The sequence below is a fragment of the Pseudocercospora fijiensis genome (genome assembly GCF_000340215.1).
Source record: "Pseudocercospora fijiensis CIRAD86 unplaced genomic scaffold MYCFIscaffold_4, whole genome shotgun sequence".
In the NCBI taxonomy this organism is placed as follows: domain Eukaryota; kingdom Fungi; phylum Ascomycota; class Dothideomycetes; order Mycosphaerellales; family Mycosphaerellaceae; genus Pseudocercospora; species Pseudocercospora fijiensis.
In genome coordinates, this window is record NW_006921535.1 from 107,973 (window position 1) to 246,415 (window position 138,443).

At 44.9% G+C, this 138,443-nt stretch overlaps 27 protein-coding genes across 27 annotated transcripts; 12 read left to right on the forward strand and 15 right to left on the reverse strand.

The window, feature by feature from the left end:
- Window positions 1-23,742: 23,742 nt before the first annotated feature.
- MYCFIDRAFT_203297 (uncharacterized protein) lies at window positions 23,743-24,467 on the reverse strand. Its single transcript, XM_007927849.1, has one exon. It carries the CDS (start codon window positions 24,421-24,423, stop codon window positions 24,022-24,024), a length of 402 nt encoding a protein of 133 aa, XP_007926040.1. The 5' UTR covers window positions 24,424-24,467; the 3' UTR covers window positions 23,743-24,021.
- Window positions 24,468-25,048: 581 nt separating this feature from the next.
- Window positions 25,049-25,834, forward strand: MYCFIDRAFT_163894 (uncharacterized protein). Its single transcript, XM_007927850.1, has one exon. It carries the CDS (start codon window positions 25,212-25,214, stop codon window positions 25,776-25,778), a length of 567 nt encoding a protein of 188 aa, XP_007926041.1. The 5' UTR covers window positions 25,049-25,211; the 3' UTR covers window positions 25,779-25,834.
- Window positions 25,835-29,061: 3,227 nt separating this feature from the next.
- Window positions 29,062-29,785, forward strand: MYCFIDRAFT_16971 (C-type lectin; the record flags this gene model as incomplete). Its single annotated transcript, XM_007927513.1, has 4 exons — window positions 29,062-29,127; window positions 29,222-29,363; window positions 29,472-29,578; window positions 29,669-29,785. Coding segments are annotated over 4 exons (432 nt in total), but the record flags the coding sequence as incomplete, so codon positions are not given.
- Window positions 29,786-29,833: 48 nt separating this feature from the next.
- MYCFIDRAFT_174105 (uncharacterized protein) lies at window positions 29,834-43,845 on the reverse strand (the record flags this gene model as incomplete). Its single annotated transcript, XM_007927851.1, has 29 exons — window positions 29,834-30,255; window positions 30,284-30,578; window positions 30,606-30,776; window positions 30,802-30,862; window positions 30,909-30,929; window positions 30,954-31,008; window positions 31,033-31,217; window positions 31,244-31,374; window positions 31,415-31,430; window positions 31,454-31,768; window positions 31,798-31,873; window positions 31,903-31,919; window positions 31,951-31,967; window positions 32,011-32,016; window positions 32,054-32,114; window positions 32,142-32,236; window positions 32,289-32,346; window positions 32,373-32,379; window positions 32,406-32,450; window positions 32,503-32,673; window positions 32,705-32,981; window positions 33,013-33,039; window positions 33,067-33,075; window positions 33,105-33,115; window positions 33,148-33,439; window positions 33,470-33,630; window positions 33,665-33,714; window positions 43,562-43,793; window positions 43,836-43,845. 29 exons carry the CDS (start codon window positions 43,843-43,845, stop codon window positions 29,834-29,836), a joined length of 3,294 nt encoding a protein of 1,097 aa, XP_007926042.1.
- Window positions 43,846-43,919: 74 nt separating this feature from the next.
- MYCFIDRAFT_174106 (uncharacterized protein) lies at window positions 43,920-49,083 on the forward strand (the record flags this gene model as incomplete). Its single annotated transcript, XM_007927852.1, has 9 exons — window positions 43,920-44,078; window positions 44,111-44,242; window positions 44,268-44,564; window positions 44,593-44,598; window positions 44,643-46,113; window positions 46,159-46,269; window positions 46,302-46,319; window positions 46,365-48,989; window positions 49,061-49,083. 9 exons carry the CDS (start codon window positions 43,920-43,922, stop codon window positions 49,081-49,083), a joined length of 4,842 nt encoding a protein of 1,613 aa, XP_007926043.1.
- A 337-nt stretch (window positions 49,084-49,420) lies between these two features.
- On the reverse strand, window positions 49,421-53,472 carry MYCFIDRAFT_153316 (glycosyltransferase family 1 protein). The gene has a single exon (XM_007927853.1). The coding sequence runs from the start codon at window positions 53,321-53,323 to the stop codon at window positions 49,559-49,561; it is 3,765 nt and encodes a 1,254-aa protein (XP_007926044.1). The 5' UTR covers window positions 53,324-53,472; the 3' UTR covers window positions 49,421-49,558.
- A 4,651-nt stretch (window positions 53,473-58,123) lies between these two features.
- Window positions 58,124-58,993, reverse strand: MYCFIDRAFT_78982 (uncharacterized protein; the record flags this gene model as incomplete). The annotated part of the gene is made up of 1 exon (XM_007927762.1): window positions 58,124-58,993. The coding sequence occupies one exon, from the start codon at window positions 58,991-58,993 to the stop codon at window positions 58,124-58,126; it is 870 nt and encodes a 289-aa protein (XP_007925953.1).
- A 152-nt stretch (window positions 58,994-59,145) lies between these two features.
- MYCFIDRAFT_57294 (uncharacterized protein) lies at window positions 59,146-61,176 on the reverse strand. Its single transcript, XM_007927684.1, has 2 exons — window positions 60,363-61,176; window positions 59,146-60,308 (listed from the first exon to the last, which is right to left on the reverse strand). The coding sequence occupies exons 1-2, from the start codon at window positions 61,127-61,129 to the stop codon at window positions 59,483-59,485; spliced, it is 1,593 nt and encodes a 530-aa protein (XP_007925875.1). The 5' UTR covers window positions 61,130-61,176; the 3' UTR covers window positions 59,146-59,482.
- Window positions 61,177-63,803: 2,627 nt separating this feature from the next.
- On the reverse strand, window positions 63,804-66,072 carry MYCFIDRAFT_57298 (uncharacterized protein). Its single transcript, XM_007927685.1, has 6 exons — window positions 65,777-66,072; window positions 65,366-65,722; window positions 65,240-65,318; window positions 64,809-65,184; window positions 64,249-64,759; window positions 63,804-64,189 (listed from the first exon to the last, which is right to left on the reverse strand). The coding sequence occupies exons 1-6, from the start codon at window positions 66,064-66,066 to the stop codon at window positions 63,940-63,942; spliced, it is 1,863 nt and encodes a 620-aa protein (XP_007925876.1). The 5' UTR covers window positions 66,067-66,072; the 3' UTR covers window positions 63,804-63,939.
- A 4,104-nt stretch (window positions 66,073-70,176) lies between these two features.
- On the reverse strand, window positions 70,177-70,813 carry MYCFIDRAFT_174109 (uncharacterized protein; the record flags this gene model as incomplete). Its single annotated transcript, XM_007927854.1, has 5 exons — window positions 70,177-70,197; window positions 70,268-70,363; window positions 70,404-70,600; window positions 70,633-70,712; window positions 70,758-70,813. 5 exons carry the CDS (start codon window positions 70,811-70,813, stop codon window positions 70,177-70,179), a joined length of 450 nt encoding a protein of 149 aa, XP_007926045.1.
- A 2,395-nt stretch (window positions 70,814-73,208) lies between these two features.
- MYCFIDRAFT_211078 (uncharacterized protein) lies at window positions 73,209-74,233 on the forward strand. The gene has a single exon (XM_007927855.1). The coding sequence runs from the start codon at window positions 73,305-73,307 to the stop codon at window positions 74,058-74,060; it is 756 nt and encodes a 251-aa protein (XP_007926046.1). The 5' UTR covers window positions 73,209-73,304; the 3' UTR covers window positions 74,061-74,233.
- Window positions 74,234-75,237: 1,004 nt separating this feature from the next.
- On the forward strand, window positions 75,238-75,824 carry MYCFIDRAFT_87167 (carbohydrate-binding module family 14 protein). Its single transcript, XM_007927856.1, has 2 exons — window positions 75,238-75,650; window positions 75,713-75,824. The coding sequence occupies exons 1-2, from the start codon at window positions 75,289-75,291 to the stop codon at window positions 75,714-75,716; spliced, it is 366 nt and encodes a 121-aa protein (XP_007926047.1). The 5' UTR covers window positions 75,238-75,288; the 3' UTR covers window positions 75,717-75,824.
- A 5,800-nt stretch (window positions 75,825-81,624) lies between these two features.
- MYCFIDRAFT_78988 (uncharacterized protein) lies at window positions 81,625-83,348 on the reverse strand (the record flags this gene model as incomplete). The annotated part of the gene is made up of 2 exons (XM_007927763.1): window positions 81,625-82,872; window positions 83,073-83,348. The coding sequence occupies 2 exons, from the start codon at window positions 83,346-83,348 to the stop codon at window positions 81,625-81,627; spliced, it is 1,524 nt and encodes a 507-aa protein (XP_007925954.1).
- Window positions 83,349-83,981: 633 nt separating this feature from the next.
- On the reverse strand, window positions 83,982-85,836 carry MYCFIDRAFT_87169 (uncharacterized protein). Its single transcript, XM_007927857.1, has 2 exons — window positions 85,639-85,836; window positions 83,982-85,574 (listed from the first exon to the last, which is right to left on the reverse strand). Exons 1-2 carry the CDS (start codon window positions 85,798-85,800, stop codon window positions 84,285-84,287), a joined length of 1,452 nt encoding a protein of 483 aa, XP_007926048.1. The 5' UTR covers window positions 85,801-85,836; the 3' UTR covers window positions 83,982-84,284.
- A 3,624-nt stretch (window positions 85,837-89,460) lies between these two features.
- Window positions 89,461-90,335, forward strand: MYCFIDRAFT_50482 (uncharacterized protein). The gene is made up of 3 exons (XM_007927648.1): window positions 89,461-89,712; window positions 89,778-89,897; window positions 89,958-90,335. Exons 1-3 carry the CDS (start codon window positions 89,480-89,482, stop codon window positions 90,169-90,171), a joined length of 567 nt encoding a protein of 188 aa, XP_007925839.1. The 5' UTR covers window positions 89,461-89,479; the 3' UTR covers window positions 90,172-90,335.
- Window positions 90,251-91,012, reverse strand: MYCFIDRAFT_174114 (uncharacterized protein; the record flags this gene model as incomplete). The annotated part of the gene is made up of 5 exons (XM_007927858.1): window positions 90,251-90,344; window positions 90,373-90,488; window positions 90,516-90,662; window positions 90,700-90,778; window positions 90,813-91,012. The coding sequence occupies 5 exons, from the start codon at window positions 91,010-91,012 to the stop codon at window positions 90,251-90,253; spliced, it is 636 nt and encodes a 211-aa protein (XP_007926049.1).
- A 37-nt stretch (window positions 91,013-91,049) lies between these two features.
- Window positions 91,050-94,714, forward strand: MYCFIDRAFT_207526 (uncharacterized protein; the record flags this gene model as incomplete). Its single annotated transcript, XM_007927859.1, has 18 exons — window positions 91,050-91,360; window positions 91,389-91,596; window positions 91,678-92,403; window positions 92,441-92,469; window positions 92,499-92,559; window positions 92,595-92,891; window positions 92,915-92,946; window positions 92,976-93,060; window positions 93,087-93,144; window positions 93,173-93,198; window positions 93,250-93,341; window positions 93,380-93,427; window positions 93,457-93,481; window positions 93,514-93,562; window positions 93,590-93,621; window positions 93,672-93,687; window positions 93,735-93,769; window positions 93,842-94,714. The coding sequence occupies 18 exons, from the start codon at window positions 91,050-91,052 to the stop codon at window positions 93,857-93,859; spliced, it is 2,148 nt and encodes a 715-aa protein (XP_007926050.1). The 3' UTR covers window positions 93,860-94,714.
- On the reverse strand, window positions 93,707-95,667 carry MYCFIDRAFT_153330 (uncharacterized protein; the record flags this gene model as incomplete). The annotated part of the gene is given in 2 exon segments (XM_007927860.1): window positions 93,707-95,032; window positions 95,046-95,667. 2 exon segments carry the CDS (start codon window positions 95,665-95,667, stop codon window positions 93,912-93,914), a joined length of 1,743 nt encoding a protein of 580 aa, XP_007926051.1. The 3' UTR covers window positions 93,707-93,911.
- A 335-nt stretch (window positions 95,668-96,002) lies between these two features.
- On the forward strand, window positions 96,003-97,361 carry MYCFIDRAFT_87172 (uncharacterized protein). Its single transcript, XM_007927861.1, has 2 exons — window positions 96,003-96,256; window positions 96,306-97,361. Exons 1-2 carry the CDS (start codon window positions 96,048-96,050, stop codon window positions 97,225-97,227), a joined length of 1,131 nt encoding a protein of 376 aa, XP_007926052.1. The 5' UTR covers window positions 96,003-96,047; the 3' UTR covers window positions 97,228-97,361.
- Window positions 97,362-97,700: 339 nt separating this feature from the next.
- On the forward strand, window positions 97,701-98,579 carry MYCFIDRAFT_78995 (uncharacterized protein; the record flags this gene model as incomplete). The annotated part of the gene is made up of 1 exon (XM_007927764.1): window positions 97,701-98,579. The coding sequence occupies one exon, from the start codon at window positions 97,701-97,703 to the stop codon at window positions 98,577-98,579; it is 879 nt and encodes a 292-aa protein (XP_007925955.1).
- Window positions 98,580-99,032: 453 nt separating this feature from the next.
- On the reverse strand, window positions 99,033-100,451 carry MYCFIDRAFT_174118 (uncharacterized protein; the record flags this gene model as incomplete). Its single annotated transcript, XM_007927862.1, has 13 exons — window positions 99,033-99,057; window positions 99,103-99,194; window positions 99,222-99,228; window positions 99,267-99,523; window positions 99,561-99,810; window positions 99,857-99,889; window positions 99,921-99,927; window positions 100,001-100,066; window positions 100,095-100,119; window positions 100,157-100,247; window positions 100,280-100,302; window positions 100,345-100,409; window positions 100,430-100,451. 13 exons carry the CDS (start codon window positions 100,449-100,451, stop codon window positions 99,033-99,035), a joined length of 963 nt encoding a protein of 320 aa, XP_007926053.1.
- A 310-nt stretch (window positions 100,452-100,761) lies between these two features.
- On the forward strand, window positions 100,762-101,576 carry MYCFIDRAFT_174119 (uncharacterized protein; the record flags this gene model as incomplete). The annotated part of the gene is made up of 8 exons (XM_007927863.1): window positions 100,762-100,781; window positions 100,814-100,859; window positions 100,897-100,913; window positions 100,985-101,008; window positions 101,032-101,056; window positions 101,088-101,105; window positions 101,129-101,171; window positions 101,206-101,576. The coding sequence occupies 8 exons, from the start codon at window positions 100,762-100,764 to the stop codon at window positions 101,574-101,576; spliced, it is 564 nt and encodes a 187-aa protein (XP_007926054.1).
- Window positions 101,577-101,607: 31 nt separating this feature from the next.
- MYCFIDRAFT_174120 (uncharacterized protein) lies at window positions 101,608-102,541 on the reverse strand (the record flags this gene model as incomplete). The annotated part of the gene is made up of 5 exons (XM_007927864.1): window positions 101,608-101,799; window positions 101,834-101,906; window positions 101,933-102,105; window positions 102,137-102,507; window positions 102,535-102,541. The coding sequence occupies 5 exons, from the start codon at window positions 102,539-102,541 to the stop codon at window positions 101,608-101,610; spliced, it is 816 nt and encodes a 271-aa protein (XP_007926055.1).
- Window positions 102,542-102,646: 105 nt separating this feature from the next.
- Window positions 102,647-105,881, forward strand: MYCFIDRAFT_203306 (uncharacterized protein; the record flags this gene model as incomplete). The annotated part of the gene is made up of 1 exon (XM_007927865.1): window positions 102,647-105,881. The coding sequence occupies one exon, from the start codon at window positions 102,647-102,649 to the stop codon at window positions 105,623-105,625; it is 2,979 nt and encodes a 992-aa protein (XP_007926056.1). The 3' UTR covers window positions 105,626-105,881.
- Window positions 105,882-105,901: 20 nt separating this feature from the next.
- MYCFIDRAFT_57308 (uncharacterized protein) lies at window positions 105,902-107,961 on the reverse strand. Its single transcript, XM_007927686.1, has one exon. The coding sequence runs from the start codon at window positions 107,407-107,409 to the stop codon at window positions 106,216-106,218; it is 1,194 nt and encodes a 397-aa protein (XP_007925877.1). The 5' UTR covers window positions 107,410-107,961; the 3' UTR covers window positions 105,902-106,215.
- On the reverse strand, window positions 107,193-107,961 carry MYCFIDRAFT_211084 (uncharacterized protein). Its single transcript, XM_007927866.1, has one exon. It carries the CDS (start codon window positions 107,799-107,801, stop codon window positions 107,490-107,492), a length of 312 nt encoding a protein of 103 aa, XP_007926057.1. The 5' UTR covers window positions 107,802-107,961; the 3' UTR covers window positions 107,193-107,489.
- A 28,414-nt stretch (window positions 107,962-136,375) lies between these two features.
- On the forward strand, window positions 136,376-137,164 carry MYCFIDRAFT_33469 (uncharacterized protein; the record flags this gene model as incomplete). Its single annotated transcript, XM_007927521.1, has 2 exons — window positions 136,376-136,781; window positions 136,836-137,164. Coding segments are annotated over 2 exons (735 nt in total), but the record flags the coding sequence as incomplete, so codon positions are not given.
- Between the last annotated feature and the right edge of the window lie 1,279 nt (window positions 137,165-138,443).

The following is a 138,443-nucleotide window of genomic DNA, read 5'->3' on the forward strand; positions in this document are numbered from 1 at the left end:
TATAAGAACTAAGGGCTATCGACTAATTATAATATAGGCGTATCTTCCCTACTATAATAGGTAGACGTACGAGGTATTATAGCACTGCCTCCGCTCTAAGTAATATTGTTCCGAGTTCTTTGCGTCTACTTTAAAAGACCTAGAAATGTCCGCTTCCGAGGGTTTGTCTACTTCCGAGGGTTATTATTCTTATTATTACGAGGACTATTATTTCCTATCGTAGTTTTACTAGCTCTAATTAGTTAGGTTTAGCAGCCTTTAATTATTAATTAATCTTATTTTTTTAAAAACGCAGTTCGTCTAGTTTCTATAAGTAAAGGCTATTATAAGTATAATAGTTAAGATTTGCCTCGCTTAAAGGGTCGGAAAGATCGAGGAGTAACCTATTATCTATAAAATTAACCCTAGCTAGCTTAGCTCTATATTTTTGCCTGTAGTTAGTCTATTAGTCGCTTAATCTTTTAACTTAGTTAAAGTTTTAATTAAACCCTCGATAGGTTTAATCTTTTAATATAGTTAGTATAGTACTTTAGGCTCGTAGTATAGGTAAGGTTATATCCGTAGGCGTAGTAATAATAGCAAGTAATGTTAATAATAGCGGCGCTAGCCGTCTTAGCGCTAACTTTACCTTGCTCCTAATTTCCTCCTTTAACTAGCAATATACTTAGTAACACCGTTACTAATATAGCCGCGCTAGCCGTACCGCTCTTTAGTATAAGCGCGACGCTGTCCTCGCCGACCTCCTAAGCCTCGAGGCCTCGATTTAGGCATTAAGAGAAGGGCTTATAGGGTACGCTAGTAAAGAGGTAGATTCTTTAAAAGAGTAGCGACTAATTAACGCGCTATAGCGCGCCTAGTATAATCTTATTGTCCTAGTTTGCTAGCCTCTAATTAGTTAGCTAATAGTACCTTACGGGTAGTATTATTCCTAGGTAACATTATAGGCCCTTAGCCTTCTTCTTGTTCTTTATATTAGTCTAATACTTATCTAATAACTTAGTTATATCTTTAAAAGAGTCTTTAGCCTCCTACGAGTCCTATTTAGGTAAATAGCCTTACTATCTTAGGAGGTACTCCTTCTTACCTTACCTAGTCCGATACTTTAGGATATATTCTATAGACTATAGCTCTTTACTATCGGCTAAGACTTCTTCTAACTTAGTAGGCGCTTTATCGCCTTCGCGTTAATAGTATAGTTAAAGGAGGGATATATAGAAGGTATTATAGATAGTATAATAGGGTAGAAGCTATAACTAGTAGGCCTAGGTACCTCTAGGTTCTCGGATACGGAAGGGGCTAATGTACCTTAGTACGAGCTTAGGCCTTGTTTTGCTATTAGGCGAGGGATGTTTGCGGATACGTAGGTTCCTCGTACTAAGCATAACTATATCGCCCTTCCGGAAGGTTATTAGAAGGTAGTGTTTATTATAGTAGGCCTTCTAATAGGCCTAGGCCTTTGCTAGTTTGTTAGCTATCTTAGTATAGATTTCTCGTATCTTTTAGACCCTCTTAATAGCCGCTAGTATTTTAGGGGCTTAACGCTAAAGGACGGAAACTAAAACTACTACTACTACTTATAGTAATAGTATAGGCTACCGAGGGTAATATAACCTATAGTAATATAGGCAGCTATGTTTAGTATAATAGGATAACAAGACGGTTGCTTAGGCTAATAACTAGAGCCCTATAATATAGGCATTGTAGAAGTGTAATATAAACAATATACTATACGAGGTTAGTACTCTATCTATAATATAGAAGGAGGCCTCTTATATAGGCTTAAAACTTAGCCTAGGTATATAGGGCCGGTTACTAGCTAATATCCCTCCCTTTCTTCGTGTCTAACTAGACACGCTTTACATTGCGCTAAAAACAAACAGGTATATAGTTGCCTTAGGTATCTTTAGCTAGGCTATTTTTTAGAAACTCTTAATAACACCCCCGGGGTAGTATTGTTCCTAGAATCTATTAATATATAAAAACAATCCTAAGCAATTAGTCTACTATACCGACTTACTACTGCTTTAATATACCGTAATCCTTACTAGTAATAACCTTATTAGCTAGGCGGTTCTCTAAAACTCCTCCGTAGGTATTAAAGCTATTAGTACTAAAGTACTCGGCTTCGTAGTAAGCTTAAGTAATAAGGAGGTTAGTAGCCTTCTCCTATATAGCGTTCTCCTACTCGCGTAGATAGTCCTTAAGCTCCTCCTTACTAAACTAGAGGATTTATTTAACTTCGTTCTAAATAACGTAACTTAACTAAGGAATTCTACCGACTAGGGTATCGGAAATGTAACTAAGGCCTTCGACTAAGATAGCGGTAGGGAAGGCGAATAGTACGAAGGTATTAGAACCTAGAAGGGCGGTTAGATTGCGGTACGCCTTAGCAACCTTAGAGACGGTTAAGTTATCGTAGCCTTTAATCTTAGTACCGTCGATAATACGAGAGTAGCCTAGGTCGATTAATATATAGTCGCTCTCGGGCTTTAGATTACTATATAGAAGGTATAGCATCTAAATAGAGACTTCGTATTCCTTTAAAGGGTTAAGGATCTACTAAGCTACCTCGCCTTCGTTAGGCTAACTATCGAATATATAGCCGAGGTCGTCGTTAGTAAGGTGCTTATTAGTAAGCTTGCTAATCTTGTTTAGTAGAACTAAGTTATAGCCTATAAGCTTCTTAATCTAGTTGTCGAAGACCTCTAGTTCGTATATACCCTCGATAACTATTAAATAGGAGGTCTTATCTTTAGATATAAGAGAAACCTTAATACGTAGATAGCTAGCACCCTTACTAGCTACGAGCTTAACTATATCTTATCCGAGACGAGAAGTCTCCTTAGTAGGGTAGTTCTTATAACCGCTATTACCTACCTTAAAGTACTTAGTAGGCTTAGGGACGGAGATAAGCTCGTATATATAATTAGGTCGAAGGGTAACGGCTAAGAGCTATAAGGCGGGATACTAACGGACGATTTAGTTGCTTACTCTATAGGTCTAAAGGGCATTACGGCCTTCCTACTTAGACTTAGGCAGTTTACGTATATACTAAAAGAATATACGAAACTCCTCCTATATTAGGTCGACGATAAGAGGAAGATACGCTCTATAAGGCGACTATATCTAACCGAAGACTCGAGGGAAGATAGTATTACTAGTCTAACGAAAACGGTTAAAGGAGGTACCTTAGCCGAGAATGCTAGTAATTAACTTACACCGACGCTTAGTTAGCGTAAGATCGCGAGTAATAGTACTAGTAGGGTTGAATACGTAGAGTCCTAGGGAGGTTAGGGCGGTAGTAGGACGTCTAGGAAACTAGTTAGCGTAGTTGTTCTTAAGGGTAGTAAAGGTATTCTAATTAGTAACCTTACGCCTAATCTTTACTAGACGGCCGATAAGGACAACCGTCTTAGTACTAGTATAAAGACTACAAACCTTAGCGGCTTTCTTAATATAGTTAGTATATATAGTAAACCGCTCTTTACTTAGCTTACTAAGGTCGTCGAGCTATTAATAGATAGATAGGGCGGTAGGAGCTTTACCTATATCGGCTTTAGGAACTATATCGATCTTAGTAATAAGGTACGTAATAGAGTCGCCCTTATAGGAACTATAGATGTTCTTAGTTAATAGGATCGGCGAGAGCCCTCTATCTCTACGCTCGCTAAAGGAGCCTTTAGAGGAGATATCTTCTAGTAGTATATCTAGTATATTAATATCCGAGTTACTATAGTTAGTACTATAGTTAGTCCTAGAAGGGGCGCTATACTTCTTAGTAGCCTTACGGAGGGCCTAGCGAGTATATAATGCCTTCTTACGCGCTACTTCGGCCTTAGCGCGCTCGTCCTTAACTTCCTAAGGGACCTTATAGTTATAGGTCGAGCGACGGTCTTAAGCCTATATCTCCGTAGCGAGCGCGAGACTAGTAGCCGTATTAGCCTCTATTTCTAGGCGAAGAGCCTTACGTTTAAGGACATTAACGATAGGAGCCTCTTAACCTTTAATAATAAAACCTATACTATTAATATAATAGCTTTTCTCTTTTAGTAGATCCTTAGTTGTCTATATATTAAGATCGATCTAGACAATTGCATCGTAGTGCCGCTTCTAGTAGGATGTCGTAAAGTCGTTAAGCGTAAAGGACAAGTTAAGTAACTACTTGCCTACCTTCTTGCTAGCGATAGATATATAATAGATTATAGTACGAGAAAGGTACTTAGCGCCTTAACGACGGACCTTATACTTATTAACGAACGAAGAGACCTACTTTATACGCTCTTATCTACCGTAGGCGAAGTTAATAAGGCTCTTAGGAAGACTGCTTAGTCCTCCCTAATATTCGAAGGCCTAGTCGAGGGTCTTAAAGCGTAAACGAATCTAGGTACTAGTAGTCTCGAGGCTATAGACGATAGGAAAGGCTTATTTAATATCTATATCGTTAAGAACCTCGCGCTTAAAGATACGCTTACCGATAGACTAACGTAAGTTGTTTATACCGTACGTAACTAAGATAGTAGCCTTCTTAATATTCCTATCGATAACGCGTAGTAGGATACGAGCGTTCTAGATCTTCTCTTAAGAATCTTTAAGGGCGGTAACGATCTAGAAGCAGTGCTCGAGGCTAGTTATAGTAGCTAAGGCGCTATTAGATAGGGCTTCGATCGGGACTAGGGCGGCTAGGCTTAGGTTAATAGAGGTAGGTAGGTCGTTACTACTACTAGCGCCTAGCGGATTCGAGGCGCTAAAAGACATAGTCGACCGAAGCGGAAGTAGGTTAGAAACGAGTCTATAAGTGTATTCGCTACTTAATAATAATAATCGAAGGGTTTAGATAGAAGAGGGGGGGGGTAGTTAGGCGGTAGCGAGTTAGTTAGTAATCGAGTAGAAAAAGGAGCTTAGGAAGCTCGCTTTAAATATAGTACGAAGGTAATATAGTCCGTATATTCCGCGCTAATAAAGCAAACGGATAACGGCTATATATAAAAGTAAAGCTATATACGAGACCTCTTTATTATTAGGGTAGGCTAAAGTTTAACAATCGATCTAGCTAATTACTAGTAGCGACTATACGCTTTTATTAACCTTTAGCTATCGTAGATCCTCGCGTACTCGAAATATAACTAGTTAGTTCGAGTCCTTAGTAGAAATCTATAGTAGCGAAGCTAGCGGGACTAATAACACCCCCCGGGGTAGTATTAGCTTTTCTCTAGAGATACTCGGTAACGAGGAGCAAGTCGCCTAGGGCTAGCGTAGCTAATTCGTCGGTATATTAGCCTATAGTACTACCGTTATAGATATAGTATTACCTTTTATATTAGTAAGTACGTAAAGGTAGTCTATACGTTTACCTTCTTCCTTCTTCTAAACACTAAGCTTAATAGCCTAAGGTCCCTATTCTTAGAGGCTATAGGCCTAGGTTACTATATCTATCTAAGAGCTAGGAAGGGAGAGGGATCCTCCCTTTCTTAGTATCCTATATAGCTAGTACTAATTAGGGTAGGAACATCCTCTAGTAGAGTATCTTATTATCGTTATTACTTAAGGAAGGTTACTAGAGTCTAGGAATCTAGAGGGAAGTAGTCCTAGAAGGGTAGAGGGGTTAGGTTCGGCTATCTTCCTAATACTACCCCCGGGATATTATTAGGAAAATACGCCTCGTATAGTTCTATCTAAGGAAACAAGAGCGAAGGAATAAAGTTATAGTAACATTAATCGAAGGTAAAGGTAAAAGCAAAAGACAATAATAGGATAAACTAAAAGCAACAAACGAGAGTATAAATATTAGTAGGAATAGATAATAGGTAAGGACTAAAGGTATAGGGCGGTACTATATTAATAGCGCGGAGAACGATCGATAAGAGTAAGGAAGTAACGTAGTAGAGGTAGGTAGAGGTAAGGAAGAGTAAGCAATTATTTAGTCTCGGGATCTAGCTATAATTCTAGGCGGTCTTCGTCGCTAGACTAGTCGAGGAGCTCCTCCTCGGAGTTAGAGTTAGATAGCTAGAAGTCTAGTTTACTATCGGAATTAATATCGGAAATGCTCTACGCGTAATTAATATATATATAACCCTCCCTTTATTTATAAGTTATTCCTAATAGCTTACTAAGACGTATCTAGGGATACGTATAGTTGTTAGGTAGAATAGGATCTACAATCGCGGTAGGATCCTCCTTTTAATAGGCATCTAAGGTCGGTAGAGGGTCTATAGAGGCATTAACTTCCTCCTTAGTCGGGGGAGGGTAGGTAGGCTCTCTTAATCCGACGATCTTCTTTAGGTTAGCCCGGGGGTACGAGTACTTTAAGGTAGCACTATTAAGTTCCTAAAGTCGATACGTAGAACTATCGTAAAGGACCTCCTATACTCTATAAGGACCTTTCTATTTAAAGGCTAGTTTATAGGAGTAACTATATTCTAACTCGGACCGGTATAGGAGAACTATATCGCTAACCTTTAGAGGCTCCTAATTAATAGCATTATAGTTATTAAAATACTGCTTAGCCTCTTTACGAAGGCGACGTTACCGAGTAAGTCCCTCCTAAGAAGTAGTCGTTATATCCTTAAGAGCCTTAGCGTATAAGGTAAGGAGATCTACTCTAGTACGAACAGACCCCTAGTCGTAAACGCTATACGTACGGTAGGACAACTTAATAGGAAGAACGGCGTCCCTCCTAATTATAAGCTCTACTAGCGTAAGTCTAGTTATATCGATAATAGTAGTTCGATCCGCCTAGAGAAGGGCTAGGACCCGGGTAGAGATAGGAACCGACCTATCCCCTCTATTAGTTATCTTAGACAAGGCATTAATTAAAGACCGATAGCTACGTTTAATAATAGCATTCGACTAGGGATAGTACGGGGAGATACGAACGTTTTTCGCCCTATATAAAACAAGTAGTGCTTAAACTTCTTCGGCTATATTGTTCGTAACGTTGTCTAAGATAATCTCGTAAGATATTCCCTAGCGGTAAAACAGATCTTTAAATAGGAAGGTAGCTATATTACGAGCATTAATAGCGCCGTAGCCCTTATAGAAATAATAGGCCTCTAGCTATCGAGAAAGACTTTCTCGAATAATATATAAGCTATTATTGCGACTAAGATAGACCCTATCGCTATACTATCGCTCTCCGACTAATTAGGTAGTAGGAATACGTAGCTCTCCTAGACGTCGATAGCTATTCCTAAAATTACACTTAGGACAGCTCTTATAGTAGCGGGAGATATTAGCCTATACGCCGTCCTACTAGTAGCGCCGACGAAGGATATCGAAGGTGCCCTCCGCCGCCCGGTAGCCGAGCTTATCGTAAACGGAACGAAGGATCTCTTATCGGGCTACTAGGTCGTTAATAATATACTAGAGAGGTATATTAACTATCGCTTATCGCTAAAGGATTCGATCTTTAACTAGGAATCGTCGAGAATAGCGAATAACCCGATAGTATTAACTCTTTAATAGGCTAGGCGCTTTCTTCGTATAGGTTAGGAAGTAGGCGATATAATAGGAGTCGTCGGAGTAGACTCTATTAAGGATATTATCCCTCTCTAGTTTATCCGCCTTAGCTTTAGCCTAGTCGTTATCGTTAGTAGTAGGGTTCTCGTCGGGCTAGTTACTAGGTTAGTTACTAGATTAGTCGTCGGTAGTAGGCCTAGCGATCGCTAGTATAGTATTAATATAGAAGGTAGCGAAGAAGGTACAGTTAATAACCGCGTCGATATCTTCTTCTTCTATTATTTCGGTAATATCCTCTTCTATAGTAGGCCTCCTAGAAAGGCTATCTAGTCTAGTATACTTCTTCCTAGGAACGTAGAAGACGTCGAAGTTAAATAAATAGATCTAGGTAACCTACCGAGCTATCGTAGAGTTAGGTAGGTTAGAGGCTATACGGTTAAGCTAATAGACTAGCGTCTAAGCATCGATTTCTAGACGAAAGAATATACTAAAGAGCTATAGCCGGAACTTCTTTAGAGCCTTATAGACTCTAAGGCATTCTCGCTTACTAGTATCGTATCGGGCCTCGATCGGTTTCTATAGCCCGGAGTCGTACCTAATAGGATAACGTAAGGATAGCTCCTTATAGTTATACTATATTAGTATCTCGCTATAGCCTTCCCCGCTCGAGTCGATAGCAATAATAATTAAACCCGCTCCCTCTAAGTAGTTAATAGACGTAAGTATAGGTACGCTAACGAGTGCCTTAGTTACCTTATTCTTAGCCGCTTAGTAAACAGGGGTCTATTCGAACTTAGTATCCTTCTTTAGTAAGGCATATAAGGGCTTGTATACTAATATAAAGTTCTCGACCTAGATACGGAAGTAGGAGACTACTCTAAGCTAGGTTCGGACATCCTTCTAATAGGTAGGATCTAGCTAGGATACTATCTTTAGGACCCGTATATTATTAGGATAGCGGCCGTTTTTATCGGTTACAAACCCGACAATGTTTATTCGTTCGTATAGGAGCTAAAGCTTCTCCCTATACACTATTAGATTAGCTCGCTCTAGGTCGTAGAGGACGCTATCGAGGTTCTAGATATATTCGAGAAAGAACCTACGGATACTAGGCTCTACTTCTTTATTGTCGTACCTAGTTTTAGGGCCTTTAATACCGATATCGTCGAGGAAAGGCATCGCTATATAGGAGATATAGGCCGCGAGGACTTAGTTTATAATGCGAACGAACTAGGCTACGGAGTTAGTTGCCCCTTAGGGAAGGATAGTTTGTCTATATAGCCTAAGAGGTATCTCGAAACTAGTAAGGTCGCGGCTATTAGGATAGAGAGGGATCTAGTCGTAGCCCGAGAAAATATTAACTAGTAAGGCTATAATATAGTTAGTAAAAGCTTCCGAGAACCTATTAGTCTCCGGAGGAAGGTTAGTATCTCTAATCGTAACTACGTTAAACTTTTATATAGCGTTAATTAGACGGTACTTCTTTAGTTCCCTAGGAGCTATCTTCTTTTAAACTAGGAAGTATAGATTGCGATACGAGGCATAGGAAGGTTCTAAGGTACTAGCCTTTATACGCTATCGTATTATATCCTTAACTATACCTCGTAGGCTTAGGTTTAGCTTAAAACCTAGGTAGGCCTAAGGTTTATACTCGATCGTTCGGATCTTCTACGAAGGGGCAACCTCCGGATTTATTCTACCTAGGTAAGTAAAGTTATATACTAATACGGCCTCGCGATTATATAGAAGCTCGTATAGTAAATCTAGTTTACGATCCGAAAGCTCGATACTAGGTTTAATTTTCGCAAGCCTCTCCTCTATTAGCCTTAATCCCCTAGGGATAGTAGAAAACTTTTTAGTAATATACTTCTAATCGTACGGACTATCCCTAAGTAGTAGTATCGCCTCCTAATTAAGGCACTTTTGTCGCTAGTTAGGATTCCCGCTAGGATTTAACCTATCGGTAATATATACGCTACCCTTTATAGGCTTAATCTTATTAGCTACCCTCTTATATAGGGTATATATACTAATCGATTGTCGAACCCGAGCTCGCTCTCTTTGTCGCTAGGCTTAGAAATTAGCGTAACAAAACAGCGCGTAAACTTCTTTAGAAGTTTCCTTAAGTCGATAGGTATATAGCTAGTAGTCCTAATTTATAACGCCGGCGAAAACGTTAGATTCGTAATAATACCCTTAGGGTAGCATTAGACTCGCGCTCTAATTAGTTAGTTCGGGTAGACCCGCGTCCGGTAGTAATACTTACGATAGTATTATTACCTTAACTCGTATATTAGGTAGTCGTTATATTATACTCGCTATCGCTTCGAGTATTCGTCTTCTTAGTATAGAACCTAGAAACTTACCTTAACGTACGGAGCGGCGCACTTCTAGAAATAACCTATTTAAGCTATACTAACTTATAGCGCAGATTGCCGGTCTTATAACCGCGCCGTAGCGTTTCCCGAAGACCGTCTAGAAGCAGTAAGGATATCCTCGTAGGACTTATAGCTAGTGTTGCCGATATAACTAGTAAATACGACTCGGTTGCCCTTCTAGTTAGCGATAGTTCCCTCTTAGGAGCTATCGTCGCAGTTACGCTAGACACTACGAGTTATACGAGACTATAGCTAACCTAGAATAATTAGCGTGTTTAGGTCGGCGGCAATCTAGAAGGTAAAGGAAAAGTATATACCGAAAGCGTCTACTATAATATTATAGTAGGCACCTACTAGCGCAACCTCCCTATTTACTCCCTATATACTAAGGGAAATGTCTCTATTTATTAGCAGTCTAAGCTATTTAGCCTAGCGCTTACTTATAATAAGTAACTCTAAACTATTATTAAGCATTGCTAGCATCTATTAACTATAGCTCCCGATAGTAACCTAAATATAGATAGTAGGGACGACGGCGAAGGAACGGGTAACTATAGAAAGGTCTATATTATTAGGGATAGAGTAAAGTTCTTTAGGTCGAGGAGGTCCTACTCGACCGATTTATTAGCTAGTAAATCGGACAGCCTTAATAGAAACTAAAACTAGAGTAGGGTCGGTATTATTACTATCCCCTCGGCCTATCTCCTTAACCCCCTCTTCGTTAGTATTATCGATAGTCTCCTAGCTCTCGTAGGTTACTAATTCGCCTTCTACTAACTCTTAGGTACCTAAAAATTTAGGAAGGAACTATAGAGAAGAGACGTCGATATAATCTTCTCGTCCCTGTTTTCTTTAAAGGGTAGCGAGGTCTTTTATAAAGGTAGCATTATTAGGGATTCGGCTCTAGAATAGGTTAGTAGGCAAACCGTATACTAGTAGCTCTCCTATAGATATATTAGACTTAAGGTCTAGGAACTATAAAGCCTAGAAGAGAGCGTTTGCCTTTATATCTAAGGAGTTAGCTAGGCTAGTACTATACTTTTTTATATATCTATTAAAGCGAAAGCTCTTTAGGTCGGATAACTTCCGCTTATAGGTAGGTAGGTTAGCTAGGCCTAGGGTACTACTAATGTCGGTAGTAACATCCTCTATATCGACCTTTAGAGTCTCTAGGACGACTAGGCTCTCTATAGGTAGGGTACTAGGTACGGTACTAGGTACGGTGCTAGATCGGGTAGTACGGTCTATAGCTATCTAGAGAGTCTTAGTTTTAGCGGTTAACTCTCGCTATTGCTTAGCTTTATCGGCCGCCTTATTCTTTAGTACTCTAGTAGAGGCTGCCGTACTAGGGCGAGTAGGGTTCTAAGGGCTCTTACCCTTAGTTTAGGACTAGGTCTAAGACCGTATAGTAGCGTAGACGTCTATACTATTCTTAGTAACCGCGTAAATATTAGTAACTGCGTCCGGATCCTAAGAAACAAAGTTGACCTTAATAGGCTTAGTAGTACTATTACTACTTCGCTCTTTAACCTATTTTGCCCTAACCTTCTAAGTTTCTCGTTTAGCGATAGCAGCGAGGGTACTATTCCTAGTGTCCTTAAACTCGATCTTGCCGCTATACTTCTTTTCTAGAAGGATCTTTAGCTAAGGCAGCTTCGGGGCTCTCCGATCCTATTCGAAATTAATCTTATCGCCGGTATCTATATAGTAGAATCGGCTATTTACTTATATAATAAGCTTCCTTTTAAGAAGCTCTTTCTAGATAGGGTAGGACGATTAGATATATTTAAACTCGCTATATATCCAGCACTTGCTATCTAAGTTAGAATAGATCTTCCGTATAGCGTAGATATCTACTAAAGGGGCTTTAGGGTAGTTAGGATCTAAAACCTAGTAGACTAGTAGTATATCGCCTAGTATAGTAGAATTAATAACCTCCCTAACTCGCTATAATGCTTTCGTATTTAGGTTTAGCTAGGCTAGGGATTTAGCTAAGTCCGCGATATCCTAAGAGTGCTTAGTAATAGTAGGAGTTACGGTCTTAGGACTACTTTGCGATTTAGGAAGGAACTTAGGTCCCTTACTTACTAAGGCTTCTTTCCTAACCTACGCTAGGTTATTCCGGTCTTCGCCGTAGATAAACTTCCTCGTATCGGCTATACTATTAATATCGGCCTTAATATACACTAGGACCTCTTTATACTTCCTAAAGCTCTTAGGATCGGCCTCGCTAAGCTTATAGCGACGGAAGATACGCTAAGCTATAGGCTACGGTAACCCCTAGAGGAGTAGCCTCGTTCTCTAAGAGTTTTCGAGGTTACTCTATTCGATACTATCCGCTAACTCGACAAACTCGCGGATATACCCCTTTAGGTCGTTATCCTTAGTACGCCTTACTAAGTAGAGGGACTCGAGCTACGTACGACTGCCTTTAATATAACGGCTATCGCGCTCCCGATACTCCCTTATAAAGGCTATCTTAAAGGTCTCCTAGTTAGAATTAGACTTGTCGTCCTTTTCTAGGTAGCTAACTAGGGTTTTAAGGGTTCGGTAAAGCTTAGAGGAGGTAGTCCTTATAAAGGACTGAATCTTATACTAGTCGGACTCTCTATCGAGCTTGTAATTAACTAAGCCTTCCTTAAAGCGTTCTATATATGCTATAGCGTTCTACCCTTCGAATAGGGGATTTATACTACTTTCTAGCTCTAGCGGGCGACGCTTGTTTTAACGGAGAAGCTTAGTTTGCTTCTCTATTATCTTTATAAGGACAGTATAGAGCGCCTCTAGCGTAGAGGGCGTAGGAGATCCGCTTATATTAACTAGTCGCCGCCTAATTTCTTTATTAATAGGATTAGGGGCGTTTTCGGATTTAGAGGATTCCGCTAATTCTCGATGTTCGTTTTCGCTAGAGCTAGAGCTTATTCGATTATTATAAAATAGTTAAAATAGTTAAAATAGAATACTATATAAAGTTAAAATAGAATGCTATATAAATGTGTTTTTAGTAACTTTAGTCTATTTGGTTTGTTGTAATATTGCTATACAAGAGAGTAGTATATTAGGCTATTTCTCCTAGTATTACCCCTAGGGTAGTATTAGGATTTAGCCTCCTAGGGGTCGCCTAACTACCTCTAGGGGCTGAGTTTAGTAGATTTTAAACAAAAGCCGCTCGGAGGGAGAGACTACAATCTCTATTTATACCTAGATCCTAGAAGCTAGCTCGTATTTCCTTTAGCTAGGCGGGGGGGCGGTAGCCTTCTTTTTCTAGTAGAAGGCTAAGTACTATCTAAGCGAGGCTACGAATCTAGGAACGCCCTACCCGATTAATAGGGGACTCCCCGGCTATCCGACCTGCAATCTGTATTTGCTATTAATTAATAGTCTTAGTAAACTAAGCAAGGCCGATAGGTAATTAGTCTATCTCCTCCTTAGGCGGGGCTTATCTCGAGTAAGCGGTGCTAAATAGGTCTTCGACCCGGAGCCGAGTCCTTAGAAGCTAGCTATAGCTATAGACTAGGCCCTAAGCTATAATAGTCCTAAGGGTTTGTAGCTTTTCGGGGTTAAAGCGATGCCCTCGTTAAGAGGTTTCTCTACTTATCGTAATAGCCCCTTAAGATACTTCGGTATCGTCTATATCGTAGGCTCTTATCGTGCCCTCGCTTCGGTTATAGCTATTCGTGCCTAGAGACTACCTTTAATATACCCGAACCTATTAGATATAAAGAGATAGCCCTACCTTCGGCTCTAATAAAGGACGGAAACCAAAACCACTACTACTACCTATAGTAATAGTATAGGCTACCGAGGGTAATATAACCTATAGCAATATAGGCAGCTATATTTAGTATAATAGGATAACAAGACGGTTGCTTAGGCTAATAACTAGAGCCCTGTAATATAGGTATTATAGAAGTGTAATATAAATAATATACTATACGAGGTTAGTACTCTATCTATAATATAGAAGGAGGCCTCTTATATAGGCTTAAAACTCAGCCTAGATATATAGGGCCGGTTACTAGCTAATAACGCGCTTCCCTTTCCTTACGCTCGGCCTCGGGCGAGGTAAATAGACCTTATAGTAAGGTAGCATTTTAGCCTATTATAGCTATATATAGTAAGACTTTAGTTAATAAGTATATACTATTATTATATACGAATTCCGTAGGTTATAGGAGGTTAACCTAATCCTCGGGGTTCTTATTAATATAACTACGTAGGTACTACTATAGGGTAGCATTCTACCTCTCGGTCTAGCTATCTGTCTATAGATAGAAGGCTATAGATAGCCGATACTTAAGTCTTAGCTATAGGCATATCTTACTCTAATAGTAAGATATAAATATCGAGCCTCGGTCGGAAACTATCCCCTTAGGGGTTCCCTAATAGCTATAGAAGATATTGTTCTATAGTGCTTTAGCTATATTAATAGTAGTCTAATCCTTCCGAGCGGGGATATAGCGAGCGCCCTTAGTAAACTAGTCTACGACGACTAGGATAGCGTTAAAGATATCTTTGCTTCCTCTTCGCTTAGTAGAGGGGAGACCTATAATAAAGTCTATTATAAGCTCTATAAATAGCTTATAAGGGATTAGTAATAAGGACAACTTGCTAAAAGGCTAATGCTTTAGTGCCTTAATACGTTAATATACGGCATATGTGTTTACGTAGTCCTTTATATCCCGCTTACTATTTAGCTAGTAGTATATACGCGATAGTAGCTCGTACGACCTCTCTATACTATAGTAACTAGCAAGCTTACTATTATAGTGTCGCTTAAGAAGCTCTTATCGTATCGAATGCTTAGTAGGGATATATAATCTACCCTTATAGCGTAAATAGCTATCGGCATTAATCGACTAATTCTTGCTAGATCTAGTCTTACGGCTACTTCTAAGCTAATCTATACGAGCCGTAGCAAAGGCGTCCCTTTGCTAAGTACGTAATAGCTTATCTATAAATGCTCGGCTATTACCGTCTACAAGTTCGCTTAATAGCACTCTCGCTATCTTACGTAGTACGTACTATATATATCTAGTAGCACTAGTAGCCGGATTAACTATAGTAGTGCTTTAATCGCTATTACTATATATAGCGATATTAACTAGGGAGTTATCGTAACCCTTCCTATTAGTATTATTAAACTTAATACGCACTATTAATATAGTAAGAGCATTAATATACTTTAAGCCGTCGTAGAGTCCGGTAAGCTACTTATTCTACGCTTGCCTTACTACGAGGTCTATAGCAATCTTATACTATAGGGTTAGAAACAATAAATTAATAGATTAGGGTTCGCTATCGTAATTAGGTCGCCTCGATAGGCTATTAGTAGGGTTGCTTACGCCTAGCCGATATAATATATTAAAATCAAACCTAGCGAGGTAGACGGCCTATCTAGCCTATCGACCTATAACCCTAGTAACTCTAGTAATACTACGGAGGTTGTTATAGTCTATATAGACCTATATCGTATATTAAGCCCTATCGAGGTAGTGCCTCTAATACTTAAAGGCTTTAACGATTGCTAAGAGCTCTTATTCGTAAGTCTCGTAGCGACGCTCTATATCGATTATCTTTTATAAAAAGAAGGTAATTAGGTACTAGTAGTAGTCCCTATCTAACTGCTAAGACATTATAGCTAATATAGCGAACTATAAAGCGTTAGTCTTAATACGGATTAGTTTGCTTAGTACGAAGTAGTATAATAAGGTAACTTTAGTAAATCGCTTCTTTAAACCGTTATAAGCGGCTTGCGCTTTGTTAGTCTAATTGAATTCTCTAGATAGGTTAGCCTTAGTTTTAGTAAGCTTAGTTAGGGGCATTACGTATCGTAAGTAACCCTCGATAAATCGACGGTAGAAGTTAGTAAAACCTAGGAATAATTAAAGCTCCTTAATACTAGTAGGCGTTAGCTACTTAGTAATAGTCTTAATCCGATTAGGATTAGCCTTAATACCCTTAGTTAATACGAGGAAGCTAAGGAAAGGCACTTCTTTAGTAGCAAAGATATATTTAGAAGGCTTATAATATAAGCTATAGGTCCGTAGGCGGTCGAGTACCTTACGGACTATAGCCTAGTACTCCGTAATATTAGGTAAGTATATATAAACTAGGATGTCGTCTAGGTAAACTATACAAAGGTAGTCTAATAGGCCTAATAGAGCCCGATTAATATAGGACTAGAATATTATAGAGGCATTAGCTAGCCTAAATAGTATAACTAAATACTCGAAATAGCTATAGCGAGTATAGAAGGCTATTTTCTATTTATCGCCCTTACGAATACAAATGCGGTAATAGGCGTCCTTAATGTCTAATATAGTATAGAAGTAGGCGCTAGAAAGGCGATCGAGGGTCTTATTAATAAGCGGAAGTAGATAGCGGTCTTTAATAGTAATAGCGTTAAGCCTACGATAATCGATTTATAGGCGTAGGCTACTATCCTTCTTTAGTACGAATAGGATAGGCGTACTAGTAGGGCTATTACTATACTAAATTCGACTATTAGCTAGGTTCTTATCTAGGTACTTACGTAATATAGTAAGCTCTCGTTTACTAAGGTTATAGAGGGGCCTAAAAGGAACCTCCTTACCTTATATAATATCGATCTTATAGTCCGTCTCTTTAAATATAGGCAATATCGATACTAGGTAGTATTTAAATATATCGATATAGGTCTCTTAAATAGGCTATAGTATACGAGCGAGCTAATTAGAGTCTATACTATTAGGGGGTATAGGTTTATCGTTACCTCCGCTAAGAAGGTTAGCTATCGGATTAGCTAAGGCAGGTATTAGGTTGCTAATAAACAGGACCCTAATATCGTTAGGGCACTCGCTAGTATTAATATATTTAATATCCTCTTTCCTAGCGATTCTAAATCGCTACTATTAGCTGCCTAGGTCTATAGCTACGGCGTAGTACTTAAGAATAGGGTTACTAATAGTAATAGTAGCTCCCCTATATAGGTTGTCTATATCTACTACGTAGGTAGTAAAGTCTAGTAAGCGCTCGTTACCGAGGTCGTCTCTTAGAACTATAGGAATATAGTAAGCCCTATAGGTTAAGTGCTAAGCGTTATTAAACTAAGTAAGGGTTAGTAGGTTAGCCCTATTTAATTGTCGAAGGTCTAATTACTTAGCTAGGCGATAGCTAATAAGGGCGCTAACTAAATTGCCTAGGTCTAGTATAACCTTAGTCTTATAGTTAGTACTATACGTATCCTATATAAGATAGGTACGTATAATAGCTAGTATAATATCGATAGTCTTATGCCGTATAAGGCTAATAGTTAGTACGGCGCTTATTCTTTTTTCGACTAATAGGAAGGACCGATAGGGGTAGCGTTAGCGGCTAAAAGGTACTTTCGGTACTTAGCGGTAGTATAGTCGATTCGTGCCTAATCCCTAGGTTTGTCGTATTAGCCTAGTAGATAGCTAGTACTATTATAGTTAAAGTACTTTAATCTAGTTAGGAGGTTGCTATATCCGCTCGGATTAGCGCTAGAATTAGAGGAACGATTAGGGGTATATAGAAATAAGCCCCTTCCTTATCCTCTTCCTCGCTAGGGGTTTCTACCGTAGTATCGGCCCCTACCTCTTCTACGTTAGTCGTTACTGTTTCTATTATTAGTAGTATTAGTTTAGGGAGTACTTCCTTAGTTTCTACTATAGCTACGGTTATTAGCGGCTAGTCGTATCTTAGATTCTAACTATTACTAAAGCTATACTATACGCTCTATAGTTTCGACTTTAACTATAAATTAAATACGTATAAGATTAGCCTGTTTAAATACACGGCGGCGGTCTAATTTAAGGACTAGTTCCTAACTTAATTTAGGTCGTACTTCGGAGATCTAGATAGAGTCGGTCTTAGCTAGCAAATCGTCTTTAAGGGTCTTTAAATAGGCCTCGAAGGATCGAGAGGATTAGTCGGCCTTTTGCTTAGTACGTAGGTATTAGTCCTATATATATTACTATCGCAATATAAGGTTGCTAAGGGTATTTAGTATAATAGTCTTATAGTCTTGCTATTTTATAGCGGCTTAGTTATAGAGGGAGTTAAAATAGTTATCCTAGGTACGCTTTAGGTCGCTATTAATATACTATATAGTATAAACAACTAGGGAGTAGTCGTCTAGTAGTGCCCTTAGTACGTTACGCTAGTTAAGTTTATAGTTACGAATATAGTCGTTATACTACTTTCGACTAGAGCTATTAAATACGGTATAGTCTTTAAGCTTAGTATCCTTCTTTTAGACTAACGATAAGGAAGGGCTTACTATCGGCCTAGTATTAGTTATTAGGGCTTCCTATAGGCGGCGAATTTCGAGGAGGTTATCCCTTAGCTATTATTCTTAACGTAAAGTAGCGAGCCTATTTTAGGTAGCTTCTTAAAGTCTCGCTACTAGCTAGGGGCTAAAGGCTAGTTAGCTATATCGGCGGTTAATAATATTGCTAAGAATATCGTTAATAGGCAACGATAGGTTATTTCCTTCGATTATAGATTCTTTAGTAGGCTCTCTAGTAGGCTCTTCCGTAGGCACTTTAGTAGGCACTTTAGCGGGAACTATACCGCTAGCGTTGTTATTGCTAGCGCTACTAGCGGCGCCGCGGTTATTGTTATTGCTTCGTAATAAGCCGGCTATTATAATAAGGGGTAGCACTAATAATATATTATAGGCCCCTATAGTACGGATATAGTAGAATTAGTAGGTATCGGCTTAGTGCGATTAACTTAGTATAATAGGCCGTATAGAAGGCCTTGCTTAAAAATTAGTACGGTTGTTTTAATAGAGTAGTACGTATAGGTCCCGTTCTTCGGGCGTAATATAGTTAAATCGATAGTTTTCGTAGCTATACCGCTAAAAGCTTAAAATAAGGACTATCTAGCTACTGCCCTTAAAGGGTAGATCGAATACTATATAAGAAGAATTATATTAGTAGGTAGATAGAGTAGTATTAAATTAGTATAGTATTCGATAGAGATCTAAGAGGAAAGGGAGGAAGGTAGGCTAGTTAGCCTAACGCTAAGTGCTAAGCCCTACCTAAGGTATTAGGACCCTAGCTTTACTCGGTCTAGTTATATACTAATTATATATAACCTCTAATAGTCGGATAGTAGTCGGCGTTAGCGAGAAAGCGGATCTTAACCTATATCTTAAATTCCTCGTATACTTTACGCTTACTAGTAAAGCGTTCGGAGTCGCTAAGCTTCTTACTCTTATTCGAAGTAGGTATAAATAGGTAAGAGGCAGGTATCGCGGCGCCTAGGCGAGTAGAGGCGAGCTACGACTAGAGGCGGCCTACCTTATTTTCTTTTTCCGCGATAGAAGTATTCGCGTCGTTAAGAGCTATACTAAGGCTTATATAAGAGACTAAGAGGAAACGAGTAGTATCTTTATAAGCCTTAAGTAGGTTAGCGAGCAGTTCCGGATTAGTAGTATAGGCGTAATCTAGCTACTCGCGCGTAGTAGGGATATTATTCTATACTAAGCTTAAAAAATCGGATACTTCGTTAGGTCTTATATTTTAAATCTACTCGTCGGGAGTGTCTATTTTAATAGAGGCGTTTTTTAAGGCAGTTCGTAATATAAGGGTTAGAGGCTAAGTAGTAAGAATATATATAAAACTTTAAACTAAACTAAAGGGAGCACTAAATTAATATAGCTACTATCTATATAAGACGAACTACGAAGAAAGAAAGAAGGGTACCTTAGAGGGAGAGCCCCTTCTTTAGTATCCCGCCCTACGGGCGTCTAGTATATCCGACGCGTAAGTATAAGTATATATATCCTACTTACTAACTTCTTAGTAAACCTCTACTTTTAGGTCCTTCCCTACGCGCTAAGCGCGCGCGCGCGTATTACGCTTGTCCGCTATCTCGTAGCGCCTTTATCTCCTAGCTAACTTACGTAGTACGCGTATACGAACTCGTTTAACCGCTCTTAAGCAAATATATTTCTCCTAGCTCTTCCCTATCTTCCGGTTCCTTCCTACTACTCGGATCTGTCCTACGACTCTATATATCTCGCTTACTATCGTCCGTATACGCGTACGCGTAGTTTAGTATAGTCCCGTCGTTTGTATATTAATATATAACGTATTATTTTACTATATATAGCCTCTACGGGAGTCCCTAAGATATTACGTTATATAGCTAAATAGGCGGCTAACTAAGCGATCTACTTCGCTAGGGGCCCCTACTACTAAGGCAACTTAAATCCGATATTACTTTATAGTATAGCGGCTAGCTTATAAGACTTATCGGTACTTTCTAGGCAGCTACTATAATATAGCCTGTACGCTAGTAGAGCCTATAATACCGCTTCTTAACTTATTTAGAGTAGTAGCGCGCTACTATTAAGTAAAGGGCATTATAGGTAGTAGTATAGTATCCGATTAACGTATATTTAGGGCGCTACGAGCCGCTTCTCGAGTAGCCTCTTCCTCGGCCTTCTTCTATCTATCTTCCTTAGCCCTCTTCCTTATATTATAAATAGTACGCTACTTAGTTAATACCTCTAGACTAAGGCTTTTTAGAGTATCGATTAGCTAAAAGGTAGCGAATAGTTACTCGTACTACTAAAGCTTCTTAAACTAGTCTATAAATACTAGCGCCTTCTACTTAAGGAGATCCTAATCGATAGTAATACTCTCGTTCTATTTATTAACTAAGTTAGCGGTAGTAAAGATATTAGCGATATTAGCTAGAATCGGATTGTCTATAACCTTAGTCGATAGAAGGTCGAATCGAATACGGCTTAACTAATCTAGATACTAAAGGGTAGGCCGCTTTAATATCTAATCCTTTAGTATACTAAATCTAATTACTAGACGAGTGCCGGCTCTCGGAGCCTTAAATTTCGAGGGAGTAATACCCTCTAGAGGTATATCGATATAAAGAGCGTCTAGTTCTAGGTTATAGATATTATAGTAATCTTCTACTACTAGTAGTTACTAGGTATATACTACCTTATCCTTACCGAGATAGCGAAGGACGACTTTACGTAGATATATACCGTATTATTCGCGTAGATAGTTATTCTAGAATACCCGCTAAATCTAAGGAATCTTATCGCGAAGCTCTATCTCTTTCTTAGTCTAGTAGTTTCTATCGCTATTATTATTATTATTATTATTAGCGGCTTCTCGAGTACCTAGCGTATTAGTATCTTCTCTTAGAAGCTTAGACTAGCGGAGCCCTAATAGCTAGAATACTCTATACGATCTACGTCGGCGAGGCTTAATTAGTAATTACTAGGTAGTTAGATTCTAGCCGCGGCTACTTAAGACGATTATCGATATAGTATAGTAGGAAGATAAAGGCTAAACTACGTAGAATAGTACGACCGGTACGGCTAAGACGTTAGATAACATCCTCGATATCGCGCGTAAGAGTAAACCTAGTCTAGTAAATAAGCTTAATATCTAGTATATTTAGGCTAATACTAAAAGTAGTAGTAGCAACTATAATCCGGTATTCCGATAGCCTATCTAGATATACTATAGTCTTATAGAAGCGGTTATACTAGCGCTTCTAGTCTCGCTTAGCGATACTACTAGTATAGAATATTACTATAGTATATATATTAATACCTTTATTATCCTATATATATCGTTTCTTCTAGTCCCTATACTTAGTAGTCGTTACGACTAGCTAATGCTAAATAATATTAGCTAGATCCTAGATATACTTACGACTATTAATAAACAAAAGGGCCTTCTTAATATTTATTAGCGTAGCTTCCTTAGTCTCTAGGTCGAATATACTATTAATAGCGAAATATAGGTACTCGTATAAGCGGAGCTAATTCCTTAGAATAGTACGTAGAATATACGTAGTATCTAGACGATCGATACTACTACGAATAATCTTAGTCTAGAATAGCTAATTACTAACTAGACGAAATCTACTATATTTAAGTATAAAGTCCTCTATATCCTTAGATATTGTCGTAGAATAGCCGAGCTAAACTATATTATTACGGAGTAACTTACGTAGAGCGAAGATCTATATATATTCCTTCCGAAAGTTACGCTACTTATTAATAAGATAGACTTTATCGATTACTACGAGACCGATACGAGTACGAACCTTAGGGTCCTATAGTAGCTTCCTAAAGGCTAGACTAGTACCGGTTTCTAGACTTAGGATAATATAATAATATCTACTATTAGTAATATAGTCGTATAGCTTAGGATAGAGGCTTATAGTTTCGGAGGTAATATTAATAGCGTTAATAATACTATCTCGCTCGATCGGCTAGCTATCTAACTAGCTATCTAACTATAGCTATTAATACCGGTTCTCGACGACCTTAGCCTACTCCTTACTAAGGCGATTTAGTAGTATAAACTAGAGGGTAATAAGGCTCGTTAAATACGTAAAGGCTATAAATACTAAGCTCTTACCCTCGCCTATCTTCGAGATCTATAGAATATCGCTACCGCCGAAGATTAGCGTAAAGACTAGATCGATCTAGACGTCCTTTAGCTAATATCCTTTTCCTAGATAAAGGCGATCTAATAGCTTAATAAGGCTAGCGGTAACGATATTATAGTAGATATTCTTAGCCTCTAGAGAAGCTACGGTATTATATACAAGTTACTTAACTTAGTCCTATAATAATAGGTTATCGGCGGCGTTAATACAATCGTAACGAGTCTAGAACTATACTTTATAATCTCGCTTATTCTTAGGCTACTAGACTAGTAGCAAGTAACTAAAATCCGGGCGCTCTCGAGTTATAGCGGCGCGACCTAGAAGTACTATTAGAAAGTACTACTTAGATTTATTCTACTATCTATTAGTTTTACGCTTCTTAGCCTTATCCTTCTTCTCTCTATTACGCTACTTACGAGTGCCCCTTAGAGGTAGCGCTATTGCTATCGTATGTTTTAGTAGGCCGCGATATTATTAGTAGGCGATAGCGAGATATAATAGCGAGGTATAATAAGGCAAACAGATATCTAAAGGACTCTCTAGACCCTTCGTTAGACCTAGTCGAGTCTAGGAACGTACTAGATAAAGGAATTACTACGATTAAAGGTACACACATACTAGCAATACAGCACAGCCCTTAGTAGTAAGATAAAGGCAAAGGGTTAAAAATATAGGTATTCTAAAAGTCGGAGGTATAAGCGGCGGTTAATCTAAGAGTCTACCTATAATTTACTTAGCGTTTATATACCGTTTATATATAAGTAATACAAAGGAGGGTAGAATAAACGTAGTTACTAGAAGACCTATTTTAGAAGATCGTATCTATAGCTTTAATTTAATACTTTAACGTATACTTTATATAGCTATTTTAAAAGATCGTATTATTACGTAGAATAGCTTTTTTAGGTTTATCTATCTAATATATAGTTGTACTTCTATAAATTCGAATTCTCGTTTATATACTAGACGGTTATATAGGAGCTATATAGTTTTCTTTTAGGCGCTTCGCTATAGGCTTAGTATAGACCGCTAAGCTAGATATATATTAGTATACTTAGCGGAGAGATAATATAAGGACGTAGAGACAGAGTAGAAGGTAGAAGGTAGAAGGTACTAAATTTAGGTAGAAGGTCCATATAAGCCTACAAAGCGGGGCGCCTGAATGGAGGTAGAGCTGCGCATAGATGATCTGGTCGAGGAATAGAATAGCTAGCCGACACGCGCGGAAAATCCAGAAACCATGCCCGCCCGGAGAACATTTGGCGTGCTTGACATTGACGCTGCTCAATCGCGGCACACATCCACTCCTGGATGCAAAATTAGGTCGTGCTGGTGTCGTAAACAGCTGCTTGTGCAGCGAATGCTGTGCACCCGTCTCGAGGCAACAAGCTGGCTTGGCGGAGGCTGGGTTCTCAATACTCCTCCACCACTCTCACCACCACAAACCACCATCACGGTCACGGCACAGCAGCGTTGCTGGTATGCTGTGCAATATAGCTTGCAGATGGTGGTCTCAGGAAGAGTGATCTTAGCAAGGGCATCGTGGTTCAAGGCAGGACAATGCAATATCAGGCAAGTAATTCAGGTGGCTGGTCTTCCGATCTCCAACCACCATAACCAACCTCACGCAAACCACTAGTGTAGCTATCATGCTATACATGGCTGGCTCAACGGCCACAATGCCGACAATGACATGGTCTCTTGAGACCTATCGGCAAGCCTGTCGCTCTCCTTGCACACGCTACCAACATGCCGTACCTCGACCGCAGCCGTGAGCCAGACGATTACGAAGATGCCTACCATACTCCCCTACCTCGAAGACCACGCCCTGCTGTGACAAACTCATCCCGGTGCGACTCATCTTCACCTCGAAGAGACTCTGGACGACCGCACCCGAGCCGACGCAACAGTACTTACAGAGATGACTCAAAGTATGCGCGGGCCAATCCAGCGAGCCCAGCATACCATGGGAGAAGAGGAGATGAGAGCCGAGCACAAGATACCAGAGATGACGACCGCCGACGAGATCGAGTAAAGTCGAAGCGAGAACGAGATCCTGAGCGGGAAGCGAGAAAGGCGAGAAGATTGGAGCGCGCAGCGCAAGATCCAGATTATGCAGCTCGACGGCAGCAGCGAAGGGCATCAAGACGAGCTGATCGCCGTGCTTCCCGACAAGTCTCGCCGCATCAAGACGCAAAGTCTCCCGTCCAAGAACAGAAGGACGACTCTGCAAGCAGCAATGATGAGGCGCAACCTGCCCAGTCTCCGGCTGAAGCGCCAAATCAGCAAGTTCACAATGCTTCACCTCCATCTTCTCGCGACGAAAAAAATGATTACCAAGAGGACTCATATTGTGGGGAGCCATCGCCGCACAAAAGCAAACCAGCCCGATATCCGCAGCACCCTAAAAGAAGTCTTCCTGAAAATGATCTCGACTATCGCAAGGATCGAAATCGAAATTCCCAGCGATATTCTAGGAGACCTCGTCTCCGGCCTCTGACACGAGGCGATTCATGGCAGTCTTACGGCGACGACTGGACAGTAGACCTCGAGAATTCATCCATGGAGGAGAAGAGGCAGTATCATTCGAGTTCCTCTTCAGCGTTCAGCGAGCTTGACTTCTACAAGCGCTATACAATGCCTAGTCGACGCAATCACTACGAGGACGAAAGGCGGTGCTGCTGTGGGTTCGGCCGAAAATGCTGCGTTATCAGCTTCGTGGTGTTCCTGGTTCTCATTCTTGCAGTCGTGGTGCCAGTCGCGGTCGTGGCTTCAAAGAACCGCTTCAGCTACACGCCATCGACCGCACAGGTGAACGAGACTGCGGCCTTCACCAGCGGCGCAGCCACGCGTGATAGCGTCAACAACACGAAGGATGGCATTGGTGGTGGTCAAGACGTGTACACCAACTACAAAGGCAACGCGACAAAGATGCTTGCTGACCTGCCCGTTGCAAAATGGGTTTCATTCGAAGACATGTGGACCAACAACCTAGACACGCTGCAGAACTCATGTGGCTTGCTGGACTACGGCGAGAACGACTCTGCAGAAGAAATCCAGGACATTTACAACGCCATCCAAGATCGCGCCAACGCCTCGCTCGTCGATCATCGTCTCATTCTCGCATTCATTCTCCAAGAGTCGAAAGGCTGCGTGAGGGTTCCAAGCACCAAGTCTTCAGGCGGCGTCAAGAACACAGGTCTCATGCAGGCACACAATGGACATGAGTACAGCAAGACGCATCAGCAGGCGAGCATTATGATCATGATCCAGGATGGTGTGCAGGGCACGAAGAAAGGCAATGGGATTGTGCAGGAGCTGAATGCTTACTACGGCAATCCTTACGCTGCTGCGCGTGCGTACAATAGCGGGTATATACCGAGCAGTGGCGACTTGTCCGAAGCGGCAGGCGCCACGGCTTGCTATGTCTCCGATATTGCGAATCGTTTGACGGGTTGGGTCAAGGCAACTTCAACATGTTCGGAAACGGGACATTGAGAGATGGACAGTAACTTACGTGTTATGCATAAATATAATGTCGAGGTTTCATTGGGATTGTGAACATGTATGCGAGTGGTCTCAGCCCTGATTCTCAACAAAATGATGAACTTGGACCATGTCTTGCGGACTGACCCTTTGAAGTTTGATCCATGCAATGAATGCCTGATGCAGCTCACGATAAACAAGCAGGGGAACTGATCACGTCCGCAACATTCTCGCCGGTGACGAAAGAAGCAACAGCACAATGCGGCAAAGAAGTCCGTGAAGCATGTGAGAACCATTCCTCAATCTCCACAACCCCAAAATTTTGGACGATTCTTTGCCGCTTCCGCTTGAAGAGAAGCTCAAACGAAGAGTCCTTGTCATCGAGGTTATGAAAATCTTCGAAAGTCAGAGATCGGTGGAGCTTGATTTGCCGGAGAGGGAGTTGCGGATCTAGGTTTCTAGTGGGCGTGAATCAGTGGTCTGATGATGAGGAGTTGGTTCGTGGGTTCAAGGATGCTTTTGGTGAGTAGGAGGGATGGGATTCGCTCGTGAAGGGCAAGTCATGAGCTGAGCAAGGCTATGTACCAGGGGAGGGATCTTGATGATCTCCATGATGCCATGCATAACACCTTTCTAGGAATATGCCTTTGCCGCTACCTACGAACACCGAAAGGCGCGGTCGGCCGTACTCGTGCTCACGCCGACTTGAGAGCATTGACGCTGCTTCTCCAGGATGCTGTTGCTTGCATGAAAAGACTGGGACGTGGTATGAGGTGCCAGCTGTTGAAGGTGCTTCTGTTGAAGACCTGATTCGTGGTGCTCGTGTGCATTCTTCGGTGATGGTGTTCTGGACATGATGATCGTGCCGGAGGGAGAGAAGGCTGTACGCCGTGCCGGAGGAAGGATCATTATTGAAGCGAAATGCGAAGGCTGAGAAGGATGATCTGTACCTGCCAAGCATGCCAAGGCCCCGATCCGACGCGTCTCGCAAGACTACAGCGCGTCCTTCGGGATCGGAAGACATTGCGTGCTCCCGCAATACAGTAATGCTGTTGATATCTCACTCCTCCGCACGGTATCTCCCTTGCTTCGGCTCGCATCTACCAGAACGCTGTCCACAACACGAAGCTATTCGAGAGCGAATGGAGCAATCCGAGTGGCCAACCTGTCAGTGGCCGCCGAGCCTCTCCTTCCACGCCGAGTGACTATCTCTCGCCGCCGGTGCAGCAATGGGAGGTGGAAAGAGTTGGAGAAAGATGGAGATTGCGGCCTGCTCTTCTGCAGAACTCTCTCCCGCTTGAGAAGCATACATCGTGTGGTCCTGTCTGAGCTGAAGGAACACCAACTCGCAAATGTATGTCGCGCCTGGATATGCCACAGAGATGGCAGTGCAGTGCATCTGGGGGAACGCAATCTAGGCGGAGCCGCATTCCTCTGCCGTCCGCCTGGGTCTAGGGCATGGCATGAGCGAAAAGATCAAATCGTCAACAGATCGCCTCGCTCCTCGAAACAGCCGTGCATGGCTCTTTCCCTGCAGAGATGCGATACTCGACATGGATTTGCCCAGGAGCACGCAAAGACAGTGCGGTGTATCGCGAGTACATTGAGCCCGACCTGACAACGATAGACCGTAGAACGGGATGATGCGTGGCTGCTAATGTAAGGTGAGGGAATGCTTCCACATTCTGTACGCTCCCGTCTGCAATGTTGTGATCCGAGCACTCGGGCCGCAGACAGTTTTCCTGAATAACATCCCTACTCCCAAGATTCACGTCGCGAAGCTTTTCTGGACACACCGCGCGGCCATGATGGGGAAGCGCGCTGTTACGCTGCTAGCTTTATCGCTGGCTTCGCAAGCTTACGCACAAGCCTCTGCAAATTGTAAGCAAAGCGATGGGTTGCTTTCGGTGGCATTGACTGACCTGGACATCCAGCATCGGTGGTGACTGTTGAGGTCTATCAGTCTTGCGGCAATCCGTCCTTGACCAAGACGCTCTTTCCACCCACCTACTCCAGCAACATCTCGAGCGTGCCACCCAGTACATTCACATACTATGTCACTTCGACAACAGTGCCGCCGTACGACCGAACCTTGACTGCAAGATACACATCAACGACGATTTCCCCCAGTGGCACCAACCCAGGCACTGTGAGTTACTGGATGCTGGGTCACGAGCCAACTTGAATAAGTGCTGACTTGTGGCCGAAGGTCATTATCGTTGAACCTACGCCAGGAAGATATGTGACAACTACCACGACTCCGCCTTACGATCGCACCTTGACTGTCCCCTACACACTTACAACAATAGAGCCGAGTGGAACAGCTCCTGGAACAGTAAGCTAAAGCAAAGCCTTCGCGCAGAGTTGTGCTCACATGCATGGAAAGGTGATCATTGTCGACACTCCGGTGGCCAGATACGTTACTCGAACGGTACCCTACACAGGATCTACGCCCATCACTGGGCCGGTCACTGTAACAACAATCTTTCCAAGTATGGCGATCGGCGGCCCTGAACGAGGACATTTCTGACATTTCTAGGTGGAACCGTTCCTGGAACCTACGATGTGGCCACGCCTGGCCTCACATCCACCGAGAGCTCGAGCAGCTCAGCACCCAGCGCATCGCCTTCAATCTACATCCCTGGGCTGGCGAATTGCTCTCAGTCTTGCGTCAGCTACGACTTTGACGGATGCTCCATTGATGATCCGGCTTGTATTTGCTCCAACCCGGAGCTTGTGCGGCGATATTCATGCTGCGTGAGAGAGCAGTGTGATGGACCAGACCAAGATAGTATGTTCGCACTTCTTTTTGAGGGCCAATGTCCGCTAATGCTGGAATGTGTAGGCGTGGTCGACTTCGCTGCCAGCTTCTGTGCGGAGTATGGCATTACTGATCTTCCTACAAGTGCTGCTGAAGGATGTAATTCTACAATCAACATTCCTGGGCTACCCGATTGCTCTCAGTCATGCGTTAGCTACAACTTCGACGGCTGTTCTATCAATGACCCGGCTTGTATCTGCTCCAATCCCGAGCTCGTGCGGAGATACTCGTGCTGCGTGAGCGAGCAATGCGACGGACCAGATCAAGACAGTATGGTCCCATTTCTCTTACTAGTCAGTACTCGCTGATCAATCAATAGATGTCGTCGACTTCGCTGCCAACTTCTGTGCGGCGTACAACATTACGGATCTGCCTACAAACGCTGCTGAGGGATGCTATCCATCCTCTACGCCTGCTTCAAGTGTGAGTACAACCGGTGCGCCGAGCTCAACTCCGCTTCCGCCTGGGACCGTAACCAGCACCACATATGGAGAATATAGCAGCAGGACCACAATCACTACCATCCCGTACTCAGGGACCGTCTCAGCAACAGTGATTATTGGAGAAGGAATCACATACACGACAGTCAGGTGCTATCCAGTCATTGCTTGGAAATTGTGCTAACATGGAGTAGACTACGACAAGCCAATCCTCAATCCTCCCAACCCCAGCGCCGCCTGGCACTGTCTACGCGACCACGTACGGAGATTATTCCGATACCACTACGTTGACAGTGATCCCATACAGTGGAACTGTATCAGGCACAATCTCCATCGGTGTCCCAATTACTCGCACCACAACAGTAAGTCAGAAAGTCAGAAACCGGACAGGAACGAAGCTGAAATGACAGTAGACGACAACTTCGAGCGAGTCTCCAACGCCAGCGCCGCCTGGCACGGTCTACGCAACTACCTATGGAGATTATTCCGATACTACTACTTTGACAGTAATTCCTTACAGCGGAACCGTATCAGGTACAATCTCCATCGGCGTCCCGATCACTCGCACCACGACAGTCAGTCAGAAGGTTAGAAACCGGACAGGAATTCAGCTGAAATGACAATAGACAACTTCAAGCGAGTCTCCAACGCCAGCGCCGCCTGGCACGGTCTACGCAACTACCTATGGAGATTACTCGGACACCACTACTTTAACAGTGATTCCTTACAGCGGAACCGTATCGGGCACAATCTCCATCGGCGTCCCGATCACTCGTACAACGACGGTATTATGGCGCCATGATTTCTTACCACAAAGGAAGCTCGCTAATGGTTATGCAGACTACAACTTCGTCCAGCTCGTCTCCGATCGAACCAAGCTCTACCTCGAGCGAAAGCTCTTCGGTCTCGAGCGAAAGCAGTAGCACCTCAAGCTCGGTCTCATCAGAGTCCAGCTCGTCATCGAGTGCCTCTTCCTCTGCATCTTCGAGTGAATCGAGCATCTCTTCCTCGTCGTCATCAAGCGAATCATCAAGCGAATCATCGAGCTCTTCGTCTGCTTCATCAAGCGAATCTTCTTCGATTTCGTCAGCAGAAGCTACTACTACAACAATAACTACCACGACATCAACAACTACGACAAGCAGTTCAAGCGAAAGCAGTTCAAGCGCGGCGCCAGCTCCGACCTGCGCCTTCGCCGATGGTGTTAGATCTTTCGGTGGCAGCACTGCTTACAATGTGGCTTGTGGTCGGGACACGACTGGCCGTCCAGCCGGCAACATGTACACCACGACTGCTCGTGCTCTTTCGTTCGAGGAGTGCTACATCCAGTGTGATGGCATCGCTGGCTGCCAAGGCTTTACCTGGCTCGGTGCAACCAACTCTTTTGGCAATGGCGCTGGTGACTGCTACTTCAAAGGCACTGGCGTTGTTGGCGAAGGCATCCAATTCGATGGTGATTTTGATTCGCGCAAGGTTGCTGCGATCAAGGTCGATCAGCTTACGGTGATACCGCCTGTCACGACGACGTATGTATGATGATCCGTCATGATTCTATGATTGCTGACTTCTCGACAGCACGACTACGTACGCAAAGATTGTTTCGTACCGCCATGCCTTGCTAACTTTCTGCCAGCACCACGTCTCAGCCAGATACCACCACGTATGTGTTCCATCCGCTCTGAATCTGACCTTCGCTGACTTCTGTAACAGCACGACAACGTACGCAAAATTTCGATTCCGCTGCTGCAGCTCACTAATCGCTTTTTAGCACGACCAGCTCATTCCCAGATACCACGTAAGTATTGCCTCTATTGAAAAGGGTTTTGAAGCTTGAGCTGACATGTCGAAAGTACGACTACGTATGCAAAATCTTTTTGCGACCATGTCGGAAGCATCGCCTTACTGACAAACTTGCAGCACAACCACGTCTCTCCCAGACACCACGTAAGTATCACTTCTTGCAAACTCCTTGGCTGCCTCGCTGACCCAACTACAGTACTACCACGTATGGCGCATCGCAGTTCGTCTTTCTTGCGCCTGCTGACCTTTGACAGCACGACCACGCCATCCCCGACTACTACGTAAGTGCCTAATGCTTGCTTTGAGTTCTCAATCCCGAGCTCGACTGACTCTTCGATAGCACGACTACGTACGCGGATGAAGTGCCTCTTGAATCGATCGCGTGTGTTGCTAACCAGGTTTCAGCACGACTACACCTTCTCCAACTACAACGTATGTACTCGCGCTTGCTTGACGCTGTATTTTGCTGACTCTCTGTAGGACGACTACGTGCGCATCTGCGGCTCTTGCTGTATCTTCGAACTCTGCTGACTTGTGGATAGCACAACTACTCCATCGCCAACTACAACGTTCGTATTCGTTTTCACTCCCTGAGGAATCATGCTGACTCTTGATAGCACAACCACGTGCGCATCTGCGTCTTTCGTTGATTTATTTCTTGAATCCCAACTGACCTGTGGACAGCACGACTACTACTCCATCGCCGACTACCACGTAAGTCTTTCATCGGCTCAAGATTCTGTATCTTACTGACATCGATCACAGGACTGTAAGCCTGCCTACCTTTTACCCGCTTCTTGAAGGATAGCAAAGACAGAGTCTTCGCTTTTCCTCGTACTCTGCATCTGCTGACTTGGAGCGAAAGACTACTACGACAAATCCCACCACTACCACGAGCACGGTGAGCACGACCCGACTTCTCTTTCAGCGCTTGGAGTTGCCTTTGCTCCCTGATTTCAAGAATTCCCACCCGTTCGCCGCCTCGGCTTCATGAACAGAGACTTGGCAGCTCGTCTTTGCTCGGAGATGAAAAATACAGCAGGCGTCTGACCCAATTGCTCGATTTTCGGGCAACGTACCAGATTTTGCTTCCTGGCCTCTTACCTGCCCCGATCTTAATCACGTGAGGCGCTCGCGGATCTCGGACAGCCATGCTGACAGTATCTTCTCTAGACGACAACACGAACAACTACAAGTACGACAAGCACGACGGTACGTGGTTTCACTTTCGAAATCCAGCCATTCTTGTCACGCGAGCTGCTCTCTCTGTTTTGCGAACGTGGCAGTCTTTCAAACAACCTCGTTAGCTTACACTCATCATCCTGCTTATACTGCGCGCCTTCACTCTTGATCGGCGCTTCTCTGTTCTTGCGCCAACTCATACTCTCTGGCACTCGCAGGTTCAATCGCTGACCATCATTAGACGACAACACGAACAACTACTACGAGTACTACTACCACGACCTCGTCGTCATCGAGTTCTTCCAGGGTCATTTCGACACCGCCACCGCCTAGTAAGCTCAGGTTCCAAGAGGCAATGGGCACAGAAACACTAACGCAAGACAGGTTACGCGCCACCAGCCACGGCCACCACAAACAGTGTCAACTTGCCATCCCAGTCACCTCTGCCATGTATCCGTCAAGGTTACCTTGTTCAGAACAGAGCTTGGTACACGGTCGAGATGGATACTGGTATCCTTACGCCCGCGGGTACCATCCAGTGGGATGCAAACGTTCAGGCTATCGGGTACAACCGTTGCGATGGGCTGATCTATGGAGCCGACTCCGTCAACCGAATCATTCGATTTGGATCGGATCTTGTCCCACAGCAGTTCCTCCCAGGCACCTACAGAACCTACCAAACCGGTGATGTCGACCAGAATTGCCAGTACTGGGGTCTGCGTACTGCGGGGCCGTAAGTTGGAATTGGTGCGCTGGCTCGGTTTGCACTGGCTGACTCGTTGTGATAAAAGCAATGGTAATACCGCTGGATGGTGGATACACATCAATCTCAACAACGGTACGAGCAGTTATGGCAGTATCGTCGACCAAGGCCAATTCACCGGTGGAGGCTTCACCGGCGGCGAATACCCCAATGAGCCTCAGTACTTCTTCGCTGATTGGGCTTACGTGCCGTACGCTGGCGATGATTATCTATGGGGTAAGCATTCGAGCCATTTCAGACTGCATTGTAGCGCAGCTGCTGACTCCCCTCAGGCGTCGGTGTCGATCAAACCACGAGATTCGCCTACCTGTACCGCTTCACGAAGTCGACACTGACCTTGGACCTCGTTGCTGAATTCGGCAATATCGGTCTCACCAACGATCGAGAGGGTGTCAACCGTATCAACTTTGGCGCGGTCTATGCTTCTCCTGATGGATTCCTGTACGGCGCTGAGAACCTTTCCGGACGCATGTATCGATTTACAGTGACGCCGCCGTACAATTGGAGGTATTTGGGACCTGGAAGCAGGACTCTCCAGAATGATGGAGCGAGATGTATTGACAATACTGAGTCGATCGGAGCGTACTGATGAGAGGTAGAAGGAAGGGGAGAATGTCTCGGATTCTGTTTGACGTAAGCATTTAATGGAGGACACTTTAGGATTCGACTATAGTGCGCTATGCATGTTATGCAAAACGGTCTTGTTCGCGCCATTCGCTGCCAACGAAGTCCGCTTGGACATAGTAGGTGAAGTGTTTTGTGTCATTCTCGGCTGGTTGGCTTTTGGACGCTTCTCCGTCAAGCACGTCAACTTGCCCTTGGATAGAATACAGCCGATCAGCCTAACTATTCGATGATCTAGAAGCACAGCTAATGCAAACGCATATGTCACTACTGTGACGCATAGCTGAGGTCACATGACTCTTGGCAGCGCACGTGACTCTCGGCAAAACTAGGGAAATATTAACACCTGTTCTTACCGCCTTTTTTAGATAGAACTAGTTAAGTAGAACTACAACAATAGATACCCTTAAACAGTGTTATAATATAACTAATAAGAAGGGCGCGTTATAGTTATAAGCCCGGGTTTTACCCGCGGTATTAGAGACTAAGAAAGGAGGAAGAATTTTCTATTCTACGAGTAACAATATTAGCAAAAGGAAATTAGTTTCTACGACACTAAACAACTAACTAAAGCACCTACTATCTCTTTAAGATTATTAATATATCTTTAATAATAGCCCTCTTATTAGCTAGCCGTCTTAGTAGTACTAAATATATTACCCTTCGAGGCCCGAACGACTAGGATCGATAGTACGAGCAAACTAAGACTTATCTAATAGGTTACGAGACCTAGCTATATACTAATCCGTATACTACGCTACCTATAGAGCTAATTTAGCCTACTCTACTAGTTGTAGATAAAGAACGCCTATAGGACGACTAAGTCTACTAATAGGCAATCTATCTAGAAAAGGATTTCTATAATGTCTATATAGCTAAGTTCAATAGGTTTAGATCGGCCCGTAGCAAGACCCTCGAGTACCTAGTAACTATAATAGATATCCGCTATTACTTAGAGATTACTAATAATAATAAGCTGTCCCTACTAACCCTTCGATTAATTATAATACGACTAAAGGATAAGCTAGCGCCAAATACTTAGTAGCAAAGAACTAACTTAGTTAAAGAGCTAAATCGTTTAATCAACTTAAGGTAGGTAAAGGATCCTAAGCAGTAATATAAGGAATAGCTTAATCTATACAAAATTATAAAGAGGATATAGTATATAGAACTTAATAATATAGTTGTTCACCTCTATACTATAGTAGCTAATATAGATAAAACCTATAGCAAAGGACTCTATATAATATACTAGGCCTTACTAAACACTATCTACTTCTATTAACTAATTAGTATAGTGCGAGACTATGCCCGAAACATGTTAGGACTATCGACAAAGCGAGGAGCCTTATTTAGAATTACCTACGATATAGAGACTAGTAAATCTAATGCCGCCCTTTAAGGAGCCTCCGAAAATAAGGATAGAGATAAGGACAAGAAGGATAAGAAGGGCACCCGCACTCTAAAATCTTATATAGAACTTACTAGCGTTAGTAAGAAGAAGGCATATAAGAACCGTAGTAAGTGCTTAGTAGTTAACTACCGCCTTCGAGAGAAGGTTAAGGAGAAGGATAAGGATAGCAAATAGTAAGGAAAACTAAACTACTTTAAAGGCTACTTACGCCGAAACAAGGACTTCTATCTAAGACAAGCTAGCTTCTACAAGGACCTACTAGCTATTAAGATTGCTTAGCAGCATTATAGATATAGCAAGGCTGATAATAATATACCTAACAAGTTGTTACTAGCCTGCTTCTTTAGCCCTAACACTCTATTATTATCCTTTGTAGGAATAACTAGATATAGATAGGTTAGTATAGGAATATCTATTAGAAAATGGAACCCTTTTAATAGACTAATATATAATAGTGGATCTAATTGCTATATTATTAACTATCTAGGTCGATTCAACTTTGCTCCTCTCTTCCTACTATTAAGGTCTATAGTAGTAACCGGAATAGGCTATAATAGGGTCGTAGCTATTAGAAAGGTATTATTTACGGTTAAGGCTGTTAGTAGCAGGCCCCTATAGATTGAACTAGGAGAATGCCTATATATTCCAAACTTCTATACTAATATAGTCGGTAGAGCCCTATTCTTCTAGCGAGGATACAAACATTAGGAAATTAATAATACCCTATACGACCCTTAATAGAAGGCTCTAGTTAAGTTTATTAGACTAGATAATTAGATGCCATACTTTAATATAGTTAGTATAGTGGATAATACACCTTTACTAACTAAGTAGCTAGCTAATATAGAAGGCCGACTACTTAAATACCTATTTTGACTTAGTAAACTATTAGCATACGCAACGGCTCGCCGCTCCGCACGCCTACTACTACCGAGGCAGCTTACTCTTTAGCAGATATATAAGATCTTTAGGTACCTAGGTGCAGAGCGAGCAGAAGAGCTAGTTAATAGGGTTAATAGAATAATACGGGACCTCTTACATAGAAATAAGGTACTAAGAACACCACTTTGTCTAGTATATATATAAGCTAAGGGTAAGAAGCTTATATTTAGAAGGCTACGAAAGTATAATGTGTCAATTCTTATACTATATAGCTACATTACTGCTAATCTGATGCAACTGGATCTAGCCTACAATAGCGACTAGTATATCTTCTACGCATACGACCTAAATACTAGACTTTACTTTATATAGACAATAAGTAATCGTTAGGAATCAACACTCCTTTAGTGCTAGAACTAGTTAGCTACCTTCGTACGCAGCATTAGCAGAGATATCATCTGTTTGTTATCTAATAATAAAGGAGGCATATTAGGCTTTCGGTTTCGATCCTATCTACGTAATAACTATACTACTTAGAGGCTAATAGTACTATATACGTTAGAACAGGACCTAGCTAAGCGAGCAGGCCGCACTATTATTGAGGTAGCTCGAGCCTTAATAATATATGCTAGGTTCCTATACAGCCTATAGCTAGAAGTAGTTTATATAGCAACCTTCCTAGCTAATAGGTTACTAAGATTACGCAATGCTAACCTACTAATGCGTACACTATACGAGATTAGGACTAGGTATAAGCTAAATGTAGCATACATCTATTAGTTTAGAGCAAGAGTATACCTAGTAATCTACGGCACCGAGATAGCTAACGGCAAGAGGAAGGCTATACTACTAAATACTATAAAAGTAGCCTTACGAACACATATTAGATACCTCTATAGATACGAAGGACACTCTATCTATCGGATTTAGGTACCTTTACGAATAACGGTGCTACGTATAAGAGATGTTGTATTTAATAAGACTAGGTTCTATAATAGATATAACGCTAACCTAGGCGTTACTATAACTAACTAAGAACTAGCTTAATTTAGTAATCTCGAAGAGCTATAAGTACTAGCCTCGGAGCATTAATTTAACGATCTTCGAGAAGTATACGACACACTACTAGACCTAGTACGGTTTAGAGCTAAGGGGGTAGAAACACTAATAGGACCTAGCCGGCTTATAATAGTCGACCCTACGAGGCTAGTAGATAAACCTGTTAGACATAAACTACCTTAACAATTATCGCCGACACTACTAACTAAGCTATAGCTCGTATAGGTGCCGAAGAGGCTACGTTTAGATCTCACTAACTAGAGATTATATAAGCCTGAATTAGGGGAAGTACCTATCTATTAGGACTTTCTAATTAACCTACGCGAAGCACCGCAACCGCGTAATAATATGCTAAATAGACTAGTAGACCTAACTATTAATTAGCAACCTAAGACTAAGAACGATACTAGCAATTATAACCCTACTAATAATATAGACGCACTAGGTTACGTAGATAATATAGACATAAACTTGCTACGAGTAGAGCTAGCTAAATTGCTAATACTAATTAAAGCAGCTAATGTTTCTTATCGTTACTTATTAAACATAGGAGGGCCGCATTATCGAGCTAATAATCCGAACAAGCGACAGCGAATAGCCGCTATCTATCGAGCCGGCCGCTACTATATTAGCGATCGAGAACAAGCGAGAAACCTCCTACTATTTAGCAGCCTTTATATAGTAGTAGAATACGAAGCTCAATTAATATACGCATTAAGCGCATTAAATAGTTAAGTAGACGACAATCCGGATCCGCTACCGCCGCTTCTACGAGACGAGAATAACCTAAACCTTACTCCGAAGGTCGCTAACCTACTAGCCGAGCTACGCAATTAGCGCTAAGTGTTAAAGAGCCGGTTTAAAGAGCATTAGATACATGCTACAAGAGTGGAATTCAATAAGGCCTTAAAGATAGGTACATTCAAATAGGTAGACATAGAGCAAGCAGTAGACAACTTGCTACTACTTACCTAGGTATTCAAATATAAGAGCGATACCGAAGGAAGGCTTGTTAAGTTTAAGGCTAGAGTGTATGTAAGAGGGGACCTGTAGAAGAATACCTATTTAGATACCTATGCCTTAACACTAGCCGCACGAGTATTCCGTATACTAATAGCTATTACTGCTAGCTTTAACCTAGAGGCAGAGCAAATAGACGCGGTTAACGCCTTCTTAAATGCTAGCCTGCTATATATACTATATTTGAAGCTACTAGAAGGTTTTAAACAGAAAGGAAAGGTACTGTAGCTGCTCTAGGCACTATATAGTCTATAAGAATTACTAAGGCTATAGTACAATCACTTTACTACTATACTAGAGAAGCTCGGCATATAGCTAGTCGATAATGTCGACTGCCTATATACAGACCCCGATAGGCATATATTTATCTTCTTCTACGTAGACGACATAGTGCTTTTATATTATCGCTAATACAAGCAGAAAGCTATAGATCTAAAGCAACGGCTAATAAAGGAGTACGAGCTAAATAACCTTAGTCTACTATTATAGTTTCTAGGGATTAAAGTTATACGAGACCGCACTACTAAGCAGCTCTAGTTGTTATAGAAGACGTACGCTAAAAAGGTAGCTTAGCGATACAGCATTAATACTAAGGGCAGAAGGGCCGACTTACTATTGCTAACTAGATACGAGCCCTACGAGAAAGCCGACGATAAGAAGGCCTTATAACACCTAGATTTAGTAGCAGTACTAGCCTATTAAAGCCGTATAGGATCGCTTAACTTCGTAGCAGTACAGACTAGGCCTAATATAGCTAAGGCTATATTACTGCTGTCTAAAGCCCTTTAAAATCCACGATAAGAAGATATAGCTACTGCAAATTAGTATATTAAATACCTCCTACAAACGAAGGACCTATACTTAGAATACAATGCCGACGGACTAGCAATTACAGCGCATTCTAGCCATTAGTTGAATGAGTTCTACGGAGCTTCCGATGCCTTATATAGCGATTATAAAGGCACTAGGCAGTTATTAGAAGGATGGTTATTCAGCCTATTTAATAGCCTAGTCGACTAGAAAGCAGCAAGACAATTAACTGTTACTAAATCTACGACTAAGGCTAAGCTGCTAGCCGTATTACATGCTGGCTTAGAGCTAATCTAGTAGAAGCGATTCTTTAACAATATTAGTCTTATATTAGACACAGTGCCTATGCTATATTGCGACAATACCTAGACTATTCGCATTATTAAGGCTAATGCTAGTAAACTAGACACTAAGCTTAGGCATATAGATATCTACTAGTATTAGCTCCGCTAAGAATATAAAGTAGGCTAAATATAGTGCGAATACCTAGCTATATAGGACATGCTAGCTAATAGACTTACTAAACTCTATAGACTACAGAACTAATAGAGGTTTATACAGCAACTTAGGCTATTAAGGCTACTAACTAATAAACTATACGAAGACAACTCTATATAATAGGTAGTGGTAGCCCCCCCTATTTACTATTAATTGTAACTAAGTCAATTAAGTACACCTTTATCGATTAGCGCTAGCAAAAGTGTCTAATACGATAGCGACGACTAACTAGGGTAGCGGATCTAACCTTACTTCCTAATACGTTATTGTCGCCTATATTATTACTTCGAACGTTACTTCTACTAACTAATAACAAGTCTGCGGCGATTGTATTAGTGCTAGTAATAATAGTGTAGTAGTCTTAGCTAAGAGTAGCGTCCTTAGTTAAGTTACCTATCCTAATTTATTAAATCTGTTTAACTAATGTATATCCTTACTTAATCCTTCGTCTAATTAAATAGACGCTACCTATGCGATTGATCTAATAAACGATAGTAATAATATAAAGGGCTTAGTTCAATTTAGTTAAACTAACTTTACTATACGATACGAGTACTTAGATAAGGCTTAATAGTGTCGGTCTATACTTAGACTACGTAGGAAGACAATAGTTCCTAGTAATAGGGACTATATATAAAGGTGTACATACAGTCCGGATTATATAACGATATCCTTCTAGGGTAATCGGGGTATAAAATAAGACTCTCTTATATGCAGTATAGATTTAAACTAATTTTTTATTGTTTTAATAAAGCACTATATAAGAAGTTAAAAAGATTAATTTTTCTTTTGTTTGTATATAAAGAAGCATTAACTACCTTGCCTAAAATAGAAGGCAAGCCTAGTTTATATAAGCTAAGGGGGTGTGTAACGCATAGCTAAGGTTACATAACTCTTAGTAGCATACGTAACTCTCGGCAAAACTAGGGAAATATTAACACCTGTTCTTACCGCCTTTTTTAGATAGAACTAGTTAAGTAGAACTACAACAATAGACACCCTTAAACAGTATTACAATATAACTAATAAGAAGGGCGCGTCACAACTACTACTACGCTCGCAACGATAATATAACCGTCGCAGGCCGGAAGAATTACGTTAGCCGTACGCCGGGGTCCTAGCGAACCTAGGTTATATAGTATACCGCCGATTACACTATTATAGCGACTTCTCGGATCCTTGTAGAACTAGCATATATACATCTATACTACAAGCATCTAATAACTGTTATATGCAATCGGGTTGCCTTTACTCCTATAAGGTTGGCGTCGGCTTATATAGAGTTCGATTAATGCGGCTAGAATATCGCCTATCGCTACCTAGCACTTATACCGAGCCCTAGCTACCCGCCCGAGCCCTAGTAGATATACTAATATAGAATCGCGCTAAATGAGATTATATACTGTTTCTACCTATTATATATTATATCTATTCTTAGTTAGTAGCGCGGAGCGCGTTACCTAGGAATTCGCGCCTCTAAGTCTACTATAGACCTAAAATTCGCATTTCTTCCCCCTTTTATAGTAGATTGCCTAGTAACTACCGAAAATAGCCGAATCTCTATTATACGAGGCATATATTAATAAGTTTCTCGATAATCTCGTCGCTAGCAGCGGTAATAGCGGTAGTAGCGCGGCGGCGGTAGTAGAAGGTGTAGGAGGCGCGGTAGTTATTAAGTTGTAGGAAGAGGTAGAAATAGAGGTAGAAGGCGCGCTTTCGGCGGTAGTTATCGAGTCGTAGGAAGAGGTTTAATTTGTCTCGGAGATACGTATTCGAGGCCGCTCGCGCTTACTATCGCTACCGCGCGAGCGTATATCTCTACCTAAATATCGATTAGTCTCTCTAAGGCCGTAGAAGTACCTATTCTCGAAGAAAGCGCTCTGCCGTAGACCTATACCTCGCGAAGTCGACTTTGTATCGTATATAGCGCTCGAGATATATATATAGGAAGAGTTTAGAAAGGTAAAGGGGTACGAGTTTAAGGAGTAGAAGCCGCGGAAGAATAGCAAAGGCGTTAAATATCGCTATCTCTATATCTATAGGTGCTTTAGTTAGCCTAATAAAAGGACGTAGAATACGACTCGAAGGAAGATAACAACTAAGAAGATAGGGTATTAGTTCTACTTCTACGCCGTTGCTATCGACCCTTCTAACCCTTCTAGTAGCTAGACTATCCGCTATTCTAATAAAGAAGCTTACTGTTACTATAACTATAGACCTAACGACGTTGTTAGTCTTACTATCTATAGAAGTCGCTTAAGAACGGCTAATTTCCTCGAGCAACTAGAACGGCTTTAGTCCGCGCGAATGCTAACGTCTAAGATAATAGCCTATTTCCGAGGCCGTAGTGTTATTATTAAACTATAAGACCTATATAATGTCTCTTAGCTTCGCAACCTTAGCGTACGACGAGAAGCTAATTAAGCCGAGCGGATAGTTAAATTGCTCGAGGAATACGATATCTATAAGGATATTCAAACTAGACCTAATAGCGCTATTAAATCTATAGTAGCTCTTTATCTAGTCTTAATTGAAGCCTTTAAACTAACGCCTTATACGCTTGTACTAGATACTACGTATTCGACTAATCTATACAACCTCGAGTTACTAGATATAGTCGCTACTAGACCTTTAAATAATACGATTAAGCTCGGTATTAGCCTTGTCCGTCCGAAGCCTAATAAGGCCGATTTTGTACAACTTCTCAGGTCTATTAAATAGGCCTTTAAAGCCGCCGGATGCGCTATACTACTAGTTATTAGTACTAACCGTAAAGAGGCATTAATGCTAGCTTGTAAGGAGGTGTTTCCTAACACTAAGAATATTGTCTGTAACTAGTATCTATAGCAAGATATACTTACTCGAGTACGTAAAGAACGAGGCGAGTTTATATAGGTTAAGGACGACAATAGCGGCTAGACTAATAGCCCTTAAACTAGCTAGTTTATAAAGCTATTTGTCTATACTATTTATAGCTAAACCGAAGACGAGTTTAATAGCAACGCTAATAAACTAGACAACGTCTATCCTATGTTTAAGGCCTATCTTTATAAGAACTAGTAGCGCTATAAGTAACAAATAGTCGACTGCTAGACTAACGAAGTACTCTACTTTAGTTACAAGACAACCTTACGAGTCGAGTCTTGCTATAGACAGATTAAACTATAGCTAAACTATAGCAGTCGCTACGATATCTTTACGCTCTTTAAAGCACTTATTAAGTAGTAGAACGAGGGTTACGACCGCCGCCGCTATACACTTGCTAACAATCTAAAGCGCTATAATAAGGCTATTATTAGTCTATTCTAGGCAAGCGTATCTCGAGTAATTAGCGACTACTACCTTCTCGAGGTATAATAGCTCTACGTATATACTATAGCACTTCTAAGGACTACGACTAACGATAATAGCAACGAGATTAAGCATTTAGCCTTCTCGTATAGCTGCTTATAGTGCCGCTATAACGACTACCTTAGTAGGACCTATAGTTATCCTTATATATACGCCCTAATAAAGATTCTCGAGACAGGTAGTAGTCGTACTATGCTATTGCTAAGCTACTTCTACGCTTACTAGTATATCGACTTCTCGAAGTTGCTACGTTTACGAGAGCCTGCTATAGTATATAGCAACTGTAAACCTATAACCGGCGGAGCGACACTATACTTAATAAAGCGCGTAGTAACGGCTCGAGAATTAGACGACCTAAATAAGACTACAGTTGCTAAGAAGTAGAAGATAGCGATAGCAAGAACGACGGACTTCGTACTCGAGCCTAGTATATTACTTACTTAATTAAGGACGACTGTCGAGCACTACAAGTACGTAAAGAGCTAATGCCGCACTTAATAGTGCCCTTACTAGAAAGCTAACCGAGCGTATAGCTCTACCTGCTATCTAGTAGGCTTCGAGTGCTATAATCTACGTACTAAGCTATTACTTCCGGACGCTCTATAACCTCCTTCTAAGCTAGATCTACTACGGTAAGAGGTTAATAACCTACGTACGCGTAAAGAATAGCGCTTACTCTAGCAGATTAAATATAGCCGATAGTAGGCGGCGTTGTTTAAATAGTAACAACGATAGGCTGCTTAGTAGTAATAGCAGCAATAGTAGTATTAGTATTTACTAACATAGTCGATAGGACGGCTACTTTACTACTAGGTGCTATAGCAATAGCACTATTAGTTTACTTAGTAGTAGCATTATATATAGTAGTAGGCGAGTTAATAACTAAGAGACTAATATAAGCTAGTATATATAGCCTCGCGTAGTTACAAGGCTGTAGGTCGTAACCCGCTTAGACCTAAGTAGATAGCTAGCAACTAATAATACCTTGAATTTTGCTATACTACTAATTTGCTAACAATCTTTAGCTTTATAGATAGTAGCAGTATGGTTGCCTAGTCGGAGATGGTTGCGGGGATGCGATTATCGCTTCTACACGCGATTTAGTTAGTAACAGTCGATCTTATAATCCACGTATCCACTGGGGCTCGGGCGGGCAGCTGGGGCTCGGTATAAGTGCCAGGCTGTCGCCAGCGCTTCGGGCCTCTGGCGCTACCCAGTCTTATCCTGCCACGACAGCGAAAGTGGGCCCACGACACTTCCCTCTCCCAAGGACCCAAAGCACGTCCACCACGTCCACCACGTCCTACACCTCGGCGCCATTGGACGTCCACCGATCCGCGCGAAGCGTTACACATGCCATTGGCTGTTCCGGATCATCTGTGAGCCTCCGGAAAAGGCAAGGCACAACGACGCATGAGCACCCAACTCCCTAATTGCTAGTCCCGCCGTGCCATCCTCTCCTAGTCTCGACTTGCATCCTCGCGATCCAATGCCGTCGCCCTGCAACAACCATGTCGTGGAACGTGGCTCGAGTCGGACGACGTCTGCAATCTCAATGGTTCACGCTCAGAACCCTCCCTCAAACATTGACCCTCGAGGGACCTCACGGGAGGGTGAGCGAAAGCCATCGCGTTGCCGATTCATCACAGTGTCTCGGTGCTGTTCTGCAATCCCTGCCAGCTCTTGTCCATCTTCATTCACCCGCTGTGCTGTCACTTCCCCCATCTCCTGCCCAAATGCACGTCATCTCACTCTCTCCTGAACAAGAAGCATATCTCACCTTCGCTTGCCATGTCATACCTTTGCGAGGACGTCTGCGTTGGCAATTATAACGTAGTCCCCTCCTGCCCAAGGGCAAAATTGTTCTTCCTACACAACGCGCTTCCGGTCCCTCGACACCATGTCGATCGACGAAGTCAAGAACAAATATGGATTCACAACAGTACGCATTGCAACGTGGAGAAATCCTGCCGAGAGCACGCATTGGGCGAGAGGAGGGCCCAAAACGCCGACGATTTCTGCTGAAGCAGCCGCGAAACCTTACATTCCGAAATTCAAGGTCAAGTACAAGGTGCCGGAGCCGACAGATGATGAGGAGTCAGATGAAGAAGAGGAGGTCAAGAAAGATGAATCGGTAGCAGGTAAGTTGTGACTCCTGTCAGGGCGCCGTGGATTGATTGAGTGTGCTGATTCTTGCCGGCCCTGTTTAGAGTCAACGCCGGAGTCCGAAGATCCTGTCAAAGAAGGGGGGAAAGAGGAGAGCTCTCCAGTGGATGAACCACCACCTCCTGTGAATGATGAAGGGGGAATTTCACCTGTGGAGCAGCCAGCCAGTGAACCTGTTCCACCAGAAAGTCCCAAAGACGACTCTTCGCCTGTGGAGCAACAACCCAGTGAATCTGTTCCACAAGGAAGTCCCAACGACGACTCTTCGTCTGATCAGCCAGCCGACGTCCAGCCAGATGTTACTCAACCAGATGTCGTCCAGTCAGATGTTACTCAACCAGATGTCGTCCAGTCAGATGTTACTCAACCAGATTTCGTCCAGTCAGATGTCGTCCAGCCAGATGAATCAGGCCCATCACCAGAGTTAGCGGCCGAAATCGAGCCTGCGAATTCAGCTCCCAATGAGGACATGGGCGCCGGATCATCAAGCGAGTGCAAAGACGAAAGCGAAAGCCCATTGCCGCCAGATGAGCCTTGTAATGAGCCTGCTCAAGAGACAGCCGATATCCCCGTTGAGAGTGACAAACCTCCTGGGGGCAACGAAGGGCTGCCGAACGATGGAGATTCAAGTGTCGAGAGTGAAAACCCTCTAGGGGACAACGAACAGCCGTCAAACACTGGAGATTCAAATGTCGACAATGATGGGGCTAGCGAGGTACAGCCTGACGAGTCAGTAATAGACGTACCACCTGAGGCTCCAGACCCACCCACGCTTTCGGAAGACATCGCAGAGCCAATCGTCATTGGCGCCTTTCCCAATGATGATCAAGATGAGAAAAAGACGGTACAATTTGCGCCTGGAACGCCCGAACCCAAGCCAACACAGCGAAAGAAGAAAGCGGCCAAGGGCGCAAAGGGCAAGAAGAAGAAACAAATAATACCTGTCTCTGATGAAGGAAATTCGGACGACATTGTGGCTATTGTCGAAGGACCGATAGACGAGCCTCAAGTCGCGCCGGAGTCCGAGCAAACTCCTGAGCAGACAATCTGTGAGCCGGTCCAAGAAGAGGTCGACAGCGGACCGGTCGTTGAGCCTCCTGAAACGTCCACCGAGACGCTCGATACCAAGCAGGAGTCCAGTGAGCAAGCCTCTCCAGAGCCAGAGACTATTCAGGCTGCAGTCGACGGCACATCGGATGACAGCAACAAGTCAGAGTCAGAAACAGCCCATGTCGATGTGGTCGAAGAGGCACCGCCACCAGCGCCAAAGGAGGAGCCAATACCGGTCGAGAAATCCACGAAGAAGTCATGGAAGAAGGAATCGAAGAAGTCATCGAAAAGCAAGGCTAAAGAACGCGAGCCTGAGAAAAAAAGCAAAAAGTCATCGAGGAGCAAGTCATCGAAATCTGCTGAGCCGCCTGTTGGCTTGGGTATTGTGGTTGAGGATATCCCGCCTCCGATTGAGCCTGCTGTTGTCGATGACAAAGCTGAGGATACTGTGGTTATGGAGCCTCCAGGTGAAGGTTAGTGGTTCTTTTTTTTTTTCTTGAACTCATGGGTAGTGCATGTTCACCTCTGCGCGGTGGCGATGGGATTGCACGTGACTCACGCAGACTACATCGTCTTGCCGCATCGGAGTGGATCCCGTACCAAATTCCGCAACCCTGGGTTTCGTTAGTTTCTGCCTTCACTCCGATGCGACAAGGCGATGTATGTGATATCTGTGGAAGCGATCGGCTAGTTAGCTATGTTCGAGAATGGACAAGAGTGGTCGCTAACTTGTTGCTCTCAGATACCAAAAATGACCCAGTGGAATCGGAAGCACTTACTAAAGTGGTGCAAGAGCCTTCAGATGAGCCTCAGTCAACAGATCCTTCTGGCTCGGATGTGCCCTGTTCGGAGGGCAATACTTCGGCAGAGCCCCTGAATTCGGACGATAACAAGGATAATGAAGTTCCTGCAGCTGACGTTGTTTCTGGGAGTGATCTTTCGCATGATCAGTCGCAAGAGATGCAAGAGACTGGTCCTGACAATGAGAATGAGATGGAGTCAGCCGAGGTCAAAGTGTTGGACGATTCCAAGTCTGAAAATGCCTCGGGACAAGACGAGGTAGAGGATGTGCCAAGTCCGCTCGATAGCGCTATCGATCTCAACGAGAGTAAGGAGGTTGGAAAGTTAGACGAGCAGCCGGTCGAAGATGAGATTGAGGACGACCTCGTGGTCGTAGTGGAGGAAGAAGGTAGCGTTGTCGATGATGTGATTGTGATCGAAGAGGGCTCGGAGAGCGGAAACGATGATGTGGCAGATGACAAGTCTGAGAAGGATTGTGGTGTCGAAAAAAGTGCCGCTAGTCAGGATGAGCCCGAAAATGAGCAAGCAAGCGTGGCAGACGTTGCAAGGGAAGAGGGACTATCGAAAGATGAGACCCACGAATGTCAACCCGACTCAATTCCGGAGGCGGACCAGGGAGGAGCGGAATCGGCAATTGACGACAAGCTTGAGGAGGCTGGCTCATTGTCTGATGCAGAGAAGTCAATCGACGCGGAGCTTGGCAGTGCTGAGACTGAAGCTGCGAGCATTGTTGCAGAGGCTGCTATTGAGTCTGCACCAAGTGCGTCGGGCCAGATCGCTAAAGAAGACGAGACGATGGATTCGCCACACGAAGATTTAGCAGCGATAGAGCTTGACGGGAAAGTTGAAGAGAGTGAGGGACCAACGGGAGAGACCTTAGAATCAGTGGCTATTGAAGCCAATGAAAAGACTGACGAGGCGGTTGATGATGCTCAAGACGAATCGACCAAGTCAGAAGGCCATACGGAGGCAGAAGGAAGCGATGATTCCCAGACTGATGGGCCATGTGAAGATGCTGTTCCAGAGTGCAACAAGGAGGCTCATAGCGAAGCAGGAGATGATAGCAAGGACGAAGAATGGAAGTCTGAACCTGGTCCTGTGGGTAGCACAGCAGAAGCTGACGCATCAGATCAATCCGAGAACAGCGCTGAGGAAAACAAGCCCGCAGAGGACGAGCAAATTTCTACGCAGTCAGAGAAGGATGAGAGCCCACCCGAACCAACCCAAAATATCGTTGAAGTTGAGCCTTCTGTTGATAAGCCAGTGCCAGAGCCAACCAAAGAGGTGGAGGCTGCTACGGAGTCACCCTTGGAAGGGGAAATGGTTGAACATGAGGCTAGTCAAGAACCTGCTCAAGAGGTCGTTGCGGAGACAGCTACAGAAGAGCACAAGGGTGGAGCTCAGGCTCCCAATGAGCCCGTTGCAGAATCTGTTGATGAGGCGCTCGTCGAACCTGCATCCGAACCTGTCATTGAAGAGCCAGCAGTTGAGGAGAAAGCAGTTGAGGAGCCAGCAGTCGAGAAATCAGCTAGCGAGCCCACAAGTCAGCCCACAAGTGAGCCAGCAATCGAAGAACCAGCAGTAGAGGAGCCGCCAGTCGAAGAGCCACCAATCGAGGAGCCAGTAGTTGAGGAGCCAGTAGTCGAGGAGACAGCAGTCGAGCAGCCAGCAGTCGAGCAGCCAGCAGGTGAGCCCGCAAGTGAGCCCGCAAATGAGCCAACAGACAAGGCACCAATTGAACCTCGGCCTGAAAGTGACAAGAAAGAGGATGCGATCAAGGTAGATGCCGTGCCAGAAACACCTCCTTCTCCCACCTTCAGCCGTAGCAGCAAAGACAAGCACAAGGCAGACCACTGGGAGCGACGACACAAAGAGCACACTCGCGACAAGAAGAATTCCGAAAAGTCGCGCTCAAGCAAGCACAGCAGTAGCCGACGCAGCCGATCCGACAAGCCACGAACGCCGGAGCAGGAAGAAGAGAGACGCCGAAGACGAGCTGTCCGCAGGGAACAAGAAATCGCTCGAATCTACGAAGAAGAGCGGCTCCGCGCTGAGGAGGAAGAGCTCCGACGCCTCCGGCACGAAGCACGACGAGCCGCCAGAAAAGCAGCCGCAGAAGAAGCAGCAAGACTAGCACGAGAAGAAGCCGAAGCGATCGCAAGGCAAGACGCCGAACGTCGACGACGACGACATCGCGATCCCAAACCATCCCCATCATCTCCTTCCCCCAAACCCGGATTTTCCTTCTTCCGTACGAATTCCGATGCTCCAATCCGGCAGAGCAATTACACATCTTCGAAGCCATCTTCATCTTCTCGATCGAGTGCGCCACCGCCGCCCCCGCTAGCAAAAGAGAGGATTTTGGAAGATCCGCCTCCGAGTGAGGAGGTTAAAGACGCGCCGCCAGCTTCTCAAGATACCTCTTCCCACCACCACCGAAGACATCATCATCATCATCATTATCGCTCGTCGCGTGGTGAAGGCCAAGGCCAAGGCGAACGTCGAAGGCATGAGAGCAGAGGCGAGCACGAGCAGAAGAAGAGTTTCTTCCGCTCGCTTTTACGAGCATTCTGAATAATAATAATTCGGAGGATCGCATTTCGGATACGTGAGGCGTCTGTCTGCATTGCATTTAGGCGAGCGTTACGCGGTTACGTTTGTACTTTTTTTTACTTTTGCTAGGCCTTAGGTTCTCTTTAGAATAGAATACTTAAGTATGTTCTTCTTTAAATCCATCCTAGTAAGTATACTTAATCTACTTTTAGATTTCTGTAATTTATATTCGATATATACTTTTAGTTTGTCTTTAAGTTGTCTTTTACTCTATTTATCTTTTATTCATCTTTTATTCATCTTTTATTTATCGAAAAGACTAGCGTCCTTGATCGTGCTCGCAAGGCGGTGTTCGAGGTGGTCTGTGCGCTGAAATTGGAATAAGGTTTCGCGATTGCCACATTCTCAGATCTCGTGGTTCAAATCTTCACATGTAATGCGGCAGCACACTCACATTCGCCGTGTCTGTATTCAGTTTCAGGAAGCGCATGTCAGTCAATGCCATTAGCTCCGAGATTCATCCTAGTGGACACGACGATACATAGATCTCCATTACTATCAAGTAGTAGTAACACGACCCAAAGCCGGCTTCGACTTCGTACCTCCACGCGCAATGGCCTTCAGCAAATCCCCATGATCAACGACTTTCATCTTCACTGGCGACCTCGCCGGCCACCTACTATCCCGCTTCTTGTCTTCGTCCTCGGAGGAGTTGACGGCTGTAGTCGACTGGCTCTCTGATCGCGCCGATTGACTTGGCTTTCGTTCCGAATCGTCGACAACCTTCCCCTCCTCACCTGTCTGGGGCTCATCGGAAGCATATGAAGTCTCGGTCTTGGGCAGGTCGTCGACCTTGACTCGTCCATCTTTCGGTTCCTCCATCGCCGGTGGACGTGATGTCGTGGCAAGGTCTTTCTCCTTGCTACGATGCTCGGCCAAGTACTTATGGATATCTTGGCCCTCTTTTCGCACCTGGAGCGTGCGTTCAGCAGTCCGAATATTCTCCAGAACGCCCGCGCGCTGCCACGCTCGCTTCTCTTTGTTCAACTTGAAACGTGCAATGATACCACCGCCGACCACACCGTATTCCTCGTAAGCTGCACTCCAAATGTCCTCATATACCTTCCAACCTTCGTCGACCTTTTCCTCGATGCGCCGCAGCTGCTCACGACCTTGCGGATCAGATTGTGCCTTCAGAGCCTGGTAGTCGCGATAGCCCTGCACGAGATGTGATCTGCGAATGTTGTGCTTCGAGCCCAGATTGTCGTGAGTCGTCTTCTTCCGGATGTATATCATGACACCTTTTCCGGCATATGCTGGAGGTGAGACTACAGCGCTGAGATTCTTGAGCACGAAGCCGCCAAGCCCTTTGCCAAACCCAGTCCCCATGCCTGCCAGTTTCGAAGTAAGAGTATCGCCATCTTTGAAGCCACCAACAGGCTGAGTGACAAGTCCAGTCCATGCATCGTAAATGCCGTACCAAAACTCCTTTCGGGCTGCTCGACAGCCAGACTTGACTCCAGTGATCCTAATGGGCTTGCGTACTGTGGCATCTCCGTACAATCTAGGTGCATTGTGGAAACCTTGAGCAATGGCCATGTGAAGGTCGTTTGGCATCGTCAGAAAAGCCCACCCAGACTGCTTGATGCCTTCTCGAACGTCATCAACAAGTTCTCGAAACACGTGCTGTGGGGGATCGGCTGACAATGTTGAGCCCAGAGTATTTGATGTCTCGCCTCTGTTCGTCGTAGGACGCTCAAGCTCTTTGGTCGCTTGCGGCTCTGAACATCGCACTTCCGCTTTCTCCTGCTTGCGCTGCTTGCGATCTTCCTTCCTCCTCTGATGTGCAGCCTTTTTCCGTTCATGCTCTGCTCGCCTCTTGAGGTGCTTGGCCACCCGAACAGGCACCATGCCCATGCCCGCACCAATGCCGTAAAGAGAATCAGTCACAGCGCCAGCCATTCCGGTCAAGGGCTCCCCAGGGCCATCAAAGTCATTCCAATATACCTTGTGTAGAAGTCGCAGGTCATGAGGTCTGATCTTGCCTTTCTCTTGCAAAATCTCAGCTGCAAGTGTCGAGAGCTTCAACGCCGATCCTTTGATCCGCCATTCAGCAACTCGATCTTCCAGCACGGAGCATCTTATACTGTTCATACCACTCAAGGGTAATGCTCGATGGAATGACTTCACGGCATTTGCAGCGCCGTCGCCTTCTCGGGCAATGTTATCGGCAAGCTTTTGAGCATTGCGCTGCGCTTCCTCTGTCAAGCACTGCTTGATGCCCTCGGCGAAATTTTCCGCTGTCAAGCGCTTCCACGGAATGACTTCTTTGGCGCCGGCACCTGCTTCGACAACTCTGGCTGCCCAGAAAGGTTGGTCCCCAAAGAAGGGTATGATCATTGTCGGCTTTGCGCATTTCAGACCGATCGCTGTAGTCCCAGCACCGCCGTGATGCACTACCGCCTTGACCTTTGGAAAGAGCCAGTCGTGGGGTGTGTTCTCGAGCATGAAGATGTTTTCAAGAGTATCGTCATTTCCTCTGCCCAGTCCGCCCCATCCCTTGTTGACCACCGCTCGAACTTCAGCGATCTTCGTTGCTTCGAAGATCATCTCGGTGAACTTGTTAGGATCGTCGACCACGATGGACCCGAAACCAATATAGACAGGTGGTGGGCCCGCATCAAGAAACTTCTGTAGCTCTTCTGGAGGCTTGAATGTATTGGCCATTTCCAGAAAGACGAAGCCAGAGATGTCGATCTCGTCGCCCCAGTCCGCTGGCTTCGGCACCAGAGATGGACTCCACATATATGTGTATGGCACCTTCATGCGATACAATGCGCCAGGCGCCCAGAGCGAACTCACCGGCTCTAAGCCCAAGGTCTTCACGCGGAATTTGTTTACGATATCCCCAAGACCCTGCCAGGTCATCATTTCCACCAATGGATACGACATGAAGTTGACGTAGTTAGCATCAACATTGCTCTTTCCTGGTTTGATGTTGGCGAGAGGATGCGGGAATGCTTGCGTAGGTGAGTATGGAAATGTAAACATGATGTGTAGAGGTATCCCAAGTCTTTCGGCGATGTGCACATGTGCCATGCTCGGTGGATTCGCGATGATCGCGTCCGCAATGAAGGGTGCCTTGGTACCCATAAGCTTCAGGTTCAAGACATCCTTCTCATCGTCCGTGGAGTTCGTGCAAGCGCGATACATCCCGTCGAACATTTCACCCATCGCTTTTCGCCTCCTAGGAATCTCGCCTTCCCGAATGGTAGATAGACTGGGGATTAAACCTGGGTTCTTGACCATGAACGCCATCAATTCCGATGGGTCACCGCCAACGCTGAAGAACTCCAGCCCGCTGTCCTTTTCCACGAAGTCTCGGAAAGTTGGGTGCGTTGCTATCCGCACGCGGTGCCCATATTCATCCCTCAAAATTTTACCCACCTTGATGAATGGCTGAATATCACCGCGAGAGCCAATGATCATGATGACGATATTGAGGCGAGGCCATGTATTCGCAGGATGCAGGGGCGAGGGAGCCTTTTCCAGGTCTGCTGATAATGCACCTGCAGGATGATCAGAAGACGTATGCTGTCTCTGCTTCCATCCTCGTTTCCGGTTGGGTATATCCAGGTGATGTCTTATCGTCTGCCCCAGCGTCTTTGCGAGGTATCCACTGTTCGCTGTCTCATTGATTGAAATATTCAGACGTCCATCGCGTTTCGAAACTCTTCCCTTGGTCTTTAGCTGATCATTGCAGACCTTGAATCTGGAGTATGATCGTCCTTCTTTGGCATTCTGCTTTGCGATATCTTTGTCCTTGGCTGATACCGTTCTTGTGGCTCGTCTTGGCCTAGCAGGAGCGCGTCGCTCTGCCTCGTCGTCAGACGAAGATGAGTCGCTATCCGAATACATTGGGTCGAAGGTGTACTCGCATGCAAATCGGTCTCTTCGCATGGCACGCATGAGCGTACTGCTTCTCGTGGGAGCTTTCGGTCTTGTCGGAGGAGCTGTCTGAGCTCGCTTCAGCGCCGCTCCGTCTAGTATGGCATTGTCAGGTCCACGTGAGGGAGTTGTCGTGCTCTTCTTGGGCGGTTTCACGTCACTCGCACGCCCCGGTAAATCCGAGAAGTATGACCCGCCATTCTCTTCTGCCTCTTCTTTGATGCAACTGCCGCCTTGGCTGAGATGGGCTCCAAAGTCAATACCACTTATTGGATGCGTTGGTACAATCGAGTGTCCAGTCTCGTCGGTGAGGAGCGCTGGCTCGCCAGCACTGCGAGGCACATCGAGTCTTCGGCTTGTATCTGGAGTGGCCATCGTGCTATACGATTCTGCTGTTGTAGATCTCGCTCTCGCTGTTTCAGACGTGGACCTGCTTCCGAAACGCGACTGGAACACGTCCCCAAGCCAGTCCTCCTCCTCTTCTCAAGCAAGGACCAGGAGCGTAAGTCAGAGTTGTGTTCGGTATGTCGTGGTGTGACGGGGAGGAAGGAAAGGCATACAGCCTACCTGGCAACCTGGAAGGGAGACGGCCTTCTGCAGTGAAGATACGAGTGGAGGTGCGCGCTGAGCAGCGGGGACCGAATATAATACCGCATGCACGGTGCAGGCCCACATAGCGCGGGCCTTCCGCAACGGACTCGGTGAGATGTAGAAGTCCGCGCCGTAGTGTGCGTGACCATAGAAAACGTGATCTCGTCGTCGGCGCGCGTCGCTATTGCTAGGTCGACGGTATAAGGGGGATAGTAGTAGTAGTAGTACGATTTCCGCTCGCATACTAAGTATCGATAGTAAGAGGGCAGCGTATAGCATTTAATAGCGAATTTGGTAGGATTTATACTGCTTTAACGACCCCGCAATCTCTACTAATAGATACTAGGTATATTACTAAAAATAAAGCTAAAGTTTATTAGCAAAATAGCGGTATAGCAAAATTTAAGGTATAGTTAGCGATTATTGCTATTTTACTACTATTTTAATAGCGTTAATATATATTAGAGGGTAGCGGTATATAAGGCATACCGCTATAAACTATTATCGCGCTCGGAGGCGCGTATTACTACCTATTTGTCGCTAGTAGTATCGGTAGAGGTATATAAGGACTATAAGTTACTATCGCGGTAGTATCTGTACCGCTTACTACCGCGCTAGTAGTAGTAAGCGGCGCGGAACACGCGTTAGTACTAACTAGAACCGCCGGCCGTAGCTTAGAACTAAAAACACGCGTATTTGTCGCTTATAGTATTCCTAATAGTACCTATAATAGTTCTACCTCTTTCTCGGACCTCTTACGCTTCTAGCTCTTACTCTATATCGCGTCTACCGGCGGTAGATTAAGAGGGTAATAATATTGCGATATTATATTATTAGGCAATAGCGCTTATAATAGCGCTAGCTTTATAGAAGATAGCGCAACCTCGCGGTTAGGTCGTTATTTATTAAAAGCGCGTATAAATAACTCGGTAAACTAGCGCCTTATATTATTACCTACTTCGTAGAAGATACGGACAGCGTCTCGTATTATAGTAGCGCGCTTAATGTCGTCGTCGTTAAGGCCTTCTTCGTCGTACTTATACTCTAATTTAAAGATTATCTCGTAATAGTCGTTTATTATTTTACGGATCTCGAGACAATAGCTATTATTAATAATAGCCGCTATCGCCGTCGCTGTCGCAGTTATATTAGCTTATAGAGTAAGGTTGTCGGCCTTTATTAGAGTCTCGTAGATCTCGAGTCTACGCTCTTTAAATATGCTAATCTAGTAATGCTAGTAACGCTCTTTAATAAGGGTACGGTAAAGCTAAATATAATAAAACTAAAGATAGGAGCAAAGGACGCGCTATTGCCTAAAGAAGCGATAGTCGTAGGTTAGTAGACCGAACGTGTTATACTTAGCAAAGGCGATAGGATCGTAGAATACTATAGAATCGTTAGCGCGATTAATCTTAGCGCTAACCTTACGCTATATAGGCTATAGTAGGCGTAGAAGGTATTCTCTAAGCTCGTCGTCGTCTCTATAAGTAAGAGAATATATATTAACGGTCTAGTGGCGCTTAATAAGGAAAGAGCGGAGGTCTTTATTAGCGACTTCTTAGAATACGTATATTATAACGCTAACTAGTAAATAGTCCGCCGCTATAGGCGACTTCTCGTCTAATTTAAGGTACGCGTAGAAGCTCTCGTTTATATTAGTATCCTTATTTTGCTCGACAATCGGTAGTATATTAAATATACGAAAGTAGTTTGCCTATAACGCGATATCCTTACCTATTTCTACCTCTAAATATAGCTTATTCTTCTCGTAGTTAGCGTTTCGAGGAAGGCTCGAAATAGCGGCTTATAGTAACTCTTTCGCGCTTTCGAGCGACCGACGATAGATAACCGCGGCTTTAATATAGCGACGCGTCTCGGCGTAGATTTTACTACTAAAGTAACGGTTAATAGTGCGCTAGACGTAGACGTAGCAAAGGAGGTATTTAGTAGTAGGAAACGCTATTCGAATAGCTCGTCGCTTAGTAGCCGAGTCGTCTATTAGTATATAAATTAGAGACTACCTATACTAGTACCTTATTATACGAAGGAAGGTAGCGACAATATCGCTATTATTAGTAGGAGATAGCATATAAGCTACCGCGCGTATTATACTATATTTGTCCTTAATATAGATAGTATAAAGATACTAACCTAGGGAATTAGTTTTATATATAGCATCTATAAAAGCGATAACTTAGTGCTATCGGAGCAGTTCTAGGCCGGTTTTAGACGCAAACACGATACTATACGTAATCTCGCTATCGATCTGTCTTTTAACTAATGCTATCTCGCATTTGTAACTAACTATCGCGTTAAATTAGTAATTGTTATAATAGAAAACTAAAATTAAAACAAAAGAATCTAAAGTTTAGTATTCGGCCTACTAAGACGCGCTAGAAGCCGGACCGAGCTGTTACCGGAGCTTCTAAATTATCTTATTAGCTCGAAGCTAAGGCTCTACGGCGCTACCGCTTTAAGCGAAGAACTTTAAAGTCCTAAGATTCTAGCTTTTAGTAAAGAATTCGTAGGTAACTGAGTCTAATATCTTCCTCTATCGATTACTATCGATTTAATAAGTTAGACGCGATTACGTATCGATCTATTAGTTAATCGGAGTCCGGATACGCGGGCGCGACGGTCCGCTAAGTAGAATTCTAACCTTACTCTATAGTCGAGACAATAATATAAATTTAACTTATATTATTTATACTACTATAATACGTCTCTTTGCTAAGTTTGCTATACGAGCAACGCGCCGCCGAGTTTGCTAGACTTATACGTAGTAAGGAAGTTCCTTCCGGAATTAAGTATATCGTATTTCCGCAAGAATAAGCTACCGGCGTCCTTAAAGCGCTAGTACGCGATTAAGTCGTATTATGCCTTTAAATAATAGTATACCTACGAAGGGCGGTATCTATAGCAGATCTTATATCTAGCTATACTTAAGAGCGCGCCGTACTATCGGAAATTATTAAAGTTATCTAGTTAGTAATCTTAGTAGTATTCTTTGCGACTAACGCGTTAAATACGATACGATACTACCTTTTCCTCGCCTGTCTTCTTATTCTAACTATAGATACTAACAACCTTTATTATTATAGGACAACTACGCGCTAGCTCTATCTTCTTCTTATTCTTATTAAAGTGCCGACTCTTCGACTTATTAGCTTTCTAATCCTACTTCTTATAGAAGCGATAAGTATAGCGTATCGTCTTAGTACTATTACGTTTAAAATACTATGCCTTATCGACGACCTAGATATTATCGACGTATAGTTTAAGCGTATACTAATCTTTTACTAATAGAACGAACGAGTCTAACGCGTTACGTAGGATATACCGCTAGCGCTAGTATTTAAGGTCGTCGATATAAGGGAGGTACGCGAATATAGTGCCCTCGAGCGGTTTTAATATCTAGGACTTCGCACTACGCTAAGGGCGTTTATTAGAGGAGTTATTACTAGTTTCCTTACTAAAATTATCGCTTTCTTCCTTTTTAGGCACGTCCGCTATATCCTTATCGCTCTTAAGCGCGAAATCGCCCTAGGTAGCCTCCGCTATAACCTCTGCCGCCGGCGCTAGTAAATTCGATCGAATAGAAGCTATATCGTACGAAGAGGGGGCAATATCGATAAATACTAGTAATCTTAGTAATAGAAACGATAAAAGAGCTAGGTCTATAGATGCGGAAGAGTATTAATAAAACAATAGTACGCGTCGCGCGTAGGAGAAGCTAGGCAGAAGTCAGGCGGACCTTTAACTATTTACCGATACCATATATATAGACTATATATATATGCGGTATTATATTCGCCTCCGAGTAGCGTAGTATATAAGCTTTTTCTATATATACTTTAATATTACGTAGGTCTATAGCGTTCGGCTTCGGTCGTTCGCGTATTCCTTTATCTACTACTATCTATATATAGGAGAAGTCGATGCTATATTATATACTAATAATTCGATCGAGCGCTTATTAATATTGCTTCTTTACGGCTTGCTATATAGAAATAGAATAGTAGTATAGAAAAAATGTACTATAGATTGCCGTATAAGCAATCTAAGAATTACGAAGCGGCCGCTCGTAGGTCTAATATAAATGTTAGAAAGTTAGGCATCTAGGTATACCCGGGTTTTTAATTTCTACTAATTATAGCGAAGGTTAGGTGCCGTAAACTAAAAGAGGTATAGTTAAAAGTTAGAGCCTAAGGTGTCTAGCATTGTGATTTCTACCAATTAGAGCGCGCCAAGAAATCGGACTACGTAGCATAACCCACGAGCGGGCTCCCCTTGGTCACCTGACCTTCGCTACGCTTCGGGAGGTACCAGAGGTCGCCCGCTTCGTGAACAAAACATCATTCACCATGCATTTTGGCACCAACCACGAATGGAGCGGGCGGCTCGGCGGCTCGGCCCTACTGTACCGGATTCGGATAAGCCGAGATGAATGACCATACCATTGACCACAGCTCTCTTCTCTTCTCTTCTCGTACTATGATAATACCGTTCAACGCCACGAATATCCTATCTCAAAGTAAGAAAGAAAGACAATCATAGAAGTGGCGCGGTCTCGAAAGCAACATTTCAATCCTCTTCATCTCCCTCTCCCTCCTCACCAACCACCTTCTCGTCAACCTCCTTCCCCTTCTTCAGCTTCCCAGCACCCTTCAACTTGCCCGGAGTCCTACCCTTCTTAGCCAGCGTGCCCTCCTCCTCCTCCCCATCCCTCATCTTCGCCTTAGTCTGACGCTTACGTTTATTCGGAGTCCCAACAGCCTCCTCAGCCTCCTCCTTCTCCTTCTCCTTCTCCATCCTAGCAATAACCATACGCGCGATCTCGATATTCATGAGCTTATTCTCGTCCGCACCGATGGCCCATTGATCAAGACGAGCAAGCATTTGCCTGGGATCAAGAGCGGCTTCGGGTTGCTGTTCGACCAATGCACGAGCGATCGCGATGCACTCCTTTACGTTGCGACATGTGTCGTCGCCATCGTGCTCGTCGAGGAAGGCAAGCATTTCGGCTTTGGTGATGGGCATGATGAATGGTGGTGGGGGCGCGGCGATGCTCTGCTCGACATCCTTCCCGCCCTTTCGGCCTGGTGTTGCGACTTTGGTGCCAGACTCCTCGCCTTCGGAGCTCCCCTCACCGCCTGGGCTGTTGTCCTCGCTGCCTGCAGTCTCGTCGCTGATTGCGTTGTAGATGGCGACAGCTTCGTTCACATCCGCTTCATTCTCGTCATCGTGGGCGCCGCCTGTGGCCTCGGTACTCTCTACGGTGTCGTTGCTTCGACCCTCGCCATCATCCTCGATGCTGTCTTTCTCACGATCATCGCCGCGTTCGCTGATATCTGATGGCGCGCGTATAGTGTTCCCGGCCGGTTGCGTCTTGCCATCATGCTCTCGAGCGTCGGCGGTGACGAAGCTGTCGTTGTCGGTGGTAGTGGTGTCCATAATCGATGAAACGTACACTGGTGAATCTCCGCCGCTATGATGAATCGCTGTAATGCGCTGGGGCACTATAGGTGCGAATGTTTGTTTGATTAAGGTCGTGCGGTGGAAATGAATGGAAGAACAGTAGTGTTTTCAAAGCGAGGTTAAGTACGAAGCAAACGAAAGCGGACCTCAACGCCCGTGCTCTGTATGTATGACCGCTCGAAGTGAAGAGGCTGCGGAACCTGTGAATGGTTGCGCAAGCATGCGAGGTTGTTGGCTACTCATTGGAGACATTGAGTTGGCTCGACAATACCACCGAGCGAGAGGGTTCGCGATTGTTCCTCGTCTCGTGCGCGAAAATCTTGTGGTCTTGTATCGAGAATCGGACAGGCGACTGCGTTCTTACTTTTCATTTAACACTCATGACGTCTCGCAATGTAGCTATAGTTTCTACAGGGTATTACTCTGACATGTGCGCACAAACAACAGCCGGCGCTCCAGCTCAGCTCAATCATAGTCGAAGCGCACGGCCGGATTGTTTTTGATGAATCCAAGATCCACCTTGTGACCGAGCAGCTCGCGAATGTTCGACACGCCATATTTGATCATGGTCGGCCGCTCCAAAGACAGGCCGAACCCGTACACTCGCAGATCTTCTGGCAGACCCATCGGCAGCAACATTTCCGGTCTGAACATACCAGAGTTCCCGATCTCGACCCACTTGTTGAGACCAGTGTGGAAACCGAAGACTTCCATAGATGGCTCGGTGTAGGGGTTGTAGGCAGGCTTGAAGCGAAGATCAAGTATGCCAAGCTTGTTGAAGAAGTTGCCCAGAAACTTCTGGAGACCGCCAAGTGTAAGTCCGTAATCTGCAATCACACCTTCGACTTGATGGAACTCGGCAAGATGGGTCGCATCGACTGTTTCGTTTCGGAAGACGCGATCTATGGAGAAGTAGCGCGCAGGTCGAGGATCGGCAGCCAGACGGTGAAGGCAGTATGTAGAGACAGCTGTAGTGTGCGTTCGAAGCACGAGCCTCTTCGTCTCCTTATCTGCATATGGATACCGGTAACCTACAGAGCCAAATTTGCCGTCTTGATGGACAGCCTTAATGTCTTCGTAGTACTGCTTGTAGTCGAGGGGCTTGGCTTTGGAAGAAGTGGCGCCGGCGTCCTTCTCCATCTTTTCTAGTGCTTCATCGGCGGCTGAATCGGGACCAGGAAGGCCAGACTCGGGGGGGTCTGAGACATAGAAGGTGTCTTGTAGGTCGCGGGCAGGGTGTTGCTGGGGCACGAAGAGGGCGTCGAAATTCCAGAAGCCAGTGTCGACAAAGCTAGGAGTATGTTAGCAGTGTGTCAAGAGGTTGGTGTTCTTCAATAACACCTACCGTCCCGTCGGCATCTCAGTGAAGCCCTGGTAAAAGAAAATCTTCCTAAACTCCTCCCGCACCTTATTCAGCGGATGAAGCGCACCTGCATGCTGCTCTGCGCCAAGAGTGTTGAAGTTGTATGGCTTCCAATTTGCAGTTTTCCAGCTGCCATCCTGGATCATTTCCATCGTCAGATCTGTCACTTCTACCGGAATCTCCTTCGCCCATTTCGGTCCTTTCGACACTTCGTAGGCAATGACTTTGTGAGTAGTGACCAGCTTTCGCTTCTGGAAGTCCTTCAATTGCTTCGGGTCCGGCATGGTCTTAGTCTGGACAACATACTGAAGAGTCTCTGCTGTGCCATCCCGTACTTCATCTTTCAGCGAAATGAGAGCATCGCCATCCTTTTTAATCCAGCCCTGCTTGAAAGCATTTCCTTGTCCCACTTTCGCGCTTGGGGTCGCCAGTGCAGGATCTTTCAGCCCTAGCCGCCCTGCATTCTTCACTGCCTGCCACACTTTGAACTCGTGGCTACCCTCGTCCACGATCTGCTGCCCCTCTCGTGTGACAACGACCTGCTCTGTTTCGTGCGTCTTGTACTCAATCATGGCCCTGCTGCCTAATCGATCCAGCGCAGCCTTGATTTCTGCTTGCGGGATTTGCGCATACGCTTTATCGGTGCGGAAAGGATCGTGTGTGTCGACATATTCGAGGATGTCGAGCGTGAGGTCCTGGCTGGTGCCATTTGCCTGGCCAATTGGTACAGGCCCGCGTTGGCCAGGCATTCTGCGCGATTCGTGGAGAGATGGGCGCGCTGACTGTCTGATCCTCTCTCCCGCGGGTTTTGGAGCAATTCGTCCAGAAGGAAGAACAACAATTGCTGTGAAACAATGTGTCACGAATGCTATGACTGCAAGAAAGTCAGAGCGTCTTCCGAATTATTTAAGCTCAGGGATCTGGGAACGGGCCGTCGTGCATTAGCGAAGATTGGCTACATCTTTACTTCACTTCGGAGTGGAAGTGGAGTGGGTATCTTGATCAGACAAGAATACAGCGAACAGCAACTTGTGATTCAGCGGTCCGCGCCCAGTCACTTGCACTCCGAGGCACAGAGGCGCTGCACACCAACAACCATCTACACTCTACTTCTTCAGCATCATCCACTGCCCTCTTCAGTTCCGCTCTCGACCTCTCAGTCCCCGAATGCATCGCCCATCGAGCTGCTCTTGATTACAAGGTTGGCATCCGGGAGATTGAGGCTCACAAAGTAGTCGTCCACTATCTTGACCAGCGGTCACTGCCATCACGTGCAGCTAAGCGCCTGGATGGAGGTAACTCGCTGTCGTGGTTCTGGCTTTGTTCACCCAGCCGGGGACTCAGCCATCACTCCCGGCTAGCAACCTCGCAAGCAGAAGTGAAGGCCTTCATACTACCCATCCTAGCTGAAGCGATATAGGATCTGGAGCCGAGCTTTGTAGTCTCAAGAGAGTGGACGGCTGCTAGATGAAGGACACCTGCTAGATGAAGGACGCCTGCTAGATAAAGGACGCCTACTGGATGAAGGACGCCTGCTAGATAAAGGACGCCTGCTGGATGAAGGACGCCTACTGGATAAAGGACGCCTGCTAGATAAAGGACACCCTAAACCTACGGCCGACGCGAAAGCTAACTGAAGCCGAACGACGCTGAAGCTTAACGGCGTTGAAGCTGAAGACGCTGAAGCGACATGCCGGTCGTCTACGACATCGTGGGCGACCTTGGTCTTCTGTCTTGCGAAATCCTGACGTGCGGCGGTGACTCTTGGATCTGGATGGGCCTCTCGAGTGAGATGGGCGTCCTTCAGCCACTACAGGATCAAGGCGTATGGCTAGGAGAGCGTTTGGGTTCTGTCCCCGTCTGGAGATCTAATCAGCAATGGAAGATGAGCAAAAAGAGAAAGTCTCTGCGAGACAGACCTCCGCAAGACAAAGCCTGGTGTACGAGATCGAAGTAGTCGGCGGACCTCTCAAGGCTGAGCGACTTGGTAGTAGACTCGTCCATCCACAGTACCCAGATATTCGTATGGATCTTGCCATGGAACGTCTTGCTCATCTCTTGCGCCACATCTACCCACTTTTCGATGGCTTGCTCTTGGGTGACAGTGTTATTAGGCATCTTGACGATTTCGGTGAGGTGGATGGAGGTCTTGTCGAAGAGTTCTTGATGGTGGACGCCTGCTGGATGAAGACGCTTGCTGGGAGGGGGCGGGGGCTGGTGTCGTTGTCGTTGTTGTGCTGTCAATGAGGAGCGAGAAGAGGGAATATGAACCCGCTGATACAAGGTTAACGCTAGTGCCGACGCTAGTGCTGCGCGACATTGGCAACACCATGTGGGAAGGAAGGAGCATTCAAAGAACCACGACGAAAGAAGGCGCGATGCTGCAGTAGCTCGGGCATAACTCCAAAAAATGCTGCCGGCGATGCCATTGTCAAGGCATTGAGAGGTTGTGCGTCCAGCCTCTCCTTCGGAGCTTTATTCAACTCACCCCGCTCAATTTGAAGCGTATATGTGGAAAGCAACGATGCAGAGTCGAAAATCCCAAAGAGCATCTCAAAAGCCATGTCCACGTTCGAGCCGAAGATCGAAAAGATCTTCCGCTTCACAAGAGATAACAGCATCTTGGCGTCTTCCGCATCCGTTCTGTGGCCGCCGCCCTCCAATATCAAGCCGATCCAACGACATATCCAAGGAGACCCTGAACGAGTTCTTCTCGCAGCGAAATACGGCCGACTGTGTCGAGACGAAAAGAGGCCTTCATTGAGCTCCATGTCATCCCGCTTGCAATGAAGATACTCTAGGAGTCTTTTCCAGGAGTCCAAGTCAAACACTGGACGATGGGCCGCCGGCCGACTTCTCTACCAAAGGCCTTCCTTCTCGTAATCGACTTTAGACACGGAGTCTCTCTCACCCGAACGCCTTTCCAAATTCAAGACCGCCGGCCGACAACTCTGCATACAGGTCGGCATTCGAAAAGCTATCGGAGGATCAGTAGGCAGCAAATGAGCTAATTAGCCATTTGTGTTTACAGCGTCGTTGCGTCACGCCGTTTCATGCGACTGTAGAGACTCGAATTTTTCTCAGATGACCTGCAATCGAGGGAGCATCGAGCATCGGCCACAAGAATGTCGGACGTACACGAGTGGAAAAAAAGGTTACGGGGAGGAAAACGTCTTGTAGCCACCAACGTCTAGAAAAAAAATTTTAAAGTACCAAGAAGAAGAAGAAGAAGAAAAAAAACAATGGAGATTTTCTAAACACAAAAAGTCTCCATGGCGGCTTTGGGAATTTTTAGTGGCGATGTGGGCAGGAGACCGAATGGCGATATCGTGCGACGCAGTTTTCGAAGGGGAGTGCTGTCGAATAGCAGAGCAGAGCAGAGCATGCAGCTGAAAGAAAATCGAAATCGGAGTGTCCTGAGGACTCGATATACTGATCGAATTAGAAAGCGAGCGAGGGTATCATATTAAAAATCCACATCAAGCATCAATCAGCATGCATCAGTCTCCGAGGTCCTTCTGCAAAAAAAACCAAATCATGATGATCCCTGGCACTTTCTTCACGCACTCGCCTTCACCTCTTCCTGATACGTCTGCACCTTCTCGCCATCCTTGTTGTACGGATCCACGACCGCCGTATCATCGAAATGATAAAGTCTAGGTTCGACGCGATCTTTCTTGTGCAGGATCCAGCGATTAAAGAACCAAGGGAGCTGCTCTTTGACTTGAAAGTTCATGTGTCTTGTCGTAGGCACGCCAAATACGTAGTCGAGTTCTTCGAGAGAGCGTTGCTTCGTCTCTGGTAGCCATCTGCGAGAATTTATGTCAGAAATTGGGTGGGTTAATGTGGAATAAGGTTGTGTACTGACAAGAAGATCATGACGAAAGCCACGACGTTGAGACCAGCATAGAACCCAAAAGTTCCCGTGGTCGTGAATGCCCTTAACATTCGTGGCAAAGAAAGTGTAAGCACAGACGCCCAGAAGTTGTTGGTCGCGACTGCCCAAGACATGCCGACTTCGCGATGGCTCAATGGAAAGACTTCTGCCGAGTAGGTGAAAGGGACTGGTCCTTCACCTGGACTGTAGAATGCCGCGAAGATGTAAATGAAAAGACCAGTAGTCGCCAAGCGGGCTGTGCGGTGGGTGTCGGCATTGATCAAGAAACACAGTCCAGCTGTCAGCAGGGACCAGGCCATGTTTGGAAAGGTGAATAGTAAGAGTGATCGTCTTCCAAAGGTATCAATCGTCCAGACAGCGGGCCACGCAAAGGCGAAGTTGACCAGACCGAAGCCCCATGAGAAGAGAAGAGATGATGTGGTGCCGAAGCCAGCGTTGGAGAAGATGGTCGAAGAGTAGAATGCGATGATGTTGATGCCGCCTGCTTGCAATCAGCTTCAGCCTTCTCCATAAAGTGCTCTACGACTTACACATTTGCTGCGCAATCATAACAATACCAGACGCCTGAGTCGCTCGACGAATTCGGGGCACAGTGAAGAGCTCGATGAAGCGAGTGAAGAAGTTGTCGGTCTTGGCAACGCCGGATTGTGCAACGAGATCTTTCTCGTAATCGAGCTGAGCCGAAATGTAGTATACGTCTCGCGCAGCCTGAAGCTCAGTGTTTCGAAGGCGTTTAAGCGAACCATAAGCCTTTTTTGCCTTGCCTTTCTTCAAATACCATCTTGGCGATTCGGGACAGAACCAAATTCCAAGGACAAGTGGGACTGCCGGGATGAAAGCAGAGCCCAGCTGGAGGCGCCAGGCAATGTCGCCGACCTGGTAGACTGCGAGGTTTGCCGAGACACCCTAGGTACAAGAGTCAGTGATCGCTACCCATTTGGGCGAGTGGTACGCAACACACCAAGAAGATTCCGAAAGCCGTCCAGAGTTGCCAGGACATGACCAAACCGCCACGAATGTTTGTTGGAGAATTCTCGGCACTGGCTGAAGTCAGCGGTGAAAAGCTCCATATCAATGTTGCACGTACCTGTAGACAGGCACAGTGACCTCTTTCAAGCCCATCCCCACACCAAGCAGGATACGGCAGGCGACCAACTGACCCCACGTCTGGACACAACCTGAGCCGATCGGGGCGAGCAGTGAGAAGATGGCAGCAATGAAGATCGTGCCTCTACGCCCGATCCAGTCATTGATGGGGTCGGAGATCCAAGCAGTGAACAAGCAAATGGCGATGTATGGGCATGAGTTCACAAAGCCCACAAGCCAGGTTCGATCGATGCAAAGTTGATCTTCACTACTTGCGCCACAGAACGGCGGCGAATCTGGGATTCCCAAGTCTTGCGGCCATGACAGATTGGCACCGTTGCTGCCTTCCTGGTCCCAACTGGTCAATTGGTTAGCACACGTCCTTTCGCTCTATGGAAGCGGCAATATGCACCCTTGAATAGCTGCGGCAATCGAGTTGAGCGTGATTGTCATGTATAGTGCCCATGGATGCTTCCATCGGCGAGTTTCTTCCTCGCGCAGGGCAAGTCGATCAGCATCGTCAAGCTCGGGGATGTTCTCGAAATCTTTCGGACTTTGCGCGACCAAAGCACCTTTGCGAAGGAGAGGAACGATGTCCATGAGGTCGTTCTTGTGCGCAAAAGCTTCGACATCTTGCATGAGCTGGTCCTTTGGTATTCCTACCAGGGGATTTTTGATCTCGCCAGTCACATTCTCCTTCATCGCAATTACGCTGGCCCTGCGAATCGCATCCACATCCCGATGATGTTTGTCATCGGAGTTGAAGCCATTTTGCTGTCCATTGGATATTTTGTCTGGCTCATTATTCGATATGGCGCTTGGTCTGCTTCAGTCAGCCATAGGCAGCTCCAAACGGTCTTCACATGCCGGGCACCCACTCCCTGTCCGCCATCGCGGCTGCCTGTGCAGAGTGTCCTGGCACCGGACACTGGTCAGACGAACTGGCCAAGTCAACAACGAGTGAAAGGAAAACTGCACCAACAGGGACAGCTCAGCTCTTTAAGCGGGCGCGCAGCATTCGATCTGCGAGCCTCACAGCCTGGCTCCTGTACGGGCATGACTATTCGTAGATCGCATCCTACTATTCGTAGATCGCCGGACCTAGAGCCGGCTCCGGTCTCGGTGAGACCATATTATTAGTAATCCACACTGTAGAATATCGCAATGAAGACCTTTGACGCTCTTATTAGCTACTAAGTAGAATTATAACGTAGGAAAGAGGAATTAGGTAAATAATAGACATAGAATTAGATAATATAGCTAATCCTAACTGCCCTAGGCATACTGCCTGCCTAGCAAATAGGGTTCTACGACCCTCGCATTAACGTATAGCTCCTACTATACAATCTCGGTATAGTCTAGCATTACTACTAGCGCTATAGGTACTAGCGGAGTTCTCGGAGGGGGCGGAGGTCCTTCCTAAGTAGGTAAATAAGTAGATATAGGGTTTCTATCGCATTGCCTATACTTGTAACAGCTAGAATAGTAGTCTACGTTATCCTTAACGCACTTACACCTCCTATAGGCCGTTTTGTATATATAACCCTTACGTAAACGTTCTCGTAGTAGTGCTAGCGGTAGAATAGGCCTTCTAGGCTTAGCCTATCTTATCGCTTCTTGCTAGTTAATAGCTTCTTTAGCGGCTTGTTTAATAAGCTTAGGTCTAGTAGCCTTACGCTAAGTCGTACGCGCAAGCCGCTTATTAATCCGCTTAAGTAGCTCTAAGGTACGGTAAGTCGTTGTCTTATTGCTATTATAATTACTTCTTAGCACCCGCTAGTGCTTGTTAAATATAACAACCTATAGAATGCTAGCTAGTAACTCGATAAGAGGCAATAAGCGGTATAGATAGTTAATACCGAAGACCCTACGGAAGTAGAGGGTATAGTCGATAGGAATATAATCCTCGCTCTTCCGCTTCTTAATCTCGGCCTTAGTAAGGGCCCTTCGCTCTACTACCTTCCGTAGAGCGAAGGTGCTAATATAGCTAATAACGTTAGCGTAGAAGGGGTCGTTAAGGAATACCGTTACGGGTATAGCTATCTCTTATCTAATCTTCTCGTAGTACCTATCTACCTAATACTAGAAATATAGTATTATACGGTTAATAAAGCTATAGACGTCGTTTCTATAGGTAGTTAACTATGCCTTAATACTAGTATAGTAACCTTCTATAGGGGAGGTTATAGTATTACTAAAGTGCCGAGTTCTATCGACCTAGTATTTAACGCACTTGTCCTTATAAGGCTACTAGGTTCTAGACACGTATTAAACGAGAGCTTGCTACCCTTTATCGTATAAATAGTCGCGCTCTAGTTTATCTATAACCTTGCCGTCCGTTAGTGCCTTATAGTAGTATAGAAAGGACTCGTAGGTACGCGAATTAATAGCCTTATCGAATAGGTCTACGAAGTCTTATATAGCAACGCTTAACGGTCGTCTTCGAGTAACTAGATTAGGCTTACTAGAGCTAAGGTAAGACCTAGCATTAGCCTTAACTGCACGTTTAATATACTAGCGGCATAGTTAAGTCGGCATTGCTAGCTACTTCTTTAATAATGCCTTTATAAGAGCCTAGTCCTTGTCGTAAATAAGAAGCCTTAGTTCCTTATAGCCGTAGTCGTTAAGCATAGATTGCAGGCACTTAACGGCTATCTTATACTAATCTGTATCTTGTCTAGGTATAAATATAAAGGCTAAAGGGAAGGTCTAGTTGAACTAATTAAGTATAGCGATTACAAGTAGTAGTATACTATACTCGTTAGTCTTGTAGGTATAGTCTATAATAATAATATCCGGACAGTCCTTATAGACCTGAATTATAGTAGGGTATGCAAAGAATAGCTACTTAAGGCGCTGTTTACTAAAAGGGCCCGTTATAAGATCCTTCCGTACGAAGTAGGATTAACCGAGGAGGTCTTTAATCGTCTTATCTACTACGCTTTTACCTTCAAGTCGCAGTTTCTTAGCCTTTTGCTAGGCATTTGAGATGTTACGAGAAGTCGCTAGAACGACGAGCGACCTCGTACCTCTAGTTGCATTTCCGGTGCCCTAGAAACGGGCCTTAATAGTCGCCTTAATCTATCGATTAGAGATACTAGTAGACCGCAGTTGTAATATCGCCTCTATAATCTTAGTAGTACGCGCTCTACGGCGAAGAGTCGATAGTACTATTAGCCTAACCGCTAGATAGTTATAGTTGCTTCTATTATATATAATAGTCTAGTTATAGGAGTCCGGGTTGTCTCGTTCCTCGGCTGCAATCGTAACGGACTAAGGGCAATCGTATAGGTTTAAGTAACTTTCTCGTATCTTTGCTAATAGATTAAGAAGGCGTCGCTCTTCTCGTTTCTTCTATAGGTACTTCCGCTATATAGATATCGAGTATCTAGAATAGCGACGTTAGTATAAATACCGTATATTATTAAGCGTCTTATAACCGGTCCGCTTCGTAGAAAAGCCCTTCTTAACCTCGAAGGTTGTTATATATTCTTTAGCGCCTTCTATATTGTTAAATACCTAGTTTTCGGGGTTCTCGATAAGGGTAAATAAACCTGCTTAATACTCGTCCGGCTCGGACTCGCTCTAGTCGCTATAATAGTCGTTATTGCTAAATTCGTAGCCTCGAGAAGGAGGGCGTTGTTCTTACTATTCTTACTAACTAACCCTGCTAGTAGCACCTTCGCCGTTATTACTACTACTACTACTATAACTAACTTCTTTACTATTATTACTACTTAGCGGCACTAACGGCGGCGGTAACCTCTTACTATAGATAGCGCGTAGTATAAAACGGATAGCAGTATAGCCTACTATATACTACGCTAGCAAATCGTCGAGGAACGGTAGTATTAGGTTTAGTATCTTAAACGTATTATCTAGCTTACTAGACAACTAGGTATCGAGACTATCGTATCTAGCCTTATATTCGTACCTAATATAGCGCTAGCACCAATTCTGCTCGCTATAAGCTATATCTTCCTAGAAATCTAGAAGAAACTGCTTTAAATACTAGCGATCTACGCTATTCTAGTATTAGTAGCCTACCCTATCCTCCGGTCTATATACGAGCTCTACCTATAATTTAAGGCCTCCGAGGTTATCTAGATTCGGCTCTCGTACCTACCGCGGCCGCTTACTACGTATCTCTTAAAGCTAGCGCTTTCTTAGATTATAATACTCGGATTAGATAGGAGATAGCGGCAACTCGGCCTCTAGCTATGCCTATAACTAAGTAGAAGGGCTTAATATAGTAGATAGCGGCGGAATAGCTAGATAGTAAGGTAGATAGCGGTAGAATAGCGACGGTAAGGTAGATAGTAGTAGAATAGCGACGGCGAGGTAGATAGCGGTAGAATAGCGACGGTAAGGTAGTTTCCCTAGTTTAGAGGAGATAACTAACAAATTTGCCTTAGGCCTCCTCCGTTATCGGGAACCGATCTACGAATAGTAGGATGCGATCTACGAATAGTTATGCCCCTCCTATACAAGCGCTAAAATACGAAGCTGTCCTAGATATAGGATAGTGTTATAAGCTCGGAAGAAGGCCGTAGAAGCAAGGACAAGCATTAGCCCGACATATGTATCGGTTATGTATATAAGGAGGACAGACCGGATCCACTCTCCCCTTATTAGTGTGTTAGTCATCCTAAGTAAAGCTGAATTTCTCTAAGTCCTTCGAGTTGGATTTTTAAGACAACGCGATACATAGATATAGCGATTTTAGTAAAGAAATAGAGGCAACAGAATGCCCTCTTTCGGACTAGAATATCTACTCTATAATAAAGGGCGTAGGTAGATGAAGAAATGCCCTCAGAATTCAAGATGTCCCCACTAGAGTTTGTTAGGGATCAAATGTACGCAGGCGTACCCGGATAAGTTCTGTCCTCCTTATATGCAAAACCCATGCATCCTCTGACGCCTCCGGGGCGGGGAAAGCTTGTGCTTTGGCAAAAGCTTCCTTCATGTCTGCCTGAGAAGGCATCTTGCCGTCGAAGCGCTGCGCCTTGCATTCAGCTCCTACCTGACAACTCGCGTACAAGCTGTGAGGATGCCTCAGCGCTCTCGTCGTGGCATAGTTTTGGTGTTACCCTGTAGCACGCGACCCTCTGGCCTGACCGAGCCCTGACCTTGCAATCGGCGAGCAGGCACGCCGCACGCAAGCACGCAGGTCTCCCGGTCTTCACGTGCTTGTCCTTGGGAGACACATGGCGTGCTGATGTAGACGAGAAAGGGACTCTGTTATCATCAGGACATAAAGTACTGTACAAGCAGATCGGTCTCTCGCGTTCAGACCGAAGATAGAGTTCGGCCATGTGAGGTTCTCGATTGCTCTCAAGCTGACAAGACTACAAATTGCATCGCATCCTTCGCCGGATCTAGACAAGGCCCACCGATGAATAATGAGCAACGTCGAAGGGCACCCTATCCTGGGCAGCGGAGCGGGCATGACGAGTATAGAGATGGTGACAAGTATTTCCATGAGGCTCATGAAGAGGCTTTCCATTCGTGGTAGAGAAGGAGATATTGCAGTTTGTTGGGGTCGACAATTGGCGATACTAAGGGCCAAAGCACCACCTTTTCCCGAGCCTCCAGTAGTCAATCGATGCAGGTTTCGTAAGGTATCGTCGTGTTGTCTCGTTCGGCTGTCCATTTGCCATATCGGAGATCATATTGCAGAGTCTGAGCAGAGGAGGAAAAGTCGGGGGTTTTGTTGAGCACGGCAAACTCGGCTCCGGTGACGAAAGCCGAAACAAACACCCACCTTGCTCCCGAGTCCTCTTCTCTTCCCTTGCCATCAACGACAACGACTACTCTCGCATTCTCCAACCACCTCGCACCACGTCCGATATTGCACGTCACTGCTGAGATGGCCGAAATCGAAGCTTCAAGCGCACAATCTAGCCGTCGGCCGTGATCGTTTGAAAAGGGGACGCGAAAAGACCCGCGCAGCACGACTGACAACGAAAGAGCATTGTTGCGAGGTATTGTCCGTGGTAGAGCACAATGCCAAGCGTAGGAGAAGAGCAGCATGCCTATCCAGCATATCAAATGTCAGGGAGAAGATGAACCCGGACACCGGACAAGCTGAAATTACGTAGCAGTCCTGAGCATCTCCCATGTTTTCACCAGACTCTGCATTCAGTGTGCTGCCCGCTGGAATAGCAGGTCAGTCAATTGCCATTGCAGTACCTTCCAGAATATACTACGCCCAAACCGTCGAGAAGCCTCTTGCTGGAGTTCGAGTGGGTATCAGAGATATATACGATGTGGCTGGCCTCAAGAACTCGAAGGGCAATCGTGCTTGGTATCATCTTTCCCCGCCGGCGACTGAGAATGCAAAAGTGGAACGATTGATTGATGCTGGTGCTATCATCGTCGGTAAGATGAAGACGTCTCAATTTGCAAATGTCGAGGAAGCTACAGCAGATTGGGTCGATTACCACAGGCCCTTCAACCCACGTGGAGATGGATATGAGGATCCTTCTTCCTCATCATCTGGTGCTAGTGCTGAGGCTGACTCATACCCATAGCTCGATCTACCGCTCGGTAGCAATACGAGCCCTCCTACTGCACCTGCTGGCTTCAGCATCCTCTCAGTATCCCCCATGTAGGGCGGCCCAGGTTTCGTGGTTCCGAATGGGATTCCACTACACGAGGAGTATCTCCCTAGAGCGGTGGACATCTTGGCAGGTTGAGGATGCGATGGGATCGTGCATGATCTAGTGAGCGCTGGCATTCTGGAGGCGAGTCTAGCGGGCTATAGTCGTGATTCTGGAGCGGAGATCGTGTTCAAGAGACGTCCATATCAGCATGTTTTAGCCTTTGCAATCATATGGTCGAATCAGTGTAGCAGCAAGCAGGAAGAAGTCGAGAACTACATCGACTCATTGACATACAGAGACAGCCCTCCTGCCGACATTTCTGGCAGCCCTGCAAGGCCAAGGACGTCAATGAAATGCCAGCTAATTTTAGCTTCTATTCTGCCCAGTATAGTCTTTTAGCTGCTAATCTTGCCGCGAGCAGGGGGTGAAGAATGTGAGCAAATTAATGCAGAGCGCTTCCTTCGCGCCTGCGACTTCGCTTTTCCCTACCGCTTTTCTACCACATCTCGAGTCCTTCCCCTTGGCCTTTTGACAGTATTCTCGTCAGCCTCGATGCCCTGGAGAGACATTCAACGGCATGACGAATTGGTCTTTACGCCTTTGCAAAAACAGAAGGACGCTCACTATGCGGAAAAAAGGCGGCGGCGCTCGAATTCGCGCCTGGATCCACCGTCGACTACTGCCTATCCACAACTAACTAACTACGTACAGTACTGCATCTCGGCGGCGGCAAACGATCGCGGCCCCATGAAAATATGCGGCAAAGCAAATGTGATCCATATGATATGCTAGGATCAAGAAAGATTGAGGGCTGCTTCACTTGGTATCTATTCTCAGCCTGTCGTTGATGAGCATTTCTCACTTAAGCCTGCATGTGTATGTGCCACCAACCACGCCAAAAACCGCATTCAGCAAGAGACAGTCGCCTTGGCCACAGACATCTGCACACGCAAGCATCCCAACAGCGGCACGTTTGCCATGTGCCGCGCTGTTTAGAGACCCAGTGTGGCTTGCGCGAACGGCACAGATCTGATTCATCCTCCTGCCGAGTCTGGGCGTTGGCGCATACAGTACGTCTATGCCAGGGAATCTAATTTTGCTATTCCCCAAATGTACCAATCCTTTACGGCACAGGAGCGTTGGAGTCCGATGCTATATGAAAGGTAGAGATGGCACAGCGAGCAAGTATATATGACCTGTCTTTCCATAACTTTGTCGTGGGATCCCAGCGTACATCATACCAACAGCTCACACGACCTTTTTATTTAAAACGATCTTGAGATCCAGACGCAGATCCACCTCGATCTATTGTCCGTCTCCAACTTTGCAGGAACAATGGTCTTCTTCTACTCCCTCCTAGCTCTGGCCTCAATATCGGCAATCACAAATGCCTACAGCATCCCATCCCCAAGCAACTGGCCTCGCGAAGGAGAGTATAAATCAACAGCGACCCTGCCTCTAAACGAGATCGCCAACATCGGCGAAAAGCCCATCCCAACACCCACCGCCTCACCAAAATACATCCTCCTCGGTCTCGGCTACCAAAACTACACCTGCGACGCATCAAAAACCTGGGTCCAAACCACTCCTTCCGCGGGAGCAGTAGCAGATCTCTACGACATCACTCACCTCCTTACAACCCAAACAAAAAACACCCTCTCCACCTCATCCCTCAAATCCTTCGAACGCTGCCTCGAAGCAACCCGCTGCACACCAAACCCCAGCAACAACTACTGCACTCAATGCCGCGAACTCTGCGCCGCAGAATTCAATCGCAAATCCGCTGGCCACCACTTCTTCGACCAAGTAAACGGGACCCAGACCCCGAATTTCGACATCAGCAACTTCGGCGACTTCCTCTCAGGCAAGAAACTCGGCTCTGCGGATGCGCCTGAAAACGCTTATGAGGGGTCGAATGGACTTGGGGCTGTGGATTGGTTGTATTTGGGGGATAATGGGAGTGGGAGGACGCATGGTGTCGGGTCTGTGTATCGTGTTGAAACGGCGGGGGGTGTTGCGCCTGAGGTGTGTGGTGGGGAGGGATTTCAGTTGCAGGTGCCTTATGCGGCGGAGTATTGGTTTTATGAGTGATACCGGCGGGGGGATGTGAGTCTGATGCATTTTGCAAGCGAGATACCCATACATACCTACAGCTTGATCGGGTTTGGCGAGGTTCTTTGATTGATGCATGCATAATACATATATCGACAGTACATACAAGAAGCAGTGAAGTGTTGATAGACAGGTGATCATTACTAGTCGAAATCAACAGTTGCAGCAACAAGACATCTCCATTCATTCCTTTATGATCGTGCATTCTAGCTCAGTTCATTTTCCTCATACTCATGAATGCAAGAAAGAATACATGCATTCCACCGCAGTGATTGATAGTCAGACAGTATACGTCAGCAAAGGATGACAAGCTGCAACCAGCTGACCGAAAGTGCCTGACATGCGCCATGTTGGTGTTTCAACCTAGCTGTGATCACAATCTGGGGCACAAAATGGAACAGGAACAGAAGCCTGACTTGAAGGCTTCTAAGTTCTCCCAGGAATCTTTATGCTGTTATGTAGATTGCTGTCTTAGTGACGCATTTTCTCTTTAACTAGTTGACGGCCATGTCATTCGTCGTAAATGAAAGACGATCAATGCGTGTGGCTAGATAGCAACTGTTGAGACCTCCATTCTTGTCGCCCGAACGAATACAACCAATAAATATATTTAGGAATCGAGGGAGATCATTTCGCGATACAAGATAAAAAATGATCGAACGCGTAGAAGATCTCTTATAAAGCCGTAGCCGTTTCCTATTCGTTAATAAGACTGACTCTCGGGATTTTACTGTTTGTATTGTACGGTAAGTAGTACGACGTGCCGGAGACGCAAGTAGGAGGAGGAAGTACTAATCGCAGCAAGGTCAATTGGAAGATCTAGAGCATTCTTATTATACGGTTCCGGAAAAGATCTTTCTATATCAAGATCTAACAACTCATTGTAAGTCGCGACGGGCGTATTATCGGTCTAGCCTTCACAGTTCTAATCAATTAGAATAGAACGGAGGCCGGACCTTCGCCTCAACACCATGTCTAAATAAATATCGTATTCGGCAACGCTAGGGGTTCCAAACATAGAAGCAGCAATCTTATGACACCCTGTTAGCCACGGGTAAAAGCTTTATTGATCAGAAGGTCTTTATAATTAAAGAAGAAGACGACCCCGTCCATTCCTCCTGCCCTTCTTTCGTAATAACTTGGTGCGACCGATCTCCTAGCCTTCGTGAGCCCGAAAACCCATCATCGATCAAGAGATATCGCCATCATGCTTTCAACTACGAGAATAACACTGCTCGCCACATTCGCCCTAGCCACGACTTCCTATGCTGGAACGATGCAGGTGCGAGACACTGCGCCAGCCTTCGTATGCCCGTCCGCAGATATCACGGCGACGAAATGCTTGGGACCGAAAGATTGCCTATACCCGAACCCGAAGACATGCAATGGATACATTCAATGCTCGCCAGCGGACGCTTCTTATACGACGGGAATCGTCCACGAGATGCCATGTCCCAGCGGCCTCCAGTGGAATGACAATCAGAAGTGGTGTGATTGGCCTGAGAACTCGACTTGTGGGAACACGGGCGGTACGATCTATCGATGCGACGAAACAGGATGCGACAACGTGTACGTGATTATTGCCATCGCTTTCTTCTTCATGTCGAGATTCATGCTGACCATGCGCGCAGGTAAATATCACGGATAGGCAGCTTCGAAAGTCGAGCAGATTCGCCCGAGAGCTGTAGAAGAAAATCAGCACATCTTCACCAGTCCAAATTCATCTTCAACAACAACCCCGAGCAAAAATCCCACCACTCTTCTCCCTCTCAATCTGAAACTTGCCGACCTGTGAAAATCCCAGCCTCTCATAGAACCTATAGTATCCGGGGTTGCGTCAGCCCACTTCACCCCTCGCCCGCGCTCGGGGATTTAAACTATACGTAAAATCGCACTTTCTTAGTAGGCTATACGTAAAACTCGACGACAGCAATGTTGCAGAGCATATATAATAGGAGACTAAACATAAGTAGAATAAGAGACAAGAAACAGTAGATTTCCGGTATATTAGCAACTAAATTACGACCGTAGGACCTCTCTTCTCGGCCTTATAGAGTGCGCGAATACTGACCTTCTTAGCCGATAGCCCGATTTAGCCTCTATTGCGCGGTACGCGCCTTAGAATAAGGTAGACGCGCCTACTAAGGATTATATAAGAAAACGGCGGTAGTAAGGTCTATAGCTACTATACACTCGGATAAGGCTATATATATAATATTTAGACTCGCGGTTCCTTACTATACCTACCTAGAGATCCGAATAGGACTAGAATATACGATTATATCGAGATTTACGTATAGCCTACTAAGAAAGTACGATTTTACGTATAGTTTAAATCCCCGCGACCGCGGGATAAAGTATAACTAACGAAACCCCGGATAACGTATATAAGGAGGACTTCGTAATGCTACCCTCTTCGTTAGCGTAGTAGGAAGGGCCGCTACTAGCTGTTTCCGGTAGACGCTAAACGATTAGTAGTTAGTTTAGCATTAATTAGAAAGCGGTAACCTCCGCGAACCTCGATAAGCAATACCTCCTATAGTCGCAAATGCGACTATACTATTCAATTTCATTAACCGGCTATATACTACTATAATAGCGATAAAATAAAGTCTAAATATGTATCCTAGAATGCCCTTTCCTTATCTAATAAAGAAGCGAAGCTCCGAAGGGCAATCGAGCGCTTCCGAGCCGGCGAATACGAGTCTAAAGTCGCCTACTATTAGGACTTCGAAATCCCCTATATAACCTTTAACGACCGAGTCCGTAGCCTCTATAATAGCTCCGTATAATATAGAGAGGGCTAGAAGCGACTAAATAGTATATAAAGAGCTACTCTAAAAGAGCTAATACTAAGAATAATCGGAATAGGGTTTCTACTAAGGTATAAGACTATTCGAGGGTAGGTAGAGCAGATACTTGCTATAGATCCGGATTATAACCCTCTTATAACACCTCCTATAGGCGTCTACTAGCCGGCTCGCTTCGTTAAATAAGACGACAACCTACGCCTTCGGTAGACTACTATAATAGACTACTACCGCCGTAGCGTTGCTAATAATCCGGAGGTACTAATTAAATACTTTAAGAAGCTAGCGGATACGATAAAAGAGTATAATATTATAGTAGAAGACATAGCCAATTTTAACGAAGCCGGATACCTTACTAGTTATTACGAGCGCAACTTCTAGGTCGTTATTTATACGCGTAAAGCTAGGTCTACCTTTATACGATAACCTAGCGGTTGTAAGTAGATAACAACTATTAAAGCTATTCGAGCCGATAGTTATTATATACCTCTATTCTTCGTATTCAAGGCGAGACAGGTTACTAAAGCGTTGTTACGGCAATTCTAGCGCTAATTCTAGTATATAGGTACTAGCTTCGCTATAACTAACAATAGCTAGTCTAATACTAAGATTGCCGCTTAATAGATATAGCATTATAATATCCGTTGCCCTCCGAGCAAAGAAGGCAAATAGCGATTGCTAATAATAGACGGTTACGACAGTTACAAGTCATTTAGTTTCCTATAGTATGCCTTAGCTAATCGTATACTATGCTTATACCTTCTAAGCTATTTAACCGCTTACTACTAACCTTTGGATTATAGCGTATTTAGACCTTGCAAACTAGCCTATTCGAGCTAGTTAATGCAGCGCTATGCCGATTATAGTCTAGCAACCGTTACTAAGACTAACTTCTTAGAAATTTACTCTAACCTATACAAAGAAGTCTTTATACCTAAGATTATAACGAAGGCCTTTAAAGGGATAGGTATAGTGCTAGTCGACGCAGAGCGAGTAATTAGCAAGCTTCTACGGTCCTTTCGGCCTATAATACCTCTACTACTACGGCGGCAAGAAGGGGTAGAATCGTTACTAATTAATATACTACCGGCAGCAAGAATACTAGTTACAGGTCTACTACTAACGCTACGAAGGCTACTACTGTAAGAACTCCGCTAGCAACCGGTTACACTAGTAAAGCGCCTCCTGTTTAGTAGCAATCCTTCTATACTAATAAGCTATAAACGACTAAAGACAACGGCTAAGAAGGTAGACTTCTAGAGCTTACAATCTACCTTTAACAACCTCGGGTATACTTACCTGCCTTATACCTGCGGCCTGCAACTAGCTATCTACAACAAACGAGTAGTTAACAAGTTTAAGAAGACAGTTAAGGCGGCTTAGGTACTCCTTAACTAATATTATATAATTGTCCGAGAGAATAAAGAGCTCCGGTATACCCTTAGATAGAAGATACGTAACAAAGAGCTTGAACACGTTATTAGCAAAGCTAAGGTCTATACAATAGACGTTATAGACTCTATATTAGCAGAGGCTACTTAGAAGTCTAAATACGAGAAGCTCCGACAATTAGTAAAGGAAGACCTTAGAGCCCTTTAGCTTATACGCAAGCGAAGGTTAACCCTTACCGCTTAATAGAATAGGACGGCTCGTAAGGAGCGTATTTACCTTATTACTAAGCTTACTTAGTTGCGGAAGGAGTATAAAGTAGCTTATAAGACCGAGAGCTAGCATATGCGAGATATCCGGTATCTTATAATAGGTAAGCGCTTACCTGCAAACGCGGCTTTAATATACGTTAGTAAAGCCCTTTAATATATATAGTAACTCGAGGCTCGAGTTGAGGCCTTTAAACAAGCCGAGAAGGTTACTAAGTACGCTAAAGATCTATAGCAGACTAAGTAGACTAAGCTTAAGATAGCTAAAGAGAAGATTGCTATACTTAAGCGGATAGCAAGTAAGGCGGACGTTACTAACAAGGCCGCTATCGACGCCCTCCTTACGCTTAACTATATAGTAGACCTAACGGACGAGGTTAAATAGGAGGCAAATAATGCTAACGATAAACTAGACGGTAAGGTTCTATTCTTAGTAGAAGATAATAGCGACGTCGAACTCCTCGATCCGCGGCAAGCTAATCTACGTTTAAATAGGGAGTAGTTATCTATATAGGATATATACGATAGAGGCTTCTTTAGGGATAATAAAGCCGCCTAAAGCCCTCTAAATCTAATAGAAAAGCCGTCGACTAATTAGAAGCCGAGAAACACCTATTAATTGTTGAAAGTATACTTAATCGACGTATCTCGGTCGATTAAGTATACTTAGAATAGCGGCTTCGGCCAAAGTCCGAATTTAGGGAAGCTAGCTTTCTAGTATATATATCTACTATCGTACTATTACCGTTCTGTAATACTTTATCTTTATATTATATATGCTTGTTGTATATATTAAGACCCTTTATTTACGCTATTTAGTATGTCTACATATAGTATAGATAGTGTATTCCTAGTGTCGAGGGCTAGTAGCTAGCCTAATTCTACCCTTTTATAGAAGCTCGGAGGTTGCCGAGCTTAGCTTAGCGGTACTTAGCTATTCGACTAGGCTTTATACTACCTATTTCTATATTACTACATTCTATTATAATATATTAGCAACGATTATAGAATTATAGAACCGGATGCTGCGATTATTTTAGTGCAAAAATTAGTATAATCGTATCGCTATAGGGCGTATATTAATTCGATAAAGTATCGATACAAAACGACGAGGTGCTTATAAATCCGCGCTAACGAAGGGGTAGCATTACGAAGTCCTCCTTGTATACGTTACTAACGACCCTATATTAGATCCCTTCCCTAACGAAGCTTCTACGAAACTTACCTTACTAACCTATCTCTATTCCTAATCTAATAATAAACCTACAAACTCTTCTTCCCTATCGCTCGTCCTCTACTAGCTATATCGCGCACTAGCGCTTCTCTATATCCTCTTCGTATCCTCTCCTTAACCCGAAAATTACTAACTAAAACTTTAAGATATAGCACCTCTTTATCTACTAACTTACCCCTTAGCTCCTATTATTTACACAAATATCGCGGTCGTAAACGTATAACTCTCGCTACGCCTACCTTGTTATAATCTGCTCTTTCTATAATCTAAGACTAGAATTTTAGCATCTTAAACTAATAAAGCTATAATACTACTCTCTAAAACCCTCTTATATAGAGAAAAGGGATTCTCGCTACTACTCCTATATAGTCTTATATATCGATTTAAAGACAAGATAAGTATAGTACTAATTAACGGTTATATAGGTATTCTTAGGTTAGCTCCTTAATTAGGTCTCCTCTATATCGAAGAATACTTCTTAATCCTCTTTACTCGCTTTATCGACTTCCGCTACTATCTAACTATAGTTATTATTCTATCTTCGAGCCTCTATTATTAACTCGACCTACGTACGTCTTTCCTTAGCTATTAGACGTTTATAATAGTAGTAGAAGCAGTTATTAGGGGTATTTACGTAGAGCCTTAACTTTATTTAAAATCTCGTTAAATATCTTAGGAGCTTTACTTAAAGCTTAGAGCTTACGAATCGTCTAACGTCGAGGATCTATATCCTTATTAGAGTTCGATATATAAAACCTTATATCTAATATAAGGCAGGGATTAAGTATATAAGCTTATAAAACTATATAAAATAGTATATAAGATTATAGGACTAAATAAATTTAGCTATCGAACCTAATTCTAGAGTATATAACTTTCTAATTATCTAAAGGTCTTCTAAAGCCTTATAGAGTAGTCTTAGGCCTAGAGAGCTAGTAGTTCTAGACCTAGATAAAGATAATAAGACTATTCTACTAAGATTTCTTAATCCCCTACTCGAGATATCTTCTAAAAGCCTTAGTCGTAATATAGTCTAAATAGGCTTCTATAGCTATAGTTCTACTAAGGTAGTAGGTAGGAGCCTTAAAAATTGCCTACTAGTCCCTCTTAGTAAGGCCTATATAATCTATCTATTAGAGTAGAGATCGATATAAGCTATATAGGTCGAGATAATCGTCTAATATACAAATTATAAGGCTATATAAAGCTTAAACCCCTGCCTTATATTAGGTTTTGTAAGACTTACGTATAGGTTTAGAACCCTAATCCTCGTAGATAACTAGAAATCTCGTAGATCTAGAGTATACCCCGATTAAGCGAGATAGCGGACGGGGGTAATCCCCGTAAACGGCAGCTAGCTTAAAAGCGTTAGACGTAAACTTTTTAAAGGTACGGATAATTCCTTTAGGCAGTACGCTAGCTTTGACCAGTTAGATCCCGTTTTTAGGGATCACCGCCGTCCGCCATCTCGCTTAATCGAGGTGTATGTGAGGCTCACGTCAGCGCGATAAATTTAGATGTATATATCGAAGTATGACTTGTTACACCAACAGCTCAGCTCAGCGAAATTTGATGGCCGATTGTGGTGCGTGAGCGAGACATGTATTCCAAAACCTCCACCGAAGAGACGAGACGAGACGACCTCCTCCTTCACAGAGTTCCGTAAAGTCAAAGTCTAGATAATCTATACTCTTTTCATATCTATACATCACAGCCCAGCCGATTTCTTTCTGTTTTCCTCAGCCGGAATCTCTCTCTCTCATTAACATGGAAAAAAAAAGCATCGCAAACACCCTCCCACCTCATTACAATCCCTTCAACCTCACATCCCGGAAAGAGCACTACTCAAAAGCCGGGTACGTAGCGGCAAAGACACTCAACCTCCCATTCGAGCCACAAATCTCATACCCATTGCCAGGACAGGGCAATCTGCAGCTACTGTCGACGACCAAGACGGCGCTCTGCGAATTGAGGGCGTTGCCGCAGAAACATTGCGTGCTGTTCTGTACCCCAGCGATCGCGTATCCCGCATTTTGACAGCCGCTCGTGCAGCCTTCGATGGAGTTTCCGGAATTGTCGTAGAGTAGAGTCGGGAGGGCGGAGGGTGTGGTGGGGGCTTGATTTGTCCAGCAGCCTTGGTATGTCATTCCATTCCAGTTGCCTGTGATGCTTTTGCCTGAGATGCTGACTTGGTTTGGATCTGGGTAGGGGTCGTCGCCTCCCTGCTGGCGTGGGTAGCCGAAGTCAAAAGCTCGGGATCCATCGCCGTAGAAGTTGTCGGTGAAGAGTCGTGCCTGGCCAGCTGGAGAATTGAACATTTGACCATTGTCATGCGAGACGTTGATCAGGTCGACAGTGTCGCAATTGACGCCTGCAGGATCGGTGCAAGATGGAGCAAAGGCTTTGATGAAGAAGAAGAATCGCTCGTGACGGTCAGCACCTGTCGTGCTTGCGGCACAGTCGGTCGAGTGGTCTCCGTGATCGAGTAGCGCGCGAGCATAAGCGATCTGCTTCTGACCATAGTTGTAGCCGATGGCCTGGCGACCTTGTGCTACCAGCGCACTGCCGTAAGTCATTGCATCACCGTAAGTGTCGTAGTTAGCGTAGCCCTCGCGGTAATTGTCATATGCGGCACAGGCGGAGGTCGACAGAGGGCGATCAGTACTGAGCCAGGCATAGCTGTTAGGATTGCCTATCCAGTAAGTGACGGGGCTCGTCGTTTGCAGAGTTGAGACTGAAGCATATCGCTGTACCATCTGCCCACCCATGGAGTGGCCAGCGACCACGATCTGCTTCAAGTTTGGAAAGAGCGTCTTATCGTCGAAATAGCTGATCAGTGTGTCGAGGACGAAGAAGCTGGAAGTGTTCGTGCTGGAAACTGGGTATTGGTTGTTGGCGCCGGCGGACCACTGAGAGCCAGACCAGACAAGGGCGTTGGAGGTGCTGCCTCGACCGGCTTTGAGGCCTTCAGTCCATGGATAGGCCGTGTTCTTGTCAGCTCCATTGGTGAAATAGGGCGCGATGACGGCGACAGAGTCGGCGGAGATGTCGGCATTTCCAGCATGGGCTTGTGCCAGAGCCGTGAGCATCTGCAAAAGCATCATCGTTAGCATCAGCATCAGCATCAATTGTTGGCTTCGTGCTCAGTCGTCTAAAAAAAGTCGATACTCTCGCATCAGCGTATCCACCTCTCCCATCCCATCCCATCCCACCTCTTCCATCCCATCTCCTCACCACCACCCAACCTCTTCCCTCCCCCAACATCAAAAAACACGTCCAAAAAACTCACATCATTCTCATAATTCCACGGATCCCTCAAAAGCCCATGCAGCACAATAACCGCCCTCCGAACCTTGCCCTCCACAATCCGATGTCCATCCGAGCCGAGAGAATAGTAGTTGATCAAAGTAAGATGCTCGTTGGCGCCGGTCGGATCGAAAATTTTGAAAAACGCGACTTCCGCGCCTGCGACGGGGGGCAAATTCGCGCCGCTGATGATGGTGTCGCCGGCGTATTGCTGGGCGAGAACGAGAAAGGGGGGAAAAATCAAGAAGAAGAAGCGCATTTTTTTTCGGCTGCGGAACGAAGGAAGGAAGGAAGGAAGGAGTGAAGGTGGAAGAAGAAGAATTGAGCAGCAGCAACAGCCAGCCATATGAAGAAGGAAAGAACAACGCGCGTGCAGAAAACGACGGGACCTAGTCTCTCTAACACGCACACGCACACGCACGCAAAGGAGTGTGCAGGTGTTTGTACCTGGTGAAGTCCGCATGAAGATAAGTGATGTCGCTTCCACGCAACAGCACGCTGAACTGAGGATGAAATCTCGCTTCACATCCACCATCACCACGCCTGACAAGGATTCCTGCATCTTCTATTCTAGACATGGATGATATCTGCTCGCCACGCCACGCCACGCACGCTACAGTACACACTACCGGTTTCTACCCATCAGCCTGGAATCCTCAAGTGCATTCAGCCAACATACATACCTCTTCGCCATACCTATGTGGGCGTGGGTGTGGTATTCAAGACGAAACAGCCGTAATCTCAAAGCTGCACTTCTCGAGGCCAAGCAAATGCCAAGCACCATGCCGTGACACCGTTGCGAACGCCGTTGCTGTTTCTGTGCTCCCTGTCAATCGCCTTCATGCACACATGGAGAAGGCTGATGCAGATCGCTGGAAGAAGTCGCTCGGATGCGGATGTGACAGTCTTCGCGTTGAGACCGATCATACTACTACTTCATGGTCAACCTCTCTTGTCGCGCTTCATACTCGCCGTAGCCAATGAAAAGTGAGTTCAAAAATTCATCAGGCGCTAGATATACACAGAACCGTCTACCGCTCCCTCCCGGCCTACCTACAAACAGCCAAGGGAAGCGGAGTCGTGGAGTGGGCGTTTCTATGAGATTACACTGTGTTTCTCTCTTTGTTGTATGCTCTCCATTGCTCTATCCACGCTTCCTATAGCGTCGTCTTCCTCATCTTGAACCCTCCGTTCTCTACGACAGATTTCGGCTCATGTCACCTCGAATTCTGTTGTAGTCGAGGAGACCCTCGATTTGTCCAACGGCGGAAACGGCAACATCGCGATCCCACAGCTTGTTCTGCGCAAATCGCATGACGTCCTGTGCCGTGATGCTGCCAACCACTCTCTCGACCTCCTCGGGGCTCAAGCGACGTCCAGTGGTGATGATCTGTCGGCCAATATCCTCTGCCACGGAAGTGGTGCCGTCAAGGGAAAGGAGAATGCTAGCCTTGAGTTGCTGCTTGGCGCGTTCCGTCTCGGCTTCAGTAACGTTGAAGGAGAGACGCGACCATTCCCGGAGCGTGAAGTGGACAAGATCGTCAATACGAGTGACAGCGTCAGTCACCATGTAGATACCCCAGAGGCCAGTATCGGAATATGATGTGGAGAATGACATGAACGAGTTGGCGAGCTTGTGGTCGTGAATGAAGGTGGAGAGTTTGCTGCCGAGGTACGGCGAGTTGCCCATGCTACGATCCCAGTTCCCAACAATGGCTTGAGTTACAAGAGCAGTGAAGTAGTCGTCGTCCTTCCAGCTCACACCCTCCACGGCGATGGCGATGTTGGCAGTTGGCATCGTGTCATCTCGTATCCGGACCTCCGATCCAACAAAATCAGGCTTGGACTCAAGACCTCGCACGTAGGCGTTGTTCTGCGCGTTCGGGTTGTATGCTGGGATGTTGCCAAAGTACTGCTCGGCAAGCTTTACAAGCTGCTCGTGTGGCACACCACCTGCGCCAACCAAGACCATGCGGTCAGCAGTGTAGTTGGTCTTGATGTAGTTGGTCAGATCATCGCGGGAGATGCTGAGGATGTTCTCTTTTGGTCCCAAGATGGTGCGGCCGAGTGGCTGGTTCTGGAAAGCAGTGGCATGGAGATGGTCGAAAACCACTTCCTCCAATTGCTTGTCGACCTCCTCTTGTTCCCGGAGAATAACGTCTCGCTCGCGCTCAATAGCAGAGTTCTCGAGCTTGCTGTTCTGGAGGATATCGGCGAGGATGTCGACGGATTGAGGGACATCGCTGTTGAAGGACTTTGCGTAGTAGACGGTGTTTTCGCGGGAAGTGTAGGCATTGAGGTGACCGCCCATGTTCTCAATCTCAAGTTCTAATTGCGACTGGCTGCGCTTTTGCGTGCCTTTGAAGGCGAGATGTTCGAGAAAGTGTGCGGTACCATTGGTCTTGTCAGTTTCTGCGCGCGAGCCGGCGTCGATCCAGACTCCGACGGTGGAGGTTTGCGCGTATGGGGAGTACTCGGTCGCGATCTGGACAATGTTTATCAGCTATACTGCCTTTTGGCATGATTTTCGGGGGTCAATGGCAGCGTACGGTGAAGCCATTGCTCAAGGTGGTCGACTCGGTGGTGGATCCATGGCTAACAGGAGTTGCCAGGGCGCGGCGGGTGATGTTTGATCGCGGCTTGACGGCGTTGATGGCTCTCTGGGCGCGGAGGCCTGTCTGTACGCTCAGCGCGAGCCTTCTTGATGCCATAGCCGGGAATGTGTGGTGCGCGAGGGATGGGATGCGGTTGGGTGTAGTCAAACATTCAAACATTCAAACACTTTCTCGGCGTTCCGTCACGGCCGGCGATGCGGTGGACAAAATGTGTGGACAGCGTACCAGATGCCACACAACATCAGCAACTCTTTGCGAAAACATTTCACACTTGCCATATGATCAATTCCTAGGCAATTTAGCGAGCGTATCGCACATATTAGCATTCTACCGTTGAGGGCCTTTCTTCTCTCACTTCTCACATATGCTGGCCAAAACTCCATATCACAAAGCGAACCAATAACAATTGAGCTGACCAAAGCGACTATTCCCGAGGTCTTTACGATCCTCGACGACGACATATCCGGGGTTTCGTCAGTCACTTCACACCCGCTGTCGCGGGGGTTTAAGCCATACGTAAAATCGCCTTTTCCTAGTAGGCTATACGTAAAACTCGATACTGTCGATGTTCCAGTCCTATATAGGTATCTAGGTCTATACAGTATTAAACCGCGAGTCTAAATATCGTATTAGTAAGGTTATCCGAGTATGTAGTAGCTATAGACCTCACTATCGCTATTTCTTATATAATCCTTAGCAGGCGCGTCTACCTCATTCTAAAGCGTGTATTCCTCCTATTTCTTATGTTTTACTATATAGATTATATACAAAACTTAGTATAGGGCGTAATAAGGGCAAAAACGTAAAGAGGATACGAGCCGAGCGGTTAACTAAGACGGAGAGGGCAGAGAGGGTAGTAGATCGAGTCGTTTCGAGGTACCGCGAGTTAGAGGCTAAATCGGATAATAAGAAGGTTAGTATTCGAGCGCTTTATAAGAGTAAGAAAGCAACTAGCCTATATTATTATATTTACTAGCGGTTAAGGGGCCGTAGATCGCTATTTAATCGTCCTTAGACGAATACTAAGCTAGATAAGTCTTAAGAGCTAGCTCTAGCGGATTATTATTAAAAGAGGGACGCAATAGGCATATTCCTACCGGTAGCGTTAATCGCTACTATAGCGATAGAGATACTAGTAAGCCTGCTACTAGAAGGGGTTTCGAGGGATATAATACTACTATTTAGCGTAGATTAGGCGGACCGCTTTCTTAAGCGCTATAGACTTAGTAAAGTTAAGTCTAAACCTATCGAGGTATAGCGTAAAGAGGCTTACGACCCTTCGACGATAAGGAGCTAGTTTAACCGCTTCGAGGCTATAATAAGGCGACTTAGTATAAAGCCGCGGAACCTATAGAATTTCGACGAGACTAGCTTCCGGATTAGAATTAGTAGCAATAAGTATATCGTTACAATAGATACGAAGCGGCGCGCCTAGACCGAGTATAATAGTAACCGTACGTACGTAACTGTCGTCGAGACCGTTAACGCCTTCGGTAAGGTAATAGATTATTAGTTGATTGTTAAAGATATAATAGTTTAAGAGCGGTAGGTACTAAAAGAAGGTAAGGCAACTGCCTAAGGCAATAACAACGTTACTCGCTTGCTAACTAACGCCCTCGTTCTTAGGCAAGGATAACTTCTTAATTACTATTAATAAGTCTAGCTATATAACTAACGACACCGCAATGCACTATATCCGCTAGTTTAAGCGGAAGACGAGGCCTAAAGATTTAGAAGAATAGAGGGTGCTCCTATGCGATAACTACGGCTCTTATTGCTTTAAGGAGTTTGCAGCCTTTGCAAAGCGATATAAGATCCAATTATAGGGCCTATAACTATATACCTTACACTTTATATAGCCTTTAGATGTTGTCCTCTTCTAGGTATATAAGTTAAGGCATAGGCAAGCGGTATTAAACGCTACATACCGTAGAGTTAGCGAGTTTAGAATACCTAAGTTTATCGAGGCCCTCTTAGCTATTCGGGCTAAAACATTTACCTCCTATAATATAAGGTCGGCATTCCGGAAGACTAGTATATTCCTACTTAATAGGGAGGTTCCTTATAAGCATATTCGAGATTAGTATAGAGCTACTAACTATAACTAGAACTAGCAAGTAATTAAGGGCGAATTAGTATAGGAGGAGGCCCGGCATAAGGAATTACTAGCAATAGCGGAGGCGGCTTAGTAGGAGCATATCGCGTCGGTTAAGGAAGAACGTTCTACTAAGCCTACTATTATCGATCCGGAAGGCTAGTGTCTCGCTAACCGTCGCTACTATATTAGGGATCTCGAAAACCTAATTGCTTAAGGTCTACTATTATTACCGCCTCTGCCGCCTTAGCGAACACCGACCCTCGAATTGCTATAATAGCTCCTTAATACTACGACTAGCCCTCGTACGATTAAGGCGTCTCGTAGTACTATAGAAGCCCGTAAGGCCTTCCGACGTTCTTATCTAAAGACAGCCCCGTAGGGTACATTACTATTATTTAACCCGTTTTCCTCGTTACCTATAAAATAAGCAGAAGAGGCGTATAATATATTAGTTAATGCGGCTATCTATAAGGGTGAAGAATACAAGCGTAAATACTAGTCTACGAGCGTTATTAAACGAGTAAAGAAGCGGTAGAAGGAATAGCCTAATCGGCTTATTCGAGCAGGTACTATCGAGGCTAATAAATTGCGTTTATAACTTACTTAGCAAGATAAGGACCTAGCTAACAATAGATACTAGAAGATGCTCCGCGAGGCTAAGGGGGCCTATAATAAGGCGCGTACCTATCGATTGAAGTATAGTAAGGCCTTCCGTATTGTCTTTAATAATAATAGTAAGACTAAGTAGTTAGACATTTAATTGTAACCTATCGATAAGCTACTATAACGTATCTTCGATAAGCGCCTTCTTACTTCTAATAATACCTCTACCTTAAAGAAGACTAGTAATCCGTACGCTAACATTCTTAGCGATTATAAGCGCTATACTGCAACGAGTAAGAGCGGCGACATTACCTATACCTAGAGTCCGACAATAATACTATCTCTACCGAGCCGTACTTGTAATTACGACGAAAGCGACCTTCTAACGTAGACTAACGTTAAGCCTAAGCGACGATTGAACGGCCTATTCGCGTAAGAGCCTAATACTCGACTCGACTAGTTATAATAAGATAAGGCGGTACTTAATAAAGGTCTATATACTATACTTTAGCCTTATTTAATATACCCTCGCCGTCGTTACGAGTCGGTGTAGCGGAAGCGCTATTTCTACGAGCCTCCGAAGAAAACTAGCCGTTATCGAGGCGAGGTCGCTAGCTATAAGGACAACCCTATTAAGCTAGAAGAAGACACTTAATATAGCTAATAAGAGGTAGAAACAAGGATATATAGACCGACTTGTAAAGTAGTCGATTATATAGTTAGCGCGGCGTATACGCGAAGGTCGTTAATAGCGTAGCAATAGCAGGTCTAAATAGTAGGTCTATATAGTCTAATTTAATATATACGGTCGCAATATGCCTTCTTCTTAACCGTAATCGCACTCACTATCAATTTCCCGGCTTATATGCTCTACAATATACCGTAGTGTCGAGTTTTACGTGTGGCCTACTAGGAAAGTGCGATTTTACGTATAGCTTAAATCCCCGAGCTGGGGCGAGGGGTGAAGTGGGCTGACGCAACCCCGGATACCCGAAGCATTCTACAATCTGTGTATCTGTCTTCCCACCTCTCACCACCGCCGCAATCATGGCCACCTCCGCCCTGCGTCCCACGATGCTCCGCCAGCTCGAGCAACTCTCCTCAAAGCGCGCATACTCCACCCTTCGACAATCAGCGCAATTGACTTCGAGACCAACATGGGCAGTACAGAGAGCAGCATTTCAGACTTCTGCTGCGAGGAGGATTCTGCCGCCCATGCCACAGGTCATTAAAGGAACCGTGAACGATCCGACCAGAGTGCCTGAGTCGCACCCGAGCCATGGAAGCTATCACTGGACTGCTGAGAGGTAGGCGAGATCGCGTGCAGGCATATTGGAAAGAAGGGACGGATTTGCTAATTGGCATGCTCCAGACTCGTCTCCGTGGGCTTAATTCCAATGACGATTATGCCTTTCGCAGTTGGATCACTTAACCCGTTGCTTGACGGCACTTTGATCGGCTTGATTATTCTGCATACATACATTGGCTTCCAGTATGCTTCATCAGTCTAACCCGAAAGAAAGCAAGAACTCCCACTGACACTTACACCCAGATCCGTCATCACCGATTACATCCCAACATGGCGAGCACCCGGCTGGAGAAAAGCTTTTGACTGGTTGAATGTGCTCGCTGTCGGCATTGTCGGCTGGGGCTGGTACGAATTTGAGACCAACGATGTCGGGTTGACTGCCGCCGTAGCACGAATCTGGAGAGCGGGCGCCAATGCCAAGCAGGCGGCTAAGGAGGCGGAAGAGGCGCTCTCGTAGATGCAGAAGAGCTGAAAGGGGTGGGGATAAGAGCTGCTGCTATCCGTACGCGGAGCAGGAAGAGGAGCGGGTGTGTGTTTCAAGATACATGTGTATATTTGGATGGGATGCGGGAAACTACGCATGGAGTCATCATATACATGGTCAAATCACGTTCGAATGATACCCGTTTCCTTTGTTTGAGCAACTCGAGAGTTTCACTTGGTAGCGGTGCTCAACATCAGCCAACAGCTCAATCCCGTGGCTAGCTGCAGCATCGCTTCGGCGGCAAGAAGCAAGATGATACTCACCGATCCATCATTCATCCAACTCCCTTGCTAAAAACAGCCATGGTCAACGGATACCCGCTTCCACCCCAGCCACCACTCATATCCACTTCTCAGCTGAAAGAAAAAGTGATGAGTTGGCACGGATGAGTACAGATTCGCCGAGATCGAAGCGGTGAGTGGACTGGACTGCGAAAACTCAGAAGCGAAGTAAAGGCATATGAGCTGATTCCCACATCGACAGATACACTTTCATCATCACTATGCTCTTCTTTCTGGTCTTTATACACAAAACTTGAATCACTTTATACGCAAAAGACACCGCCTTGCGGTCCACAGATCTCTCGGGAGTTCCGTTATATTATTACATCTCACCCAGCTGCTTCTTTCCCCTCGGCTGCTTTTTCTCCTTCTCCCGCTCCTCCTAGGATCTGAGATTCCGTCTCACCTGTCCACCATGACCGGGAGCGCTTGCCCTTGCACAGGCTGCAGGCTACCTTGATGTTGAAAAGGTGAAGTGCCAACGTCTTCCATCTTGACTGAATGCTTCCTTCATGCTGCAACTTAATCAACATGGCCGCACTAGTGCTCACAGTCCCAGCTTCGTAAATCATGCCCCACACCATTCCTGCTCGTACGATCAACGACGACTATATTATCCTCAACGATCCTGCTACAATCGACAGCGATGAGCTCCAGCCGCAGTTACAGCCCTCCCGACTTACACAGCCAGTCTTCGCCAACCTGAGACTTGGCTACCTCGCTGGCCAGGGCAACGCCAAGGACGGTTGCCCGTCTAGAATCGACTGGAAGACTGACGATATCAACGCCAAGGTCGGTCTTCGTCTCTCAGAATGGAGGGCCGACCAGCTTCGACGACAATGGACCCAACATTCGCGATCACATTTCTGGGACTGGCAGCAGTACCGCATTGCAGACTGGTGTAGCAAGCAAGCAGAACATGCCTATGTTTGGTCTCGCCGACGCGGATAAGGCCGTTCTAGAGCAAGCCGTTTTGGCTGTCTATCCTCACCAAGTCCCGTCCCGTCCCGTTCACACCAGAATACCTCACGTGGCGTTTGAAGACTGCGAGAAGGAGCCGACTTTCACGTCTTCTTTTCTTTACTCTGGACTTTCTACCTGGTCTTTTCTTGCTACCGTATACACAAAACTCCAATCACTCTATACACAAGCTAAGGCCCTTAGGCCCTATATATAACGAGTGCACTAGCAGAGTGAGCCGATGCCGCAACCAGCTCCGCTGTTCCTGTGCATTCTGTACACGGCTCAATCTGCGATGTTGACGAATCGGCAGCCTCGATGTCTGACGCTGGCGCATCTTGCAACAAGATCAGAGCACGCCGCCTCGGCCTATGGTGGACAGCTCCCGACACCGCCCAAGGCTGGCCTCAAGAGGAAGAGAATGGATCCATCTATTGCTCATGATGAAACTATCCCATGCAAGAAGACAGCATTCAACCACACTCTTTCCCCTAGCAATTGGGTAGAGCCGCCACGATTCAGTGCGCCTGTTCATAATGCTGCTGGCAACTTTGGGTTGGATCCGTCTTGCTCTGAAATTTCAAGATCCATTCGCATCTGGCAGGCCTGTTGCTTCTCCACTCACCGTCCACTATGCACTCGCGCTGCGACTGGACCTTGGCTCTATCCCCGGAAGCGCTGGAATCACCACTCTCACCAGCCGCGCGTTCTGGTCAGCCTCCGTGATCCCTCGGCGGACAGCTGGATCTTTTGGCGAGCGCACTCGGTTCTTCTAGCAGCATCAGCACCAGCACCAGCACCAGCACCCACTCTGCTCTTCCTCTCCATCTTCGCACTTTCCTGGACTTCTTGGCTCTCGATTCCTTCATTTTTCATTCCATTAAATTCACGGCTTCGTCTATGTACACAACACTCAAAACCAGTATACACAATGCTACCTCAAGGACACCCGCGCCGCACGATCGTCAATTGTCATCGGCGACGAGGAACACCACTTTCAGAACAAGTCCCCCCTACAGACCGATGACTTGTGGATGTTGATCTACAACAACGCCGTAGTTCTCCTAGTGTCGACCAAGAGCTCATCAATGAGATCGTGTGGTATGCCGCCGATGAACTTGTTCGCGAGGATGCCGCACTGTTGGCGCACCTGAGAGACCAGATCAGGGCTCGGTGTCGACACGACACCCACGTCAGCACCCTTGCCAACGTCTGCGGCTCCAACTGGACCGAGAGATCTCCATGACACTGAACTGGCAAGCCTTGCTATTCGTCGCGCAAAGATGGAGTTGCCACTTCCTGACACGAACCTTGACATCCGCTCAAAGGAGGTTCCAGGTTGTCGCTGTCGCTACGTCCTTCACCGTGCCGAACCCATCTGTCAACACGGCACAGAGCCCACTCATCTGCACCTCATCCCTCGCCACAGAAGCGGACCGAGATTCACTTGATGTAACTGATGATGTATTCCGAAGAAGGACTATTCTACGGAGTCCAAAGATGAAGTGTGGCAGCAGTTGCAGCCTCAGGCATCAGGCACAGAGACAGAAGGACACAGTCAGACAAGCCTTTACATAGGCGGCAGAAATTGTGGGTCCGCGGCTTCTTGGCGCACATGAGAGTGAATGAACGCAAAAGCCAGTGAAGCGGTCTCGCGACTTCACTCCGCATCTTGTTCACCCCGACGAGGAGTGCGCTTGGATAAGTACATCTGCGCAATGCTCTTTCCGTAGTTGCGACTAGCTGGGTTGCTACTGTAGTGCAGTTCTCTTCCTTGCGGGGTCCGGCGGGGCTGCCGGATCACTTGTAGACGGTGTTGCAAGTGATTGTGACCGTGGCGATTGCTCGAACTTTTGATGGGGGGGTTGGTGCTTTTGGATCATCCCAGGATCTCCTTCTGGAGTCTAGGCAGAGGAACAGACGCGAACACCACTTTCCAGCATAGGTCAATATGCCTTGTTGCGGTCTCCCAACCAACCGGGGGCGCGGTTGCGCCGATTTGGATACTCTTAGCAAGGGTGGCAGAAGCGACACATTTTGGCGTTTTGTTTTGGGGTGCTGGTGATTGGTATAGTGTGGTGCATTCGGCATTGTGGGTCCGCCGCTTCTTGGCGCACATGCGAGTGAATACATGTAAAGGCAATAGCTAGTGAAGCGGTCTCACGACTTCGCTCCGCATCCTGTTCGCCCTTGATCAGATCTTTGCGTATAGTGATAATTCCTGGATGCCAGTACCAGGAGCAACAACGTGAATTCGAAACGTTTATAGGCCGACGCAGCGACTGCAGCAAACAGATTTTTTTTTGATCGAGCTGTCCAGAGAGCGCTTTGTGGGCAAACTCCGCGACACGGCCTGGCACTATCTAGCCTCTTCTTTCTTTCTAAGGCCTGTTGAAGTCTAGTATCTCCCATCTGGTTGAATCATGTTCTTCATGAATCTAATATCTCGCTCTGTCGTTTCCGCAGTGGCGCTCAGTCCAAGCTATTCTCATCAACATCAGCTCCGTACTCCTGAACGACCCAAGCACAAAACTTTTCGAACTCTGCCGCCCATTCACGCATCCTCTCTGCTCTGACGCCTTTCCCGAAAGCACCGTCTTTGATATCCTGCTGCCATTCTTTCGCCGTACATTCCTCAAAATTCGCCCATCGGATGCTGTTCTCAGCCAGACTTGCCAGACCGGCGAGTCCAAGGTTTTCCCAACCCTGTAGTGCCTGCCAGAAGTCATGCGTCATGCCATTCGTGCCTTGCCCAAGTATTGCCGGATCGTCGTTCGCGAGACAGCAGGGTACGCCTCGCGCGATGAGGGAAGGCAGGACGTTCATCTTGATGCTGCCGGTGTATCTGAGGACTTCGTTGCTGACTGGGCAGGACTCGATTAAGATTTTCTTTTCCTTGACCATTTCTATCAGTAGTGGATGCCGATATAAAGAAATGCCGTGTCCGATTCGCCTCGTGCCAAGCAGGACAGCATCGAAAAGATTCTCGTCAACACTGTCGCCATCACCAAGCGTTTCACCAGCGTGGAAGAAGAAAGGTATGTCTACTCCCGCTTCGGCGCACTTTTTCTTGAACCAGAAGATTTCGGGTGTGAGGTCTACGAGTGGACGACCTCTGTCTTCCTGTCCAACGAAGTCGAACCCGAGCAAGAGATCTGGGAACTCCACTTTCGTGTCAATACACTTCTGCATATCTTCCATGACATACTTTGGTCCAAACTGTCGAATGCTTGTCCAAATCACAGTCGCTCCCCAGAAGCCCTTGCCTTCTTCGGAGGCCTTGAACTCTTCCAAGACTTCATCAAGCACTTCAAACCATCGTATGAAATCAGCATCTGGTTCATTCTGTCCCTCGCGTGTGAACTTTGCGTTGAAGTCACACCTGATGTCGACCCACTTGATGCCATCTTGATGCAGTCCCCGGAAGAACAGCTTGAGGAAACCTCTGAAGATGGGTTCGTAGTTGACGAGACCCTTGATGACACCAAAGCAAGCGATGAATCTGGACCAGATATCGTTTGGCCCCAAGTGGTGTGAAATAGCGTCCGTTGCGGAGAGCGTGATTCGGGACTTGACCCACTTCTTAAAGCCTTCTGTACTACCTACCCTCTGGGAAGCTTTCTGCGGCAGTCTTGATTGGGATCAGATCGTTGGGGTTGTAGGATTCTGACCACAGTGGTGGACCTTCAGACTGCAACCCCGTACTTGCGAACTTGAATAGATATGGCACGCGGTGGTCTTGTCGGATATCTTTGGTATGCAATGACGTCTCCGCCAAAATGCAGATGCCTGGAGTTGAGAAAGCCTCTTCAATCAGCCAGTCCAAATCACCGGTGGCATGCAGATGACAATGAAGCAAGCAGCCCTTGGGCATCTTTCTGACTATCTGCCAGAGCTTGCTGGTCTCCATTCGCTCCTTGGCCAAGGAGAACATCATGCCGGGATAGATTGGTTGATCTGTGGTCTTGGCTATGCTGTCTTCAAAGTCGGAATTCCACAACGTTTGCTCTTCTTCAAATCTGATCGCCGAGATGACTGCCGCTGCTTCTTTGGCCATGGGGGTCAGCATCTCCCGGAAGGCATGATCAGCACGTTGCTGCTTTTCCTGCGCCACCAAAGCATCCCTGCCATCGAGGTACTTTTGTATGAAAGGCTGGTCGATTGATGGCAGTCCGTTCTCTCTGCACCACTTCTCATCTGCAACTTCGGTAGATTCCGCAGATGCCATTGCGATTGTGAAGTGGGAAGCAGATGGATCCTTGGATGTGAGGCTCGGGGCTCAGAATTGGCTGAGAGATTCCAGAGATCAAGGAGACCTGCTCTGGTTATGGAGTAGTCTGAATGTATGTCATATGATCAACTCGACGTGCATATGCACATGCACATGAAAGAGGGAGGTCATGAATGCTCGTGCCCAGGAAAATTGCGCACAGACCACTCGGAGTTCGGCAAGTCGCGCCTTGCTCGTTCACGGCAACAGAACCACGTCTCCAACGACAATCACAACCTCGCATCACCTCCGACCATATCGATCCACACATTCCGACACCTCCTCAACCTCATCTCACCAGACGAGCGCGGACATTGGGCCAAGCGATCGAGCTGAACATGTCCGACTCCGAAATCCCACCACAAGCACACGCGACTACAGGAGGAAAGTCGCTCGCGGCGGCAGAATACCCTCCATACAAGTCATGGCGCAAGAAGTACCGCAAGATGAAGCACAAATTCGACGGAGTGCTGGAAGAGAACAAGACGCTGTTCAAGGAAGAGCAGAAGCTGGAAGGCATCGCGAGACGACTCAGGGAGAGCCTCGAGTATGGCACATCCACAGCATTATCAGACGCAAGACTAACCGACATCTAGTGGACTGCTCGATCTACTGCTCGACCTGAACCAGAGTCCTGCGCTACCGCCCGATCTCCGTTTCAACATCACTCTCCCTGAAGAGCACACGGCAGTCGCGAGCATACCGAACATTGTCCCTAGCGATGTAACACCAGAAGGCGCAAATCAACTACTTCTAGACTATACTTTAGCTGTCCAGCGAGGTCACATACCGAATCTCGATCTTCATGTCATCAGAGAGCAGATTGACAAGAAGCTCGCCGCACAAGGCGTATCTACGCTCGAATTTCTAGAATCCGACACACCGCATCCTCGCCTTCCAGAAGATGGCACACTGCCGGATGAGCTGCAGGGTGCCGAGCCCGCCGGCTATCTCACAGCAGAGCAAGAAGATTCGTACCTGCTGCGTCTCGACGCAAGACTCGGCGATCCTGTCAGCTTAATGAAGATGGACGAGAAAGACAAGGAAGGCGAGGCGAGTCTTCACAAGCACTGGGCGGATATGACACCGAGAGAAGTGGAACGTCAGATCGAGTTGCTGAATCCTCAAAGTCAACACAACTGGCTGGCAAGACACGCAAAGCATACAGGCCATGCCGATATTGATGACAATGAAAGTCTTGCATCGCACGATATCAAGCCGACCCCTGGCCGAGGAGGTGGGAAGAGGAATCTCGCCAAGCAAGTCGGAGATCGAGCTGTCGGCCGTGCGAGGGAAGGGGCAAGTCCGAGCGCAGTATCTATGGCAGAGGACGACGATCTTGCGTTTGTGGATGATCATCCGCAAATCGCAGGCAAGAAGCGAGGGCGTGCCGATCCAGATGGTACCTATCGCGTTAAGGGCGGAAAGGGTGGTGCTTCTGCTAAGGGGAAGAGGAAACGTGGTGGCGACGAGACTCCAACAGGGATGGGAAAGAAGGCGAAAGTGGATGCTGATTGAGACGAGAAAGCGTCGTATCCTTACAATGCATTGTACGAGCCTTACATTCCAGGAAAGCCGAAAGCCGCCAGGAATGTGGCATCTCGATTTTTCCATGTGGTACGGTACGTCAATTGATTGCACATCTTCTCTCGCCTGCACGACGTTCATTAATGTAGTTGTGAGGAAGCCGCGTTATACTTCTGCTGTAAGCATTGAAGAACACTTCAAATGCCATCGCATCGCCTGTGCTTGCAAGCAAGGGATAAACAAATCAATCACGTGCCACAATATTTTCTTTGACAACTTCTCTGTAGCTCTGATCCGGTGACCCTCGACCTGAAAGCAAAGAACAATGACCGAAAACGGCTCTCGGCACACGCTCTCAATAGCCCATCTCAACTACAACATAGATCACGAACTACCTATCCCTATCCCTTCATCACGCCACAACAACAAACACAATTACCTCACTCACTCACTTTCCCACAAAAATGCTCCGCTCACTCTACCTCCTCTGGCTCCCCATCGCCTTCCTGGCCCTCTCCGTCCACAGCAACGAAAACACCCACCTCCTCAACGCCCGCAACGCCCTCGCAAGCGAAATCTCAGACGTCCAAACCGAATTCGGCGAAAGCAATGTCGATACTTCTCTCGAAGGATATGATCATGAACTCCTCCTCACCCGCGACACCGACACAATTCCGAAGAAAGCGGCAAGGATTTTGAAACCTCATCATAAAGTGATCCGAAACGATGATGAAGAGGATGAGGATGGATATGAGGTTATTGCGAAGAGGGAATTAATTGAACATCAGAAACGGGCTTTGGAGGCGAAATTCGGGGATGCGGTGGATTTTAGTTTGGAGGGGTATGATGAGAATTTACTGAATGGTGAAGATGAGGAGGGAGAGGGGATTGTGATTGAGAAACGTGGGGAGGAAGGAGAGGAGATTGATTGGAGTCTTGAAGGGTATGATGAGGAACTTCTGAAGCGGGATGTTGAGGATGAGGATGGTAATGGTGAGGGGGAAGAGGAAATTGATTGGAGTCTCGAAGGATATGATGAGGAACTGCTCCACCACAAACGTGGCGAGGATGATGATGATGAAGATTATAACATCCCATCCGGTGACGGAACTCCCTACGACGCGGATTTCGAGTCGAGTCCGGATTTTTTGAAGGCTTGGGATTCGGATTCGGGGATTTTTGAGAGGGATTTTGAAGATGAGGAGGATGGGGTTGAGGATGGGGAGGAGGAGGAGGGGATCGAGGTTTTGACTGGGGCTGTGAGGAGGGATGTTAGTGGTGAGGAAGAGGAAGAGGAGGGGGATTGGATTGAGGTTGTTAAGAGGTGGGTTGGGTGGGAGTAGTTAAGGTAGGGGGGAAGGTGTAATGAATGAGTGAATGTTTTTTCATAGCTATTTTCGGACTTCCAGAATGGTCTATCTAGGTCAATGTGATGGAACAGAACAGAACGCCTTTCTTCGATTGATAATGATGATGAAAAATGCTGTTGCTAATGTAAGAATTTCAATAAGGTTTCGTGTATAGGGCAGTTCCTCACTATGAGCCACATCGGTGTGACGGTTAGCAAAGTTTCAAAAGTGAAAAATTTCAGTCAAAGAAAGCGGTATCATCAAATTCTCCAAAAAAAGAATTCTTCTATATAGATAGAGATCGTAGTAGCATAAGCATCATTCAACCGTAATCATTGCGATCCTCCCTTCATCTATCCTTCATCTACTAGCCAGGGTGGAGTGGATGCCACCAATTCCACCTACCATCTATCATCCATCTAAAGATCGTAGTAGCATAAGCATCATTCAACCGTAATCATTGCCATCCTCCCTTCATCCAACCTTCATCTACTAGCCAGGGTAGAGTGGATGCCACCAATTCCACCAACTATCTATCATCCATCTAAAGATCGTATTAGCATAATCATCCCCCTCCACCCATCCTATCCCCACCCCCCTCCCCATCCCCTACATTTCCCTCTATTAATCTAACACGACCCCTCTCCCCCCGGCCAACACCCCGGATACAGCGGACACCACCGATTCCACCAAGTGTTAATATACTGCGGATAATTCTGATAACAATAATACCAACTCCAAAGATCATAATTCCAAGAAGCGGTCGTCGAAGCATATGTATAAGTATAGGCAGGCCACCAAACTTTCGCTTGCGAGATTTGTGCCGCACTGGGGACTTGGTTGATTTGTGAGGTGGCGTAGTTGTAGGATTCGAGGCGGATGGTGGCGAGGAGGGTGGCGTCGATGTCAATGGAGCGGGGGTTTAGGTTCTGTGTGGACTGGAGGTTAGAGGGTTGGGGAAGGTTGGTGGTTTACGGGTAGTTGAAAGGTGATGGTGTGTGTACCTCTGTTGGGACTGGGTTGGCGAGAACGACAGTCGAGGCTGCGAGTGCGGTGAGGATGGATTTGATCTGCATTTTGTCTTGTCTTGGCTGGGAAATTTTGGTTCTGTTGTTGCTGCAATGTATATGAGTTTGGTGAAGCTGGATGAACTTTTCTGGCTTTTTCAGATGAAGATGAGGAGCTTCTTATACATCTCGTCGGCCTGTCGACATTCCGCTTCAGACTGGTCTATTCCTGCTGTCGCAAGCGGGCTATAGCGGATAAGGAACTCCAATTGCGGCTTATCTTTGAAGATGTGCAGGCTGTACGGTGGTGTTCAAAGGGCATTTCCACCGCGAAGCTTTCGTATATTACCAAATCGGGCTAAAGAGCCTCCATTTGCTAGGTCTGTCGTATAGTATATATAGGTCGACATGGGGTGCTCTTCGGCCAAGCTTCGAAGCTGACTGACTGCTCGAAAAGCTTGTCAAGAATAGGGCCTCAATACGATAGCACTAATAGCTGCACCCTGGAATTGGCAGATGAGCAAATTCTTGTCGAATGTGTGGTGGTGATGGCCAGCTAAACACATCAATACTCCGTTTTTCCGAGCGGAGGCTGCGGAGCGACAATTTCAAAGATGCATCATGCGCCCGCAAAAGCGGCAAAACTGACCGAGCCCTCTAATTGGTCTAAAATCGAATCCGAGTTACGTGCCCTTCAACCTCATGCTATACTTTCACACAATAACAAAGGCAATACTACAATGCGCCAACACGACCAGTACTATGTAACACGACCAGTACCATGCAACGCGACCAGCACTATGCGACACGACCAGCACTATACGACACGACTAGCACCATGCGATACGACTAGCACCATACAGCACGACTAGCACTATGCGATACGACACCCCTATACCTGCCTCTTCCGTAAGCAACCCATAGTAGCCTTCTACAGTAAAACAAACTATAACCTGCAGCGACCTTTAATAGTAAACGGGCAAAGAAAGAGTAATACAGGAAGAGCAAGGATAAGCAATAAAGGACATAGAGAAATAAAGAACATAGAGAAATGTAAGACTTAGCCAGAAAAAGGACAATACCAAAAGGCAAAAAACTGTAGACGGGCAACACCCGGAGTCACTCTTACGGATACGATATAGCCCTCGAGCATATAACCCTTCAAGACAATGTTCTTAAGCGCCACTCCGTCGCTCCGCTCGATTAGGACAAGCACTGCAGGGCTCAAACGATACTTTATTTCGGAGTGATATATGTCTTGACCGTCGTGATGCAATGATCTAACCTCAAGTTTTGACGTAAAGCATAAACACATCTCATAGTGCAGCCGACGAACCCGATACTCCGGAGCATCCTTCTCAATATCTCGTAAAACGATCGAGTTGAGGGTAGCATGTTGCACGGCCTGTTCTGGAAGTGAAAACGACTTGCTACCCAAGTCCTGATCCCGGTGCGAAGCTTATGGTGCTGAGTGTATCCCGAGGAATCATGTCAGAAAATGACGTGCCAGATGGTGGATTAGACTAACATCATGAGACGGCACGTGCCCTCCGTCCTGCTCTCATGAATATAGACATTCGTAAACGCTACGAGCGGTACGGATACGAATCGAGCCGAGGGGAAGAAGAATCATTGGGCACGTAGCCGATTTATGCTAGAAACTGCACCAAAGGCAGGATGTATGATCGTATCTAGAGTGAGATGCTGTTCAGATGTCCCTTTGAAAGGACAGCCAGATCGTAGCGCGGCCGTAGCCGCGATGACATGCGGCAGCTCCATACCAGGATGCTTTCCATATTTGGATTCTGAGCTCGGCTGTGTTATTCTATGGCTTGGGTTTTCCTGGGCAGATCAAAAGACGATGCCCTGGATGGCGAAGCGTCGATATATTGACGAGGCCACACTTTGCACAACTGCCGGAGTTGCAAAGATATGGGCCAATCTTTCCCCGAACATTGTCATCGGTATGAGGGGAGAAGTGTGATCATGCGCAATTTGGAAAGGAAGCAGATCACTCAGAAGGTGTTCCTATCAGATTCAGGAGTGGCAGGTGGCTGCAAGTGGGCATACTCCGGCAATTCCCACAAATGAGCATGGTGTTGTGAATGAAGACTCAGGCTGACGTTGAATATTGTCTTCACATGCTGAAGGAAGAAGGGAAAAGTGCGTCGAAATGCAGGTGGAATTTGCGGCAGTCCTAGCGCGTGCTGACTAGCCCAATGCAGTCGTTGATCATGTGACGGGAGAAGCATTTCCCGGCGCTAGAAGGACTGTAGAAGGCGACTGTTCGTGGGGCGATAGAATAGCCGGCGTGCTCCCATGGATGCTGCATGCGTGCACGGCGACGGTGGTGTGTGTGTGTGCGTGTGCGTGTGCGTGTGCGTGTGCGTGGGATTGGGCGCGTTGTGAGTGAGTGACAGGACCATGTTCATACTGTATTCCCACATGCGGTAGTCTCGCGCATAGCGTGGGAGTGATTGACGACACCTCCTCGTCGTGCGATGGAATGCGCGCTGGTCTGAGTCTGCACACTGCCTCTCCCACCTTGGCAGTAGTCACGACCGCGACCGCGACCGCGACCGCATGCTGCCACCACCACTGCGCCGCGCGAAATACCGAAATACCAATACCACTCCTCCACCCTAGAACCAGCACGAGAAGACACGCGAAACATCTGGGGAACGAGGCACGAACGTACTTGCTCTCAGACCAGCCTGCCCGCCGCACGAAGCACCGAACACCGAAATCCCTCCACACAATATCGCCAGCGCCATCGCCGTCGCCATCGCCATCGCCATCGCCATCCATGCTCCATGGGCAAACACCATACTTCTGACCGCTAGACATCGCCGCGTCGGCTGGCCGCAGCAAGAGCAGCATCTCGCCGTTTGACTGGCTTGGCCAGCATCCCACCGCTTACGGTTCGCGTGAAAGAAAAGCACAATCCATCCTCTCCAACTCTGCAATTCCATGGTCCGCGAGCTCCAATTCCATGCTCTACACAAGTACGCGCTTTCCTCCCGACTCGATCGTCACGCTGAGAGCGCGCATACCATGCGCCGACACCCTCTCCGCCCTACGCACACCTCGCGAGCCTCCACTCCTCCAGATGCTTTGAGTCTCATCCAAAGCTACGACTCCGACCTGAACCCCTCGCGACCTGTCAGGTCTTCACCCCTCGGCTCTTCCACTGATACAGGCCTACCTCTTGAATTGCTTGATCGACTCAAAGCATTTCCTCTTTTCCAGACTGCACCCGAATCCTTCCTCCTCTCCATTGGAAAGAGCCTACGTCCAAGCATATTTCAACCATCACAAGAAATCATTCGGGAAGGCGAAGATGCCAAGGCTATGTACTGGCTCGTTCGCGGCTCTGTACGCGTGACGAGTCGCGATGGCGAGAGCACGTATGCCGAGCTTCGACCCGGATCCTTCTTTGGCGAGATCGGTATTCTGATGGACATGCCGAGGACAGCAAGCATTGTCGCTACGACGCGAAGCTTGGTCGTTCGCCTGAACAAGGAAGACTTGCAGAAGGAGCTCCCCAGCTACCCAGACGTCGAAAGAGCAATAAGAGACGAAGCACTGGAAAGACTGGCCATTCTGGAGCGTAAAAAGAAGGAAAGAAGTGCGGGTGGTGCAGAAGAAGGCAGCATGAGGCCTCCAGTCGCGCCTCGAAAAAGATCACGTGACTGGATTGCTGGCGATGTTGAGATGGGAGACGCTGGATCGCTGGACAATGGAGAGGTCACAAGCAATAAGAAGAGGAAATCGCCCTCGCCCGGCATTGCAGAAGTGGCCGCTTCCAGCGCATTAGGCACATCTCCACTGACCATACGGCAGTTGTTGAAAGAACTGCCCCTGTTCTCCGGTTTGCCGTCAGATATTCTGCACTTCCTAGGAGTCAACGCCCAACCTCTCTCGTATCCGCCTTTCACCGAAATCGTCAAGCAAGGAAGCAGCGGGAGAGAGGTCTATTTCATCGTGAAAGGTGATGTCGAGGTCCTGGCAGACGTGCCCGCCTCCGCCAAAACAATCCCGTTAACGCCCACGAGTGCAGACACGAACAGCAATTCACCAAAGCATGACTTGAAGGTGCGAGCTCGTCTGGGTGCTGGCCAGTACTTTGGTGAGGTGACTAGTTTGAGTCTGGCACCGCGAAGAACAGCAACCGTGAGGAGTGTGAATTACGTCGAGTGTCTGCTCATCAATGGCGACGTGTTAGACAATCTGTGGCAGCGATGTGGCTCCGATTTACGACAGCAAGTGGAGCAGGAGGCTCGGCGGCGGCTCAAAGCTGCGCGGAGGGACGACGATATCGTCATGACAGATGTCGGAGGACCCGTTGGCGGAGGAGGCGGCATTGACACGAGCGAGCCTCTAGACCAGTCCGGCCATGTCGAGCAAAACGAGGAACCCAATGACTGGCGAAAAGACCTGCCGATTGTGAAATTTGAGGACCCTCTCCCTATCGCCAACCCAGAGCAGACATCGCCCGTCGTCACTCCCAACATGGAACCAATCGATCCAGACCCGTTCTTCAACGAGAATCTCGACAACATGCGCGCGAGATCGAGAAGATCATCCCTCGCGCCTCCCTTGCCGCCAGCAGATGGTCAGATGTCAGCCTTGGAAAATCGCACACCAAGCCCGCCTGCAGTCCGGGTCATATCTTCTTCGCCACTCAAACCTTTCCCATACAAGATGTCACCATCGTCATCCGTCGCCTCACCAAACTCTCCATCACGCCTTAGTCCTGTTACCACGAGAAGACCGAGTCTGGTGCGGATCCCGTCAAATTTTGGTCAGGGCAAGCTCCCGGACACGGTTCTCGTCAAGATCTTCATGCACATGGACCTCTTAACCATCATGCGCTGCCGACAAGTGAGCATGCACTGGCACCACCTCATCCAGACTTCACCAGATCTCCTTCACGAGTTGAACCTCTCTCAGTACAACAAGTATGTCACGGATGAGGTGCTTCGGGACGTCATTGTTCCGCTCGTCGGTAACAGACCCAGAGATGTGGATCTCTCCAACTGCTTTCACGTTACGGATGAGGGCTTCAAAGTACTCGTTGAAGCTTGCTCAGGCTCAGTCAAGGCCTGGAAAATGAAGTCGGTATGGGACGTCACAGCGGGAGCTGTTCTTGCACTCGTCGACAAGGCAAAAGAGCTAGAAGAGATTGACCTCAGCAATTGCAGAAAGGTTGGCGACACTCTGCTCGCGAGAGTAGTCGGTTGGGTTGTTCCAGAGCAGAAAGCAGGCCAGCACTTGCCTCCACCTGCGCCACATCCACCCAACGGCAAGAGACCGGGCATGCGACGACACGGTGGTTCAGCGATTTCTCCTGCGACAGAACATGCCCCTGCGCCTCCTCCACCGGGAACAGTCATCGGCGCACCGAAGCTGAAACGTCTCACACTTTCGTATTGCAAGCATGTGCAGGATCGAAGCATGGCGCATATTGCAGTACACGCGGCCGACAGACTTGAAAGCCTTGACCTCACGAGGTGCACAAGCATTTCCGATGCAGGCTTTCACTCGTGGGCAGTCTACAACTTTCGTGCTCTCAAGAGGCTTGTGCTTGCTGACTGCACGTACCTCAGTGACCAGGCAATAGTTGGCATTGTCGGCGGCTGTCGAGGCTTACGCGAGCTCGACTTATCATTCTGCTGCGCTCTTTCCGACACTGCGACTGAAGTTCTCAGTCTTGGACTACCAGCACTGCGAAAACTAGACATGGCCTTTTGCGGCTCAGCAGTCAGCGACAATAGTCTTCGATGCATCGGCCTACACCTGCTCGAGCTCCGATACCTCAGCGTGCGCGGCTGTGTGCGTGTGACGGGACAAGGCGTGGAAGCCGTAGTAGAAGGCTGCCGATATCTCGAAATGTTCGACGTCAGTCAATGCAAAAACTTGCGACCTTGGCTTGAGAGGGGTGGGATATCGCGTGTGAACGGACCTGGTATGAGTCGCAACGTCCGCTTCGATATCGTTGCCGACGGATCATGGAGAACGCGGTCCCGATGATTTTGACATGACTTTTATACGGAAGACACACACACAATGAATGCTCAGCGCGGCGTCATGGAGCACAGTCACGACCGAGGCATGTGTATTGTATGATATTGATGGATCTATGAGCATCATGTGAAGGAAGGAAGGAGCCTTTATGAAGTCCATTTTATGACGATCGGTTGGTTGTTTTTAACAGCGAGAGATACCATCGATGTTTGCTCTCGATTAGTATGTATACCATCTGAAACGATCACGATCTTGGAATGACAATTTCAGAGAAAGAAAAGTGAACGAAAACTTTTTTCAAAGTATGCAGGCATGCATTTCACACCGTTACTGATTATTATACAGATGCTTCTGTCGTTGCCGCGACTTCTTCTAGCAGAGCCAGCCAGCCAGCGCCCAGCCGTTGACTGAACCCCAAGTCACTTACTTACTACTTCCACCACATGCAATAATCATGATCGTCCTAGGAACCCGATCACGGGAGGATGGAGGGGGGAGGGGGGGGATGATGCATCTATCCACCTCCACTCCCACCCAAAAGCTCAAACAACTCCCACCCTATGCCCTCCAACCCCTCTCCCTTCTCTCTGTCTTATTCACTCATAAACATAACAAAACGGTCCCTTCAACGTATCCACCGCCTCCCGAATCTTGATCCCCTTCCCATTCACCCCCAAGTCAATGACATCGTCCAGCGTCGTCAACGAAGAATTCGCAACCCCGAACACCGTCTGTCCCGCGATGATCTCCATCCTCTCCCGATCGGCTTTCTGATTCTGCCAGATCCACCAGACGCGGTCGATTTGGGCGTGTTGCAGCCAGAAATACGGATCGCCCGCCGAAGCGAACAGATCGCCGCCGGGATCGCCGCCGACTAGGAAGTGGCCGGCGGTGTGGGCGCCGAGGAAGCCCGAGGGGAAGTTGCCTTGGAGGGTGTTTTGGAAGGTGAGGAGGGAGGTGCAGTTGGTGATTAATGCGGAGATTTGGGCGTCGTTGGCCCATTTTTCCACGGCGTAGGCGGACATGTCGCGGCGGAGACAGCGGGGGTTGTAGCCTAGGCCGTCTTTTTGGGGGTTGGGGGTGGCGTAGCTTAGGGAAGGGGAGACGGGGCCGAGACGGACGGTGATGTTTGCGAAGGGACCGGTCGTCACGCAGCCGCCGCCGCCGCCGGGGGGGATTTTGATGTTTCGTTGTTGGTCGTTGGGGACCCAGGTGCCGTTGTTTTGGGGGTCGAACTGGCCGTTTCCGGATAAGGAGGTTTCGGAGCCGTCGAAGGGGGGCGCGTTGAGGAGGTCGAGGGCGTATTTGGGCCAGTTGAGGTAGGGGAAGGGACCTTGGTAGGCGCATTCGTTGCGGAGCGCTTGTTCGTAGGTCCAGGTGAAGTAGCGGTGCCAGGAGAGGAAGTTACCGGTGCCGTGGATTGTGAGGGTTTGGTTGATGTGGGTGGCGAGGAAGTCGTCGTAGCGACTCCTCGCGCCGGGGACCAGGTGGCCGCTGATGGACGGCTTTTCTAGTAGGCATTTGACTGCTTTTATGTATGCTTTCTTCTCGTCGCGACATAATGTCTCCCATTCCCGCCGTATTGATGCTGTTTCAAAGGTGCATGATGGTGGTGGTTGTGAGGAGTCAGGTTCGGGCGCATGCCGGTTCTGTCGTTTTGAGTGCTGTGCTGCTACATTCCGCAACGCTATAGCAGCGAGTGTGTCGGAGGCAGAGGTGTCGGCGACTTGGAAAGTCGCTGCGGCTGCTGAAATGGGGAGCAGTATTAGGAGTGACTCCTGAATGCGCATGGCGAAGCTTCCAAGTCTCACAGAGCCACGTGGGTAGTGAGGTGGTGCGAGGAGAAGAAGCACCTGTCTATGTATCAACTCTATCGTAGGGCACAAGTCCCGTCATCCGGAAGAATAGGGTTTGTGCGATCTTGCGCGGATGCACGGCTCAAATTAGATCGACGTTTGGTGGTAGGATGCCGTAGTCTAATATCGGTCATCCTCGACCCATGCCATGCTCCCGGAACATAGATACAGTTACCGGTATTGCAGTCTCGAACAACCTTGGCCGGACTCTGCGCCACGTCGGCCTTGGAGTGAAGCGAGAAAAGCTGGTTGCGGTGTTCTTGTGCCACGGCGGGACGTCCACGAGGGCCGTACAGGTACAGCCGGTATTCTGTGGGTGGGTGCATCGCCGGTGTCACGTTGCGCAGGCATCACCGTCACCGGAGAGTCGAGACCACGAATCCGAGTGTGCTGGGCAGCGTTGCGGTGCGGTGCGAGGAGATCCCAGCTAGGCACAGCGTAATAATACGGTGCAGACGGAGGCAAAATAGTGTGATAAGGGATGACGAGAGCGAGCGAACGGAAGGCTGGCAAGCAAAGACCCCGAAGTGAAGTCAGACTTGACGATGCTCCCGTCTTAGCCGTCGGTGCCCCGCCCCCGCCCCTCCGTCGCAACTCTATCGCGGAACATCCTCGACCCGATCCTGACTTTACGGCCTGGCGTTAGGCGAGACTATTTCATAGTATTATAGTAGCTAAGGACTATATAGATATATTTGTATTAGAGAAAGGGCCTAAGCTTAGAAGGACCGGCTATATACGTAATTAGGACTATACTTACTAGATCTTCTTACTACGCTATACTAAGTATTTAATACTAGCATTACGCGAGACGGCAAGGAAGAAGCGTAACGAGAGAAGGCTTCTTTATCCTAATAATAAGACTTGTAATTTATAAAGGCCGCTTAAAGAAGTATAATTGCCCTTAGTTTATAGCCCTTACTACGGACGACTAGAAAGACCCTAATAATAGTATATAGTCTCTTACGTTTAATAGCTCTAACTATAACTATCTAGTAGTCTATCTAATAGCGCTAGCTAAATTCTAATTACCGCCGCCGAGCTCGTATAATAGAGATTATTAAGGCTATATTATAGTTAAAGTCTATAGGCGTTACTAATTAATAGATTAAAGCCGCTATTAAGCTCCGTTTTAGTAGTAGAGACTAGGAAATTAGGAATCGCCTATCGTATCTACTACTTTATAAGATATCTTAAATAGCTAGTAAAAGGCTAAGAAGTTACGACTCGCTAGTAAATTAGTAGTTAATAAAACAATTAAGGACCTCCTATAATAGAAGTACTTCGTATAGAAGGGTATTAGTACTAGACTCTTAGCTACTTAAGCGGATTAATAAGCGACTTAGTCGTACGACTCGGCGTAAGGCTACTAGACCTAAGCTAATTAAATAGGCCGCTAAATAGGCCGCTATTAACTAGTAAGAAGCGATAAGATAGGCTAAGCTAGGGAGGCCTATTCTATCGCTACTAGTACTACGAGAACGTTTATATAAGGGCTATATATATAAAACGGCCTATAGGAGGTATAAGTACGTTAGGGATAACGTAGACTACTACTCTAGCTATTATAAGTATAGGTAGTACGATAGGATATCTATATAGAGGCTTTTAGTACCTCTAAGAACTCTACTAGTACTTATAGCGCTAGTAGTAGTACTAGACTATACTAAGATTATATAGTAGGAGCTATATATCGATACGAGGGTTATAGAACCTTATTTGCTAGGTAGGTAGTATACTTAGAATAGTTAGGATTAGTGTTAGAATACTCGAGAATATACGAGTCTAGTTAAATTTATAAGTAAGAGAAGGAGAAGGAAGTTATAAGATTATTTACTTACGGCTTAGTAATAGCTTGTAATTCTTAGCGCTAGGGTATATAAGTAGCTAGTAAGTCCTTTGTTCGAATAGCAAGCAATCCTAACGGTTTACCGCTTATCTATATTATTTACAATAGTTATAAGCCCGGAAAGCAAGTAAAGAAACAAGAAAGTTCGAGAAATTACCCGATTAGGCAACCCGCTTGCGTAAGGTTAAACCTTATCCGACGTTACTCTATAAATCGAAGAAAGCGACTAACTTCGAACAATAATAAGATAACGGTTATTGCTCCGCTATAGACGCCGGTCTATAGGCGAAAAGAACCGACTAATACGAACTAAACGATCTAAAAATATTAACGATACGACTAGTACGAGTCGAGGAATCGAACGATAAAGATATCTACTACCGAGACGACTATCGGTATAGTAAAGGGAATTCCGCAACTTACTACCGAGAACTATACTATCTAGATCGACCTAATTTAAGACTATTTATTCGGACAAGGCCTTTAGAAGTATAGGAACGGTATACCGGAAGCTATAAGCTAAGATTCGGCTAAAGCAAGAGAGGCTAAAAAAGATAACGTAAAAGCAGTTGCGTTTATTAAGTCTACGGCTAGGGATAAGCGTATACACCTCCTAGGACTACGTACGACTAGGGAGGTAATCGATAAGATAAAGGAAGTAAGCGAAGTATCGATAAAGGAACGGGTTTCGACGCTACTCTCCTATTTCTATTCCTTTAAAGCTCTTAAGGATATCGATACTACGGCTTTAGCTCTTACGTAAATCTAATCCGAGATTAAGGCCGCGGATAAAGACGAAGTTCCTTCGGACGCCTCTAAGAAAGCAGTCCTTATATCGTCGTTAGAAGAAGAGTATTCGTCTACTATATTCGCCTTAAAGGCGGCTAGTTTATCTACTCTTTCCTACGAGGAACTAGTTTAACGACTACGGGACGTTGAATATGCTATTACTACTTCTAAAGGCGATAAAGTAGTAGCCCGATATACTAAGGAATCGGCGAAAGATAAGGCCGGTAACGGAAAGAAGGGTAATACGCTTAATACGCCTAATACGCCTAATAAAGCTAAACGAAAGACGTGTTACTATTACTAAAAGATCGGGCACTTTAAACGGGACTATAGGAAGTATAAATAGGACTAAAAGAACGGAAAAATCTAAGAAAATAAGGAGGAATCTAAGATCGCGGCTTAGACGGCTATCGATTCTACGACTCGACTATCTAATAAAGGGGATTAGATCCTAGACTCCGGATACACTAGACATATGTCTAACGATAAGAACTACTTTACGGACTAGAAGGAAATAACCGGAAAAGTTACTCTAGTAAACGGCAAAACAATAAAGGTCGTGGGGTCCTATACAACCCTCGTCCGGTTTAAGAGAATTCCGACTACGATTCCGGACGTTATATACGTACCCGAGATCGGTTATAACCTGCTTTCGATAAGCTAACTCTCGGAACGAGATATTACGACTCTATTTACTAAAGAAGAGGCTATACTTCGAAGAGGAAACGAAGAACTAGTAAACGAGGTACGCGTCGGAAGGTCCTATAGTCTAAAAGAATCCGAATCTATCGGGACTTCGAGAGTAGCTACTACTACGACTAAAGGTACTACGCTACTTTAGTACCGACGCTTAGGATATCCGGGAGACGAAAAACAACGAAACGTATATAAAGTACTACTAGGAGTCCCGGAGCTTTCGACGTTAAATAAGTCTTACGAGACTTATATTACTACGAAGTCCGATAGACGATAAAGTCGAGAAGAACCCGAAAAGGCAGACTATTGCCTAGATAGGGTATATATTGATTTTTAGGGTTCGTATAAGTATAGTACCTTAGGGGGAAATAGGTATATACTAACAATTACGGACGACGCTACGAGACGGTTAGATATCCGTCTTACTCGCTACCGAAGCGACGTATACGAAGCCTTTAAGGCTTAGAAAAACGAGGCCGAACTCGAAACCGGAAGGAAACTAAAGGCTATAAGAATCGATAACGCTCTAGAGCTTATTAAAGCTCTTAAGGCCTATCCGGGACTACGAATCGAGACAACGACGCCCTATACTCTAGACTAAAACGAGGTAGCAGAGAGACAAAACCGTACTATTATAACTAAGGTACGGGCGGCTTTAGAAGGGTCCGGATTACCTAAACAATTTTAGGGCAAAGCGGCCTATACGGTTACCTATTTATATAATAGGCTACCTATTAAAGGAAAGGATATAACTCCCGAGGAGCTCTATACCGGAAGAAAGCCTAGCGGAGAACATTTACGGGTATTCGGCTGCCTAGCCTATCCGTTTATTCCTAAGGAGAAAAAGAAAGATAAGCTAGAAAAGACGGCATTCCCGGGAATCTTCGTCGGATATACGAAGTCTACGAAATAGTATAGGATTTATAATCCTTAGACGAACGCTATCGGGATCTATACTAGCGTTAAATTCGACGAATCGACTAAGGGAAGTAGCCTACTATCCGGAGAAGAACTACCTACTCTACGGCCTACTACGGATAACGACGATAACTATTAGAGGTTATACGTAATTAGCATGTAACTAGACCGAGTAAAGCTAGGGTCCTAATGCCTTAGGCAGGGCTTAGCGCTTAGCGTTAGGCTAACTAGCTGTAAGAAGGGTTATATTAGCAGGTAGATAGGGTGTAGGTAAATTAGTGTAGTATTCGATAGAGATCTAAAAGGTGAGGGAGGGAGGCAGGCTAGTTAGCCTAACGCTAAGCGCTAAGCCCTGCCTAAGGCACTAAGACCCTAGCTTTACTCGGCCTAATTATATGCCAATCACGTATAGCCTCTTTAGCCCTAATATACGCTTCCCTTCTAAAGGCCGCGCCCTCGTAGCCTATCTATATTCTAATCTCGACCTCTATTGCTACTAACTTAGTAGGTCTAATAAGCTACTTAGTCCGCGCTAAATTGAACACTTAACCACCTAATTATATAATTATATTAAACCTCACTTCTAATATAATACAATATGCAACTCCAACTGCGCTATTCTTATATATAATAAAGTAATATATATCTACGAGAATTGAGGGCCTTCGACTAATTATAATACGAGCGCGTCTTCCCTACTATAATAGGTAGACGTACGAGGTATTACAGCCCTACCTCCGCTCTAAGTAATATCGTACCGAGTTCTTTGCGTCTACTCTTAAAAGACCTAGAAATGTCCGCTTCCGAGGGTTTGTCCGTTTCCGAGGGATTGTTCTTATTATTACGAGGACTATTATTGTTCGTGGTTTCGCTAGCCCTAATTAGTTAGGTTTGGCAGCCTTTAAGTATCAACTAATTATATCTTTTCAAAAAAACACAGCTCGTCTAGTTTCTATAAGTAAAGGCTATTATAAGTGTAGTAGTAGAGGTTCGCCTCGCTTAAAGGGTTAGATAGATCGAGGAGTAACCTATTGTCCGTAAGATCGACCCCGGCTAGCTTAGCTCTATAGTTTTGCCTTTAGTTAGTTAGTCTATCGGTCGCTTAATCTTTTAAGCGGCTTAAAGTTTAATCAAAGTTTTAATCAAACCTTTAATATAGCTATTCTTTTAACTTGTCTAGTAGGGTGCGCTCCGGCTCGTAGTATAGGTAAGGTTGTGTCTATAGGCGCAGCGGCAATAGCAGGTAATGTTAACAATAGCGGCGCTAGTCGTCTAAGCGCTAACTTTACCTTACTTCTAATTTCCTTCTTTAACTAATAACAACTCGGCAATACCGTTACTAATATAGCCGTATCCTTCCTTTCTTAAACAGCAACACACTCCGCAATACCGTTACTAACATAGGCGTATACCGTTTCTTCTAATACACCGCCGGTACTATCCGCTACGCGCGCGTCTTCGCCGATCGCTTAGGCCTCGAGGCCTCGTTAGAATAAGGGAACAAGAGGGGGACCTATAGGGCGCGTTAGTAAAGAGGTAGAGCCTTTAAAAGAGCATGCGATTAATTGATTAACGCGTCGTAGCGCGCCGGGTATAGTCTTATTGTCCTTTGTTGCTAACAATTGCTTGTCTCTAATTAGTTAGCTAATAGCACCCCGGGGGTAGCATTAATCCTAGGCCTTAATAGTAACATTATAAGCTTTTGGCCTTCTTCTTGTTCTTTACGCTAGTTTAATACTTATCTAATAACTCGGTTATATCCTTAAAGGAATCTTTAGCTTCCTATAAGTCCTATTCTAGTAAATAGCCTTACTATCTTAATAGGTACTCCTTCTTACCTTGTCTAGTCCGATAGTTTAGGATACGTTCTATAGACTATAGTTCTTCGCTATTAGCTAAGACTTCTTCTAACTTAGCAGGCGCTTTATCGCCTTCGCGTTAGTAGTACGGTTTAAGGAGGGAGATATAGAAGGTATTATAGATAGTGTAATAAGGTAGAAGCTATAACTAGTAGGCCTAGCTATTGCCCTTCGGTTCTCGGATTCGGAATAGGCCAATGAACCGTAGTGCTAGTTTAGGGCGTGTTTTGCTATCGGGTAATAGGTGTTTGCGGATGCGGAGGTTCTTTATACTAAGTATAACTATGTCGCCTTGCTTAAAGGTTATCGGTATATAACGCTTATTATAGTAGGTTTTTTAGTACTCTTAAGCCTTTGTTAGCTTCTTAGCTATCTTAGTATAGATTTCTCGCATCTTTTGAACCCTCTTAATAGCCGCTAGTGTCTTAGGTTAACCCGCTTCCCTTTCCTTACGCTCGGCCTCGAGCGATAGGGGATCTTGTAGCATAGCTACGTTCTAGCCTATTATAGCTATATATAGTAACACCTTAGTTAATAAGTAGACACTGTTATTATATACGAATTTAGCTAGCTATAGGAGGTTAACCTAGTCGTTAGGGTTCTCGTTAATATAACTGCGTAGGTACTACTACAGGGTAGCATTCTGCCTTTTAGTCTAACTATCTGTTTGTAGATAGAATGCTATAGACAGGCGATGCTTAAGCCTTAGCTATAGGCAAATCTTACTCTAATAGTAAGATGTGAATGTCGAGCCCCGGTCGGAGACTATCCCCTTAGGGGTTCCCTAATAGCTATAGAAGATGTTATTCTATAACGACTTAGCTAGGTTAATAGCCGTCTAATCCTTTCGGGTAGGAATGTAACGAGCGCCCTTAGTAAACCGATCTACGATAACTAGGATAGTATTATATATATCCTTGCTACCTTTGCGCTTAGTAGGCGGGAGGCCTGTAATAAAATCTATTGTAAGCTTAGTAAATGGCTTCTTTAGAATAGAGAGTGAAGACAACTCGCTAAATAGTAAGTGCTTTAGTGCTTTAACTCGTTAATATACGGCATACGTGCTTACGTAGTCCTTTATGTCCCGCTTACTATTTGGCTAGTAGTATATACGCGATAGTAGCTCGTGCGACCTCTCTATACTATAGTAACCGGCAAGCTTACTATTATAGTATCGCTTAAGAAGCTCTTGTCGGATCGAATGTTTAGCGGGGACATAGTATCTGCCCTTGAACTTCAAATAACCTTTGTTATCGATCGACTAGTTATTACTCTTGCTAGATCGAGTCTTTCGCCTACTTATAAGCTTGTTTATACGTTTAGTAGTAAAGGCGTCCCTCTGCTAAGCCCGTAACAGCTTATCTATAAACGATTGACTATCCCTATTTGCAAGGTTATTTAGCAGTACCCTCGCTATTAAACGAGGTACGCATTGTATATATCTAATAGTACTAGCAGCCGGATTAACTGCATTAGTGCTTTAATCGCTATTACTATATATAGCGATATCGACTAGGGAGTTATTATAACTTCTCCTATCTATATCCTTAGCTCTTGCTTTAATACGCACTGTTAATATAGCAAGAGCATTAATATGCTTTAAGCCGTCGCGGAGTCCGGTAAGCCGCTTATCCTACGCGTACTTATTAATAATACGGGCTATAGCAATCTTATACTATAGGGTTGGAAATAATGAATTAATAGATTGCTAAGTCCCGCTATCGTAATTAGGTCGCCTCGATAGGCTATTAGCAGGGTTGCTTACGCCTAGCCGATATAACATATTAAAATCAAACCTAGCGAGGTAGACGGCCTATCTAGCCTATCGACCTATAACCCTAGTAACCTTCGTAATTCTACGGAGGTTGTTATAGTCCGTATAGACCTAAATAGTGTACTATATACTATCGAGATAGTGCCTCTAATGCTTAAAGGCCTCGATAATAGCTAGGAGCTCTTGCTCGTATATCTCGTAGCGACGCTCTATATTAATTATCTTCCTCGAGAAGAAGGCAATCGGGTACTAGTAATAGTTATTATCTAATTGCTAGGACATAATAGCCGATATAGCGAACTGTAAAGCGTTAGTCTCAATTCGGATCTGCTTGTTTAGTACGAAATAGTATAATAAGGGGACTTTAGTAAAGCGTCGCTTTAGACCGTTAAAAGCGGCTTGTGCTCTGTTAGTCTATTTAAACTCTCTAGTCGGGTTAGCCTTGGTTTTAGTAAGCTTAGTTAGTAGTATTACGTACCGCGAGTAACCTTCGATAAATCGACGGTAGAAGTTAGTAAAACCTAGGAATAATTGAAGCTCTTTAATACTAGTAGGCGTCGGCCACTTAGTAATAGTCTTAATCCGATTAGGATTAGCCTTAATACCCTCGGTTAATACGAGGAAGCTAAGGAAGGACACCTCCTTAGCAGCAAAGGTACATTTAGAAGGCTTGCAATACAAGCTATAGGCCCTTAGGCGATCGAGTACCTTACGGACTATAGCCTAGTATTCCGTAATATTAGGAGAGTGTATGTAAACTAGGATGTTATCTAGGTAAACTATATAGAGGTGATCTAATAGGCCTAATAGGGCCCGATTAATATAGGACTAGAATATAGCAGGGGTATTAGCTAGCCTAAATGGTATAACTAAGTACTTAAAATAGCTATAGCGAGTACGAAAGGCTGTCTTCTATTTATCGCCCTTACGAATACGGATGCGGTAATAGGCGTCCTTAATGTCTAATATAGTGTAGTAGTAGGCACTAGAAAGGCGATCGAGGGTCTTATTAATAAGAGGAAGTAGACAACGATCTTTAATAGTAACAGTATTGAGCCTACGATAATCGACATAGAGGCGTAGGCTACTATCTTTCTTTAGTACGAACAGGATAGAGGCACTAGTAGGGCTGTTACTATACCGTATCCGGCTATTAGCTAGGTTTTCCTCTAGGTACTTACGCAATATAGCAAGCTCTCGTTTACTAAGGTTGTAGAGAGGTCTAAAAGGGACCTCTTTGCCCTCTATAATATTAATCTTATAATCTGTCTCTTTGAATATAGGCCATGTCGATACTAAGTAGTGTTTAAATACCTTAATGTAGGTCTCTCGAATAGGTTCTAGTATGCGCTTAAGCTGTTTAGGATCTATGCTATTAGGGGGCACTAGTTTATCGTTATTACTACCGAGCAGGTCGGTAGTTAGATTAGCTAAGGCGGGAGTTAGGTTGCTAATAAACAGGACCCTAATATTATTAGAACACTCGCTAATGTCGATGTGTTTAATGTCCTCTTTCCTAGCGATTCCAAATCGCTATTATTAACTACCTAAGTCTATAACTATAGTATAGTACTTAAGAATAGGGTTACCGATAACAATGTCGGATAGGAGGCTGTCTATATCTACCGCGTAGGCAGTAAAGTTTAGTAGGCGTTTATTTCCGAGGTCGTCCTTTAGAGCTATATAGATATAGTAGGCTCCGTAGGTTAAGTGCCGAGCGTTATTAAACTAAGCAAGGGTTAGCAGGTTAGTCTTCGGTAGTTGTCGAAGGTCTAATTACTTAGCTAGGCGATAGCTAATAAGGGCGCTAACTGAATTTCCGGGGTCTAGCATAACCTTTGCCTTATAGTTAGTATCGCGCCTAGATATAAGACAGGTACGTATAATAGCTAGCACAATGTCGATAGTCTTACGCCGTATAAGGCTAATAGTTAGTACGGCGCTTACTCTTTTTTCGACTAATAAGAAGGTTAGCCTATAGGGATAGCGTTAGCTGCTAAAAGGTGCTTTCGGTATTCGGCGGCAGTACGGTCGATTCGGGCCTAGTCCTTAGGTTTGTCGTATTAGCCTAGTAGATAGCTAGTGCTGTTATAGTTAAAGCACTTTAATCCGGTCGGGAGATTGTTACCGTAGCTATTGTTGCTACTATTATTAGTCGAGCGGTTAGCATTATAGGGATACGAGCCCCTTCTACGGCCCCTATTACGGCCTCCTCTATATAGCCGTCGGCTACGGCTTCTCCTACGGTCGTTGCTACTGTTCCTATTATTAGCACTATTGTTCTAGTAGGAACCTTAGTTTCCTCCGCGGCTACGATAGGTAGCTAGGCGTATCTTAGATTCTAACCGTTATTAGAGCTATACTATACGCTCTATAGTCTCGACTTTAACTATAAATTGAATGCGTATAAGATTGGTCTGTTTAAATACACGGCGGCGGTCCAATTTAAGGACCAATTCCTATCGCAATTTAGGGCGTATTTCGGAAATCTAGATAGAGTCGGTCTTAGCTAGCAAATCGTCCTCGAGGGTCTTTAAATAGGCCTCAAATAAGCGAGCCGATTAATTAGTCTTTTGTTTAGCTCGAAGGTATTAGTCCTAAGCGTATTGTTGCCTTAGTATAGGGTTTCTAAGGGTGTCTAGCATAATAGTCTTGTAGTCTTGCTACTAAATAGCGGTCTAGTCGTAAAGGGAATCAAAATAGTTATCCTATATACGCTTTAGGTCGCTATTAATGTACTGTATAGCGTATACGACTAAGGAATAGTCGTCTAGTAGCGCTCTTAATACGTTGCGCTAGTTGAGCTTATAGTTACCAATATAGTCGTTATACTGCTTTCGGCTAGAGCTATTAAATACGGTGCAGTCCTTAAGTTTAGTATCCTTCTTCTAGACTAGAACTAATAGCGAGGAAGGCCCTGCTGTCGGCTTAGTGTAAGTTGTTAGGGCCTCCTAAAGGCGGCGAATCTCGAGGAGATTATCCTTTAGCTATTGTTCTTAACGTAGGGTAGTAAGCCTGTTTTAGGTAGCTTCTTAAAGTCTCGCTACTAGCTAGGGCCTAAAGGCTAGCTAGCTATATCGTCGATTAATAATGTTATTAAGAATGTCGTTAACAGGCAATTCTAGATCGTCACCTAGAATTATAGGTTCTTCTTTAGTAGGCTTAGTAGTAGGCCCTTTAGCAGGAGGTACTTTAGTAGGAGGCGCTCTAGTAGGAGCCTTAGTAGGCACTTCGGTAGGCACTGTGCCACTAGCGTTGTCGTTGCTAGCGCTGCTAGCGGCAGTACGGTTATTGTTTCGTAATAAACTAGCTATTGTAAGGGGCGATACTAATAATGTATTATTAGCCCCTAAGATGCGGATATAGCGGAATTAGTAGATATCGGCTTAGTATACTTAACTTAGTATAATAGGCCGTATAGAAGGCCTTGCTTAATAATTAGTACGGTTGTTTCGATAGAATAGTACGTGTAGGTCCCGTTCTTCGGGCGCAATATAGTTAAATCGATGGTTTTCGTAGCTATACCGCTAAAAGCTTGAAATAAGGACTATCTAGCTGCTACCCTTAAAGGGTGGATCGAATACTGTATAAGAAGGGTTATATTAGCAGGTAGATAGGGTGTAGGTAAATTAGTATAGTATTCGATAGAGATCTAAAAGGAGAGGGAGGGAGGCAGGCTAGTTAGCCTAACGCTAAGCGCTAAGCCCTGCCTAAGGCACTAAGACCCTAGCTTTACTCGGCCTAATTACATGCCAATTACGTATAGCCTCTTTAGCCCTAACACTAGCCTGCCTTCCTCCCTCTCCTCTTAGATTTCTATCGAATACTATACTAATTTACTACTACCCTATCTACCTACTAATATAACCCTTCTTATATAGTATTCGATCTACCCTTTAAGGGCAGCAGCTAGATAGTTCTTATTTCAAGCTTTTAGCGGTATAGCTACGAAAACTATCGATTTAACTATATTACGCCCGAAGAACGGGACCTATACGTACTATTCTATTAAAACAACCGTACCAATTATTAAGCAAGGCCTTCTATACGGCCTATTATACTAAGTTAATCGCACTAGGCCGATATCTACTAATTCCGCTATATCCGTATCTTAGGGGCTAATAATATATTATTAGTGTCGCCCCTTATAACAGCCGGTTTATTACGAAATAACAACCGCGGAGCCGCTAGTAGCGCTAGCAACGACAACGCTAGTAGTATAGTGCCTACTAAAGTGCCTGCTAAAGTGCCTACTAAAGAGCCTACTAGAGGGCCTACTAAAGAACCTATAATCGAAGGGGATAACCTATCGTTGCCTATTAACGACATTCTTAGTAATATTGTTAACCGTCGATATAGCTAACTAGCCTTTAGGCCCTAGCTAGTAGCGAGACTTTAAGAAGCTACCTAAAACAGGCTTACTGCCTTACGTTAATAACAATAGCTAAAGGATAATCTCCTCGAGATTCGCTACCTATAGGAAGCCCTAACAACTAATACTAAGCCGATAGTAGGGCCTTCCTTACTACCTATTTAAAAGAAGGATGCTAAGCTTAAGGACTATACTATATTTAATAGCTCTAGTCGAAAGCAGTACAACGATTACATTCGTAACTATAAGCTTAACTAACGCAATATACCGAGGGCTCTTCTAAACGACTATTCCTTAGTCGTATACGCTATATAGTACATTAATAGCGACCTAAAACGCACTTAGGATAATCATTTCGACTCCCTTAGTAACTAGACTACTATTTAGTAGAAAACCTATAAGACTATTATGCTAGACACCCTTAGAAACCCTATACTAAGGCAATAATATACTTAGGACTAGTACCTTCGAGCTAAACAAAAGACTAATTAATCGGCTCGCTTATTTGAAGCCTATTTAAAGACCCTCGAAGATAACCTTCCGACTAAGACCGACTCTATATAGATCTCCGAAATACGCCCTAAACTAAGGTAGGAGCTTGTCCTTAAATTAGACTGCCGCCGCGTGTTTGAATAGGCTAATCTTATACGAATTCAATTTATAATAGAAGTAGAAACTACAGAGCGTATAGTATAGCTATAATAACGGTTAGAATCTAAAATACGACTAGCCGCTAACAACCGTAGCCGCGGTAGAAACTAAGGAAACTAAGGAAGTACTCCTTAAACGAACGCTGCTAATAATAGAAATAGTAACGACTACTAACGTAGAAGAGGCAGAGGCCGATACCGTAGTAGAAACCTAAAGCGAGGAAGAGGATAAGGAAGGGGCTTATTTCTATATACCTCTAATCGTTTATCTAATTCTAGCACCAATTCGAGCGGACCTAGCAGTGCCCTAACTAGATACAAGTGCTTTAATTGTAATAGTACTACTTATTTACTAGGCTAATATAATAGGCCCTGTATTACGGATCTAATTAGTTAGAGTCCTTATATAATCTTAGAGCGACGCTAAGACTAGTAGGCTGAGCTGTCGCTCTATCTTACTAGGAGCGATAGGAGCGGTCGAGAGCGACAGCGTCGCTTACGTCGCTTACGACTACAGACAAGATGTCTCCTTTGTATTTAGGAACGCCGGAATGCCCTTATAGCTCGAGGCGTTCAACTTATATTACCTACTTACTAATTAGAATTACCTTTGTACTAATTATTCTGTCTCTACCTCCCGCTTGTATTAGCCTCTCTAAAGAAGCCTCGGCTTGTACGTAATAAGAAGTTACTTAACGATCTGTCGCGAGTAACCGTAACACTTTGAACGCCCTTAGGATAAGTGCCTTATTACAAGTCGGAAGGGGAACTCCCGCCCCTAGCGAGATAGGCAGTACTCGACGTACTACCTCTAGTGCTAGCAATACACTCGGAACCTATACCGGAAACGATTCTCTTAAGATCGGAAAGCTAGACTTTTATTACGGCGACCGAGACAAGTTCGATACCTAGGTTAGCTAGATAGATATGTATTTCATATTTAACTAGGTTTAAGATAACTTAAAGCTAGTCTTCGCAACGACGTTTATACGAGGTAGGGCTTAGCATTAGGTTAAACTATTTCTTAGGACCTATCTAGATAGTAACGGGACCGACAATTCGGATAGAATCTTCGCAAGCTACGAAAATCTCAAGCGTGCGATAAAGAAGGTCTTTAGATCTTCTAACGAAGTTGCTACCGCAGTTAGGGTTATCTAATATTTGACTTAGAAGGGGTTATATGCCGATTACGCCGCTAAATTTTAGGAATACGCCTAACTTACGGATTAGGACGACGAAGCTCTTATAACAATATATCGGCGAGGTCTTAAGGATAACGTTAAAGACGAGCTTATACGCGACGGTAGAAAAATAGATAATATAGGAATATTAGTTAAGGTTACGATCGATCTCGACGATAGGCTCTACGAACGAGCTTTAGAACGACGTTACGATTCTAAGACTTCTAGAAAAGCTAGTTATACTCCTAGATACGATAATAGACGAAACTATAGTACCTACGATAAACTAAAGGGGAACAACTACTACGGTGCGCAACTAATAGAGCTAGACGCTACTTAGAAGGGTCGAGTAATTAAAGGAAGAAAAGGCAAGAGTTCGCCTAAGAAAGCAGGAAGATTGACTTACTATACGTATAGCAAGGAAGGCTATATAGCACGGAACTGCCGCGGCAAGAATATAGTGCGACGCGAACAGTTTAATATAATATAACGAAAGGACTCGAGTAGAGAAGGCCACCGAATAGTAGTAGAGCTATACTCTATTAATAACGCGCCGAGGACCTACGCAGAGGTCGTAAAGAAAGAGCTACGACAAATCTATATAATAGTACGACGATAAGAACCCGTATATAGAACCCTTTACTAAAGATTCTATTACGACGACTAATGCTAAATTCATTATTCTGCTAAAGTAGAAGTAGGATTCTTCCCTTAGATTAGGCGACTCGTACGAGAAGATACGAAATCCTAGTTAGAAGAAGAAACGATTAATAAATCTTGTTTAGATACCGACGATAAAGAAAACCGAGATCTAGAAGCTTTATTCCCTCCCGGGGAGGAGTTAGGAGCTATCCTAGAAGTACCGGAGTCCCCTTAGTAAGAGGAGGAATAGCAAGAGGATTTAGAAGGAAGTCTAAATACCGAGGAAGAAACTACGAATAAAGAAAGTAAAGACGAATTCGGGATTAACGACGATACGATCCTTACGTTTATAATAGATATACTTATAGCAGCGCGAACAATCGCCTTGTATCTAGTACGCAAATACGAGGAAATGTTTCTAAAGGTTAACGGACAACGGAAGGTCGATCCTATCTAATTTAATTATTTCTAGATAAGCTTACGGGCAAAATTCTAGAATTACCCCCGGATACCTATAGACTATGCGTACTATAACTTTATTACGGAGCGAGTACCGATAGGAAGTATAATTACGCCTTACGGATACGTCCTACCCGACGAAAGGACGATTATTACTTAAGATATACGTTAGACGGTCTAGCGATTAAATTAGTAATACCGAAAGGCTATAGCAGCGTAGGGACGGGATGTATACAACGATACCCTCGAAGAGAAATTATATGCCGAAGAAGCACGAACGGCAGGACTACGGATCCGTAACTAGTTAGAATAACGTTAGGCTACTAATTAGTCGGGAAACGGACTAACTCTCTAGATTAGAGCGTTCTAAGAGAGTTCCTTAATACCGAAAGCGCTCAAGCATTAATAGCAGTCTTCCGTACGAAAGTTATCGTTAATAGGCACCCGACGAGTACATTAATAGATTCCGGAGCGAGCGGGAACTTTGCCTCCGAATTATTCGTTAAAAGCCGAGGGATCGTAACCCGAAGCAGAAGAGAAGGAGCGTATAAACTTATAGTAGTAGATAGGTTACCGCTACCTAGTATAGAACGAGAAACGATACCGTTACTACTAGCTATCTAATAGCACTACGAGGAGATTGTCTTAGATATTACTAATATAGCTAGTTATAATATTGTATTAGGTATACCTTAGTTAAGAAAGCATAACCTAGTTATAGACTAGAGAAAAGGAGTACTTACATTTAAGGAATGCGACTATATAATCGGTATTTAACCTATATAGCGGTAGCGTTCGTAGGTAGATAAGATTAACAAACGTAGGGCGATTCGTAAGACGTTTACGTCGACAGGAATTACGGAGAACCGTATTTAACTAGGATCGACACTACCGTTAGGTTAGGAGGGTTACAATAATAATTACGGGAAGGATAGAAGTTATACGCTATCGAAGAATGAAACTAGAATCTCGGACCTAGACATTCCTAAAGAGTATACTAAGTAGAAGCGACTCTTTAAAGAGAAGAGAGGTAAGGCAGCCTTACCTAAACACTAACTATAGGATTATAAAATACACTTACAGCCTAGGAAAGAGCCTCTATAGGGACCCTTATACGCAATATCTAAGAAAGAGCTTAAAACCCTAGACAAGTAGCTAAAAGTGAAATTAGAAAAAGGCTAGATACGGAAGTCGACATCCTCGGTAGCCTTACTAGTAATGTTCGTTCCGAAAGCCGGATTAGACGAAGGACGGCTAGTAGTCGATTTTAGACGACTTAACGATATCACAATTAAGAATCGGTACCTACTACCGAACATCGAAGAAATGCAAGACCGATTAACTAGATTAGACTAGTATACGAAGATTAACCTACACGATGCGTTTTACGCAATACGTATAGCAGCTAGATACGAATAGATAACAGTATTCCGAACAAGATATAGGCTTTACGAATTCTTGGTTATGCCTATAGGACTTACAAATGCCCTAGCGTTATATTAAGACCTCGTAAACGAAGTCCTCCGAGACCTTCTAGATATATGCATTATCGCATATATAGACGATATCTTAGTCTATACTAAGGGAGCTCTCGCGGACTATATACGAATAGTATAGGACGTCTTTGAACGATTTACTTAAGTAGGATTTAAGACTGTACCTAAGAAATACGAATTCTATAAGAAGGAAGTCAAATTCCTAGGATTTATTATTAGCACTATAGGAATCAGGATCGATCTAGAAAAAACCAAGTCAATATAGGAATAGCTAACGCCTATATGCGTTAAAGACGTACAATCATTCCTAGGATTAGCTAACTATAACAGAAAATTTATCGAGGGCTACTCTAAGACAGCGGTACCCCTTACGGAGCTTATAAAGAAAGACAAGTAATAGAACTAGAGCACGAAGGAAGACGAAGCGTTTAGGCAGCTAAAGAAGCAATGCGTTTCTGCGCTAACGCTACGATTATTCGATAGGAGTAAGGCGGTCTAGATAGAAACAGACGCGTCGGATAGGGCTATAGGAGTATACCTTATATAGGAGCATAACGGGAAACGATACCCGGTAGCCTATTACTCGAGAAAGATATTACCCGCGGAACAGAACTACGATATCTATAATAAGGAGCTACTTGCAATAGTTGCATTACTACAATACTAGCGAGTATACGCGGAAGGAGCACTAAGTCTTACGATTCTTTCTAATTATAAGAATCTAACTTACTTTACTACGACTAAAGTACTAACCCGAAGACAGGCCCGCTAGTCGGAGCTACTAGGACAGTACAAGTTCGAAATCCGCTATACCCTAGGACGCGAGAACGGACGAGCCGACGCACTAAGCCGCCGTAGCGACTATATAGAGGGTTACGAACTAGTATAGCAGTAGATATTAAAAGCAAACTAAGACGGAAGCCTTAGTGCTAATACAAAAGAATTCAACTATATTATACGAGTTCTTTAGGACATAGAAGAACAATTCCTAATCGAATATAGGAAATACTAAGTACCTAGGGAACGAGTTATAGAGTGTATACGACAACACTACGACGGACTAGAAAATAGACACCCTAGAGTTTCAAAAACAATAGAACTAGTTAAGCGAAGCTTCGGATTCCTATATATGCGATAACGAGTCCTAGAATATATTAAGAAATGTCTACAATGCTAGCGTAACAAGGCTAATAGACACGCTAGATATAGATATATCTAATTTAGGACGCTACTAGATAGACTATAGGACGAAGTTATAATAGACTTTATTACGAAGCTACCGAAGTCTAAGGATCCGGTTATAGGACATAGCTACGATATAATACTTATTATAGTCGATAGGCTTACGAAATATATATACTTCATTCCTACTAACGAAGCAAGTACGGTAGAGTAACTCGGATACCTCGTACTAGATAGACTTGTACGATACTACGGATTTCTAAAGACCTATATTACGGATAGAGATAAGCTCTTTATATCAAACTACTAGAAGACGCTTATAGCGACACTTGGAATTAAGTACAAGCTATTAACGGCATACTATCTATAGACAGACGGCTAAACGGAAGTTAAGAATTAGGCCTTAGAGGTATACTTACGGCACTACGTTAATTACGTACAAAACAATTAGGCATCGCTATTGCCTATAGCACAACTTGTACTAAACAACTAACAATCTAAGACTACGAAAGAGACACTATTCTTCGCTAATTTTAGGAAACATCCGCAGCTATTCGGGGAATAGTATTTATAGTATCTATACGCGGATAAAGCGATAGTCGCTTTAGAAGACTTAAAGTAGGTGTATAAGGAATTGCAAAGGGCAATTGCCGAGTCTTAAGAAAAGATTACGGGGCTATATAATGCTAAACGAAAAATGGCACCTTAGCTAAAGAAGGGGGATAAGGTCTACCTCCTAACAAAGAATCTAAAAACCCGGAGATCGACTAAGAAACTAGACTACGTTAAAGTCGGGCTATTTTTGATTAATAAGCCTAAAGGACTAGTTAATTACCGACTCAAACTACCGAGCGACGCAAAAATCCACCTAGTATTCTATATCTCTATACTAGAACCTACAGACGCCGAAACACCGTATTAAGAAACATTTCACTTCTAACCTAAGGAAGAAAATAAGTTTAAAGTCGAAAAGATCCTAGATTAGCAAGGTTAGAAATACCTTATTAAATAGAAAGGATATCTATATTCAGAAAACACTTAGGAACTAAAAGAAAACCTACAGAACTATTAGCAGATAATCAAAGAATATCAAAACCGGACAAAAAAGAAATAACTAGTATAGGAATTGAACCTACGACCTCTTAGACCCTATCGATTATAGCGCCTTAGAGTTCTTAACGACCTAGGGCAGTATAGCTCGAGGAGCGGGGACTCTAATAGCATACCTAGCAACTATGTCTTTTATAGCTAAGAATTATACTACTAGACTAACTAGCTAGAAGATAAAATAGATAGGAAACATTAAAAATACATACCTTTAGGACACTAGACTCTCGGCACTCCTACTAGGAATTTTAGAGGTAGGCTAGGATATCCTATCTAGACGACTCTAGTTATAAGGCGATATCTATAATCGGCTATCTAGGGGAAACGGCTCGTTAGCAGGTAACGAGAATATTATCGGCTCTATAGGCGAAGAGCCTAGCTCTCTTTCGAGCTCCTCCGCCTATTAAATAGAGGCTTCCTCTGCCTTAAGAGCTTGTATCTCCCGATCCTCCTTTATACGCAACGACTTGCGTAAGCGACGGACCTTTACGCGATGCTCGAAAAGCTTCCGCGTAAGGAGGTCCTCCTCCTCTTTAGCCGCTTCGAGATCTTTAGCTATCTTTAGGCGCGCCTTCCGGATTTTTTCATACTCTATACGAGTAACTTGTATATTATAGGACTAGCCGTATAGGGCGCACTCGGAGTAGCGACCGGAACGGAGATCGACTTTGTAGGATTTATCGGCCTATTCGTAATAAAAGTAGCGGATCGGCATTTCGAAGCAGTCGGCAAGGATATTATTTGCGATATTTTCCTTACGCTAACGAGAAGACAAGTCCTTTAATAACTTTAGTATAGCAAAGAAGTTGGAATTAGAAAGTTCCGGAATAAGGGACTATCCCGCTTAAGGAGGGGGATAGTATTACGGATCTAATTAGTTAGAGTCCTTATATAATCTTAGAGCGACGCTAAGACTAGTAGGCTAAGCTGTCGCTCTATCTTACTAGGAGCGATAGGAGCGGTCGAGAGCGATAGCGTCGCTTACGTCGCTTACGACTATAGACAAGATATCTCCTTTATATTTAGGAACGCCGGAATGCCCTTATAGCTCGAGGCGTTCAACTTATATTACCTACTTACTAATTGGAATTACCTTTATACCAATTATTCTGTCTCTGCCTCCCGCTTGTATTAGCCTCTCTAAAGAAGCCTCGGCTTGCACGTGATAAGAAGTCACTTAACGATCTGTCGCGAGTAACCGTAATACCCCGAGACTAGGCCCGAGTCGACCGTACTGCCGCTAAGTACCGAAAAGCCCTTTTAGCCGCTAATGCTACCCCTATAGGCTAACCTTCGAAAAAAGAATAAGCGCCGCACTAACTGTTAGCCTTATGCGGCGTAAAACTATCGATATTATACTAGCTATTATACGCACCTACCTTATATAGGACACGTATAGAACTAACTATTAAACTAAGGTTATACTAGACCTAGGGAATTCAGTTAGTGCCCTTATTAGCTATCGCCTAGCTAAGCAATTAGACCTTCGACAATTAAATAGAGCTAACCTACTAACCCTTACTTAGTTTAATAAAGCCCGGCACTTAACCTATAGAGCCTATTATATTCCTATAGTTCTAAAGGACGACCTCGGAAATAAACGCCTACTAGACTTTACTGCCTACGTAGTAGATATAGACAGCCTTCTATCCGATATTGTTATTAGCAACCCTGTTCTTAAGCACTACGCTGTTACTATAGACTTAGGCCTTTAATAGTAGCGATTTAGAATCGCTAGGAAAGAGGATATTAAGTATATCGACGCTAGCGAGTGCCCTAACGATATTAGGGTCCTATTTATTAGCAACCTAATACCTACCGTAGCTAACCTAATAGTCGACCTATTAGGTAATAACGATAGGCCTATGCCCCCTAATAGCATAGACCCTAATTAGCTCGAACGTATACTAGAGCCTATTCGAGAGACCTATATTAATGTGTTTAAACACTACTTAGCATCGACATTGCCTATATTTAAAGAGACGGATTATAAGATTAATATAATAGAAGGCAAAGAGGTTCCTTTTAGTCTACTCTATAACCTTAGTAAAAGGGAGCTTGCTATATTGCGTAAGTACCTAGATAAGAACCTAGCTAATAGTCGAATTTAGTATAGCAATAGCCCTACTAGTATACTAATCCTATTTGTTCTAAAGAAGGATAGTAGCCTACGCCTATATGTCGATTATCGTAGGCTTAATACTATTACTATTAAAGACCGCTGTCTACTTCCGCTTATTAATAAGACCCTCGATCGCCTTTCTAGTACCTACTACTACACTATATTAGACATTAACGACGCCTATTACCGCATCTGTATTCGCAAGGGCGATAAATAGAAGACAGCCTTTCGCACTCGTTATAGGCATTTCGAGTACTTAGTTATGCTATTCGGCTTAGCTAATACCCCTATAATGTTCCCGTCCTATATTAATTAGGCCCTTTCGGGCCTATTAGACTATCTCTATATAGTTTAGCTAGATAATATCCTAGTCTATACCTATTTACCTAATATTGCAGAATACTAGGCTATAGTACGTAAGGTATTCGATCGCCTAAGAGCCTATAGCCTATATTACAAGCCTTCTAAATGCACCTTTACTACTAAAGAGGTGTCCTTCCTTAGCTTCCTCGTATTAACCGAGGGTATTAAGGCTAATCCTAACCGGATTAAGACTATTACTAAGTAGCTAATACCTACTAGTATTAAGGAACTTTAGTTATTCCTCGGCTTCGCTAATTTCTATCGTCGGTTTATTAAGGGCTATTTACGGCATATAATACCCCTAACTAAGCTTACTAAAACTAAGGCCAACCTATCTAGAGAGTTCAAATAGACTAATAGAGTATAAGCCGCTTTTAACGGCCTAAAGCAACGCTTTACTAAAGTCCCCTTACTATACTATTTCGTGCTAAGTAAATAGATCTAGATTGAGACTAACGCTTTATAGTTCGCTATATCGGCTATTATGTTATAGCAATTAGATAATAACTATTACTAGCACCTAATTGCCTTCTTTTTACAGAAGATAATTAATACTAAGCGTCGCTACGAGACCTACGAGTAAGAGCTCCTAGCTATTATCGAGGCCTTTAAGCACTAGCGCTACTATCTCGATAGTATATAGTATACTATTTAGGTCTATACGGACTATAACAACCTCCGCAGAATTGCGAAGGTTGCTAGGGTTATAGGTCGATAGGCTAGATAGGCCGTCTACCTCGCCGGGTTCGATTTTAATATATTATACTAGCTAGGCGTAAGTAACCCTACCGATAGCCTATCGAGGCGACCTAATTACGATAGCGAAACCTAACACATTAATTCTTTGTTTCTAACCCTGTAGTATAAGATTGCTATAGCCCGTATTATTAATAAGTATGCGTAGGATAAGCGGCTTACCGGACTCCGCGACGGCTTAAAGTATATTAATGCTCTTGCTATATTAATAGTGCGTATTAAGGCAAGGGCTAAGGACATAGATAGGAGAAGTTATAATAACTCCCTAGTCGATATCGCTATATATAGTAATAGCGATTAAAGCACTAATATAGTTAATCCGGCTACTAGTGCTATTAGATATATATAATACGTACCTCGTTTAATAGCGAGGGTGCTATTAAATAACCTTGCAAATAGGGATAGTTAATCGTTTACAGATAAGCTATTACGTACTTAGCAGAGGGACGCCTTTACTACTAAACGTATCGACAAGCTTATAAGTAGGCGAAAGACTTGATCTAGTAAGAGTAACAATAATTAGTCGATCGACGACAAGGGTTGCTTAAAGTTTAAAGGCAGATACTATGTCCCCGCTAAACAATCGATTAGACAAGAGCTTTTAAAGAGGCACTATAACAGTAAGCTCGCTAGTTACTATAGTATAGAGAGGTCGCACGAGCTACTATCGCGTATATACTACTAGCTAAATAGTAAGCGGCATATAAAGGAATATATATAGACCTATATAGTATACTAGCGAGTTAAAGCACTAAAACACTTACTATTTGGCGAGTTGTCTTTACTCCCTGTTCTAAAGAAGCTATTTGCTAAGCTTATAATAGATTTTATTATAGGCCTTCCGCCTACTAAGCGTAGGGGTAGCAAGGATATATATAATGCTATCCTAGTTATTATAGACTAGTTTACTAAGGGCGCTCGTTATATCCCTGCTCGGAAGGATTAGACTGCTATTAATATAGCTAAAGCACTATAGAACAATATCTTCTGTACCTATTAGGGAACCCCTAAAGGGATAGTCTCCGATAGAGGCTCGATATTTATATCTTATTATTAGAGCGAGATTTGCCTATAGCTAAGACTTAAGCATCGCCTGTCTATAGCATTCTATCTATAAACAGATAGTTAGACCGAGAGGCAGAATACTACCCTATAGTAGTGCCTACGTAGTTATATTAACGAAAACCCTAACGACTAGGTCAACCTCCTATAACTAGCCGAATTCGTATATAATAACAGTGTTTACTTATCGACTAAGGTTTTACTATATATAGCTATAATAGGCTAGAACGCTGCTATACTATAAGACCCCCTATCGCTCGAGGCCGAGCGTAAGGAAAGGGAAGCGGGTTAACCTAAGACACTAGCGGCTATTAAGAGAGTTCAAAAGATGCGAGAAATCTATACTAAGATAGCTAAGAAACTAATAAAGGCTTATAAGTACTAGAAGACCTGCTACGATAAGCGCTATATACTAATAACCTTTAAATAAGGCGATATAGTTATACTTAGTACGAAGAACCTCCGTATCCGTAAGCACCTATTACCTAATAGCAAAACAAGGCCTAAGCTCGTACTAAGATATATTAGCCTATTCCGTATTCGAGAGGCTAAGGGCATACAGGCCTATTAGTTGTAGCTTCTACCTTATTATACTATCTATAATACCTTCTATATATCCCTCCTTAAGCTATACTACCTACGCGAAGGGGATAAAGCACCTACTAAATCCGAGGATATACTAGCTAATAGCGAAGAGCTGTAGTCTATAGAACGTATTCTAAAGCACTAGACTAGGTAAGGCAAGAAGGAATACCTCCTAAGATAGCAAGGCTATTTACCTAAATAGGACTCGTAGGAAGCTAAAGCCTCTTTTAAAGATATAACTAAGTTGTTAGATAAATATTAGACTAGTATAAAGAATAAGAAGAAGGCTAAGGGCCTATAATATCGCCTAGGAATAATGCTACCCTCGGGGTGCTATTAGCTAACTAATTAGAGGCCGGCAAACTAGGATAATAAGACTATACTACTATAGTAAACGTGCACCGAGTGTTAATAAGCGCGCTATAACGCGTTAACTATTCGCTGCTCCTCTAGGAAACTACCTCTTTACTAGCGTACCTTATAAGACCCTCCTCTTAGCGCCCCCTTTTATTTTATCGAGATCTCGGAGCCTAGACGGTCGGCGGGGAAAGCGCGCGGATAGTAATAATAATAATAACGACGGCGCGGCCGGCGCGGCTATATTAGTAATAGTGTTATAGAGTGTATTATTAGTTAAAGAAAAAGAAGATTAGAAGCGAGGTAAAGTTAGTACTAAGACGACTAGCGCCGCTATTATTAATCTTACTTACTATTGTCGCTACGCCTACGAAGATAACCTTACCTATACTATAGCCTAAGGCTAAGGCACTAGGTTAAAAGGGGTTAAGCCGTTCGAAGGACTTAGGGACTAAAAAGGTTAAACGATTAATAGACTAACTAAGAGTAAAACTATAGAGCTAAGCTAGCTAGAGTCGATCTTACGGATAATAGGTTACTTCTCGATCTTTCCGACCCTTTAAGCGAGGCGAACCTTAACTACTGCACTTATAATAGCCTTTACCTATAGAAACTAGACGAGCTATGTTTTTTGAAAGATAAGATAAGATTAACAAGTAAAGGCTGCTAAACCTAACTAATTAGGGCTAGTGAAACTACGATAGTAAATAATAGCCCTCGTAATAATAAGAACAACCCTCGAAAGCGGACATTACTAGGTCTTTTAAGAGTAGACGCAAAGAACTTAATACGATATTACTTAGAACGGAGGTAGTGCTATAATACCTCGTACGCCTACCTATTATAGTAGGGAAGGCGCGCTCGTATTATAATTAGTCGATAGTCCTCAATTCTCGTAGTTATATATCACTTTATTATATATAGGGATAGCGTAGTTAGAGTTAAACATTGTGTTATATTAGAGGTAAGGTTTAATACGGTTATATAATTAGGTAGTTAAGCGTTTAATTTAGCGCGGACTAAGCGGCTTATTAGACCTGCTAAGTTAGTAGTAATAGAGGTTAAGATTAGAATATAGACAGGCTACGAGGGCGCGGCCTTTAGAAGGGAAGCGTATATTAGAGGTTACACGTAATTAGCATATAACTAGACCGAGTAAAGCTAGGGTCCTAATCCCTTAGGCTAGGCTTAGCGCTTAGCGTTAGGCTAACTAGCCTGCCTTCCTCCCTCTCCTCTTAGATCTCTATCGAATACTATACTAATTTACTACTACCCTATCTACCTGCTAATATAACCCTTCTTACAATAACGATATCGATCTCCTAGATAAGGGAGAATCTAAGGAAATAGAGAGAGATTCTAAAACCGAAGACGATACTTCGAAACTATAAGACGAAGACGATTTAAATAAAAACGACAAAAGGCCTACTACTCCTACGGATTCGAATATAAACGAAGGAGGACTACGAAGGACTTCGAGGGTCCCTAAAGCACCTAAGAGACTAAGGGACGAAATAGGGCTAGCAGCTCTAAAAGTCAACTATTAAAAGGCTTTCGAAATACCTACCTCCGAGACCTATATAGAAGCTATTACCGGCCCTTACTCCCGATAGTAGAAAGACGCTATTAAAGAATATATCGAGTCCTTAACGGCTAATAATACCTACGAGATTATCGACTATCCTAAGCTAAAGGACAGAAAAGGGCATATAAACGTTATTACTCCGAAATAGGTATTTAAAGTAAAAATACTACCGAACGGACAAATCGATAAATTTAAGGCGAGATTAGTAGGAAAGGGCTTTACGCAACGCTACGGAATCGATTACTTTAAGACGTTTTCTCCGGTAATACGTCTCGAAAGCCTACGCCTTCTCCTAGCTATCGCCGCTAGTAAAGGACTTGCTATATTCTAAATAGACGTAGTAAGTGCCTACCTACTAGGAGAACTAACGGAGAAAGTCTACCTAGCTATCCCGGAAGGCCTAGATGTCCCTAGAACTAATAAAGTACTTAAACTCCTAAAAGGAGTACTAGGACTAAAACAATACGGACGAGTTTAGAATAAGACTATTACGGCCTTCTTTAAAGAATACGACCTCTACGCTATACCCGCGGATCAATCGGTCTTCGTTAATAGCGACTATACGCTAATAGTTGCGTTATACGTCGACGATCTTATTATACTAGCGAAGACAGAAGCGGAGGTTAAACCGCTAAAGGACGGGCTTATATAGAGGTTCGAAATAAAGGATCTAGGTCCCGCTAAGTTTATACTAGGCGTACGAATCGAGAGAGAGGCCGACAGATCTATACTACTAGATTAAAGGCACTATATCGAAAATACGCTTAGAGAAGAGGGCTTAGATCTAGACGAAACCTTCTAAGTATCGACTCTAGCAAACGGATATACGAATTTACTACCTATAATAAAGAACGAGGAGGTAGTAGATATCCGGAGATACTAACGACTAATCGGAAAACTAAATTAGACCGTACGAGCTACGAGGCCGGATATATCTTTTCTAACGCAAAGACTAAGCTAATCTACGGTAAATCCGGCTAGAAGATACTACGACGGAGGTATCTACGGCCTTAGATACCTAGGGAACACTCGGGACTACTATATAAAGTATAGTCCTATCCTAAAGAACGAAAACAATACGAGTACTCTAGTTACTCGGTTACCGGTTATCTATACCGATTCGGATTACGCGGCGGACTTAACTAGGAAGTTAACGATAGGATATATATCCCTACTAGCCGGAGGACCTATATCTTAGTCTACTAAACTATAAAGGTCCGTAACGACTAGTACTACGGAAGCCGAATACTTAGCGCTATCCTACGCCGCAAAAGAAGCTATTTAGATCCGAAATTTCCTCGAGTAAGTCGGATACCTTACGGAAGACGACTATAAAGAACCTACGATTATCTACGGGGATAATAAGGCGGCTATCGCTTTAGTACGAAATCCGGAATTTTATTCTAGAACGAAACATATCGACGTAGCGGTATATTACGTACGGGAACTAGTCGAGGATAAGCTAGTCGATATAAAGTATATTCCGATAAAGGACTAACTCGCGGACTTCCTTACTAAGCCCCTAATAAAAGGGAAGTTCGAAGAAAACGTAAAAAGAGTCCTAGGGATAAAAACGATTAAGAAGGTTAGGACTTAGCTATTTAGTTTACGACTAGATAGCTAAGTAGAGGGAGTATTAGAATACTCGAGAATATACGAGTCTAGTTGAATTTATAAGTAAGAGAAGGAGAAGGAAGTTATAAGATTATTTACTTACGGCTTAGTAATAGCTTATAATTCTTAGCGCTAGGGTATATAAGTAGCTAGTAAGTCCTTTGTTCGAATAGCAAGCAATCCTAAAGGTTTACCGCTTATCTATATTATTTACAATAATTAGCTATAGTATCGAATTCTACGTCTATTATTTTCTTAATTCTTCTTTTCTACGTTATTATTCTACTAAGTAGCTAGTATAGATATTAGAAGTTACTATATAATATTCTATAGTATATATTACTAATAATATACTCTTGCCGAGACCGGAGCGGCCCTAGGTCTGTAGATTCTCGAATAGCTAGAGTGGATTCTCGAATAGCCTCGCACCTGGCGTTTTCCCTGACAAGGCCGATGATCCTTGCTAGGCAGTCCCTGGCGGAAACACGTTTAGAGCGAATCATCATCCCTGCTTCCGCCAGTCATCCCTCCCAAAGTTCCCTGTCACGAGCACTCGGCACCTGCTTGGGCAGCACTATCCGTGCCATCTAGCCATCTGCATTGGACACAGGTGTGAACAGATCCAGGTGTTGTTATATGTTTCAATACTAACTGCTACTGCATGGCTTTCTTACAATTTACCATGATATCGGCACTTTATTCTATACTGTGCGCTCAACAATCTACTTTGTAGTGCAGTGTTCAACGCGGCTCTCCGTGCCTCCGTCAAGGCTGATAGCATACCACACTCTCCAGAACATCTTATCAAGATGACATGCGGATCCCCAACGGTGTACCGATAATACAGTAATAACGTTATATGGTTGGCGAGACTTACTCCCCTGGCCATCCTGGATCGGCCGTGGACAAGCTTTAACGTTTGCGAGCGAATGTCCTGTAAGACTAGGTTTGCTAACCGGGGGGCTTACAATTCAGGCACAGCTTCATGGTGCACGACTTGCAAAACCCGGGGTAAGTTGTATCAGATGGAAGATTGCCGGAGTCGTCGGCAGATTTGATCAACACCTCTGCGGAACTACCATGTGAAAGAAGCCTGTCGTGCTCGACCGACCACAATTGCTCGCCCCATTCCGGGATTCAGCGACAACGCCAGAACCGGTCGACTGCCCTCACAAATACTTCGCCCAGGTCCAGATCCAGGAAGTGTCGGGAAAGTGCCCTTGAAAGTAGCAGGGTCTACTCGAATTGGAAAATGTGCTGAAGTGCAGCCCTCAGCGGATCCCAGCCATGCGCAAGTAAGCGTAGTTCTCTTCCAACCCCCATCTGGAACTCGATATTCTTTCCACTCGATGCCATTGAGGTCGCATCGCAAAGGAAGTCACTGACGGGCCCATCGCCCTCGCTGGGCATCGAATACCACGAGTCGAGAACATACTTGAATCACCATCGCCCACAAACATGTCACGCTTTACCCGGAGACAGATGGGTCCTCCGCCTGACCCAGCGTACTGCGCGGAAAGCAATGCGCACGAAATTCTCGGTACCACAGGAGGGCTGATGACTCTTGCTGTCATCATCATGGGCATGCGCTTTGTAGTGAGAGCGGCGATGCTGAAGTCGCTAGGCCCGGATGACTATGTCATGCTGGCGGCCACGCTCATGGCCGTTGCAACATTCGCGTGCTTTGTCGGCGAGACTCATCACGGCGTCGGCAAACACATCCAGTGTATCACGCAAGTCGACTACGCTGCATTCGCAAAATGGCAGTGGTCCCATTCACTGGTCGTGATGTGGGGTGTCATCTTGGTCAAGATATCGATCGCACTATTCTTGATGCGCATGGTGCCGCCGGGAAAGAGGTGGAAGAGCTTTCTGTGGGCGGTCATTGGTATGTGTCCATTCTCCAGCTGTATCGTGCGTACATGACTGACGGCGCCATCAGCTTTCCTGGTTGCCTTCATGCTTGCGTGCTCCGGAACCTTGATCTGGCAATGCGTTCCGATTGATGCTGCGTGGAATTTAAGTAAGAAGGCAACCGCGAAATGCTTCTCCAACAACACATTCTCTGCCATCGGTCTGACGAACAGCTCCATCAACTGTACAACCGACTTCCTCCTCGCAGCGCTGCCAATACCGATCATCGTGAGACTGCAGGTCAACAGAAGGACGAAAGTCACCCTGGTGCTCATCCTCAGCTTGGGTTATCTTGCTTGCGCCGCTGGCATCGTCAAAGCAGTGAAACAAGCAAGATTCTTCGACGAAGCCGACCCTCTATGGCACAACGCCTTCAATGTCTGGAACCATATCGAGTTATGCGTTGGCATCGTGGCAGCGTCCCTACCGTCCCTGAAACCTCTGTTCGCCAAGATCATGTCGAGCACCAAAACAATGCTCAGTGGCTACTCTGGAGGAGGGAGCCTGGGTGACTCGAAGAATAAGTCGCACAATACGTACTCCCGCCACCTTGCCCACGATCCAAAATACGCTCACGACATTCGCATGTCAGATATCAAGAACATGAGCAATCTCTCCGGCACGACGTACGCCAACCACCACTCACGATCCATGTCCACGGGAAAGAGTGCCCTCCAGGCCGGCTCTCGCGATGATCCATTCTACGACCATTCCAATCCCGCCGACAGGCCGTATGCCGTCGCCATTACTACGGGCCCGGACAAAGACGACGCCACCAGTTGGGAAGACGTTGAAAACCATCGCAGCCTCAGCGAGGAGAGGCTGACCCATAATTCGCATAGCGTATACAAGCCCCCGAATGGCATACACAGGACCCCGAATGGCATGCACAAGACCCCGAATGGCATATATAAGACTACAGAAATTGTCAAGTCTTCATATGATCGCATCCCTGAGAGATGACACCGGGGGGAAAAGCAGAAAAAAACTAAATTTCTGCACAGTTGTGCAGAAATTTAGTTTTTTTCTGCAATAGGTCTTTTGAAGAAGAAGATTTTTTCCTTTGGGATGTGATGTATTATGTAGTATGTGATGACTTGATGATGAGTGTATGCAGGTTGGAAAGGCGTTGATCGGGGCTTGCTAGGCTTGTGATGATTATGATCATTGTGGCTGGAAGTGAAGAGCCTCACATGCATGCACTGACATGTGATGATCGCGGAGCGGAAGAACCTTGAAGGCACAGAGTAGTGCAGTTAGTGTCCTAGAGAGTGGAGATTCTAGAGCGCAAGCGCACGCACAAGGCTATCGGGACCCGGTAACTAGGTTTAGGATTAGGAAACATTCCGGCACTTGTTACTCGACCGACATATATATATATATTATATATATATATATGCGACTTAAGAGATAGTATAATAAATAGATAGGTAGGCCCCCTTTTCGCTAGATTATTATAAAATATATATATATATAACTACTCTTTTTAGAAGCTAGAGGAGGGATATAGAAAAAAAGTAAAGAAAGTTTTTCCTATTAGCTAAGTATATTACTTAAAAATAGTAACCTAGGATAGAGTATTTAACTTTAGAGTTTAGAGTTTAGCGGGTATATATAATATACTATATCGAAGATT

Coding starts and splice junctions, on each gene's coding strand:
- MYCFIDRAFT_211078 (XM_007927855.1), top strand. CDS start 73,305: ATGGTCTTCTTCTACTCCCTCCTAGCTCTGGCCTCAATATCGGCAATC.
- MYCFIDRAFT_57308 (XM_007927686.1), bottom strand. CDS start 107,409: ATGCGCATTCAGGAGTCACTCCTAATACTGCTCCCCATTTCAGCAGCC.
- MYCFIDRAFT_87167 (XM_007927856.1), top strand. CDS start 75,289: ATGCTTTCAACTACGAGAATAACACTGCTCGCCACATTCGCCCTAGCC.
- MYCFIDRAFT_57298 (XM_007927685.1), bottom strand. CDS start 66,066: ATGAAGGAGAATGTGACTGGCGAGATCAAAAATCCCCTGGTAGGAATA. Junction 65,319..65,365: donor GTCACTGTGCCTGTCTACAG/GTACGTGCAACA, acceptor GACTTCAGCCAG/TGCCGAGAATTCTCCAACAA. Junction 64,190..64,248: donor GCTTTCGTCATGATCTTCTT/GTCAGTACACAA, acceptor AAATTCTCGCAG/ATGGCTACCAGAGACGAAGC.
- MYCFIDRAFT_87172 (XM_007927861.1), top strand. CDS start 96,048: ATGTCCGACTCCGAAATCCCACCACAAGCACACGCGACTACAGGAGGA. Junction 96,257..96,305: donor CGACTCAGGGAGAGCCTCGA/GTATGGCACATC, acceptor ACCGACATCTAG/TGGACTGCTCGATCTACTGC.
- MYCFIDRAFT_203297 (XM_007927849.1), bottom strand. CDS start 24,423: ATGCCCTTCGCTGCTGCCGTCGAGCTGCATAATCTGGATCTTGCGCTG.
- MYCFIDRAFT_211084 (XM_007927866.1), bottom strand. CDS start 107,801: ATGCACCCACCCACAGAATACCGGCTGTACCTGTACGGCCCTCGTGGA.
- MYCFIDRAFT_163894 (XM_007927850.1), top strand. CDS start 25,212: ATGCTTGCTGACCTGCCCGTTGCAAAATGGGTTTCATTCGAAGACATG.
- MYCFIDRAFT_87169 (XM_007927857.1), bottom strand. CDS start 85,800: ATGGCATCAAGAAGGCTCGCGCTGAGCGTACAGACAGGCCTCCGCGCC. Junction 85,575..85,638: donor CCTTGAGCAATGGCTTCACC/GTACGCTGCCAT, acceptor AACATTGTCCAG/ATCGCGACCGAGTACTCCCC.
- MYCFIDRAFT_57294 (XM_007927684.1), bottom strand. CDS start 61,129: ATGCCTGGCCAACGCGGGCCTGTACCAATTGGCCAGGCAAATGGCACC. Junction 60,309..60,362: donor ACTGAGATGCCGACGGGACG/GTAGGTGTTATT, acceptor ACATACTCCTAG/CTTTGTCGACACTGGCTTCT.
- MYCFIDRAFT_50482 (XM_007927648.1), top strand. CDS start 89,480: ATGCTCCGCCAGCTCGAGCAACTCTCCTCAAAGCGCGCATACTCCACC. Junction 89,713..89,777: donor TATCACTGGACTGCTGAGAG/GTAGGCGAGATC, acceptor GGCATGCTCCAG/ACTCGTCTCCGTGGGCTTAA. Junction 89,898..89,957: donor CATACATACATTGGCTTCCA/GTATGCTTCATC, acceptor ACTTACACCCAG/ATCCGTCATCACCGATTACA.
- MYCFIDRAFT_153316 (XM_007927853.1), bottom strand. CDS start 53,323: ATGGCCACTCCAGATACAAGCCGAAGACTCGATGTGCCTCGCAGTGCT.